This window comes from Seriola dumerili, unplaced genomic scaffold, assembly GCF_002260705.1.
Source record: "Seriola dumerili isolate Sdu_G_001 unplaced genomic scaffold, Sdu_1.0 BDQW01000052.1, whole genome shotgun sequence".
NCBI lineage: Eukaryota > Metazoa > Chordata > Actinopteri > Carangiformes > Carangidae > Seriola > Seriola dumerili.
Genome location: NW_019174307.1, coordinates 12,991,267 through 13,135,445, shown reverse-complemented (window position 1 = coordinate 13,135,445; position 144,179 = coordinate 12,991,267). Strand labels below are relative to the sequence as shown.

The window sequence follows — 144,179 nt, the reverse complement described above, 5'->3', positions numbered from 1 at the left end:
GAGATAACTTAAGAAATGTAGATGCAAGCTTAGGCTACATTCAGACTGCGCTGGATTAGCTTCCAGGCTGAGAAAAGCAAAAGAATTGAAATGCAAATAAGACGGGGATTACTGAGAGAGCATTCACTCTACCAGAGCCTCTTCTATTAACTGGTGAAACACTGGTCACATTTGAAAAAGAAAAGAAAAAAAAAAACAGTATCTAGGCCTAATGATTATTCTCTCTTTACTTACTTTTTGTTTATGGCAAGTTAATAATGAAATAAATGTCTTGCCATCAGTGAGACGTGAACAAAGAGGAGAACGTTTAGCACCTGCTTGGTAGATTACTCAGACTACAATATAACAAGAGCATAATGATTCAATCTAAGCCGATAATCATTCCCATTACTCCACACGCTCTAATAAACTAGTGCGCTGTGGCAGGCAGTCCCTATTCCCTAAACATGTTTGCCCTTGTTAGCATCAACCTGAAAACATAATAGAGCTGACACAACATCAGTGAGCGAGGTAACGTCTTCCCCCTGTGTGGATAAGGGATTTATTTGGCGATCCGCTGAGTTGCTTTTGAATCCAAAGAAAATGGTGCTAAATGAGAAAGTGAATCATCTTAACTTCAAAAGCATCCTTCCTGCACACTCAGAAGTGTGAAATTTGTAGCTGCAGGCATGGCACTGACTTGAAAGTGCCAAAATATGAATTCTTTTTTTTAATAGTTTTTTCAGACCTGGGAAGAAAGGGAGAGGTATTTATTGACTCTTCTCCAGCTCATTAAAATGCACTTACTGTCCTTGAATGTGTTTCTGTCTCTTTTGTTGCAATTTCATTATATTGTTGAAAACCTTAAGTATTAAATTGACAGCATGTGAAATGAATTCTCCTTGACTCTTGACTTTTTTTTTTTTCCACAATTTATCCGAACACAGTGATGTACACCCTGGATTGATATTAATGTGACTCACATGAAAATGTTCTATATAAATATCAAGGAGTCATGTCGGGACTACAGTATTTCATCATTGTCATTCAGACATGATGTGCACTTTCTTGGGTGCAGGGTGCCCTCTGCTGGCACAATTTAAACACAGCACAACATCCCCCCATCCATTCACTCTCTTTTCGTTCAGTCTAAACTGCACTTTTTTTTTTTTTCCTGCAGCTTCCTCCAGCTCCGCTCCCACGCACGCTGACAGATGTAGTGCTTACTGAATATGTCTTTCCTACTGCTCTCCTTTCCTCCCTTTATACCACTTGTCTCCCAATCAGGAAGTGACTTAAAGTGAATGAAAGATGGAGACAGAGGAGAAGAGAACTGAGACAATTGTTGCGCCAGAGTGGTGGTCTGGGCATTAAAGGTTGTGCCATTAAAAACTTTTCCTGATAGGATTTTCTTGACTTTTTTTCAGACAGTGTTTCCTTGTAGGGGGCCTTGAAGCTGCTTGTGTTTCCTGCAGTATCAGGACAGCTGGCGAGATGAAAGCACTAACACTATCAGTTTCTGGGTCATGTAGGAAAGAAGGGCCTAGGGAGGGGAAAGAGAAACATTTTAAGGGGAACACAACACACCTGTAGTCTCCCTAGTGTGTCCTTACCCAAAGCTCTCATCCCAACTTTCTCTTCAGGGAGTAACAAGGATATCCTGCTTACAGATGTTTCCAAACCTGAATATGATAATTTAGCAAAGCACAAACAGTTCCTTTTTTTTAAGTTTTCCTTTTCTTCAAATTTGGTTCATTGTTATGCATTTGAAAGCATAAAAATAGAACAATGTCCATCATTGTTTTGGTGGGAGGCATCTCAGACCTTGAGATGTTTAATTGCATTGCATTCACCTGGTAAGTTTTGAGAAAATTAAAACCCCCCAAAAAACTCATAACAATACAATTAATCGATTGACAATACACAAACAATGATATGAATTTGACAGTTCTCTGCAATTGTTCTTTTTCTACTATTGTTAGACGTCTTCATGTTTTACAGTCCAGACCAAAACATTTAGACAGTTACACATTTTTTTTCTTCCTCAGGCTTTATGCTCCAGCACATTCTAGCACATTTGAAACAAAATAATAGATATTGCATTAAAGTGCTGTGTCTCAGCTTTGAGTAGATTTACCTGAATCTAGAGAAGGACATAGCAAGTTCTATCCCCTTGTGAAAGGATTCTTTTCCCAGAGTCAGTGGGGCTATGACCAGTCGGCCACTTGGTATACTACGACATTTTCAGTTTACAGTGTTGCATGTTATATAACATGTTTTGCATTAGCTGTTAACAAAGAAATGTGACAGAGGAATGTACTTAGTGGCATAAATGGTATTTTATGTTTTTATTTTTTGTGAAGCCTTTGACATTTAATTTCTTAACCTTTTGGGCATTTACAAGAAAACTAAGGTATTGCAATTAGTGATAGTATTGAATTGAAAAGACTGTTTGTTATTTTACATTTTTAATAGACTGCCACAGAGCGGTAAGGTTATTTTATAGGTTTTTCAGATACAAAATGATCAATAACAGCTGCCTAGAGCTTTGAATAGGCCTGCCATTAAAAGCCTTGTGGGATTGTGGGATTGTGGGATTGTGGAATGACTTTTTTTTTTACTAGTCTTAAATAAAAGGTGTTCCAAATGTATGAGCAAATTTGGTGACTAGTTTTGGCTTAGAACATAAAAAAAACACAAAAGATGGCAGTGTGGAACAAAACCCATTTGCCTCAACTAGGGCAGGAATTTAGCTCCCCATTTCTGATGAAGGCTGCAAGAAAAAAGTGATAAGCCTATCTGAGCTTTGTGCTAGGCAAGTTCTGTAATAGGAACAGATGCTGCACTGAAATTATGATCTCTACTGTGGATTTTTGCTTCCCTTTGGTATGAAATTGTGACAGATGATTTTAATCCTTCCTTTGTCAAATTATGTAACATATTTCACTGTTCAGGAGCAGCCACAATACCAAAAAACAGCTGCTTCATTCAACCTTCACGAGCTGAAAATTTAGTGACTTTGATGTACAAAGCGGGGCAGCACTCTGATAACACTTGAAAGAGATGCACTGCCCTCTGAGGGGACATCACGCATGAGTGAATGTTATTAAATATCTTCTTTTTTTTTTTTTTAAACATTGTTTTCTGTTTATTCTTCCTCCCGGAAGGTAAAAGCTCATTCTGGCAGGAAGTTTAAATGTAAGTAAATCCATAAAAAGAAACATATTCCAAATGTCGACTGTATGTTCAAGACCTTGACCAGTGTGTTGTTGAATACTTTTAATTTGTATTCTTTTCACAAAAATACCTTGATATCATACATTTTGACAAAATCCTGAACATGTACAAAAAGTCAATAGCTGGTGGAGATAAAAGACCATCTGTCCACCTCCTCATCAGATATTCTTCTGTGCTTTGCACATAGTTTGCCGAGTTTTCCGTGTTTTCCTTTGGGTTTTGGAGGCCAGACAATCTTTACAGACTTTCAGAGACTTTGCAGTGCAGGTATGTCAGCTTCTCAGTCCTACTTTTCCTCAGTATGGGGAACCACTCATGATAGCCAAGATCTACAACCCTGTAGCCTGCCAGCTTCAACTGCCTCCTCTTCATGACATGCATGCCCAACAACTGCTGTGAATGGCAGCAGTAGTGGTTCCTGCTGGAGACTTGGATTGCGAGTTTGACTGTGCCTTTGGCATCTTGTTGGGCTGTACCTGGCTTACTGTGTTTGGTAAGAATTTCTATTATGTCACTTGTCAGTTCGAGCCCTGTATCAAACAGTCTCCCTTCATCACGCTCTACTCTGCGAAGAGATGTACACTTAGGAGATGGGGTTGAAGATTCTGTGGTGCTTTTGGTGTTTGTTAGCTGTGCTAAAAGTTCATCAGTTATAGTTACTCCTGTATTTACTCTGCCCCAACCCTGGTTTGAAGTAAAATTGGATGAACTGTTTTCAGGAGATAATGTGGTTTCATGGGATGCTGGGTTGACAGGTATTGGCTGCCCAGTGGAGTCAAAATGTACTTCCAGGTCAATGGAGCGAGTGTGGGGCAGAATCATTCTCTTACATACAAATTGCTCTCCCCCAAGCAGATCTTGCAGAGAAGATTCCGCCTCCTGAACCTCAGGTTTCTGGCACACATCAGATTGAGCAAACTTCCACAGCAGTTCAGCAATCTCCTCTCTGAGTTCACAGCTTAGCCTCGGGCCAGTCCACTGAGGCAACTCTAGAGACACAGCTCCGTCTAAAGTCAGTAAGTCTTTTTTCAGCTCTAGCTGTGTTGATTTCAGTGCTAATTTCACAAAGTCAGGGCTCAGTGCTAGTGCAAGTAGGTCCTCTGGGAACTGAGAGACAAAGGCCAGGCCTAGAAGACCAGTAAGCAGATGCTCTGGGTATCGTTGGAATTCAGCCTTCCTCAGTCTCAGCGCCTCTGTAAGGCTTGCATAAAAGCTGGGACTCTGAACTGGGAGAAACTGCAATGAACCAAAGGCCCACAGCAGTTTGCTTGAGTCTTTACTCCTGCAGTGTGGCACCAGCGAGGGCACTCTTTCAGCAACAGCAGTGAGGATGTTATCATTGCGATAATGCAGAGCTGAACAGGTCAGTGCCACATGCATCAGGCCCGAGACACCCATCCTGGGGGCCCGTAGAGGTACTTCCTGTGTCATGGCCTCCAGCCACACTCTGTGATACAGGTAACTGAAACGCAAGAATTTCAGCACATTCACCATTGCAAAGTCACTCATCTCCTTCACAGAAGAGTGTGCCTTATCAACAATACGAGTCACTGCACTCTCAGATATTGAGGTTTGGGATTTAAAGAGCCCCAAGCATACGATGCCCACCTCCTCAGGGTGCAATTTTTGTAAATGGCACATAAGAAGCCGCTGCACGGGGTGAATCAAGTTCATTGGGCACTGCCTACCTTCTCCCATTATATACAACAGCTGGACTAGTTCAGGGACCCCCATCTGTCCCAGATACAGATGGACTGAGTCATAGAGGTGCTGCAAGAATTGGGGGACCTCCCTACCAATACAGCGCCACAAATCAGCAGCTAGCAGCAACTGGTGTAAAGTCATCTGGTTGGCCCGGCGGCTCAGCTCGGTCTCATACAGCCCGAGTAGAGTGTGGCCAGAGGGTATATCCAGCCACAGAAATGACTGCAGCACCTCCAGCAGCTGCAAATCAGTAAAAAGACGCAGGTTTTCCACAGAATATCGGAGGAGCATGGTGAAGCATTTGTTACTCCTCACAAACGGCATCTTGTCTGGGTGCAGGCGGCTGAGCTCCACAAGAAACTGAGACACATCAGATGGCTTCATGCTGCCCTTTAAAACAGCCACTTTCTGGAGCAGGTGGAAGGCCTCTTCCCATTCTATAGGGTGAGGCCGCGGGGTGAGGTCAAGAGTCATGAAGGCATACTCAGGCCGACATTTATGGAAGGCACGTGTATCTACTTTAACGTCTGGTGGTATGGGTTTTTTGTGGTACTGTGACACTGATGGCATCTTGGGTTCAGGGTCCTTGTTGAAAGCTAAGTCAAGAAGTGTGTTTTTCGAGCTGGAAAGGTGCCGTGAGCAACTCACACTGTAGTGATTGCTCTGTTGCCAGAAGGAAGGTGCCAGAGTGGAGAGACACCGTTCATCCTCATCATTTTCTGTCTGGTTCCGGGAGGTTGCAGAGTTCCGCACAGAGTGATGATATGAGGACGGGTTGTAATACAGCCTGTAGCCTCCTTGGAAGGAAGCTTCCTGGAATTGAAATGCACCTTTCTTCCTCTCCTGCTCATCGGTCTCATCCTCTGGTTTGCCATAGACGTGTTGAGCCTGGGTAAAATCCTTTCTCAAGCCTTGGAGGCAGCGCAGCCGGGGTGCCCGCCGACACAGCACACAGGCAGCCATAGATCTGCCACACTAAAGAGACAAAATACATGATTTTAAAAAAGGAGTTACATCGAAACAAAATTGTCACTTATACATAGGATATATATAACAGATTTACTGAATAAAATGTTCAAACTTTCAATAAAAACATCCTGGTTTCTTCTTCTCTTTTTTTAGTCTTCAGAGACCAAGTAAATAATGCCTGCCAAGATTGGCTGCTCACACACTCAATTTAAATGAATGATCTTATAGTTAATACATTTATCGTTGCTGGTAAGACTCTGGTATTGACTGCGCAACTTGACATTTTGCTCCTATAAAATCAGTCTTTCCCTCCAATAAGGAGACTGCCAGCACGTCCTTTAGTCTAAAAGACACTTTACTTTCAATGAGACCACTATTAATAATGATAATGTATCGTTCATCTCACCATTACCTCTCCAACATTAACACGAACGAGTTATTGATAGTCAACGCAGCACGAACATGAAAATACCTCATGAGGTTAAGAAGACAGGAAGTATTAAGTCAAAAGAGGCGTTATCATTACACCGGAACTCAAGTATTTCAACCTTCACAATAAAAAAAAACTAGCCATTGGTTGCTAGACACCGTAACCACTGGTACTAAAACCTGGGTAAGACATCTTGCTGTGTTGTACAGAATTTCAATAATGTATCGGAATACTCAGTATCACCATTACGATCTGTCATTAATGATTGAAGTATCGTGTCGGACTTTTATCGTTTTATTCTGACAGGTTGTTATAGCTTCCGTGGTGAGCAGCCATAACTGAACAGAATGCGACCTACGGCAACTGGTTGGGTTCAAACGACAAAGGTAAAAAGAAAAGAATGAAAAAACTACCATTACAACCAATTCACGACTGATCCGTTACATTGTAGCCTACTAGTTCGGTTGAATCAGTTTATATCCTATATACAACTCACTGGAAAGTCAATTCAAACTCTCTTTTTTTTCCTTTGCCTTACACCAAATAAATGTTTTGACAAGTTTTAAAACTAATTAGATTAATGTCGAAACTAAAACGTAATATTTGAAAATATATATATTTAAAAGAACTTATATGTCCTAATATTATAATTATAAATTGTTAGTTGTTATCTGATAACTATTAGCTATTATACCACAGCAGTACAAGCATGATTATGTAAATATGGTAATTAACTGAATTTTCTGACTACAGACTTTTTGTTAAGAAAATATATCTTTAAGAATAAATGAGTGGGTCAATCAGTTGTACAGTAGGTTGTTTACTGTTATTCTATTGCTTGACTGTTTTTGTATATTTTCTGAAGCTGAATAATATTTGAACATTTCAACTGAGAAAATCCCTTTCAGTTTACCCAACTGTAAAGCATTTGAATTACCTTGGCTGATATTTATTATGAGTTATTTCCTTGTAAACACTTATAATTTCAACAAATCTGTGTTGAAAATGTTTGAGATTTGAGAGAATAAAATGTTAATTTATATCTTTACAAAAATGATTAGCACTTGAAAAGTTATTACAGAAAATAAACACTTAAGAGAACACATTAAAAATATGTCTTAACAACCATGAACAATTAAGTCAGTGAGTAGCTAATGCCTGGATTAATTACCAACCCAAATCACTTGTACAGGGGAATTTCAGCAAGAAGCAAAGTACTAAGTCAAATAATTTATATATGCTGAATATACTGTATGTCAGGATCTCTGCTATAGAACATTAATATTTCTGGTTTGATACTTTATGTGAATTGATTATTTAGCATAGTACACAAATGTATCAATATTGGATTTTTTTTACAACTAATCATAAAAGGTTTAGACGACAATATATCAAAAATACCTACACCATTTATATTCTCCAGAAATATCATAATCCACCCTCTTTCCTTTGTGTGTGTGATTTAAAAAATTCTATTTACTGTTTCCAACAGCACTGGGAAGCAACAGCTGACGGTGACAGTAATCTTTTTTACTCGTCCCTTTTAGTCCAAGTCTGAATCAGAAATATTTACTTTTTAAAACTGAGTTATGGCTTCTTGTGTTTTGAAACATGGGAATGGAAATAGAAATCTTACCAAACTTTGCAAATATAAAATCTCAGATCGGATTTATATTGCATCTCATTTTATATCTATAATTTTAGAAAAAAAGTAATCTTAGTATCAGGTCGGACAAAATACGATTTGTTTAATTTATTGCTAGATGTATATCCCTGTGTCAGGGATTACTTCTCAACTACAGTTTCCTTCCCATTGGACCAATTATGTCCTGTAGCCAGTCTTTAAATAAGAAGTAATTTTTGACCATTTAGATAAAGGCCTAATCTTCACATAACTGATTAATTTAGATTTTGGATGAACATGATTTTGTGTTTCTCAACTAATTTACAATATATCTCTTTTAATGTCTGTGCTTACACAGAAAATACTGAGGTAAACAAATAGGCTAGTTTAACAGTTTAACAGCATCACAAAAAAATGTTTGAACAGTTCTTTTAAAAGTGTTGTCATCAATGTCATCCCTGCCTCCTCAATATACCACTGTTTTACATGGTAAAGTAAAGTGTAACTTTGTGTCACAGAAATGCATCATTGATTTAGAAATGTCCCCTATTTGGAATAACATGTTTTTCATATTATATTGATTGCTATTTACTTTTTCTTTTCATTTTATTACATATCTTAACAAAACACATAAATAACTGCTTATACATTTAAACTGCAGCACCTTTTAACACTCTACATCTGTGAGACCAGGAGGGTGATTCCACATTCTGTGCTTCTATTGTGTGACTTCACACATGACTGAATCTAGGGGTTAAAGGTGAACTAGGCTGACCTGTGGTCATAAGACAATTCCCTGCATTTCTACTCTGAGAGGGAACACTCCTCATGTTCTTTCAGTGGGAGGAGCATTGGCAGCAGATACTTTAAACCATGTTTTTAACATTTCATTTTATTAGTCTTTGCTATAATCAGTGCCCTTTTCTATCTACATGTTAATCAAGATGTCGACTGAAATAAAATTTCCCACTACATATGTCATACTTTCAACTGCATTTTGTCTCATAAAAAATACCCAAAACAAAAATTTGTGTGGCCTTGAGTTAGAGAGTAGAGTGGTTTAAATGTAACACAAAAACACACAATAAACCTGCTCTGACTTTGTAATTGTGTTTGACCTTTTTATTGTAAATTTACTAAATAAATATATCTATTTAATGAGAATGGAAGTATGTTTTTGTGTGTACTATTAATTTCACATACACATAATGTATTTGGTTGTTATGAACAGGATATATGAATTGTATTTAATCAGCAATAGAATAACTTTGTACACAATACCTTTTATTACTATAACCTAAAATTTAATCATTTAACCTGGCTTTGTGTGTCTGTCCCTTGTAACAGATATAAATATAGGTATTCACAATTTTCTTGCTATTGTAGGAAAGTTAATGGCTTTTATTTAGTTAGCTGTAACTTAATATCACACATAATCAAATAACAAAAACTTTTCAGTAGCAGGAAGCAGATTTGACACTAAGACATCAGTTTATTTCTTTGGGTCTATCTAAACATTAAACAACGAATTGTTTATTTTGTGAGGCATCTGTGCAAATCTAACCTTATAAAAATGTGTTTAATAATAAAGGATTCAATTTAGTTTGCTGTTGCAACTTTTGAAACTTGTGCACCTACTACTAAAAAAATACCAGTCATTACTAGAAATCCGATAATAATTGAAATGATTAATGAGTTTGATTTGCTAAACAGAAATAAGTACATAAATGAATTCTAGTATATAACAAACTGGTTTGAGGAAACAATTTCTCCTTAGAATAATAGGATATATTTGTTTTAAATATTTATCCATTGCCCACTCATAAGACATTTTTTGTCTTAACGTTGAAAACAACAACAAAACCAGGTTATAAAACTTTATGGACATAGACTTGTGTAACTCTTGTGCTGTTTGTGCTGATGTTTCCTGTAATAGTAGCCTATTTGTTTCCTTAAAAAAAAAAAAAAATTATTAGTCTTTTCATTTTTTTCGAATTAGGTATAATGTGGCGGTTTATGTATTTCACCACCGCTGCATGTTTATCCACAGCCTAAATCTAGCGGTGAAACTTGAGAGCGGTACTTGGAGAGGAAGTAGTTGATTTATGCTAATGAAGGAGTTGGGGTTTAGCTACGCTGGCTGGGAGCCGCCCTTCATTCACCACATGGTTAAACCTAGACTCTACTCGCGCCACTTTCGCAATCTTACTACGGTTCCCAAACTCCTAGCAAATCATAATAGCAGCACATGGTTGTGTTTTTTGGATTATATGTCCTAGCTGTTATTCAATTTGTTAAGTCTTTTTTCTTTTCTCAGTTTTCCAGATATCCCCGAAACAGTGTGAGTAAACGGTAAGTCTGCACAAGTGAGTGAAGATGGTGGATTTTTAGAAGCTAGTGTCTTATTACGCGCATGTTATTGGCAAGAAACCTGTTGTTAGCCTTGTCGGGAGACGCGGTAAACGTCAGGAAAGTGAAATGCTCAAGACTGTACACGATACCAGAGCCACACTTTCACGTTTATATTCGGGGAAAAATGTTTTAATCGTCAGTTTCCGCATTTGAAAACAATGTTGTAAGAGGCGCATGGCAACCTCTCCTCCATGGTTGGAGAATGAGGGAGATTTGAAAAGCTTGTCTTGCTGCTACACCTCAAGTCGGTACCTTGGGGAAGTGAGACGCACTCGTGAAAATTACGCGTTGCACACTTCGTTAGTAGCTGCGAGTTATAGGCTCGTGTGGCCCTGTTGTCGGCCACATGTTGACAGAATTACAAGTTTTCACGTAATTTGTGCGCAGTGGTGTACACTTGGAAGTGCCTCCAGAACAAAGCACAGCAGCACATGGGGTTCCAGCAGGCCGCGCGCCTTTGCTATCCCGCGAGCTGCTGAGTTAGCTGCTAACGCTAACACAACGACGAGTAGATATCGTTAAGTTACATTATTGACATTGGCTTGGCTGACCATATTATGTGTGCTTAAGTGGAAATGGCGGTATCTGCAAGCACCCGGGAACACACACTGATATTTAATCTGTGTTAGCATGTATGAGTAAGCTATACCAGCGCAGCTAAGTTGGCTAAGATAAGAGAAAGCATTGCTTTGAGGTGGATGGAGAGTTAACGTTAGCATGCTGGCTCTGTGCGTCTTTAAAGATATTTTGCCAGATGCTGTGATTCAACATAACCCATTTGTGTATTATTATTGTAAACCTTTATAGGATAACAATGCTTGTGAAAGTGGACCATACTCAGGCTGCACGCGTTAGCCTGTTTGGCTAACACATGCTTGCCTCGGTGTGTTTTGATGGAACCCTCGGGTACTACTAGCTTGTTGTGTGATGAATTCTGTCTTAAGTTTGCAGTAGCTCGTATCATACGCTTGGTGCGCCTACTCATAATGAGCGCACACTTCACTTGCACCTGATTTTCAGTGCAAAGTGCACAGGCACTCACTCGGCGCCAATGTAGTTACACTCATGTTGTGTTATCCAGTACATATATTAAACGCTCAAAATGCAGACTCCTGGGCGCCATGTTAGTGCGTGGGGGAGGGGTACAGCAATGTGACTGGAGCGCAAGTGTTGCCATCCTCAACAGTCCTGGTTCAGTCTCCGGTTTCCCATTGAACTTTGTTAATATAGATAGTTCGACATGCGGTCGTTACTCTTGCTGTTTAATGAATGCGTCAGTGTTTAACAAAAAAGGGGTTTCTGGATTGTCATCTGGACCCCTAGCTATACCAAAATACACGGTAATAGCCAATTAGGCGGGTTACTGGGCAGTACCTCAATGCTCGGTATATCAGGGCCTTGTGCAAGGATGAATGTGCAAAATACTAAACGTCTCTTGAACTATGAATATTTATTTCGGTAGTGCCACTTTCAAGTGAAATTGCAACAAATTTTGCAGGGTCTCATAAAGGTTTAGGTTTCATCCAGATGTTTCAAATGTATTGTGGAGAAATTAAATGTTTTGCAGAAAAAAAATAAATATGGATAGATAAACAAAGGAATCCAAGATCAATATTTACAAGCAGAGAGGCTAAGTGCTTTATAAATTTGCCTGTAGTTACACTATCTGCATCAAAATGTAATATCAATACACTCCTATGGTCTAACTTCCTTCGAAATTACATCACATGTCTAAGATTAAAGTAAATACAACCTTCCTTGGTGGAGGCCACAATACAAGTCTAACACAACATGAGTCATTCCATTTGGAGAAAATGGTCTTGGTTAACTGAACTGTGAAGTCAGATGGTGCACTCTGTTAAGTTACTGCCAATTTGAAGCATTGCAAAAGTTATCAGTTTAATTAACAGATAATTCACCTATGGCAATTTCATGATTGTCTTTTAACATACAAATATGCCTGACATTTTTTCAGTTTCAGTTTGTAAAATGTGAGGATGTGCTGCTTGCCCCTGTTTTAATTTATTTGGAAAATAAATGTCTGAGTTTTGGATTTAGTCCAAGAAAACAACACCTGGATAGTGTAAACCTATGGCCAGCATTTTTCACAATATCTTGATATTTTATAAGATTATATGATAAATTACTAATAAAACATAATCCATTTTAGTTGATGAGAATCAGTGATTCTAGCCCTGAATTGAAGTTGCTGACATTGTCTTGATGTCATGTCTCCTTTGTGCTTGCAGACCCCTGTGCACATCTGTATCTCCTCTGGAAAGCATGTTGTGGATCTAAAGACATCCTAATTCATTCTATGAATAAACGCTCCCCATGAAGTCACTGTAGTGTCAAAGTGCTTACAGTGCAGGTAGTTTTATGAAATCTACTGCAGTGAAGGCACTTTCAGCACTATTCTGATAATGTTGACTAAAGGAGCTGGCTTATTCACAGGCACGACCTGTTTTATGCCAGTCCTGGATAGACTGAATCCAAATACACATCTGGCAGGACCTCGTCTCCATCCTGCTGTGAGGTTCGGCGCCCTGCTGTTTCTGAGCGAAGCAACTGTGTCTGGAGCAGGTCCCCTCTTATAAAACATGCTTGACATTTGTGAGGCGTAATGCAACTTGTTACTATGAATAATGCTATTCAGTATTCAGCAGTATGAAATCTTCAATGCCACTGAATGTTGCTGAGAGTTTTACCTGCTTTCTTTTGATTTGGTAATAAACTACCATACCCTGTAGACCTAATAATGTAAAGTTGATCTTTGTTTAATTTTGTCTTGATGGAAATGGTCTGTTGTGACAAATTGCTAAATCTGTATTTGGCATAACTTGCACTTGCGTTCCCTCCTCTAGTGCTTATGCTAAGGTGCATCTAGTGCAGATAGTGAAGTAGACTAGCACCTACTGGCCTAATGCTCCTTCTGCATAGTGCTTGGACTCTCATTCTGCTACTGTGTCTTCTTGTGCTTGTGTGGTGTGGTTGGTTTGGTTGGTGCTGTGTTAAAATCATCAATTATATATATATATACACACTCTTAATTGTAGCAGTTCTCTGTTAGTTTTGCATAGTTGCGCTGCAAGAAGAAATAAGTTGTGCAAATCTATGCAAAACTGATGGTGACCTGTGTTTCCATCTGGAACCTTTTTTTTTGTTTTGTTTTCTCCTCCATAGAGGTTTCCACTACAGCTCTTAATAAACTTAAAGACAGGTTTCAGTAGTATTAAAGTGCTTATAGTGCAGGTAGTTTTATAAAATTCTACTGCAGTGTGAGCACTTAAAGTACTTCTAGACACGTGTCTCTTCTTGGAAACCTGCAGAGGCAGCTTGTGCACATGGGTCTCTGGTTAGTTTTGCTGGTTTGCTTTCAGCTTTTCACTGTACTGCTGTGCAAATCCATGCAAAACTGATCATAGAACTGAAATGAATCTATCAGAAGTTATCCCTTTCTGTGCAGGTTGGGAGAGGTGGCAATGCTCTGTACTTGTGTAGTATTGCACTTGTCCCGGCCTGTTGAGGACATGGGGAATTGTTCTACATCAAGTTCTCCTGTGGAAGGATACCTTTGTACTGGACATTTTATCCTCCTGTCGCAACCATCTCGGTCTTGTCTGGTTTGCTATCTGTACTAAATGTAGGTGTCTTGATTTGCTTTAGAGTGAAAGCACTTCATATGTTGGACAGTTGAATATAACATAGATATGTAAGGAAAGGTTTTTCCTTAATGTCACCAAAAGTGTATAAAAACAGTTTGTGATGAATATTCTGTTTTGTAAATAAAATATTTCAATTGGCTCACTGAGGTACTTGTTGCTTTTTCACCAGATATATAACCCAATGATCAGCCATGTAAATGTCTGAGCAGACTTAACAAAGGCTACTTTACTGTGAGTAATGTAATTGTAAAAAAAGTGTTTACTTGCCTTTTAGGGTATATGTTAGCTTTTTCTTCATAATATGAAAGTCAATGCCTGTTTCATGGTAAATCTCAGTTAAACGGTACCTTGGAATAGGATGAGAAATATCCTGTTTTAAAGTTGGCCAATATTTTTGGTTCCTTTTCCCTCAATTTTATAATTTTTCAAACTATCTGCAGCTAAAAATCATGATTTGTTAATAAAATCAGTTCATTTTATTATTGCAATATTCTCGTCATGTCTCGTTTCTTCACTACACCTCATTACTACTTTGTAATTTGAGGGTGGAAGTTAGGCTTTTAAATACCATTTTAATGTTTTGTAGAGTGCATGGTTGGTTGAGCTGAAATACATGTAGGGTGGCAGAAATTATGGAAACACCTGTCACTACATCTTTTGTCACAGACCTCGTTATATTGAGATCAGGTTTACATTGTCCTCAAAGGAAAATCTTTTAGGAATTGTAGGCACAGAAAGAAAATGTGTCAAAGTTATAAATGTTACAAACAACTAAACATTAATAATGTTAAATGTTACATGCTGTACTGGATATCAACAGATGTTAAAACAGATTTGTAGAATATATTAAAGACATTTGAATATGAAAAATTGTGTTAAACATTTAGTGTCCACTGCTGATGGTCAAGCATTTGTTCAGGAATAAGAAATTATAGTTCGATGAACATTTGGAAGTTTTTCATGTACAATAAAATATGAACAACTTAGCAGCAGGATACAGTTATGATGTGGCTGTAAGCTGGTGTTACCCCTTGTACTATAAGGCATGACAGTATAGGAGTGATGATAAGCTCCAATCCCAGTGTTTTGAATTCTGGTAGTAGGGATAGTTTTTTTTATTAAAGTGAATTGTTCCTTTAAAGGAACAATAACAGTTACACAGTCCTCCAGCAGAGGGAGGTATCTGTACACTTAATAAAGTGTCTGCCTATTTCAGGGTAAGTGACCAATTTACTGTGTTGAGAATTAAATGTTAATTGAAAATGAGCTTTATTAATTTTTTAATAACATTTAATTCTCAACACACATGCAAATGTAATTATTCCGCCTTAAGACTCTTTGTTACTGTGTAAAAGATGTTAGCAGCTAGAGTTTTGTGCTTTGAGCAGTTGATTTTATGACATTTTCAGATTTTATAACCAAATTGTGACAATATTTTTGGTGTTTTTTTCTTCTTCTAATTCTGAACATATCCTTTATTTTAAATTGTCCAAATTCGTCAAGGATGTTTTCTGTTACTCCTCACCTAAATTCCACTGTCACAGGCAGGTATGTGTTACAGATGTTAACAAATTGATTGCTCCACCCATCCAACACATTCCATAGACACACATACATACACACACACACACACACACCTCTGACCAATGAGCAGAGTTTTCATTATTCGCCATTGTATGGTAGGCTGGCAGAGAGAGCCACTCACTGGAGTGTTCACCTTTCATTATCATGTCCTCTTTACTTGACAGACATGATAAATGGGAAGCATCCAGAAAGGACATGAACTCAAAGATGCATTTCTGCTTGTCGGCCCATGCTGATTGCTCTAGCAACCTCTATTTACTTTGATGCCTTGAAAATCTTATGCCTTTATTAGACATAGAATGCTGCACGATTGCAGGTTGTCAGGTAGATGGCACCTGCTGTTTTCAGGTTGTTGTGCTAATGTGGCCAAACTGTGTCAGGGATCATCTAATACTGCATTCTAGCTAGTTTCAAATTCAGAATATTTAAATAAAATGCTTAAAAGACTATTTATGGTAGACACATTTAATCCATTTTGAAAGTACGCATTAAAACTAAACTAGTTTATATGCTAGCAGCAAGCTCTGGGGATGGAAATATTGGCCTGTCTGATGTCTGTCAGATTGTCCATGTCTTTGTTCCAGATTGAAATATATAAACAACTACTAAATGGATTGCGAATCAAATTTCACACAAACATTATTGGTTGCCAGAAGATGAATCCTAATAACTTTGTTGATCTCCTGACTTTTCCTCTATTGCAACAATGAAGTTTCTGTTTGTGTGTTTGAATGACGTCCAGCAATGAAATTCCAGTTTATCTAATACTTTGGTTTATGACCAAACTAATAGCATTCCCATCAATGCACTTCATGCAAAGTGCTGATTAGCAAATGTTAGCATGCTAACCTGTAAACCTGCTATATACCTGCTCAACAACAGCATGTTAGTGTTGTCATTGTGAGCATGACATCATTTTCATTGCTCTGCTGTGTACAAGTGCAGCCTCAGCTGCTTGCATGGCTGTTGACTGTCCGTCTTGTTACATCAATACCATTATTTTTTTAATGAAAAGAATGTTTTTAATGAAAAATAATTAACTTAATTTCAATAAATATGCAGTAAATGGTGAAATAGTCTAATTTTAGTAATAAATAGTCTAAGTTGATTGTTTTTGTCAGCCAGATTAGAGTAGAAATCGAGAGCAAGTACTGCACAAAAAAGTAAATTATGCTGAACAGATGAAAACAACACACTCAGGATATTTAATATTTCAACATGTTGTTTGGGACATGTCATCATATTACATTTGCTATGAGATGGTGAAAAGAGAATATCTGTTGGCGAGCTATTAGTTGTAGCCATGGGAAATGAACGCCTGGGTCTTTGCAGATGCGAGTTGTCTCAAGTCGTTCAAAGGCGGACTCTAATTAAGACGCAATCCTCCCAGCACAAAAGTGCTCTTCACTAGATGTGTTGGGCTTTCTGCCTTTCTGCTTGATTATGTTGTTCATCTCATGGACCTGTTCCTCCCTAATCTGTATTCAGTTCAGTCTCTCTCTCTCTTCATCCATGGATAAAATGATTTTACTAGCCCTTTAACCCATCACTTTAGGTGTATGCAAAACTGACTTTTTATTGTGAACAGTTATTGCCCTCAGTCGCTGTCCCCTGGTCTACTGGAGATCATATGGGACACAACAAAAGACTGTTAATTCATTATTTGGATGCATTGTACTCTCCTTTCCTCTGAGTAGCAAACTGAAATCAAACATGAAACAAAAAAAAAAAAATCAATATGCCAGGTTCCCTGAGGATCCGACTGATGGGAGTCTGTTTGTGCATGCTTAAATTAGTTGGGATCCGTGGTGCAATTATTGTTGTGAATTTGTCAAGGATTACAGAGAAAGAGGGTGTATGAGCATGAGTCATTCTTCTTGTAGGTTGGCTGTTGTGGGTTTCATCAACATTTAATAGCCCCCAATTCTCTGCAGATGGCCTCAAACACTTAATCAACACAAGTCCTTAACGCAGACTCTTGTCCTGAGTAATTACCCAACCCTAACTGTGTCCACTGATAACTACCGAGTAATATGTGGCACTCGCGACGGTCATGATTTAGCGGATATCAATTTGTTTTTAAGAGTCTTACACCTAGAGAGCTCTTTACAAGTAGTACTATCAGGGTGTGACTGAATTTAGAGAAACCTGGTCCGCTCCTCTCTGTGCTTGTAGGGCTAATTGAATATTCAGGTGGGACCTTGTGTGTGTTGATGTTATGTCTCAGGGGATTGTTTAATTCTGCTAACAGACACAAAAAAGCCTGTGTCAGCCGTGCTGCTGAGGCTGCAGTTCGCTGCTGGCATTCGCTCTGATGGGGGTCTGTTCCTTCAGCTGACCTCTGTGAGTTAACCTTGGCTCTGTCTCCAGGATGGTGCCCGACCGGAGAATGAACTCTAGTTTTCCGTATGCATATGGCACACCGCAGCTGTCAATTTATGCTGATGCACTTTTGAATTAGCCATGAAAAACAATTAATTTTCTGAGCAGGTTGATCAGGAGTTTTCTCAAGGAGCTTAATCACAATCTTTTGTGGAAGAGCACTTGCTGACTGTGTGGCTTGTGAAGCGAGACATGGACAGAATTCAAAAAATGTCCATTTGAGATTAGGAAACAATCTCTTGCCTGCTTGACATACTGTACACACACTTGATCTATCAGTTAATAATAATTTTATCAGTAATTCTAACTTCCTAATTCTTGCTCATACAGATTTACATATCTTCCAAAATAAAAGAGCTCTCACAAGTTTGAGAGCATCAGTGACAGCAGCACCACATATTACACATACTGAATGATTCAAATTGATTTTAGACCTTGAATGAGTTTGTGCAATATGTATGGCATAATATTTATTAACAAGTAGAAACCAGACAAATGTTATCATGTAATTCCACCAATATTATGTTTTACACACACTATTCTTATTTTGGGTTAGACAAGAAATACGATGTAATTACTCTTAGAGAATGAATGTATGATTTGGGTAATGAAAAATGGTTGTTAGATGGATACAACTCCAAAAAACGTCCTTGTAAAATATAGGCCAGTTAGGGGATGATTGTGAGAAGCTGCAGTCTCAAGTACAGAGCCCCAAAGGCACTGTGTGCAAGAAAGAGCACTGCCGTGGTTATATACTGCGCTACTAAATCACATGAAATGTCTTTAACCACACTACATCACAGCTACCAATCTGTGTCCTATTTTTCCACTAACCCTTACTGTCACCTGTCTTTCATTCCCTGTCCTTAGGGAGTTAAAGTTCCCTTTGGCTTGAAAACCTCTCCAATCTTTTTTCATCTGCTCAACTAATTTCGAGTGGGCCGGCCAGTAGGATGGCAGAGGATTCAGCAGCGCAGATGTTGAAGCACCAACTGTTCTACAGTTTTCTGGGCCTTGCAGCCTTAGAGATAATTTCAGGGTTGTTAACTGAAGCAACAGTGGTATCTGGTCTCTATCTGGCTATATTTATGATTGTGTTGCTCTTAAGCAGTCTTTTGTCAACCGCATCAAATGATGCTGTACAGGATATACCTGTATTCTAGTAGTTGTCTTTTCTGAGGGCTTTCTGTCAAAACTGCCACAAAATATCTTCATGGATTTACAGACACTGGGCGGCAATTCAGTTGGCCACTGTCTCTTGGGTTTGGGTCGTAGAAAGACCACACAGGGCAAATGGTGGTGAAACATCTGTGCGTATTCCATCACTATTATATGGCGTGAACAATCCAAAACATACCATCTGGGCCTTTGGTCTCATTCATGGACTGTGACACTACAACACTATCTTTCCACATCTGGGTTTTCCTAATGTGCAGTGATCTTTAGTAGAATACCTCAGTTTCAGGTGTGTTATCCTAGCAGAACTAACCTACTTAAAGAAACAAGATTTTAAACTTCAATTGCCTATAGCAGCAAACAACAATTTAATTCTATCGGACCAGAACACAGGTGGACTGGCCATGAGGACTACCTGCTCAAATCCTGGTCGGCCGGTGGACCGTCAAAACATCCATAAAGGTTTTTATAAGTTTTTACCTGTTCTGTCTGTGTCTTCGTGCAGCTGGTCCCAGCTGATAAGTCCAAGGCGGAATTTCTCTCCCAGTCCAAAATGTAGCCAGTATTGGTCTGGCTTTACTGAAGATGGAGAGCCCCATGAGCTAAAAGGCTGCAGCTTGACTCAGATGATTTTTCTTCTCCTTGATGCGTAAGTAGCTTGTTGGCCACATAACATTACATGTCAGTTTTCATTAGTGACCAGCTACAGTTGGCATGATAACCGTGAGCTAACTTTGCTATTACCATATTATGAATATGTTTGGCAAATGTTGCTTTCGCTAGCTTTCACTGAAAACAGCTGCCCGTTGCTCATGGAAACAGGTTAATGAGGGCAGCGACACTGAAGCACATCATTAAGGTTGTGGTCCTAAAAACCAAAACAATGAACTGAAAGACACTAAAATCACCCACAGAAGCTCGAGGAAATGGCAGAGTTTACCCAAAATATGAATTAAGTCATTTGTAGCAGTTTATAGAGAAAATGACAAATGAGTTGTTCTGCCCACAGGGGCGCCAGATTGAACAATGGTCAGATGTGTCACTTTGGAAAGCACTGATAAATATCGCCTTTTATGTAATTTAGTATGCCAAGTAGAGTTTTTTTTAACCCAAAATATGATATTTACCTTTAACTTTAACAAAGTATTTTTGTAGCTAAACCAAGTCAAACTTTAACAACGGTGGCAGATCAGTTAAAGATCATGTGAATCACTTTTGTGAACATCATTTGCAGCAGTTTTTTGTCCAGACTGTGTCATTTTGGAAGGCATTGACAAATATTGCAGCTTATTATGTCATTTATTATAGAAGACTTGTTGGATATATCTTATTTATGTTGGCTGAAGATATCAAATGTTTACTTTTGTAAGATGACCCACAGCTGGTCGGTCAACAGTCACAGACCACAGCCATTAATGTGAAATTCAACCATACAAAAGAATTTGATTCCTCACTTTAATAGCGTGAATTTGCAATGCGTAGAACTTTAGCTGCAAGAAAATGGCCACATAACATGTTTACAGTATTTTCCCACCAGACTGGGTTTTGTGGGAGAAATCTTGTGGATTACTGTGCAATACAAAACAGGAAGTAGGGTGTTTCCAGAACAAATACAGCAAATCAGAAGATTTCTGAATGGCAGATGGTGGATCAAGTGAAAGCCAGTACAGAAATTCTTTCAGAATTCTTTTGACGTATTTCCTCCTTAAAAAAAAGAAAGAAAAAGAGTACTTTGAAGTGAAGATCCTAATTAAAACTAAAAGTAAATTGATTTATGGTAAATGTAGTCTTATATTTGATAAACTACTGCTATGATGAGATGGAGGCTTCCATCTACCACTGCTGTCTCATATTCATACAGCTGAAACATCAGCTGTATTAATGCACGATCACTGCAGCATATTACATTTTCTGTTCCATTTTCTGTTTACAGAATGAGCTGAATTCACACTAACAAGAATAGCACAAAGGTTAACACATCCTCATATATGGTGTCTCACAGTTCCTGTCTCCTTACCCTTCGTCCACAGTTACACCACCAGTCATGGCCAACAACAACATTGAAATGTAAGATAAATTATAATATTGTGTGCCACTGCGGCATTGTCTGCAACACACGAAGTACATTTTAGAGGAATGTGTATTTATTTTTCAACAGACAAAGAGGAGAAAAGATTGCAGCTAAGTCATTTCAGCTCACTCTTATGTTTAGTAATGGCAACATGAAACATTGGCTTAGCCTTATCTCACTTAAGGCATTTCACTGCAAGAGTTGTGTTCAGTCGAAGAGAGGCAAAGCTTTCTTTTCAGTTCTGAGAATAACTCGTACCCCTCAAAGGACATATTCTTCCTCTCTATGTCTTCCTCTTGAAGAAAAACTGCTTTTGTATTAAATCGTTTTAAGTTCTGCATTCACTGACAATAATCATGTCAATGGACGTAGACATTTGAGAATGCCAACAGATCAACTCTAGGAATGCCCCTCTGATTTTGTTGGACGCTGTAATAATTAAATTGGGAAAATTTTAGCTGCTCATAGAGGTTAAAGATATGTTATTTCAGTCTCTCTGTGGCTCACCAATGCTAAGCACTGCCCAACAAGGATTTTTCAGGGGAGTTGTGAAGGCAGGTCATCTGAAATAACATTGGTTTTTGTCACTGCATTGTCAGTCTGGGGTATCCCTGATTGGCTGCCTTATCAAGTGTTTACAGGTTTCACACCATGCTCCATAAATGTTACTTGTACCATGAAGGGATGTGGTTTTGAAAAAAGCAGGCTATTCCTTTAAGCAGAATAAGAAGTGCTTGAGAGTTTTTGGACACATGTGCCCTGATTTTTGACCGTCAGTGTGGGGATGTTATCTCATCGCCTGACATTTTCCTTTGGCTTTCTGCACGCTACAGAGATCCATGGAAAATGAAACCTTGTGACAGGAGAGTTTTATTGACATCTCAAATGACACATTGATTTTCTCTGAGGAACCCAGCCGAGAGGAGAAAGATACAAGCCTCTTAGCAGTGTCTCATTAATTAATAAATTGTCTCAGAGGGGAAAAGAAGCGGTCTTGTAACACTGCATCTTATGTACAGTTGTGGGCTGTGTGGGTGAGAAACACAACACTTCAGTGACTTATGAAACCACAGCCCATTTGTCAGGTGCAATTAGGTTACATTTTATAATAGTACATTGCTCAACCCATTTTTAGTCTTAAATTTATTGATTAAATTAGTCAAATTAGTATATCTCAGCATGCTGCATTATAGTCTGCTTCCAAATGTAAACGTATACATCCCATGTAATAAAAGGCAATAATTGACCATCATTTTCATGTACTGTACCTCCTAAAATAAACTAAAATTGTCTCTGATGTGGGGTGGTACAGTTGTGCAGTGGTTAGCATTGTCGCCTCACTGCAAGTAGGTCCTGGGTTCAAACCCCGGCATGTTCTCTGTGTGTGCATGTATGTTCTCATACAGTAAACTTGTGATAAACTGGTGACCTGGTTGTACCCCTCCCCTGTAACCTCTACATACAAATGCGTATTTTCAATAATCCTCCTTGTATGACTTGCAGAGAAAAGATACATTTACAGTTCCACTGTGGCCAATGAATCATATAATTTGTCATCACAGAGTGATTCCCCTCTGAGTTGCTATTAGATTACTATGTCTCCTAATTACTCAGTCTGAATTAGCATAATATTTCAGCTCCATCCTCTGAAAGTTTACAACGTAAAGCTGCAAGCAATTTTCTGTCACCAACTTCAGTCAGGAGAATTGATGGTCTGACCCCACTTGTCTGAAAATCACGCTTGACACTCGTACTCCTGCAGGCAATGTCAAACGAGACAGCTGGGGCTAATTCTGGATGACACACGTCACTGAGTGCTGCTAAAGATGTACCATTTGTCAGAAATAAACTAATATTTCCTCTTAGCAACAGCTCTTTGTTCTACTATGTTTCATAATTGCTGCGAGGCTGCTCTGAATGTATGCTAGACTGGAAAGATCTCTTGAGGTACACACATACACACACACAACTGTGGAACTGACATGCCCTTTGTCCTAGATGTAAGAACCAGTCTTTCCGCTAATGTGACCCAAAGAGTTCTCATAAAGTCTGCTTGGGATTTACTTTACATAGACAGTTTTGACAAGAAACTTGGCGATGCTGCCAGACTGAATTCTGAGAGGACTTAAGTGACTTGCCCACCAGAGAGACAGCCATCACAGTATACTGAGCCAGACATTCTGAAGACTACAGTAAAGTTTATCATGGCTTGCCTCGATGCCACAATCCTGCACTCTTGTTGATAGTGGAAAATATATTGTACTCTTCACACATTGGACTCCACCCCTTAATTGCAAATCAGTGTAGAGATTTTGATGGCATTGTGCTTGCATTTCATTGTAAAAGAACAGAGGAAATCAAAGAAGAATTCCAACTATAGAAATGTGTGGGATTACATGAAAACAAGAGGTTTGAGAACTTATTGATAAATTAGTGGGTGGATTGTACTCCAGGCATATCTAAACCTGCATAAGTGCATCTATAGCATTTTATTTCAGGGTGACTGTGTTTTTCATTATAAAACAAATAGATTTTATTACAATAAAGGAGATTTTCACCTGACATTAATAGCTGCTCATGCAACAGATGAACATAATTTAGTGTACATCTAGCTATTTATAAGACCTGTACACAATAATGCAATCTATCTGAAGGTTATAACATCTCTTAGGAGTCCTATCCGTTCTTCCGCAAATGAGGATCTTAACCTCCATCGTCCCAGTATGAGTAATACTGGCTTTGAATTAATGAGCTGTGGCACCTCAGCTCGGTAGTGGAGCGTGGACTGAGCAAGTTCACTCCCTGTAACTGAGCAAAGGGCTCAGAAAAACCAGGTTAGTTTGTAAATGAAGACAGAGATGTGATTTTAGTTTAGGATGGGCAAATGTAGTGGTACACCATGCTATATAACAACACTCTTAATTACCCTCAAAAACTGCTGGGTTATTTCTGTACACACATTGTTGGCTTGCTGATGCTAGGTGAAAGGGGTTTTAAGGGGTTCATTCGCAGCTGTTACAACACTTCTTGTCATTATCTTGGACTACACAATCAACACACTTATAGGTACCAATAAACACCAGGGCAGAAAGGTCAGAAATAGTGCTTCAGAAACATCAATTCATCTAAAGCATACAATTTAATTGTTAATGTAACACTATTTATGCTCATATTGTTTAGATGCTAATGTTGAGAGAGCTCTGAAGGTCCTGCGAAGTCTTTTCCCCCATCTATCCAGGACAGGAGGAAAAGTCTTCAGACCATTGGTGTATGTGATACGCAGGTATACGCCGTATATCCACTAAGAAAGCTACAGAATTTCCGTACCACTTAAAAACGTCCAACAACATAGTTATGTGACATATGTGAAATCCTGTGTTTTTGTAAAAAAAAAAAAAAACAGGTCGGGAGATCTGACAGTAAACGCAACAAACATGTCGCAGTGTCCCACCCACAGCGCCATCTGATTGGTGGACGTCACTAGAAATAGCCTATCAACGCTGAAGGCTGCCGTGAAGCATACGGACAACTACGAGAGCATTGTGCCGAAGGTAAGACAGCAGACACCACTGAAGTTATAATAAACACAACAGTCTTATACACTGAAGTTTCAACTACACCACACTCTGATAAACACGTTCATCTGCTGATCCAAGAAACACCGAGCAAGAGAGAGAGAGAGGGAAGCCAGTGCTAACTGCTAAGCTAAAGTAATTAGCAGATCTGAACAGCATGTAAACAACTGCTGAATTGATGACAGTAGCTAAACCAGCTGGAGCAGAACTGGTGCAAGTTTAAATGTACCGCGGGTAGTCACTCACTGTGATGAAGAAAACAACAACGTTAACTGTGTTCAGACAGAGCAGCAATAAACTCTGCCAGTAACAGAAACTCCAGCAACTGGAGATGAGACACTGCACTGACTGCAGCATGTCAGCAGGTGAATGGTCACTAACTACTGTTATTGAAAAGACATTTTATTACAGTGGAAGTAAAATCACTGTGTGGAATGTTCTCAGACAAAAGTATGAAGTCAGTTAAAATGTACTTTGAGTAAACATGTTACATTTTTTTTTAAAGGGGAGATGTAAAACATGTTATATGGTTATAGTATAAGATAAAACTATTAAATTAAAGAACATCTTTAGGCTGCCAGGTGAATCAGTTCCCAGGTGAGAACTGCACCAAAAGCAACCAATTAATTCCGGTCAGGCACTTTGCAGCCTGTGCATACAGCTGATAATTACTAATATACACTCAGGTGGCAATTTATTATTAAAATAGTTTTAGACAGTTGTTGATTCAATTGAATGGTAGCAAACCCGCAGTTTACCCACTAAAATAAAGTAGATTACACCACTGCTTCAGACCCACCACTGAGGAGTCCCACAGGTCATTTATTGATATGCAATCTGTAAGTTTTACTTTACTTTTTCTACTTCAGTAAGAGTGGGTGTGTGTTCTGCTTGATATGGTCATTTAGGGCCAATCTGTGAATGTAATACAAAACCGATAAATGATATATTAAACTGTAAATGTAAAACCAAACCTGTAAACGAGAGACCCAAGCGGTAAATGAGTTTAAAAAAATGTAAATGATAAAACAAAACAATATAAACAACACAAACAAAAAGCTCATTTTAAAAATGACATTTGTTTTACAAAAAGCATAAAATCCAGATGGATCTTGTGGTTACTGCAAATGGAAGCTGCTAGACCACCGCACATTTGTACACTGACATATAATGAAAATTAATAATGAAAAAAAAAGTATTTGAAATAGAGATAAATATCTAAAATAAGAGAATTAGTAGGAAAGGATACAAGAAATCATGCATTGAAACAGTCTAATAATGATAACAGAGGTTATGTTAAACACACTCCATAGGAGACCATTTAACAATTTTCCTCATTGCAGTAGATGGATAAGATTAGTGGTTATTGATGCAAAATGGACCTTTGCCGTTCTTGAACAGACGTACAAAAGGAAATTCAAAAAGCCATCACAATTTAAAAACAAGATTAAATACTCATTAGTCGTGTTTCATGTCCAAATGATAACTACTGCTTATCACCTGTTACAATGCATTAGAAATATTACAAAACAAAAGCCAAGCCAAGACTTGAAATAAACTCCAAACATATTACCTCACAGTGGCCATTGTCTGCCAACCACAACTAACACTAATGCTGCTCTATTATTTTCTCACTAATGGGCAGTGTTTGTAGGTGAGTCACTAAGGCCACAGGGAGGGAGGAAGAAGGGGGCAGAGCTGAGTTTTCAGGCCTCTCACAAAACCAGGTTTTATGCTGCCAAATCGCACATTTTCTCATCTCTATGCCATCATTTAGATATGACAGTCACTAAATCAAACCTCCATCACAACCTCAAGTTAAGGAAATGATAGGTAAGGGTTATTAGCACAGAATGACCTTAATAGATGCTGATACCCATGGCTTCAAACCTCACTTTCCACAAGATATTGGGAGAATTTTTTCATTAAGATGTACATGGCTTCCTCATTAGATCTCTGCTCTGATCCATTGATTCTCTTCTTTAATTAGCTGGTTTACTGGCTGGCTTATTTATTTCAATTACAGGCCACTGTAAAGTGCCAGAAATATGTCGATTGCTGATGCAATATGTTGGCTACAGACAGAAGTCGATTAATGTACCATTTACTTTTTAATTCCATTATCTTCTTGCCCTTGAGTTACATCATTTTTTGTCTTTGATTGTGCCAGCATTGATTTCACCTGCAGTATGGAATGATTCAGCCCTCTCTCCTGCCAGTTGTGTCCATTACAGCTAATTTGCAAAGGAATGGTTGCACATGAATTTCAGAAAAAGTCACCTTTGACTTTTTTTTTGATAAGTAATACCACAATACCTTGACCAAGTGGTTTAGTTGCCTAACCTTCCCCATACTTTAATTTGCCATGATCATCATGCTTCACAAACCCTAATCAAGTGTTTACAGTTTCTTTAACAGCTATAACACAACAACAAAAATAGAGCAAAGCTCGTGAGCCACAGTGACTGACTTTGTATGTAGTCATAGGCTAGTAGTGTTGCCGCTAATATCTCCTCTACTTTTAGTTTGAACACCTTAACACTTGCATAACACAAGGACTTTCTTATTGCCACTTTCCAATTATTATTGGCCTCAGCTTAAACTTATATAATCATTAACTCTGCACTTACTTTGTATTTATATAAAGAAACTTGTTCCTTGTAAGCTGGCTGGCTAAAATACTTTAATCATGTTTTAGTTGCCCTGAGCACAAATTGTAGAGATGTGTTGACAGTGAACATTGTGCAGATATGTCTGGCATGGAGAAATCTGATCGTCAACTTGCTGCTCTTTGTCGAGGCCTGAACAAGTTTGTGACTTTCAAGTGAATCATCATCCTATTAAATTCTCTTTCTATGAAGACAAAGAAATATTTCTTGCATTTACAATCTAATTAAAATTTTGGGCGATACATAAGCTCAGAACATCAAGGCTGATAATGTCTCAAACTTGTCAAATGTATCAAGGATTCCTTTAGGTTTTCCCCCCACATCCAACATTCAGTCATTCAAAGGGTTTTTCATTTTAGTTGCAAGCAGTTTGATGTTTGAAATTGAATTTATTCCTGATGAGGGAAGCTGGGAATTGGCTGGCTGTCAGATCAGCACTATTATCTGCCTTTTAGGTTTGAAGCAAATTAGACTCGGGGTCCCCAAGGTGCCTGGACCCTTGCATACGGGTGGTGGTGAATTCTCAGAGCGTGTCACTTCCTTGATGGAAATTCGCTTTAATCAGAAGAAGATTCACGGCCCCTCTGGACTTGTTCACAGCTTTTGATTTGTTTTCAGGGCGTGTCAGATAGCACATTTTTTTTTACCTGAAACAAAGAAATGTTCAAATGTTAATTACCCTGTGACATGTTTGACCATGATGCAGGCACACACAAAATCAATTATTATTTAGTTGTTACACCCAACCTGAACACATGATAGGCCCATGAGTGATACTTTGATGTTGCAACATGCACCAAGATTATGACAGACATGAAAGTGAAAAAATAAGTTCGAAAACACATGTAAAATATATGTTAATTGATAACTGCATGGTATGTATGTACTGTCTGCATTTGAAAATAAATGTGCACAATTTGTACAGCAATGGAAACCTTTCTTGGTATAAACACTGGGAACACCAAACACAGTTAATTAAATCTAAAAATGTGTAGTTGGATAATGGGCATTGAAACTTGACATGACTTGTTTTCTTTTAATTGTGTTTATCTTCAGACGTATCCCAAAACAGTTTGATGCAGTGCCTAGGTTGCTGTTGTTAAGGCACACAAAGGGAGACAATGATGTTTTTTTCTGACATATCTTGCAGAGGATCAGGAGAGGCTGTGACACAATGCAATGGGGATATCCCTGGTGAGAAGGCTTTGAAAATGTAAGTATATTTTTACAAACTGAATTTACTCTGGTACTGAAGCACATGCTTTAATTTGACATCAACATAAAATCTGACTCAGAGCACAATGGGCATTTTGAGCTTAACGCCAATGTCAGCATGCTAACCACATCCAAAAAAGCTGATGTTAAGCAGATGTAATCTATAACCATGATCACGTCTTAGTTTAGCATCTTAGCATGCTAACAAACTAAACACAAAGTAAGCCAAAACAACATTAGTTTTGCAAGTATTCAGTCACAAACTAAAGTATTGGATGAATTGAGAATTCGACCTGAAGACCAAAAGGTTCCCAAGTCATAAGTTCTTATTGGCAATCCATTAAACAGCTGTTGAAATATTCCACTCAAAATGTCAAACTTGCAGTGGCACCGGAGGAGAAGTCAGGGGATCACCAAATTCAGTAGGAGCTGCCCTCTGAGTACCATCATAATGCATCTGATAGTTGTTGAGTTATTTCAGTCTGGACCAAAGTGGTGGTTGACCTACTGACCCTACCACCCCAAGAGCCAGACCACTAGCATGCTTAGAAATAAAAACTAAATAACATTGTCAACAGAAGAACTTAGGTTTGTTCAGGTGATTTAGTTTCAATTTTAGAAGTTGTGGAGTCTCTCTGGGGTTTAAGTGTTGTTCTGAAAAAAAAGCAGCAGGTTCAATTTCCCAGAATGCCCGTGGGAGGCTGACCTTGATTGTTGAGCTTGCTTTAGTGTAAAATACATGATTTTTAAGTGCAGTGAACTGATTTTTGTTTTGAAATCTGTCTCTTGGACCTCGGTGGCAAAAATGAATTCCAACCCCCTTAAGACACTCAAACGCATATACTCACATAATATCATGCGCACATGCATCCTTTCTCTTTTTCAAGAACAGGCATGTGTGCACACAACGACGCAAACGTAACACATGCTATCAGTGTGCTCACTTGGACATTTCCATAACGGCACAATTTGGATCTTGGTGCTCCCTCTCTGTTCCCATCCATCTTGTCTTATCTGTGTTTATAAGCCATCAGGTGTGTTGTGTCTTACTGATTCCCACAGGTAATTTGACTTGCAATATATTTTCCGAGCATCTTCCAGGCGCCCGAATAGTCCAAATCATTATGGTTTCTGGCAGATACAGAGCTAGCGAAGGATTAAAGCAGAGAGGAGCCAAGGAGTGTCAGGATTTGGTTTGTTTGTCCCAGCTGTGTTGTTTACAACCCCCTGTGCTATAGTCTGCTCAGCCCGGCACAACAGACCGCAGACAGCAGAGAGGCGTCGAACTCCAGGAGCTTTATCTCCTCTCTCGCGCTCATCTGCAGGCGCTGTGTGTCCACCACTGGAGAATGATTGACCACTAGCCTTAGATTGAAATTGATTGCATAAGGGCCATAACAATGAAAGGCTGTTGGTATTCTGGCAGGGGCATTGGAGGAGTGTCAAAGGATGGGATACTGCTGTCACTAGAACAACTGGGTTCTATATTAACGTATTGTCTCGTAGTCAGATTCCTAAGATCGGAGTAGGCCTTTGATCCGAGAGATACTGTGTCTCTAATTGGGTTCTATTGATCCGTCCTGCTCCTGTTCATGACGGCGAAGTCTTGATGAATGTCAGTCTGCTGCGCTGAATGAAAAACTGGAGTAACCAGCCAAATGTTGCTTCAAGTCCAGCTGGGTTGACTGCGCGACGTGAGGTGCCAGGTTCTAGACATTCAGAAAGAGAATGAAACCCGAGTGGCAGAAAAAGGCATCATTAACAGTCTGCTTAAAAGTTTCAGATCACAGTTTTTAGATGATTTTAAACCAGTTCAGGATCCAGTGTCAGTTTGTTGTCACATCTAAACCCCAATGAGAAAAAAATCCTTTCATTCCATTTTTTTTCTATCATTAATGATAATTAAAATAAATTGAGTGCTTACTGGCACATTGCACTGGATTTAAACAACTGATGTTAATAGGAAAGACAGGGTCCATATACACAAACTTATACCCAGACTGTCTTTTATTGATCTGCCCATATTGATCAACAAAAACACTGTCCGACATCAGTGAGCACATTTTATTGGTGTGGTTTGTTGTTTTAAGGCCTGATAGAGTTTTGTTTTATTTTTTATTTACTTTAATGTACAATCTCTTTTGGGAAATGCCACAACAGCTAATAAAAATGTTAAACAGTTATACCTGTATAGCCAAAACTTTTATGTGTGGTTTGAGTAAATGTTAAATGTTCCCTTCAACAGACACAGTGCTTACTGCTATGAGTAGGAATGAGAAAGGAAGGATAAACCTAATCTTGCCCTGAAGCCTGTCGAGTTTATGTTGTGTTTATCATTTTGGCATTCGTATCTGACTGTAGAGTTACACAACCATCACTTTAGATATCTTACATGGCATTCATTTCAGTTGCTCTGAGCGACTGACATTAACTAATTTGTCAACTCAGTGCATTCTTTGAAAGTTCATGTGACATTTAGAACAAGCACTGCAGTAGTATACAAATGCATGGCATGTTTGGGATCATTTATGAAAGTTTCGTGGATCTATACCATTGACGTTGACACAGGCTTTATCTAAGAGTATCTGCCACTGATTCATTACGCTGCATTAGCTGCCCTGGGAGGAGGAAAGGGACAAAGCTTGAAGGATTGCGCTGCATATTAAATCTGTCTTGCTGAACATCAGCAGAATGAAAAAAATCCCCATGAAGATCCGAATGCAGATATAAAGTAGCAAATCGCTGGTTGAAAACAAATTTAACTCACATGCAATCCCGGGAAATGGAGTGTAGCATAAATTGAAGGAAGTAATATGGAAGGTAAAAAAACAAACAAACAAAAAACAGGTTAATGTAATGCCACTCACTGTATGAATGGGCGATTTCATCGATGGATTTTTGTTGCTCTGTTGTCTGCAATATTTTAAAACACCTGCTCATGTCCCTCTGCAGTCTCTAGATGACTAAAAGCACTATACAAAGCAAAGCATGTCAAAATAATTTGTGTAATTAAGGAGAATTACGTTATTTACACCATAATTAAATGTAATTATGGACGTGCTTTAGTGGGCAGTCTTCTGATATTTGCAGAACCTACAGCAACATAATTGACAGGTCTTGATTATAGCCAGCTAAGTATTTGTACTTAAATCAAACCGCAGACCTTAAACTCCACTACCATAAAATAGTTCAGACTAGACTGGAGCTGCCAAGGCCTTCAGACTAAATATATATCATCCAAATGGTCAGGTTTAATGACACCACACTTATCTTTATGTGCTAATCTACCCAGCTTTATTGCTTTACCCGGGCTTTGCTAGTGTTTGCAGGTTCTTTCAGGTGGAATTCCTCTCCTCACGGTGGTCCACAACTGCAATCTAATGTTACCAGAATGCTAATTCATTTTCAGTGGACCCCTTAGTGGAAAGAGTTTGGGCTTTGTTTTGTACGAGATCAGACATGATAATGATTAAAAGGTGTGAATTGGGGCTTTTGTGAAGTTAAAAGCATTGAGCAACAAGTGTGTCCCTGCCAGGTTCATCACTTTTCAGTGCCCCCTGAAAACACTTCCGTTGTGTTGTGAGGATATGCAGCACGTTCGTGTAATGATTGCTTTTGTTGTGACTATTTGTGATGCGTTCATGCATTTGTTTTGTTGTGAGTATTTGCAGCGCATGTGTTGTCAGATTGATGAGGATGTTTTTCTGAAGTTGTTTGTGTTTTGTCTGTTTGCATGTGTTTTCTTAAGCTGCAGTGTGTTGAGCTGTCAGGGCCACCGAGCTCAATGCGCTGCAACTGAAGAAAGTACATGCAAATTGGCATCATCTTCATACATGAGAATAGGGAAGAATCATCAATTTGACAAAACATACGCTGCAAATACACACAACACAACCAAATATAGAAACAAGCTGCAAATAGCACAGATGACAAAGGAAGTAGCTGATTTCAGTAACTTTAAAAGTCACAAAGTAACGAGCGTGTTCCAGCACGAGTTCATCACTTTTTTTGTGTCACCTGGAAACACATCTGTTGTCCGTGCTATTTGCAGGGTGTTTGTCTATTTGGTTGTGTTGTGTGTATTTGCAGCACATGTGCTGTCAAACAGATGAAGATGTTTTCTTAATTTGGTTATGCTCTGTCTATTTGCATGTGTTTTCTTAAGGTGCTTTATATTGACCTCTCTTGGCCACCGTAGTTTGGCTGGTACAGGGCTGCGCTACGGTTGACTATAGAAGATGCAGGATTTATCATGGAGAAAATTTGTTTTGCTGTTTGCTGTATTTGCATACTTTAACTGTTGATCATTCTTCATTATGTAATGGATTCATTTCTCATAGTCAGTCCACGGCATGCCCCAAAGACATGTTTGTTTCTAGTGCAATGAACAATTGCTGAGATGATGAAGAATGAGTAATGAAAATATATTCAGTCTTTCCTTGCCTCAGGCTTGTGGAGAATATGTGGGACCTCTATGGCCATACTTTACAGAAGCTTTATTGGTGAACCACATGAGGAGAGGAGTGCTGGTGCTGTCAGAAACACACAATTTTATCACACATTTTTATCATATATGTCTTTGTACTGTATGTACCTGCAAGGTCACAAATGTGGCATTTAATTAGTGTCATGAGGAGTCGGACTTTAATTGACTCTATGAGAATTAATCAAACAGTGTACCACTGTCATACATACAAAATTGTGCATGTCTTTATTTAACAAATACTTAATGTACTTCTGAAGTAAGTGATTAGAATGGCAATACAGAACAAGAACAAGCTCTTGTAAAGCAGTTTGATTCCAGTCATGAAGGTAATGAAAGATTTTGAAAAGATGGATGAATCTCCACCATTATAGACCTTAATTAAAATGTATATCTTTTGGTTATAACTACTTGGTTATAACTGTTTCAGGTGTCTTTTTCATTTGGCACTGGGTAAGCCATAAATGAGGATAGTGTCACGCCTGATAGCTTTTATGAATGATGACATCGAGTGATTTTCATATTCATAGTAGCAGAGTGTGCGCAGTGCTAATATCATCATGCTTTACAGTAGTTTCTGTGCTCTTTGGGTGCTAGGCTGCGCAGGTTTTGTGCCTTTTTAAAAACTCCTTACATAATTATGACAAGATTAAAGGTTCACATTACCACAAAGCCCAAAAAGAATGAAGAATATATATGGATTGGCTCCCATAATCAGTGTAAGGAACGGGGGTTCTTAGTGATTAGTTTCATCTTTGTACAGCCATCCATCATGGGGAAACAGCCTAAAATTATCAAGGGTCTTGTGATTTCAGATTTCCTCCACTTAATTATGGTTTTCATGTTTTTTTTGTTTTGTTTTTTTTTAACCAGGGTACAATTAAGGTCTGTAAAATATCAGAATTTTTTCTAATCTGAACCTTTTGGAAATTAGATCATAAACATCATAGCATTGATGCATGACAATAGCAGATTGTTACTCTTGTCACAGTGAAATATGCAGTAAGGCCTCAGTTAATTTGTAGTGTAATCTCATTACATTAGAATCTCTTGGCTTGATTTCAGGAGATGTCTATTAGCTTTATGTGTGTTTTTGAACGGGACTTGTTCATTCTAAATGTAATTATAATTTCCAGTTAAAAGAATTATAATATAATATACAAATTTAGCATGCCATTACCGCTTAGAATTAAGAATGCCAAGATATAAATGCATTGCATATGCATTTTGTGGTGATGTGTTGTACCCAGTGGTATCTCCTGTGACCAGTAGTTGAAGTACCAATAGCACAATGTCGGTACACTGCAAGCATGCATTCTTCATTTAAAATCCCACAATCAGCAAAATGTACTTAAACTATCAAAAGTAAAATAATTAATTTTTCCTCTAGACTTTCTCTAATCTTTGATTTTTGATGAAATATTTGTCCTTGGGCCTCAAACATTTGGTTTCAAATTAACCCATGTGAGAAGTTTGGAGGGGAAATGTCTCTTTGGTGGACATGCCAACATCTCAAAGACATCTGCTGCTTTTTTGTTTGTCAGTCACAAGTCAAATTCCTGGGAAAACACTGGTTTAATCCTTAACAGTGTGGTGAAGCTCATCATATATTTTTCATGTAAAATCTTAATCTGAAAAGAAACTAATAACTATAGCTGCTAGATAAATGTAGTGTTGTAAAGAGTACAATATTTCTCTCTGAAATGTATTGGAGTACGTGGTATCATAAAATGGAAGAGACTGTCCTGTAAAGAACGAGCTTAACTGAAACTTCACTTTCAACTGCTGTTAGAGCTTCTTTTTATATTGGAATCGGTTTTAAATCTCTCTCTTCCAAAAAAAGATCTTTTGCTATCTTATTGAGAGTAATTATGACATTTTATACACATGGGTGGGCTAGTATATGAATAGAAGAATGGCTTAAACTCATTTTATTTGTTTGGCATTTTCCACCTGAAACTGCAGTCTTATTATGTTGGAGGGCTTTGTGAGCTCCGCTATCACGAGCCTTATGTTCGTGTAACCCAAGGTGGAGTGGTCTCAGGTGGAGGTCCATGCAAAAGCAATTTAACAAAAGCTCTACAACTGATTTAATAAAACCACGTGAACCTCACCTGGAGTGCAGGCTCGAGAGTGGTGTACACAGTCAAGGGTTTGGTCACTAGGTAACCCCTTTAGCTCAAGAACTGTCTAATTATTTTTATTGCTAATTTAGCACTGGAGAAGCTCGTGTTTGTTTATGCTTCTCCCGATGGATCTTCTGCCTCCCAGCTCGTTTCGCTGGGAGTGGATTAAGAGTCGCTGTCCTCTGAGCATCTGTTCAGTGCAGCAGGAAATGTTATGTCTCCCCACAGCTGCAGACTACTCACGCAAACCTGTGTGTTTTCACATCTCAGAAAAATGTGAATGAGGACACAGTTGCTGTATATATATAGACTGATACGGACTATTTCTCTCAGGAAGGATTTCAAATTTTGAATGCCAAGAAAAAGAAACAGCTAAAAAATAGACATCAAATAGGCTGGAAGAATTTTTAAGAGGCCAATAGAAAAAAAAGAAAACACAAACGCTGAAACTTTTTTATATGCACTTATTTCCCACTTTCTAAGCGTTGGAATACTCCCAGTAAGGGGTGAAGTGGTTTGGCAGTTTGAGAAGTTCACTGCATAAAATAGTTGAAAGAAAATGATTTTGTAACTGACTGTTCAGGGGCTCTCAGTTTGAAGTGGGTTGGTTTGTGATGGGTTCCTTCCACATGAGGTGCTTCATAGTGGAAATAAAAATATAGATTTTTATTTTTAAGAAGTATTTGTGTTAAAATTTTTCTTTTTATTGTTCTCCATAAGAAGGTTTTTGCAGTTCATTACAATATACAAAAAAAAAAATTTAGTTGGAGATTATTTCAGCTAAAACCATCTCTGCAAATGTTCTGTTCTGACGTGAAAAGCTAGAACACTGATCAGTCAGTAAAACGTTTTAAGTAATAGCCACAAGATTATGTAGCCTACTTCAGAAGCACCGTGACATGAAGATTACATGAAATTAAAATCTGAACAGAAACTCTGACTTTGAAATGTAATGTGAATTGGAAGCCTTCAGCCATTAATCACTCAATGCACAAATAGCATGGATCCAGAATTACTGCTGAAACAGCCCCACAAGTCTTAACCATATGAACATCTTAACTTGACTAACACTTTGATCTGATTACTGTTGCTGATAATTGTATTATTATCTGCATCAAGACCACTGGCTCTTGTGGGGTTTGGTTGTTTACCTCCATTATGACCATCGATCAAACCATCAAACAAAATCAGCAAAGGCAAATTAGAGGAATTGTAGACACATTAGAAATTGATAAGACATATTTAACGAGCAAAAATGTTGACATGCTCCTTTTAGTTTCTACTAATTACATAATAGTCTATGGAACGAGACAGTTTTTTGTTCTTAGTAAACGTGCAAAATGGAATTACTGCCTCTGAAGATTGATCTTATGTTGCTTACTGCCAATATACAGCCTGTAACTGTAGTGGTAATGTGGATTACTGGACAGAGAGAAGATGGCCACCACAGGAGTCTTTCATACTTCAAGTCTCGATAGTTGAGATATGAATAGGCTCAATCCGTCAGGGACGCAGGCATTGTGATTGACATTGGCTAAATTAAAAGTAGAAAACAGACACAATATGACTTGTCTCCTTGGAATAGACCTATAAAAAAAAGAAACGCAGCTATCCATAGTAACAATTACATTATAAGAGTGCCATTATTAGTGACAGGATAGACTATATAATCAGCAATCACATCCAATGAGAATTTCCCCAAATCTTAGTAAATATTACAAGGCTTCAAGGCAGGAACAGATTGACACACTGACCAAGCACAAATATATATAGAGTACTCGTGGTGTCGGCTGCAGACCGAGAAACTGGCAACAACTGGGACACCTGCATTAGATGTGCTTGTAAAGGTGCGATTGCTCTGTTGTCTGACTCACGGAAAACAAACACCAACTGTCCACACTGTACATGGTGCCAGAGCGATGTAGGCTGCATGTCAGTTATCTGTTTTGTGTTTTATTTAATCAGATCTGAGAGCATATTTATTAGACCTTCTGGCTGGCAGGAGAAACTGAGCCATCAGCTGCTCTGATGGTGAGACTGAGGCTGTCTTCAAAGGAAACAAATGCAGCATTGGTATTTTTTTTTTCTTACAAAAATGCAGGGTATATGTATATGACAAAAAAATGCTTACAATAATTTAATATTTTTTGGGTTGTAGCAATTGAGGTGTCCTCAGTGTTGAGACGATTTGGAACAATACCTGTGGAATACACAGACACTACACAGCATGGTGCATGAAAGGAGATTCATGCTGCTCCTTGAACCCGTAGATTCAAGAGTAATATCAGATTGTGGAACAATGCACACTGTTTTCACTCCAACAAAGATAATTAAGGGATCACAGGGATAAAGCGCCTTTCTACACGTGTTGAGGATTTGCTGGAAACATACTGTGCATGTGTATTGTGGTAGTAGCCATGAGTATAGTCCACAAGCACAATAAGTGAGCAAGCTGTGTTCAAATTCTTTACATTAAGTCAGGCATGTTCTGCACTTTGCCACATGTATAACATGAGATCCATACAAGCATGTGCTTCATTTTCACAGTCTTTCTTGTTTATGATATTCATGGACACGGTGTAAAACAACAATAGGAGTTTTGAGTCAGTCTGTTATTTGCAGATGACTCTGATTTCATTAGATCATGGCGTCAGCTCTGGGTCTCTACACGCCTCCAATTCTGACACCTTGCTTGCTGCTCAGAATAAACATGAATCTTCTCACCCATATGAGGAGTGTGCAGCTGCCCCAAGAACAGACATTCAGTATATAGGGGTGAAATCAAAGCCCATTAGGATGCCAGTCAGGGACAACACTTTGACTCATATTCAAATATTCAGTCATTTCCTTGTTTCTGTTTTCATGAAGGGCATATATGAGGTCATCCGGGTTTGACAGTTTATCAGAATTCTCTATTTCAGCTTTTCATTTTCTACCCAAAAACAGAAAAGCCTCTGAGCTTTTCTCAGGAAAGACCGCTTGTCTATTTCTCCACTCCAGACCTTTTTGTTCCACACTTAGCTGGTCACCCTCTTAACTAACTAACTGATCATGATTTTCTTTTACTCTTCTTATCTAGCCTACTGCACATGAGCAGTAACCTAGACAACATTGATTAAACATTAATAATAAACTATAATAACTCAGTTCACAGACCCATACAGTAATAAAATAATTGAACTCAACTATTCACAGTCGATTTTGCATCTTACAGGTTGCAGCCAGGTGAAACACCGTACACAGAATATAAAACATAATAAAACACATAAAGCATATCACACACACATAGTATGTTAAACATATGTAAAACTCCCCCACACAAGCTCACATAAAACAGGTTACATCGTCATAACACATAAGCAGGTGTACATCCGAGCACCTACCAATATAATATGAAAGACTGCTCATCAGCCAACTCATCCTGAGCATTTAACAGTTAGGGGTCTCAGCTGAAGTCGTACAAGTTGGACCATGTGGAGACAGTCACAACGCTGCTTGATTTATCTTGATAATGATCCCCACCTATGAACACAAGTATGAGGCTGGTGGCCAAAAGAATGAGATTCCAAACACAAGCAGCCAAAGAGGAAGCCTCGCTGGCAGTCGGGTCTCATTATGAGATATGGTGAGATTTTCACTTCTCTCAGAAGGATCGCAGTGCTGTGCAACTGCCTATCCCACATTAGAAGAAACCCAGATGAGGTGATTCAGGTACCTGGTGAGGATGTGGAACTCTCCAGGGTGCTGATCACGTATAGCTGTCAGTTGTAAATGAAATGTCCCACTGTACTTTTGCCAGGTGTAATGGCAATCGCCAGCTGGAAGTTACAAGGCGGTGACCACGCCGCCGTTTCGTCGGTGAATTGGCCTGTTGATGTGGTTGCGTGTGTTATATCTGCTGGTTGCTGAGATTTGAGGAGCTGCTCCCTCACCTGATAATGTGTTCATTGCAAGTGCTATAAGTGTGACAGCTTAGCTTGTTTCTATCCAAGTTCCCTTTGTTGCTTTCTGCACTGTTAGTGTGACAGTTGCCAAAGTTATAGTTTAGTCACCTTGATGGCGGCAGTGTTTACTGTTTTCCCAAGTAACGTTTGTGGTTTTGCCAAGATAATAAAACTCCATTTTTAGTACATGCTCAGTCTCCTGCCTTTTAACTGCACTTGAGTTTGTGACTAACTATATTTTTTGACACCTCCCTTTGTAGCAGTACTGGATATGACCAGCTGGAAGGAGACCCCAAGATAAACTCAGAACAAGCAGGATGGAATACATCTCTAGCTGGTCTGGAAGTGCTTGGGAATCCCAAAAGAGCTGCAGTAAGATGCTGGAGAGAAAAAAAAAGGGGAAACATATATTACTTTACAAATGTCATACACAAGGCAGCATTGTAGGCAGCTCATATGCTTGCACACACATACATACAGAAGTCACTCCTGCAGTGCTCTGCAGTCTAGTCAGGTAACTTGACAGCTATCTTAGCTGAGAATTTCCCATGAAATTAATTTTTTATTGTATTAAAAATTTTCATTTGGATGAAATTGTCCCCTGAGTTTCAAAGTTGGATACATTAATTAACTGTGACATGTCCAGGTCAAAAAGTCTCACTTTAAAAGTAGAGCGGAGAATTCACGAAGGGAGCTGTCCGACAGCTAAGACCAATCACTGTTTCCATCATCCTTTAATTCAATGGTATATTTTAGAGACCACATTTATACTTCAGGTTATGTTAACAATAGTGTTTGAACAATTTGTTGTTTTTTTTTTTTGTGTCCACCTACGCTGCAATCATCTGAGACATAGACACAGTAAGTTTGGTGTAAGATTTTAGTTTAACTCTAGTTCCCTATTGAAGTGTTACAGACCAATAACCAACAATTTTTGGCCACCTGTGATGGAGACACAAAATTGCTCCTGTGACCTGTCAATGAACACATTGAATCTTGAACCAACGTGAACATAATATATATATTTTTTATAGTAGTTTAATGACTGTCTTTCCTGAAGATAATCAGGCAAGTGGAGATTCTTTCACCACAAAATGGGAGAACCTATCCTGCTATTCCCCTCTAAATCTGAATGGCATCTAATCCACAATCTTCCAGAGCAGCGTCACCCTCTGAAACAAGCCAATGTCACTTTAAAGCACCTTTTCAAAATGTGGTATCCCATACCAATAGGAATTCTTGCACAGTGATGGCAGCCATGTTAATCCACTGTTGATCTACCCAAGGATCAAGCCGTTCCAAAATCAATAAAGCCATGAAAGCTTGCCTTCTGGTCTTCGTCACATCCTTTACATCCCCTAGTTAATACGAATTGACTCTGTGCTACTGGTGTTTCGCTCTTTAATTCTGTAAAATCCACATCACTGGAACATCATCATGGTATATAGGCCACATAGCTAAAGGTTGCATAAATATTTTAAATCATATTTAATAAATTTAATCAACCACATTTCACAATACGCAAATATTCTTAATTTTCTGAGAGCACCTTAAACATAAGCATTTACAGAAGTGACAAGTATTTCACAATTACTTTGCACTAACATCCCCAAAATACTCCAGTCTGAGAGACTTACTGCAAAATGAGCTCAGTGCTGTCTTGTGCTGTGTGCTGTGGCTTAGCTCTTGAAACCTCACAAAAATAACCTTTTTTTTCAAACTCTGGCTGATATTTTATTATATCCCATAATTCACTTGAACTCCTACCTTTTCTATATATTTTTTTCTGATTTTCTTATTTCCACTTCATTTCCGGTGGTAGGTGCCGACCTGCAGCCCCCCCCATCCCATCCCACGCCCACACCAATGAAATGGATGAGGCTGGATTCCACTCCATATTTTGTATTCCGCTTTGCCTTGCCGGTGCATCTGATGTGAACACAGAGCGCTCCCCTCCACACAGCATTTCCACTCCAACACGGCGACCAGGGGCTCCGTCTGCTCAGCGAAGTTGAGTCAACACGCCGGGAAACGCGCTGCCTGGATTCATGAGGCACCTCCACACTCGCAGTCCTCTTCTCTGCGGGCGCCGGGGGACTTTGAACCGTTCTCGGTTGCAACAGAGCCCCGTTTAGCTCTGGGAAATGTGTTGGTAGACACCAAGAGTTTAGTTGCAACCATTAAACACCCACTCATTAAGTACCTGCGGACCTGCTGCAGGGGAGTTTTGCCAGCAAGCGGGATATATATCCTACTGCAGAGAACCTTAAACAATAGGGATCTTCACAGAAGTGAACAATGCTCAGACTAGAGACCATCATTTGCACTTTTTCTGTGCTGTCGGTTGCAGCAAGAGCAGATTTTAAAGCACGGAACTGCAGCGAGGTGAGGGAGGCTTGTATCGGGAAAGGCTTCAGCTTCGCACATGTTCCTCTTCAGGAGATCCCAGGTAAGGTTGGACTCAGTGCGACCTGTCAATTAGGCTCAGCGCCATTTAAATAAACACGGCCTTTGTGAAATCAACACATCCATATTTAATTTTTAGACCTGGATTGAAAAGTAAAAAAAAAAAAGAAAAAAAAGAATCTCAAACCATAACATTGCAAATCATTTATAATGCAAAACGGGTCTGTAAAGGCGGGTTGAATGCTGCAGGGGTTTGCCTGCGACTGCATTGAACGGGCACCTCAACCACCTGTCAGTCACTAAGTTGCTGCGAGTCTCACCGACTAAAGTTTTAAACCAGTTGCCAAAATAATCCTAATTGACCGCAGATAGGATGGTGAGCAACAGCTGGAGCAGCCTCCTGCTCCCTGCAGCTTGCACCAGTGAAAGTGACAGGCCTGCTGCGATTTAAGACGCCTGAACACACAGCACTAACACTTTACGCGAGGTTTAATGGTTGTATATTCGTGCTGCGATAACAGTATCCTATAACATCAGCCAGCATCACTAATGAATATGAAAAAAAAATAGTCCTCCAGACAGCTGTGGTATAAGGTCGGTCTACGTGTTGTCCAGTAGAGGTCTCCGACAGTGCTAACCAAGCAGAGATAATGAATGGTCAACTCTGCAGATTAACTCAGATTCTCTGCGAAAATGAGGTGATGAGGTGAAGTGGAACTGCTGGCTCTTGCAGTGCTTCAGTAGTTGCCTAGTCCATTACCACGAGTCACTCATTCTGTATAATTTCAGCCACTACCCAAGCCATTCACTTATTGAATGAATGACATATTTAGACCTATTTGCATTTGGGTCTTGTGACAGTAAAATGTATAAAATACATTTTCGTACATGCAAAAAAAAATAAAAAAAAATACTTGTTTGAAGATGTTTAGTTGGAGTTTTTACATAAATACAATTTTCAAAATACTTATGTTGAAGTGGATATAGATAAGTAGTTGATCTTTTTTTAGCTGTAAAATGTAAATAAATAAATTATATTAAATATACCATTAAATCAATTCTTAAAAGCTACATGATTAGCATATTAATATGAAAAAGTTATAAAGTAAAGTTTAATTCTGTGATTTCATAGTTGTTATTTATGTGAATACTGTATGTCTGGATTTGTTCTTCTTTGTCTTCATATTACCCCAGCTGACTTATCTCTCCATGTTGTCATTGTTATGCTCCGGGCCAACGATTCTTTCTATAAGGCAGGAAATCTGGCGCAAGTAAAAGGCTGCATATTTGATAACTGGCACACCTGTTCAGCGATGGGTTGAATAACAAACTGATTAAATCCTTTGGATCCAGGTCCCTGACATCACAACTAATCTCCCTAATGAGTGAAAAATTCAATCTCTCTCATCTCTGATTGATGTCACCCTGAATAAACGCCTTTTGATCTGGCCTTTGAATGAGTCATAACCTTACATGTCTGCTGGAGAGACAACGCATTATCAACACCTCAGCAAATTCAGACAGTGATGGGCACGTCCTTCGAGTTATTCCCTTTCACTCATGCAGACAACATTCGAGCTGAGCCAAAGCTTGACTTGAGGAAAAGGGGAAATTCCTTTTATTTAAAGGTTAATGTAAAAATGTAAATGTAAAAATAGCATCTTCTGATCAGAAAAAGGTATCTGCCAAAATATTTGTCCAGTATCAGAGACAGAAATACAGCACATGTTCTTTATTGAGATCTTCCATCGCCGTGTTTAACTGTTGAAATGATATAATATAACTGATGGTACTTTGTCTGTCTTGAGTTTATTGAGTAGAGTAGTTGCTTGGTTTTAACAGTTTTTTTTTTTTTTGGATAAATCTGGCAAATGTACTCAGTGTTTTAAGTAGGGGTTAAGAACGTCCGTGTGGCAGGTAGGGAGCGTGTTCAGTCATGACATTAGTTTGGAGTTAATATTCCAGTACTTGTACATTACTTGGTCATCGTGGGATTCGCTGTAGAGCGGCTTAAAGCTTCCCCTATAGATTATTGTGTCTGTCTGTTTCACCCTCTATTAACTCACTGATGACTTGGGAAAAGTGCCAGCCTTCATCTTACTGCTACACCTATATAAATTCATTGCTTCTCCATACCATACACTTGTGTTAAATGATGGCTCTTTGCTGTTGGATTTCTTGAAATCAGCATTATCTGATAGGCAGGCCTTTAACATCGAATTGTGGTGACAGATGGATTTGTGTACTCGTGCTTTTGATGTGAGTTGCTATTTGAGACCGTGTTACACATCAGATTTGTTAGAAAACACTGGATTTCATATATCTCATATATATATATATGTATGTATGTGTGTGTGTATGTATATATATATATATATGCCACATTTTTTGATTTTCATTATCTGTTTAAGGTTAATAACATTAGACTACTGATAAATTCTTTATCACATTAATGTGTGTGTGTAATAATTTGTTTTCATTTAGAGCCTTTTTCAACATGATTTACTCATATTGGCCAAATCTATTATATTTGTAATGGTTCAACCATTTCAAATATAATAGAGGAATAACAGCAGGGTATAGAGTGCTCAGCACCACTGAAAATGCTCAGCCACAGCTACAGAATTTTTTTTTTTTGTATGAAGTTAAAGATGAAAATCTTAAAATCACAGATTTTTGTTTGGTCAAACAGAAGGAACCGGGTCAGGTGGAATGACAGCAGTTGAGTTGGTGTGTTATTGACCGAAATGCTTTTATGATCCAAAGCCTAAAGGCTCAGTTGGTGCAGTAATTCCACAAGACTTAGGCGATGCTTCTGCCTGCTGACCAGGCCAGGCTGGAGGCTGTCAGCAGCAACATGGTGAAGGCATTTTGAAGCATGGGAGCATGAACTTTCAGATTGCTCTAAAGGTCTTTTGAGTGTTTACACATCTAAAAATTGCCCACAGCATCCCCCTATCCACACCATACTTTAGTTTCTGTTTTAATTTGACTTAACAAAAAGTGAAATAAAAAAAAAAAAATCAAATTTTAAATCCTCTTCTTCATTCTTCACTGCTGTGGTTAAAGATCAAACCTGCGCTCAGTCTGGCCCCTACTGTCTCAGTTTCCACTCAGTGGATTACCCAACGTCTGAGACACGACGGGAAGATATGGAAAGTGAGTCATACAGCAGACTGCTGGATTCAATGGAACTTCTTAGCATGTCATATTCTGTCATGCGGTCATTTGACATCCAGCTCTGTTTACTCCCAGCCAGGAGATGGAGATGGGACAGAAATAACGTTGCTGATATTTTATGTGATCCTTGGCTGCCTGCACAACGAGGCAAATGATCTCTGCTGAAGCGTGTAATGTGCACAGGTTCTCTACTGTCATGTAATGGGATGGAGAGGATTAAAAAGGGCTAAATGGGAGTGCCTGCAGAGGGAATGGCCAGGTGACTTTGTTGGCCCCTGCAGCATCCGTCAGTATCCCTGTGATGTATTGTCAGATTATTGTGACCTTCCTGTCAGTCACACGTGTGGAGCTGGATCTGGGCGTGAAGTCCTGAGAGGGCTCACAGCTTTTTGGTGGGTTTATGGGGTGTTGATGCGTTTAAATTTCACCCTGCAAACATCATAATATTTGTGATAGAATTTGCAGATAATTGGACTTTTCGGCTTGGCAGTTATTGTCTGAGTTTGTATATATAGCACCAGCATTTGAGGCTGCGTTCTGCTATATAATGCATTGTGAAAGTGTCCTACTGAGAAGCAGCAGAGGGGGATGCTATCAGGGAAGAAGAATCCAAACAATCATCATTTTTCCCGCAGCAGAGGGGATTTCTCAAATGCTGCCTCCATCCCTGTGTCATCAATCATGCTCATGAATGCCAAAATGGCCTCATGATGGCCTCTCTCTGCGGGTGTTCCCTCTGAGAGCTGCAGGAAAACATTTTGTCCTGCAAGTGTCTCAGGGTTGCAGCATTGGAAGCGCAGCAACACAACTCTCAAGGCATGTCAAAAAGCTGCAGGGGAATGTTTGATTATTTTCATTGTGTTTTTAGTTTTTTCACCTTCGGGTTTCAGTTTAAATAGATGAGATACAATTTGCTGTATCTTTACCACTGAAAAGCTTTATTAGTGATATTGTGCAACGGCGTCCTACACGAATACGTTTGGGGTTTGGCCCTCACCCCTCTCACTTGTTTGAAGTGGGGGAAAGGTGACAGCATGAACTTCTGAGAAACCAATCTTAGTTTTGCAACGTTTGAAAATCTTAAAGACTGTTTTGAGGTCGTTTGCTGGTGTTTCAATGAAATCTTATCAAACCACATCCACATAGTCCTGATGAAGCAGATTAGCTGAGTTTTTGAGTGTAAAATGGAAAATGATCTTTCTTAACTTTTACTTTGATTGGTGCTTATTTAGTCATGGATATTTAATGTTACAGACAAATATGAGACAGAGTTCTCAGGGGCTTCATGCTAGAGCTGAAATGATTAGTTGATTAATCGTTTAGCCAATTTTGATAAATCAGTTAACTAGTTCTGTCATTTTCTAGTGCAGAAATAGTGAAAAACGCCACGTGCTCTAAAATCTCAGCTTCTCAAATGGTTGCTACATTTCATTGAGCAAAGACTATATTAAACGAAAAAAAAAAATCTACAAATTAATCAATAACCATCAATTGCAGCACCGCTTTAGACTCATTGTAAAGCGTAGTTAAATTATTCCTCTGTTTTATGTACATCAGGTCACTGTCAGGAACTGTATACAGGCCATTTAATTTGTTCGTATGAAATATTGACATGGAACGCCCCCATGTATGCCTGCATGCAGCCAGTTTTTGACTAAATGATTTTACTCTACCACTCTGGAACTTCCAGTTTATGTAATAATGCTCTTCTGCAGCTCCCTAAAGGAAGATATCGTCAGCATGTGAATTTTGATGCGTTTGAGTTTGTTTAGGAAGGAGGGAAAGTCATGTCTTCAGGGTTACTGTGTTTTTTTAACATCAAAAAAGTACTTTCTGGATAATATTTCCAAACCCTAATCCTGTCTGCGACCCAAGCCTTGTGTTTATTTTGTTTGTGGCCTTCAGCAGGGTTTATGTCCAACTTTCTGTTGCTCATAACTCTGGTTGCTGAAATTTTAATACGGCCTACACATTTTAAAACCAGAAGGGATTTTAGTTGGCAGTTGGACAGTTCATAACAATGCTGTTTATTTTTTGCTAATTTATAGTGCACATAATGGGAAATCATTATTCAGACATTTTCAGTTGGATTTCAGTTGTTTTAATAGTGGGTAGCAACAAAGCTTCTTTTTGCTGCAAATTGTAATTTCTGAATACATTAAAAATGGAGACAAGAAAAAGAAAAAGACAACACATGAAAGACACACTGGGTTATTGAAGTTTGGCCAAATACTATAAGCCTGATGTGCCATGTTTATCTGTTGATAAGCAGCGGTTGTCACATAGGTTTCTGGAGGAAAAGTGGTGTGAACACAGCCATGGAGAATTAATGCTTGTCAAACTCATTTGAGATAAATCTACTGTGAAAATCAAGGAAATGGATTGAAGTTGTTCTCCTGAGACGGTGTGGCAGTAGCTGTTTAATGGTTTAAGAATCACTTGAAATGTGAAGGATTGCGCACTTCTGTTGTCAACAAGAGATTGAATAGATGTTATTTTGATCTATTACTTCCTGTCAACAACTGCCCAATTAAACTCTAACCTGGAGCCACTGAGAATTTAAGAAGCTGGCATAAACACATTTCAACCATGCATTGATCCTATTTGTATGTAGGTCTGTGACAGCCGTGGCCGGAGGCAGTGTTGTTTTTGGGATTGTCCGTCTGTCCCATTCTCGTGAATGTGACATCTCTGTAACGCCTTGAGGGAATTACTTGAAATTTGACTCAAATATCGACTTGGACTCGAGGATGAACTGATTAGAATATGGCGGTCAAAGGTTAATGTCACTATGACTTCACAGAACATGTTTTCCACACACTAATAATGACAAAAGTTCGCATCAGTGTTGAATTGGATAAAATGATGAGGTGATGACAGTTTATATCCAGAAGGTCAAAGGTCAAATTCACTGTGACATCATAATGTTCTGCAAAAACACTTTGGTGGCCATTGTCCAACCATGACCGTGACCATTTTGCACATTTGGTCGGATACTGATTTAGTGACACTTATCTTGGTGACCACTTTGAAACTGTGGTTGTTGCGCCGGGTTAAAGATGTGTGTGAAGCATCCACCTTTTGACTGCATATGTTATATAAGTGTGGACAGACATGGATGTTAACTGCAATCTGACTGGTTGGCGGAGGCATAAAACTGCACGGCGGAAATTCCAGTTTCTCCTATTTTCTATCAGTATAGACTACACATGCTACATGCCTGATTTGTAATATACTCCTTTTGGTAGCTTACATCTTACAGTATAATAATCTCTGTCTATCAAATTCCATTGGTACCGTGGACATCTCTCTCTTCGCATACGCATCAGGCTCAAAATTACATTTTTTCTCAAACTGAAGTGGAGGGAAAGGTGGAAGAATACCAAATCACAAAATGCCACCAGTTATGTTTCTGTATGTGTAAGATTACGGGGAGGCTGGAGTCATTGTTCAGACATTTTTGGCACACATCTCTTAACGTGATATGTGACTACCTTGACTGAGTCTCTTTATTATTTATTTTTCCAGAATTGTTTACACAGTTTCCAGTAGATGACAAAATTTTGCTGTATCTTTTCGAGCTGTCCGCGCATCATCAGTGACTTTCAGAAAACCGTCCCCAGGATCAATGTGTTGTTTCTTCATTGACACGAGAATCAAATTTTGGCTTTTGGCTGTGACGTATAGCTGGTACTTTTCCCCAACACCTCATCTGCCTGTCAAAACCTAGCCATCATGAAATACAGCCCCCTCGAATGCCTCGTTGCTGTCGTTGGATCTATCTTTAGCCACACGTCTGCCACTCCTGTCTTGTTGACGTCTGACTAGACCTGATGTGCAACTGGAGAGGATGTTTGCCTTTACACTGCTCCTGAGGACGGTTCAGTGCGGCGCGTTGCGGCAGCGTGCCGTGGGGAGTACAGCGTTGTGCAGTCGACTTGCGCCCTCTTCCTCGTGGTTAAGCAGACTAGAGGCCACTTTCACTGTAACAAGCTATCAGGGCTAATAATGCCCGGTGTTGGTAAACTAAGCTGTAAATGCTGAGTGATCAGTGCGGCTCTCAGTTCCCCTCAAGGTCTCCAAACAGCCACCAGCTGCTACCTGTGGTGTAGCCCTCTGCCATGCTCCACTTAGCAAGGTGAAGCAGAAGAGAGTGGCTTGCCTGCTCAGGTCTAATTCTCAGGGGCTTCTAGGCATGCTGCCCACGTGGATCGAATATCCACACTGGTCTTCCCGTGCCTACACTAGGATTTTTAGTACATACTTCTCAATAAATATCAAAGCCAGACATAGTGCTGCATATGCTGATTATGCTGTGCCTGACATTCCTAAATGTGCTGCACATGGTGTTAAGGAAATCCATACATTAATCTTAGCTGTAATGATATTGGTGCACCTTGCAGAAGCACATGAATATTCCGTAGCTATTACCCTCGAGGTCAAACATATTGTACTTTTTGGTTGGATATTTATCTTCTCGGCAAATATTTATACAAGGATAAATCTAGTATTTGTGTATATTTGTTACACGTGCGATTGCCTCAATGTAGGATGGAAAATACGACTGAAAGAAATCTTTTTTTAATTGTTGATTAATCTGCTTTATTATTTTCTCAGCAAATTGTTTGGTCTGCGAGATTCAGGAAGAATTTACCAGAACCCAAGGTGACATATTCAGATTGTGTTGTGAAAAATAGTCAGTTTTCTATCATTATATGACAAAAAAAAAAAGGAGGAAATCACATTTGACAAGCTGGAGGTAGAAAATGCATCTTAGCTTTTTGTAGGAAATTGGCTCAAACAGTTGATCAGTAATCAAAACGGAGGAAATGATTCATCTAAAAATGTGTTCAGCTCAAGTGGATTGCACGGTCATCTTTCTCATCCGGAATTTTTGTCTTTGAACACAGAGGAGTAGGTATCAGCTGCAGCTTCAGACACAGCTCTATGTTTAAATGTCACAGTGTGGCCCAGTATTGGGAACGATCAGCATGAGAAGCAAATATATTGTCTAGAAAACCTATTTCTCTACAACAATTTCTTCAAAGCATCTTAAAAATGGTTCTTCTGCAGTGACAGAGGGCAGTTATGCATTTATATTTTTCCCTTCAAAGAGTTTTTTTTTTTATAGTACACTTAGAAATATTTCAATATGAAACACCATGCAGTTGAGTCAACACTTGGCTGTTTTATCGTGCACACAGCCTTGCACATGGCATGTTGCAGTGGAATATCTTGACATATTCAAATAGAAAAAATAAAAAAAATACTGATACATTTGCTCTGAGTATGAAACTGTTCCAACATCTTTATTCCTGTCCTTTTTCCCTTCACGCTGACTCTCCTGAGGATGAAGAATACCATCATACCATTGTACTGTGCTGCTTTTATTGTAGACTGTTTTATGTCAGTGAGATTTCATTTCCTCTTGAACCTGTCCTCATTCACCCAAGGACATACACTCCTCTCTATCAGCATCCCCCACTTATTTAAAACACGAGCATGCCTTTCATTATGACTTCTGACATGACCCAAAATGTGATAGGAATAATGTCATTCAGTTGTGATTGATGCCAGTTCTAACTTGAGTGAGAAACTTGGCTATTCTGTACACAAAACCCTCTCGAGACATTATTAAAAGTGTAAAGGAAAGACTGTGTGGAATACACAGATTTATAAATCCATGCTTATGTTCTTATGCATTGAATTTCATTCTCATGCACTGTAGTTCCCGGGGATATGATCTGACTATTGCATGTAGATTTCCTATCAAGAGTCTGATCATCCACCAGTCAGGGGGGCAGGGGTTTCAGTGTGCTCAGTCTATGTACATTAAGTATCTTGCATGTCTGAAAGCATATGACATTAACTGAATATGATCAGCTGTAGATAGACCAGCTAGGTACAGCAACCTCTGGCTAACCTCTTGATTTATTATTGACAAGAAAGTGAAATGAGTGAGCTAACTTAGTCTGTTTAGGTCAGCTATAATGAGCCCCTTACAGTGTATCGTGTGGAGACGTGATGCTCATGGATCCAGAAACTTATTCATACAGTATATCTGCCCACTTACTTGACTAAATCATGAATTCATTTTTTTTTTTTTTTAAATTCACTTGTTCACTCAGTTGTGTTGTGTTGTGTTGACATCCATGCTATGGATTCATCCATGTGGTGTGGCTAAAAAAACCCCAGTCGGACAGAAACTAGCATAAATCAAATTAGCTCAGTTTGCAACAAAGCAAGCATTTTATGAAATTGCTTTTCCCCACTTTCTCCATGTGGGTTTACCTATTTTGAGAATTTTGAGAATGCTGAATTAAGGTGGATAAATCCCAAATCATCAAGATGATTGATGACAAACACAGTTATATGAATGACGTGTATGAGGGGGCAAAAAATTGAGCAAAAATCATATTTGCAAATAATTGCCATGTCTGCATCAGGACATTTTCCGAGCTTAGCTACTCTGAGAAGACTGCAAGTAAAACTGATAATGGAAACACAGGGTCTGGTAGGAAAAGAACCAGCAGATACTTCCACCCACTTTATTTAGAAAAGAGTTTTTGCTGACTAAAAATGAAACAAAAATATGAAATGAATTGAAAAATTCCAACTAAAACACATTCACACTCTCAATCACAGAACTAACAACTGCTAACAAGCCACCAAAATGAAAGTGTACTTTAAATTAAGAGTACTTTGCATCTGTCTTTTGCCAATGAAGCGACGTGACAAGGAAGAAGCAACTTCACTGGCGTTAGGAACGTTGATCTCATTAGGCCAGAGTATGGCTTCAAGTGTGAATGCATGAAAAAAAAAAATTGTCAGGGGGAGCCACGGGACACAGCAGATGGCAGAGCACATATGCTGTGGGTCTCTTTGGCCAGGTACACTGACGAATACTTCTGAGAGTTGGCCTACCTTCGCTGGTATTCACAGGATCTCGGACACTTTATTCTCTAAGCTGTCTCACAAGTTAAGTTGTGGCACATTACTTTGTGAATGCCATACATATTCTCATATAAAGTAAAAAAATAAAAAAACACTTGCCCTTGAGAGAGCATATAACGGACAACTTAAGTCATGTTTTACATTTAGTTAAAGGGACATGAAAGTGTAATTTCTCCCTATAGTCACTTTTTTCTTTATCATATCAAAAATGATAGGAAGGGTGCACAAAGTGGAGTTTTGTGACTTTTAAGCTTTTAAGCTGAAGATCTGAAAGAGGACAGCCAAATGTGACAGACTTTAAAAAACAAATATTTGTGTTAATATCTGTAGTTTATAAAAATTGAGGGATTTTTAAAGGCACCCATGGAGGGGTGCTTAACCCTTACCCTAACTAAAATGAATGACGCACGTGAAAAGCTGAAAATGCGTGGACGTGATGCACGAAATGTCCTGAAGATTGGTGTGATATTTATACGCCATCCCATGACGTCATGTAGAAACATGAATAAGCCTCACCTTGAAGGGGGGGGGACGGGACTGTAAACATCCATGATAAAATAATCTGAAATCCTACAATTAAGTGGCAGGTATGTATGTGATTACATCTCAGCAGGAAGAAGGGCGAACAGAGCTGCTAATGTAAGAGCGCCATTAGCAGTGATAATAACCTGCTTGATCTGACTGACACTTCATTTGATTACTGACATGGGACTGACATGAAGTAATTGCAATTTATTATTATACACAGTATATTTATAGGCATGAATGCATGCATGCATAAACCTTCCTCATTAGAACCCAATGTCACGTTTTTCTCAGTGTTGGAGCAGGGTCAACAGTAGTGGTATAACATGTATGTATTGGATATGTATTGCTCCTTTTTTGCTGTTTGTTAATGTGTTAATATGAGTAGGATCCGCTGCTTTCTATGCATATTAAACATGATCTGGTGTCAATGGCTCAAAAACAAAGTGAAGTTATGTATCATTCTGTTGGCTGTGTACAAATAGAAGACACGGACTGGGATAGTACAATGAGGCTAGGTTGGGACAAGTCTTTTTGTCTCACCCTCACAGTCCTGTTAATACTGAATGACTCAGCATAAGCCAGCTTTGATACAAGGCTATTAGTGGGAAATAATTCCCCTTCAGCTCCTAATGTATGGCTTGCTCAGGATCACAGACAGCTTGAGGTGGAAATCATACTTGGTATCATACCAACCAAAAGCAAACAAAAACCCCATCTGCATAAGACTTGGCTCCGTGCAGACCCAATGAGTAAAGAAACAAGGAGGACTATCCCAAAGCTGTGCTGAGACGCTTACTTGAAGAAGACTTTTGTTTTCACAAGTGTTTCCAAAAACCTTTTGCAAGTCTCATGGGTCTACACTCACAACGTTCTATTTTTCTTTTTGAAAGATGGGACATGAGGTGATAGAAAAGCTGATAAAAGCTTAAAGCTGTGGTAAACTTCATCACAGGAAACGCATCTCCATCTGTAGTACTGTGACATTGTAAAAAAAAAAAAAAAAGTGAACGATAAGTTCATGATAGGTCTCTGCATACCTCTGTGTGTGTTGGAGAGAGCGAGAGAGAGACACTGACTATTTAGCAATGCCAACAAGTTGTTTAATGTTTCACCTCTGTGCAAAGGTACAGCTATAACAGTAGAATATGTGCTGTTGTTGAAAATACAGTGTCAATGCCAATTTGCAGTTTATTTGGAGAAACTTGCTGAGTTCCATAGAAAATGATAATAATGGAACTGTATTCAGCCAATAATGTCTGGCGGCAGACTGGAGGTCACCATCAACTCCCATCTCCAACTGCTCACAGCACAGCAGAATTTCTTTATTTATTATTTTTATCCCCTTTCCCAAAGCTGTGAACCAGCAACACAAATGTATGTTGTTTCCATTATAGAAAACCAGAGTTAGTGCTCACAAGTTTGACCTGTGACTTATAGATACTTTTTTTTATTTATAAGAACATACTGGGCATATGAATTAATGGCAGAGAACTGGGCTATGCTGCAGGGCTGGACCGAGAAGCTTGTGGTTTATTTTATTCTTCGATTCTTTGGGGGTGATGCGTAAATGATTGCAGCAGTCACTCACACTGATCAACTGCTAGAGAAACCAGGGGGGTTGAATTGCATGTAAGTGCTGTAAGAGAAGAAGCAGCTGAAGTAGCAAACAATTCTTCCAACTTAGTCAACCATATAGATCGCTTGGCCCTACCATTGGACACGACCTGTAGGAGCGCTTACCAGCGGCAGGCGTAACAGACCTTTGTCGTCATGGTAGCAGTAACAAAACACGCGGTTAAGATTGCGGAATGGTCATGGTTTGGTTAGGTTTAAGCACAAAAACAACTTTGTTATGTTTAGGGAAAGCTCATGGTTTTGGTAAAAATAAGTACTTAAGATTAGAGGACCTTCGTTGTCATGGTTACAATAATAAACATGTGGTTAAGGTTGTGGGATGGTAATGGATAAAAGGAACAATGTTGCGTCCCCTCTGTTAAAGTCCTGTGTTTTGTTGACACATCCATCCACCCCGACCTCCATCTAACTGATGGAACTTTGTTGCTCTACATACTACATCACCTGACTTCCTACTACGTCCGTTAGAGGTCGCTCAACGATAAAACGTAACTATGGGTTATAAAAGCTGCTGCACAGACGACCTACAGTTGGCCTTTTTTCTTTTCTTTTTTTTTTCTTTTATATGAGGACACTCTCAAAGTAACAAACAGGAAGCATAAGATCAAAGAAATAAAGAGAAATGACAGTTAGCTGAAGTGAAAGCACTGAGAACTTACAGTGGACTGAGAGGAGATGAAGTCCTTATTGAAGTGTGTGCACTTATAGCAACTGAAGTGTAAGTGTGAGCGAAATTAGTGAAAAGAGTTGAGTGCTGAATGTAAGCAGTGAATCTGTAACCATCCGATTTTATCAGCTGAGAGGAGGGGAAAGTAGCATGTGAAGCATTTCTGGCGTAGTGGCTGAACCAGGTTACTGCAGCTTCATCACCTGGCCCTGTACACAATCACTGGAAAAAGATGCAGCAGTAAAACGATGAATAATTTGTCACAAATCCTGCAAAATGATTATTTTTATTATCATATTTTGATCCATTCTATCCAATAACATTTGGAAAAATAAAAAAAGTGCATAATTATTATTTTATATGATCAAATTCATGCGTGCGGGGAGCCAAGAGTATGCTGCATCAGGCGCTGACTATAGAAAGTTTCAAATATCACCAAAATAATATTAATAAGTAAAATAAGTTAAAATGTTATAAAAACCTTTATATGACACTACAACCAACCCTGTGTGTTTTTCCTTTGCTGTAGAATAACTCTCTGGTCCACACTCCATCCTGTCTGTTTCTAATGTGTAGCCTGTACTCCAGTAGATAGGTTATCTGTGAGGGCACGGTGCTGTTTTAACCTTGGCTAGAAAGGTCGTGGCACTTTGCTGAGTGGTGGAGTCCCCTGAAAGCTCCTTCTCATATGTTGATGTACGACAGGCTTATTTTTAAGTGATGTTTTGCTCTATTGAGACTGCTGGAGCACACAGTAGGGTTGTCGTGTCAAGATGGATTTTTTTTCTTCTTCTTGACATTTCTGATGAAAAGGCTGCACTTAAAATTTGTAGCCTGAGGGACTTCCCAGTAACATGGTCTCTGACCCGGCGGCTTTAACGTTATTTTTAAATAAATACCTCACCTTCTTTTCAGTCAGTGTAGGCCTGAACAGTGATGCTGGAATTGTGAGCATGGTGTGCCATATTTAACCAAACATCTGTCCACCAGAATGCTCCAGTGACATATTCGCACAGAAATCCTCCTTCCTTCTATGATCAAAGCTTTTTTTTTTGGGGGGGGGGGGGGGGGATTATACTGTGAGTAAATGTTTCTATATTTTCACAGTATCTGTTCTGTTCTCTTATTTTCACACAATGTTCTTGATTCATCAGAACCATGAAAATACAATTTTCTACAGAAATTAACTATAATATGATAAATATATTGAAATTATATTTAAAGATTCAGCACAGTGATTATAATTAAGTCTCATATGTATTTGTAATGTGTCGGCTGTTTATTTGATTGATTTTGCCATCAGGAGGTTCATGGCCACTCATACCCATTACCTATTGTAACAAAGGGATAAAACAGTAATAGTATTATTTTAAACAAACTCATAAACATAGTGGAAATTCTGAAACACTTTAAATTATGCATTTGAATTCTATGTAAATAAAATCAGTTATTTTGATGGGAAAATAAACACCCATGGTGAAAATAATGAAACATTTTAAAATTTCCTACCTTGTAGCAAAGATGTGTTGTTGGAGTAGAGCTTTCTCTTTACCACCCTCTGTTTCAGCGGATGCTTTGCATACCAACACACACAAAAATGTTCCCTCGCTACAAGCCTTTTTTTTTTTTTTTATAGAGTTCATCTCTCTGTTGAAAAGTAAGATTTATGTTCAGTTTATGGAGAGAAAAGAGAAATTAACTGCACTGTTTTGATTTTACACACTCCTCTGTTGCTCTAGCGAGAGACCAAAGCCTCCTTTCTGCGTCATGCATGCTTGCATTGCTGTACTTTCTGAACATCATTTAAATGAAATTATTGGCACTGCACACAGTTTTTCTTCTGTTGTGTTTTGTCAGCCAATATTAAGCTTAATAGGGCTAACATAAATCATCTAGTCCTGTTTTATATTTAGAGAATGCCCTGCTAAACAAAAAGTTTAAAGTACAACACTTCTAAAGATAAATACAATGTTATCTTTAGTAAGGAAATTCATTCTTAACCTTTGGATCATTGTGTGTGACAAATAATCTCAAGTCAAAGCCCATTTTCAGAGCTTTCAGCCACATCTCACAGCCTTCATCAACGAATGGAACTGGTTCAGGTATCACAGAGACTTACAACGACAACAACAACGACCCTGAGATACATTTGAAAGCTCTGAGTCAGTTTAGTTGATATTACATTGTAGCACTGTAGTCACCATTCTGCTTGTGTCTCTCGATCTGCTTTGATCTCCAAGCACCAGGTAACGCAGGCTTGTTCATTTTCTTAAGTCGTCAAAAGCGCAACAGACTGCAATTGTGAATTTGTGAATGCAGAACTTTTGAATTGTTGGGAGCTTAGTCATACCCAAGAAATTTAATAATGCATGAATGCTGACCTTGCACATTTGTCTAAAGTAGCTTTCACACTTTCATCTGTGAAATTTTGCAGGATTCAATGGAGGCCACATTGAGTAAAAATTACTATGATTAATTTCAAGTTCTAAGTTCTTCTGACATGCTTGTTCCACAGAAAGCAGAAAGCTTTCTTTGTCTCTCTCGCTCTCTTCCTTCTCCCTGTTGTTCAGTAGAAAGGCTGCTGAATGGGATGTGAACTTGATGTTTGACTCACTGCATACTTTAAATTCTGGCTGTTGAAGTTTTAACTTTTTTAAAATCTCACATTATGCCATGTTTTTTTTTTTTTTGGACACCAATGTGCAAAAAATGCTCACCATATTGTTGCTCACGCTGTGGTGCTCACTTAGTGAAATCCATTTCTTCTTCTGCTGCTGTGCTAGTCTATCTGCTGCTGCATGCAGTGAGACTTTTACAGCTGCCATCTGCCTACAGCTGCTTTCCTGATTGCAGACAATGTACATAAAAATCTGCATTTTTTAAAGGGAAACTGAAATCTGATTTCCTTGTGCTTTGTGAAGGGAAGAGAAATCAGAGATAATAATGTTAGTGCATGGGACACAACTGAAAAAGGTGTGATATATCATCCATTTAAGTCAGGATACAGTTCAGACACAGGATGCATGCCGACGCCAGTTGTAAAGGGAACTTTGGCGAGTAGGTTCAGTTTATAGTTGGACTGAATTCACTGACAATCTTCAGTCATCATGACGTGACGGTCCTTATTACCACGTCATTGTATTTCCATTTCATTTCCTGTTGTGCTCACCCTCCCACAGCGATATTGCGTTTTAGACTGTGAAACGAGTCTGCATTATCTGGGAACAATGGAAAGATGTAGATGTAGAATTTTTTGATTCACTTCATTATTTTCCCATTGTCATGAATTCAAAATGTGCGGGAGAATATTTTAAAGGAATGTGGTTTCTATTTCCTTAATGATTGGATGACACCCAGGGTGGTCGGTTACTGTCAGATTAAATGAGGAACTCCGCCATTGGTCCTCGTCCACACAGTATAATATTAAAGATCCTACGAGAAAGAAGCCATTCTTGCTCTGTCAATTTCTGAAATTAGGAAGTCATTGTGTGTAGAGAGAAAAATGACAATGAAAAGTGCATAACTCGTTTCATGTGGGGATAATGGTCATTGACGAGGATTTCATGTTGGACTGCTGACACTTTAAATGTTTGTGAGCTACAGTTCTGACAAAGCAAGGGTAACTATAATTCACTGGCACACCGACTCTCGCCCACATTTGCTTTGCATGGTTTTGTGTCTGAAATGGTTCAAATCAGTTTCACGGTGACCCTAGCAAACTGAGGTGGCTCAAAAATCACATTTTTGTTTTCATCACCTGCTCCTTTTGTAGAGCTGCACTTCAAGAAAATGTCCAATGGAAATGATGAATGAATGAAAATGGAGTCTGCATATGTCTATATCAAAACCAAAATCAAAAATGAAAGGGCAAAAGTGTGAATGGATTAATCAAGATGTCTGTCTTGTATTTTGGGCTGACTTGCTCCCCTAACCCAGCATTATTTGCAAGGCTAAGGGCTAGCATGTCACTAGCAAAGTGCCCTGTTCACACACATACTGTACATTAAGCACACACCTGCACGTGTTCACCCCATGTCTACTTTTCAAACATCCACTACACTACCGATACTACCACAACTGCTACTAAGGTTAGCACCATCAGTCAAATTGTAAACCCTCCTCCCTCTACAGCAGTGGATTCTGCACCAGCCAACTGTGGGGAAAAAAAAAAAAGAAAAAAAGATTGCCCTCCTAAATTGGAAAGATTGATCTCGTTAGGGCAAATATCACTCTTTCCATCTCTGCGGTACACCTCCCTCGGCCCTCTTTGGATTTGTGGAATTGTTTTAGGCCAATATCACTGCACTGGAGAACTGTGTCACATGTGATACGCTCCTCTTGATATTATCCCTAAAAAAACAGTTTAGATTCAGTCAGTCCCACTCTGCTTTCCATCATGAATAGCTCTCTGGATCTGATCTTTCTTAAGATTGCTCCTATTCAGCTATTGCTGAAAAGACCTGGTCCATGGACTTAAAAGACTCCCAGCCGCTTTACAAACTGCAGAAATCCTAGACCAACTTCTACAGACGCTTAATAACAGCAATATATTTGAGAGGTTTTCAACCTGGGTTCTGCAGCTACACAGCCATGAAACAGCTCTTCTTAGAGTTACAAGTGATTTACGATGGCTGCCGACTGTTCTGTGTTACTGCTGCATGACCTCAGTGTAGCATTGGATGGCATCGACCACTCCGGCCTTTATAGACTAAAACAATGGGTGGACATGCCATCCGTCACCACAACATCTCCTTCCATAGCTATGTGGACACGGTTCTCCCCGTCATTTAAACCTCCTGACATTAGCAAAGCAGCTTTATTATAAAGCAGTTTTATACAAGTGTGGATGCCTGATAACCCTTTAGAATTGAATTCTGACAAGACAGCAGTTCAGTGTAAAGCCTCCTGGCTCCCTGCACTCATAACATAAAAGCCAGCTACAAAACATCTGGATGCTTGAACGTGGCGCAACGTGTAAGGAATGTTGGCCAGTTGCGTTTTATCAACTGAGGAATATTTCCAAAAGTGGATCAGTTCTGATGCTGAAATTTCGGACCTGCAATCCTGAACACTTTTCCTGTATAACATAAAAGATAAATACTGTTATCAACTTAAATTATTATGTTTTTCATTGAATCATAGTGGTTTTAAGCATCCATCCTGCTGTAGTGACAGCTTTGGATTTTTGTGCGACTGCATTTCCTGTGAATTTGCATAGCAGTCAGCACTTTCATATTAAATCATACATTTAATATTGACTGAAGGACACCTGTAGTATATAGTATGATGATATTAGTTTTGGAAATTTTATATACTCAAGTCATGTTACAGTTATTAAGGCTGTGTACAGTCAGTGTCAGTTTTGGTGTGGACACAAAAACATGTTGTTTTTTTTTGTCTATTTTCCAGGTGAACATCTTCGTGTATGCCCTCAAGGAAACACATGTTGCACCCAGGAAATGGAGGACAAATTTGGTCAACAGAGTAAACAGGACTTTGAGAATCTCGTTGATGAAATGAGTCATGAGTTGAGAAGCACCTTTGTTTCCAGACATCAGAGATTCGATGGTAAGTCTTAAGTCTCTCTTTTTTTAACTTAATGCTTTATTAATGTTCCTCTTTTGTTTCCTTTTCTTTATTTTATTGTTTTTAATGGTCAGTCACAGCAGAACAAATTGCTACAAAAGGTAAAATCAAAGGATTGAGACTGCATGTGTTAATTTGAAAGGATTCACTGTTTATACATTTGTAGCTGTCCGCCCTCAAGAGGAGATGAGATGTGAAAATCTCATTAATATGCCTTGGAGTGGAGAAGCCTCTTGTTGGATTAGACAAACATGGCTTCTTGCACAGCAGATTGACAGCTTGAACAGCAGTACAGAGCCAAACTCTGCATTATTAAGGTTGTTTGGTGGTCCTGTGCTGTGTGTGATCTTGTCCTCGCCCCACGGTGACTGTCTTGACCACCACACATCCACTGAGCTTCTGCTATGGGAGTTGATGTACTCATTACTGAACCGAGCTCTCTCTTCACCTCTCCATCTCTCCCTCTTGGTATCCTTTCTCTGTGGAGTCAGCTCCTTGTAGTTACAGTTTAATGAGAAATAATAATCCCTCTAGCTCTCAAGATTAGACTGTGTGGGGAGCAGCAGCTTATCAGTGTGGACAATGGTGAAGGGTGGTGGAGGTGAAAATTGTCAAGAACAGCCACCTGTCAGCATTGTCAAACAGTTTATTAGGAATGCAGGATAAAAGCCTGTAATGAGTTATTACTCAGAAACCTTTTAAACATGACCATGTTTGAATTCTCTTTGTCTCAAAGTGAATGGCAGGACAAAACTGAAGGAAAATACACCATAATGTTTCCTTTTTAAATAAATTATTTTTAATCTTTTTAGGCTTACTGTAGATTACTAATGAAACACAATACAAATAAGACAGTACCCATTATTGTTACTGCTATTTAATCCTTGGCATATACCGAGTTTTCTAATTTCAGGGAGTAATGATGAAGAAATAGTAAAGCTGTCTGTAACCATCAAACTTCGGCAACCTCTACTGAAATAGTGGGTAATGCATCAGTGCCAGCATGAGCAAAGTTATTTATTAATGCACTCTCCAGAACAGTGACAGAGTTTCTTATAGGAGAAAGAAAAGAGAAATTTAGAAACCACAAAATATAAAGTTCTAAAATCTAGAAAAGCTGAAGGAAACAAGAGAGTTAAAGCTTTTTTAAAAGTGTGCTGAGACTTTTGCTGAAGAGCAGCAACTGAAAAGAAACCAAACAGAATCACTGTAATAAAAGAGATAGTGTATGCCCAACATGCTGCCACCTACAAGTACTGTAGCATTGCGGCTGATACAAGTTTACATTTGATAAAAAAAAAAAAAAAGATGAAACTAATTTATTCTACTGTATATTGATCTCATTCAGTATGATCGTCGCCTGTGACATGGTATGCATTTAAAGTAGCACAAATCAAGCTTCCTGTTTTCCTATAGGAACACATGCACAAAAACAACACAAATCCAAGTTAATTTTGAGCGTTATTAGCGAATCAAACGTCTTCCAACTGCACTTTTGCTGCCATTTCTCTGCTCTTTGCCATAAATCTCTTTGCCTGCTTGTCATCTATGGAACTGAAATTGCAAAACAACAATCTCTGAAAATGGAGGAGTCTAGGGGCGATGAATCTTCTTCAATTGTCTCTGAATTCGAAATTGGTATCGAGTAGCAATTGCACTTCCAGTGCAGAGCTGAGACGACCGAACTGATGGTACTCGACAGCTGCTTGGGTTCAGGGCTATCACGAGTGCACAAACAACAGAAGGTAATCAGTCTACAAAATACAAAAGTGACAATATTGACATTATACAACACAACTAAGATATTATAACAGATGTCTAACTAAAGTAAAAGGTCACCCTGGTTTTTCTTTTTCTTTTTTCATTCTTGAATGGTTGTGGTTCAGAAGTATTAGCAAATCTCAGTATCTTTCATTTCATGTCCTTATATTTGGATAAGGGTTTATCATCCACTACAGTATATCTCCTATAATCTCAGCCCATTTATAATTTATTATTTTTCCGAGATCTAACGTAGGTTACCAACATTGATAATGATGCACATTAAGATGGGTCGATGGCTTGGCCTGAGTCTGATCTATCAGCACCTTTTACACCTTTTCACCATTAAGCACTTGTTTGATCTGTTTACATCGTGTAAACGGATATATAAATAACATAAAACATAATATGTCAGCATGAATATAATCTCTCCGCTTGGATCTCAGGATTGAACAGCAACACTCCCGATGATTCAGTTTATCCAAAAGTAATTCTAATCTTTGTCCAAAAGTAGGAGGTCAAAGCATAGATTTTCACATTGGGCTATCTAAATATATCCTCTGTTACAACTAAATAATGTTTGAGTGATTAATAGCGCAATATAATACCCGGCAGTCAATGTCTTGTCTTTCTGTGCTTATTCTTTTCAAACTGTTCAACATATTATATGAAACAAATGCTATTGAGTTACAGTATGCAACTCTCAGATGATTGCACATTGCCCAGAAACTCAATGTCACAATGCCTTGGTGATGTCTGTCTGATTTTTCCAGGAATATACACTTCTTTAGCCTGCATGTGATTCCTGGAAGCATGCATAAATAAATGAGTGTTATTTTGATCAGCCGCTGTCAGGATAGTGAATGTCATAAGGAGGGCTCCAGTGAGGGAGGAAATGAGGTTTGTCCAGCAGCACTTAGATGCATGACTCCAGGCGCCCCTCTTCCTCTTGGGGTTTGCTGCCACTCTCCATAATTTCATCAAAGCAGATGCTATATGCAGGTTTCAGCTCCACAGACCCTCTGCTGTCTGGAGACTGTGTGTCTGCTGAGGGTGTTGACTGACCACCCGCTCGGGAAATATGCGGTATTGATTGCAAGATTTAAATTTCACCCCTTATCTTTATTTTGTCGTTAATTGACTCTGAGTGTTTGAAGTCGTGCGGTTGCTTAGTTTTGAGCAGGAGATGTCCGATGAGATTTAACAAACCACTGTGTCTGGAAAAAATTCTGAGTGAAATCTTAAATACATTTTAGTATTTCAGGTATTATTTATTTAGGAATCTGCATTTTTTTTTTTCGTTTTGACTCCATGTCCCTTTTTACCAAAATAATTGTGTTGGCCTTGCTACTGAGCCAGAAACCATAGCTAAAGATCCAAACAATACAGTGCTGTTAGTTCATTTAGATGCTCTTCACCGTCTATTTAGCACCTGGCTCTGTAGTCCCACCTACACAGAGTCAGTGTATGTGTATATTTTCTTCTCTTTATGCAGAGTTTGTGATGAGTGTTACTGTAGCTGACAGTAGCTGGCCAGCCCACGCATACCTGACACCACAGCCTATGTGTCACAGTGAGAGGGCACAGTCTCAACTATGCCAAGACCATCTGAGCAGAAATACAGGAATATCCACAACAACCCAGTTACAGAGTACAGCTGTATGAATCTAAGAGAGAAAAAACATCATCTGAAAAAATCAATGGCAAATATGGTGCCACATTTGCTGCAATCAAATGTGCAAATTTATATATCAAATAGCATGTCTGAATATTCCCATCATAACAGCACAGACAATGACTTTTCATAGAAATTAGACAACACAATAGCTGGCACAGAGAATTCTTTTCTATCTTGCTTATTAAAGACTAAATCAGGGGTCTTAATTGCTAATCAATTGCTGGCCCTTCTGACCGTGAACACCATGGTGCTGGGTAGCCATACAGAATATTAATGTAGTCCACCCTCAACAATTGATCTTTATTTGCACTGCTGGAAGGTTGATGAATATCTTTTTTATACACTTAAACAAGAATATAAAAAGCGAATTCTCTCCTCCCTCAGCAGCCATTGTCGAGGTGCCCTTGAGCAGAGCGTTTAACCTAGAATTACCCCAAAGAAGCTGCCAACCATAGAAGACCGTACCGTGCTGGCCAGCTACCAGGTGTGGATATGTTGTGTAGATGAATGTGAAGCTGGGCAGCACTGAAAAGGGCATGCTTGTTCAGCGAAACCATTCTTTAGTTAAGAAGTCCTATCAAACCATCCAGTGAGAGTGTGTAGGATGCAGGTAGAAATTCCACAGTGCGCATCTCTGTATACTCTAGAGACTGTAGCAATCCTTCTCAGCAGGGTTTCTGATGGACAAGCTCTGATGTTTTTGGAAATACCGGAGAGTTCCCTCTAAATTTTTCAAACTCTGTCTTTTGTTTAAGATACTTCACAGGACTCTGTGTTAGAGGGCAGAATGTCAAATCCCAGTTAACACTCACAGCATAAACCACCACTCTAAGCATTCCTGTTTTATCCTCATGGTAAAGATGTGGGAGGATATGATAACTTTCAAATATGAGGAAATAGAATCTAATGAGATTAGATTAGACTAGATTAGATTACCGTATTTAATCAATTAGTGGCCATGGCCTTTGTTTACGTCAACTGCGGACGCTAACAGGCCCTTATTCGAGGCCGGCTGTAATTGAAACTAGCCCTTTATTTCTAATTCACTCTATTTTTATAATTGGTGATAATTTGGTAAGAGGCCTCATGCTGATGTGCTCCTGTTTGCCCTGTTAAAGTTGCTACATTAAGATGTTTATACAAACTCAACACTTCCCATAATCATTTCAAATTAAAAGCCCTCTAGTGTTTCGTTGGAGAGAAACCATTTCTTAACAGGGCTTTTACTGTGAAACGGCCGGACGGGACTGAAGGACAGCAAAGCAAAGTGGACCAGAATGAATGAATGAAATACTTTCGATGAGTAATTCAGAACAACAAAGTGTTGAAAATAAAATCATATTGTTGAATTTATTAAATTAAAGTGGTAGAAATGTACATTATGCACATTATATGACAGGTACCAGGAGTTTATCCTGCCTTGTTTGTTCCCTGGCCTGTATTTCGAGGTGGGCCTTTATTTATTCATGTCGACCACGTTATTGGAGACTTTTAATTGACTACCGCAATTTATAATAGAAATAGTAGATAACATTACGTTAGAAATATATCTGTATATATCTGGACTCACCAACAAACCAGTCACTTTTTTATTTTAGCAGCTGTGATTTTACATTGAAAGCCTATGTTTTTAACGGTCACTGTGTGACACAATAGGCAAGTCACAGGAATTAACGCAAGAAAACGGAGACATAAAAGGTCAGCATCTCATGTACTCTACGGCTGCAGAACACTCAAAGCAGCCCTCCATTGACTAGCACTGGTCTGATGATTGACACGTGGAATTCAAAGTGCTCCATTTGGCAACAAAATTGCCAGTTTCATGTGTGGACATGAGACCTCAAAGAGGCTGCAAACCTGCCTGTGCACTGTATATTATGCAGTTTCAATAGTCACAAAGTGAGAGATGGGCTCCCTCTTTGATTGGCTGTAGTCCTGCAGGAGAAGACATTGACTGCTGAAGACAAGAGGCTGTTTGCTCTGCTGCATTATGTCCAACAAATCATGTCATATTTGCAGTTTACACAGGGTAGCTTCCCTAATGGATTACACATAGATCTGACAGTGTGTTGCCTCGGAGGTGTTTGTACAAAGGAGACATCTGAGAAATATTCCAAAAAAATATATATATATTATATGGAAATCATTAGCCTTCTTTGAGTGTTTTTGGCTCTTTAATACCTTTCATCAGTGTGTGGCCTTGCAATCACATGCTGCACTTCAAGACATATATTGTGAAATTGTAGAATTGATTAGTTAGAATTAATACATATTCAACCAGTTCCGTGCAACTGTGAGCAGTTCATTTCAGAATGTGTTCAAATTGGAAGAGTGCTTACAAATTTTTCCAATAGTTGTGGGTTTTCTGCATAAAACAATCCAATTCAGTGCCAATTTTTCAACCCATGGTAAAACAAATTCCATTCCGGACCTCATCAGTCCAACTCCTGTGTCTGTGTCCTCAACTTCATTGCAAATTTTTTATTTAACACAAAATGAATAAAACGTATCAAATTGCATCACATTTTTTTTTATCAATATAACCACTAAAAATTTATTAAATTCTTCTTGAAATTACCACAAAAATCTCACAAAAAGTCAAGAGTGAGCAGTTAGGGTTTTACTGAGGCCCCAGTTTTGGCAAATAAAGATGAACAAGAGACCACATCAAGTTTACTCAATAGTCTTTATTGTCTTCAAAAATCTCTGGTGTGGTCTGAAATGAGAAGCACACAACTTGCCTTTTTTCATCATCTAGCCCAAAGATTTAAAGTAGGAGCAGTTGGTTTAAAGATTGCTAAAATAGAGATAACTGACACAACTCTGACATATAGGAGAGCATCCATCAGTAGGTTTCTGTGAGAGCAAGCAGCTGTGGAAGCGCGGAGACGCAGGCTTTTCTCCTCATCACGGAGAGAATGACTCTGCGTAACCCTCTGCACAGCACTGTATGGAAGGTGAGGAATTGGAGCCAAACTGAGCTTTATCAGCGAAATGTAATGAACTCTCTGCAAGTTGGGTGTATTAGAATCAACCCCTGTCCGGCATTTCAGCACCGTTATCCTCCGTTTGCAGCTCTTGCAGCCTTTCATTTAGAGAGACGTCTTAATTACTACGTGGTGTTAAGGATTTATGTAAGCTTTCCTGTTCATTTTTAGCCTCTGACATTTCACTAAATTTGCTATTGTAGAATATGATCCCTCTCATGAATTTTCACTAATAAGATTAAGATGGCTTTTTAACAATATATTGTAGTCACTGAATTATACTGAGACCATCCATATTGTAATTATTAAATGTAATCACTCCAAAACAGACTTCAAAATTATATCAACCATACTGTCCACATTAACAATACATTTTGCCTTAATTACATTGGTTATATCCAATTAATATCTCAGCTGACAGCTTTGACTACACTGGAGTTTTTTTTTTCTTTCTAAAATGCACCTTTTTAAATGAAATTAGTTTTGAAGCTGTCATTAATCAGTGTGCATATCGCTCAGCACCACTGACTATTCTCATTACCAAAAATTAGTCGCTGAAGCACAAATCATGCTCGGAGCTTTGCATATTTAAATAACTGCTCATTGTAGTTTTTCATTCACTATATAGTCTAGAGAATAATCGAAATAAACATACCTTGGCCAGCACCACAAGTCCTGCATACTGTAGGTACTAATGGGGGAAAAAAAAGCATGAAAGTAATTTTAATATTCTGCCGGCATATTTTTCCTATTTTACTATCTTTTTGGTGTGCAACATATGACTAATAAGATGTGATTTGGTGTGGTGTCATGGACAGTCATGGCATTTTGTCTCTCTGCTTCTGTAATCTGTAATTTCACCTGCATTGCTGAGCACTAATGACCACTTCAAATCCATTACAGTTTTGTCAAGGCCATTCTGATAAGTGCATGTAATGTGCATGGCTCAGTGGTGCCAGATGAATCTCTCTCAGTAGATATGTGTTTAGAGTATGTCATGTGACCCAGGTACCATGAACTGCTTTACAGCTGCTTTACAGATGGTCAGTCTAACAGCTGTAGTAATTATGACGGGCTCAAAGGAGGAAATCAGGTGAAGAGTGACAAAGTCAACTGAGTTTGGGATGGATGGATGGATGGATGGATGTGTGGATCCATCTATCTATCCATCCATCCATCCATCCATATATATGTTAAATGTAGGAATTATTGTAACCATGACAACAAATCTTAAGGTAAAGAAGCACTTATTTTAAGCCCAACCACAGTTAATTTTTTTCTGCTTAACCAAGTAGTTTTTGTGCTTAAACTTGACCAAACCATGACCATTCCGCAACCTTAACCATTATTACTGTTCCCATGTCAACAAACGTCAGGTACACCCACCAGTGTCGCTCCTATGGGTCGAATGCAGGGATGGGGACAAACCACCTACTGTATATGGTCATTTAGGTTGGAGGAATAGTTGTTCAGGGATGTACAAAGGTTGCAATTACTGTAAAATGCACTTTCTTTTAGTATTCAACCTCTGCATAGTCTAAATAGTCCAGCACTGTGATAACCAAGAAAAAACACACATGAGTGACAGGGTTCGTGGTGTTAATAACTGACATGCTGTTACAATGGCCACCCACGCAGCTCATTATTTTTAATTATCCCTACCTTTTTAATGTTTTACTGCTGGCCTTGTCCACACAGTTGCTCCTCTTTCCGCTAGCCCATACCACTGAGAAACTAGAGACTTTAAAGCTGCACTAATCAATATGTTTTTATTAACAATGAAGTAACTGACTGTGTAAGGTGAAAGGTGACTAATCAACAGAGAATTATCTAAAAGAACCAGATTTACCGCCAGGACTTTGCATAAACCTAAACAGAACTAAATGGAGAGTGAATATTGGACTATTGGCTCCAAAGAAATCTGTCTAGTGGATGTCAAATGTTCGCCATATCAACTGTATGAGATAATAATATATGAATATCCTGTTTACAGGTCTTTCCACTCAGGTGGCCAAAAAAATCAGTTAATCCTGCTGTAAAGCCTTGGTTTGGGCATATAAAATGCAATAATTTAGGAAAATAAAAGACTTTCTATAATCTCCACTATCCTTTATAGGAATTGGAGTCTCCTCTGACTAGTCTTCAGTTATTTCATTTTGCAGTTTTGAAGCCTATTTAAATTTTAATCCTGGCCCTTGAAAGTCAGCGCTATCATTGTGAATAGCAGATGGTCAGAAATGTTATCATCTCATCTCAGTTTCTGGTGAGTCGTAGAAGTCGTGAGGCAAACAACAAGGTGCCTAAAAGGAGTATGCAGAGGGGCTGCAAACCCCACAGACAAACTTTATTGTGGAATCATCATAATATAGAAGGATAATTTATTACACTTCATCTGACAGCCTTATGCTTCCAGCATATGGAGCAATACTCCAGTTAGAATCTGTATATAGGAAATCATTCACCAATATATATCAAGGTACATGAATGTATTTGGGGTTTAAAGGTAAAATATGGACAATACAGACCTCATGCACTGCAAACACAGAACTTATTGCTTTCCAGAAATATATGAGGAAGACTCCTATTGCAATGTCAAAAGTAGTTTACTGCAGATAAAAATCGACAAAGCTGTGAAGTCTCTTCAAAATGGAATCAACATCAAACGCCCTAACTGATTTGCTATTTTTGTATATTGTGATTGTTGGCGCATTTGTTGTTTGAATTGCAATCAGGCACACTCGCTTTAATGCAGCATTCTCTCTTGCAATCAGACACATTTAATGTAATTTTGCTGTGTTTCTATTTTAATCACAAATGTAAAGAGGGCTCCCACTGCATCTTATCAAGGCATATCTATATATGCCATGTACAGAATTGTTTAGATATCATTTATGAAAGAAAACCACACAATCAGTAACACCTTTTCATTTCTTCTCAACCCAGAATTCTTCCTGGAGCTGCTGGAGAACACAGAGAGGTCTCTGAATGAGATGTTTGTGAGGACTTACGGCAAGCCTTACATGCAGAACTCGGAAGTCTTTGAGAATCTGTTTGCCGAGCTGAAGCGCTATTACACAGGAGGGAATGTTAACCTGGAGGAAATGCTTAATGACTTTTGGTCGCGGCTACTGGAGCGCATGTTCACGCTGCTCAACTCCCAGTACGTCATCACTGAGGACTATCTGGAGTGTATCAGTAAGTACACCGACCAACTCAAGCCCTTTGGAGACGTGCCCAGGAAGCTCAAGGCTCAGGTTACCCGGGCATTCATCGCTGCACGCACATTCGTCCAAGGGCTCTCTGTTGGCCGGGAGGTGGCCCAGAGAGTGTCTAAGGTAAAAGTTCAAATTTAACTGCATTATAAAACACCCAATCAACTGCTTATTTCTGACCGTTGCAAACCCGCAACAATAATTTGATTTCACTTGCGGATTCTGATGGAAAATATTCAGTATTTGACCTCGGCTAAAATTAAGACTTGCTCTGTATCCTACATATATTTTAACAGGCCCAAGGTCTTGGTGTTTCTGCAGTGAACACATTTCCCCCTGGTTTTTCACTCGAACAAGTTCCTGCCAGATACTTTTCTGACTAATGTGGGCTCTCTTGCTGCATGTCTTCAGGAAGTTTGGGCTCAAGGCGGCTTGTTCAGGTGCTGTCTTGAAAAAGGTGTTGAAGGGTATGTGGATTGCTCAGGAGAAATTCCCAGACAGTGAAAAAGGAGAAGAATGAAATTTCTGCCATCACTGTTTATTGCTCTCTTGCCTAATATTTGTTCACCCAGTATATAGAAGCCATTAATCATGGTGTAGCCTTAGTATTATGTTTGATGCGATGTAATCTTAATACAGCTTCTGCAGGATATCATACTGTTCTGGGAGTGGGTGTAGTTTTGATCATGTACAAAGTAAGATAAAAAAAAAAGCAAAAGGCTAAGGCTTGGATTTTATTCGCACTCAACAACAGGACTGTTTCTGCAAGCCTTCTAGTGAGCTGAGAGAAACCCTGATAAGCACTACACTGCAAATCCCCAGCCACCCTGGTTTTCTTTTCACTACTATATTGATATCAGTTGGATTGGATAATCAACACTATTATAAATATTCATGCCACTGCTGTAAAGTATAGACGCAGAAGCCAATGAAAATATAGTAACCCTCAATCATCAGAGACAAAGCGCTAAGGTGTTAGTCCCAGTGCACTTGTTGAACTTTAAACACGTCGCTGTCACAGCCTGTATCAGCTCCCCCCTCACCAGTAGTAGTCGTGAGGCTCATTTAGAAGCAGCCGCAGAGGATGTGTTGTTAGTATGCGTTTACTGAGTTACACCCTGCGTTTATTACAAGCAGGCATGTCCCAGCTTCACCCCTTGACATTTCAGTGGGACCTGAGATCCAGGTCATGTGTCTGGGACTGCAGCCCTTTGATCCCCAGGGTATAAACTCATCATGAGGGATTGGGTGTAAGCATAATGGAATAAGACACCCTGCTAGAGGTGTCTGTTGCACAGTGTCTCTAAGATGTGACATCCATGCTTATTGCTACCGGGATATATATTGAATTAAAGTAGATGATGTAGTACTTTATTTCTTTTCACGGCTTAAGAGACAAAACACAAAACCCAGCAGAGCTTTGAGGAAGCAGAAACTCGTGTTTGGAGTCTGCGTCTCACAAACAAAGCTCAAACTTATTCCAGATCATTACCCAAACAGTACATCTGCCTCTGTTTATCTGAAGTGATTAAAGTCTTCTAATTATTTGTCTGGTTGTTGATTCTTAGAACATTTAAATTCTCATATGGGCAGCAAAAAAAGAAGAACACATTTATTAATCGGAGTGCACTCACTATAGCAAGATGACACGGTATCTGATACATGCAAAGGTGTAGATGTGTTTTATACAAATTAATGCAAAAAAAAAATCCATGCGCTCACTTGCTGCTGCTGTTTATTAGTATTTGGAAGTTATTGGAGTGTGGAGATTTGACATGATAAAATATCATTAATATTATCTCACACTTTGAAATGCCACTATATTACTAATTAATAAGATGATTCATGATGAAGGACAAGGGTTTTTTCAAATTAAATGAATAAGGAACTATTACTTTTACTATTCATGCAGCATGGCTTATGTTTTTTAATCTTTTTGTTTAAGGTGGGATTTTGTAATTGTCATCTCATTCTTATAGGAACAACTTGCTTTACAACATTGTTAGTATTCACTTTGATAACTAGAGATGTGGCAGTGCAGATGAAGATCTCGGATTTTGCTATGATTTCATTATAATCTTCATGATCCGTGACCAGCTACTTGTGTGACACATGGTGCTTTACCACAGTATATTTGGCTGTAGCTAAATCATACTCATCTAGGCAGCACAGATAATACTGCAGATGGCATAGTCACATGTCATGTCTACAGAGGAGCTGTACAACAACTAAAGCCTGATTAAATAACATGTTCTGAGTAATTAAGAGCTAATTATCAACTGAATTAGTTGTTGCCTAGCAACAATACCACAACAATCTTGTTGTTTTGCCTGTGTGCATACAGTTACAATCTAATTTATTCAACCCTGCTGAGTATATAAGGGTTTATATAACAGAGGTTTCCTGATGATATTTTTATAAATGACACTCATGAGTTGAGTGGTATAATTATATTGATAATGAAAATATGGAACTTGATCGCTCAGGGTAGCAGGGCTTTTTGTAACATAGCCATGACATAATTATTAAACCCCTATCTAAAGTGTAATGTCCAATGTTGATGTTTTTTAATCATTTGCTAGTATGTAAAGCCATCAAATTATTGCAGAAGACAATTAAGCTTTTGGGAAAGGTACGATGGCTCTGAATTTGCTTCAACTGTGATATGGATATAAATCCTGTCTATGCAGCCAAGCTGAGTAACAAACCTAGCAAAGATAAAGGACCCGTCTCAGAAGCAAAGAGAAGAAATTCCTTCATTACTCCAAAAAGTCAGTGATTACAGGAAGATTTCCAAGACACTTCAAGTTCCAAGAGACATGGTTGGCAGAATCATACACAAGTTTAAACCTCATGGTACAGCAGCAAATCTTCCTGGGCGTGGAAGAAAGAGCAAAATTTTTCAAGGGAGAATCAGACAGTTGAAAACAACAGCTAAGAAAAAAAGTCCAATTACTGCCAACGACTTGCACGAGGACCTGATGAAGGCAGGAACAGAAGTATCTGTCAGTATCAGACTATATGGAGAACACTAAACAAGCAAGTACTTCAAGCCCAGAAACCTTGTCTCATTCCATACTTGACCAAAAAGCACATAAAAACTTGACTTGAATGTGGAAGAAAAAATGTGGATTGGCCCGTCGAGTTATAGGAGTCTTTTTTTTAATGGAGTGATGAGACTAAACTGGAACTGTTTGGAGCCATGGATCAGTAGTATGTGTTAACCCCAAAGCTATGTGACCTGTTGCTGGGGTGTTTTGCTGCTGCAGCAACTGGTTAACTTGACCATGTCACCAGCATCAAGAAGAATGTGGTGCCCTCAGTCCTTAAATTGAAGCTGATATATAGTTAGTGGCCAAAATTTAGTTTAGGAATTGTTTCTGGAATGTCCTTAGTTGGCCATCTTAGTCACTTGAAAATCTTTGGTGGTATTTAAAGAAAGCAGTGGCAGCATGGAAAAATTAGTGAGCTGGTGAAAGCTTTTGCACATGAAGACTGTGCTAAAATACTAAAAGAGAGGTGTCAGAAGTTTGTGAGAAACTCTCCAAGACATGTATTGGAGGTCATGAAGGTCAAAGGATGCTCAACAAAATATTATAATAAGAGTAATTATGATGCTAATGGGCCTTTTTAGAGAAAATTGGAGACTGTCCTGCAAAAAAAAAAAAAAACAAGCCCACAGTTCATCTGTACCAGTCCTGTATTATGACCCACAGTTATTGTTTTATTGTTAGTTGACCCCGAGCTAGATGGGAGCAGAGAAGCAAGTCTTGTAACATAGAGTGAGAAAAGTCCACATTAGGTTAGGAGGCGATATTGGGGTGGATGCACGGGTTGACAAAACACAGGATTTTCACACAGGAGACCCCAGTTTGTCTCCCATGTGAAACAGATAGTTGATGTTGTTTGTTTGTAACCATGACCTCTATGATTGTAACCATGACGATGAAGGTCCTCTACCCTTAAGGAAGTACTTTTTTTTTTTTTTTAACCCAAACCACAACCAGTTTTCCTAAACATTAAACACGTAGTTTTTGTGCTTAAACCTAACCAAACCATGATTGATCCACGACCATATCTACACATTTATTAATGTAACCATGACGACAAAGGTCTGGTAAGCCTGCTGCTGGTACGCTCTTATGTGTCGTGTTCGAGAGTAGGGACAAAACGACTATCACGGCGTTAAAGTTGGAGAACTTGTTGGAAAATGTAATTTATCTTTTGCACCATTAGTAAGATCAACATTAGGTTCTCAAAAATCACTCAAAAATGCATTATTAAAGTATCTTTGACAGTTTAACTTCGTTGATATGTTTTCATTAAATTTTCATAACATCACAAAAATGTATTGCAGGTCAAGGGGGATGAATCACTTTGATCGAAACTATGATACAGGTTTCCTCTTGAAGACTGAGAAATTAATTTCCTCACCCTGCAGTTACAGTCAGCTTTCATTTTGATACTCAACTCCTTAAGTGTATCATGTCTTTTGCATTTTCATACAAGAAACTATGCCTATGTCGTTTTGTGTCCAGCTTGCCGTGCATTCACACAAATTAGATGGCAATAAAATGTGGTAGGAATTTCTCCTCTTCACAGTCTTTTACATTACATTACTTTAGCACATGCATTAGTCCAAAGAAACTTACAATAAGTGAATCCATCCACTATAGAATAACAACATAGAGCTATATGCCATCAAGAATCCTCAGTACTGCAGTATTAGTGCTAAGAATGTTATTTATATTTTTTAAGGAAGTGAGACATTAATAAGTGCTTCCATGGCACATCGGGGTGTAGTATTAAAAGGCAGATTTTGAGCATGAAAGATGTTTAATAAGACGCTTGTTGGTGCTTGATGGAACACAGGAAAAAAATCCATTAGCTGTGACCCAGGAGCTTTCATTTCAAACATCTTGACAGGGCTTCAGAGTGTAAGCATTTCAGTGCAGAGAGTAAGAATGTTGAGTGCTGCATGCTCTTCAAAAATCATGTAATAAAATCAGTTTTAGTAGGTCATGCAGTCAGGCTTGTATTTGCTATCTCAAATGCCACCATACTAGCTTACACAAGGCAAAACATTGATAAGATTTTGCACTTTGGATATAATACAGCAGAACAGCTGATCCAGCCAGTGGTCAGCTTTGTCCAGTAGTTTGTTCTGTGGGTATTTCTTCACCATCACAATTCCTCCAGAATGAGACATAAAAAAAATTCTCTATAGCTTGTGCAAATCCCAGCTGTTCACCAAAGTGACCCACAGTCTGTTCAAGTCACACCAGTCAAGTCAAGTCAGTTTTATTTTTCAATAAATAGGCTAAAAAAAATGTCTAAAAGACATACAACACTTGCTCATCCACCAAAACCTTGAGCTTTTTCAAAAAAAAAGAAAAAGAACCTGAATGAACTGGATGCTTGTAATTAGCACCCTTCATTTAATTTGCCACAGTGTCGAATTAAGCTGTGTAATTCTAATTTGTCTTCTCCCTAAAAAGGCAAAAGTATATCTACATCTGCACATCCTACTTACGGTTATTAGTCTGCCTGGAAAACATTTGAAAAGTGTTCCATGTTCTGCACATTGTGAAGTGGGGATATAGCTTTTTGGATTAAGAAAACAACACTGAAGCACTCAATTAATACTGCAGTTGATTGTTGAACTTCATAATTATGCACTTTAATTGTTTTTCACCCTCTTCAAATGCACGATGAATCTAATTGTGGCTAATGGATCAATTTAACTTCCACCCACTAAGATAATCTTCAAATGTTTCTGACCAAAAACCAAATGAATATGCCTCCAGTTGTATTTATGACTTGTTAACTGAGATACTGTAGTAAGATAGATCTGTTGAAGGAGCTCTTAAGTGAGACATCTGTGGTAATATTGATCATACTGTATGTTCAGAAAGACATAAGTTTAAGTATTTTACTAAATCATTTTGTGTAACAGTGCATTTATACTTTTAAACATATTCTTGAAATATTTAAATAATCCTCTTTTAAAGGTGCTTTGAATGTCTGATTGATGTTTTAGACAAACAAAAAAAAAAAAAAACAAGTTCATGCTCTATTTAAAAGGTGTGAGATCTCAGTGGTCAGGAAATTTAAAGCAAAAGCTGGTTTGAGGGAGACGTGAACAGAGCTTCAGTCACTACAACACAATAATATATTTCAGTGTGTAGTTGTGTTGTACTTTTTAAGGCCTATTGTCTGCAATTGTTAGCCTATTGCTTATGTACACTTTCTGCCTGACAAGCCAAAATAGTGGCTAATTTAAAGTGAGGTGCATATTATGATGATTTACCAAATGTCTTTGCTGTGGAGTGATTATCTGTAAAAAACACACTTATATATATATATTATGTTTGTTTATAACTTGATGACTAATGAGGCCTTACCACCATCTTCAAACTCCACCTGTCACACAATAACATCATATCCTTTTTGTTTGTGAAATCAGGGAAATGACAAATACAGAAAGAGGAGTAACTCAGAAAAAACGCTTGACAGCCAACTGTGGCTGAGGAGTAGGCAAATGAATATTTGTTTTTATTTAATTTTGCCCTTTAAATGCAGGGCAAATGATCTGGTAATGATCACACACTTGTTGTGATTGACAGTCATTGCATGTGATAAAAGTTTTTGAACTCTCTCGTTTCGGCTCTTGTGACATTTCTGAATGTGCTTTTTGCACTTTTTTGATGAAGGGTTTTTACAAAATAATACATTGAGTATAGTATTCTGATAAAACTCAACTGTGGTGCGTTCAGGCAAGGCAAAATAATTTGAATAGAAGAGAAAATGAAAAACAGTGAATTCAAATCTTCCATGTAACTGTTGACAAGTGACAGAATATGAATAAAATGATCATGGATTTCATAGGGCCTGTCCAGATGCTAATTCACACTCTGTGTCCCTGCAGGTAAGCAGCACTCCAGCATGCATGCGAGCGCTGACAAAGATGCTGTACTGCCCTTTTTGTCAGGGCATGCCAGCAGTTAAACCCTGTAAGAACTACTGCCTGAATGTCATGAAGGGCTGCCTGGCCAATCAAGCTGACCTGGATCCAGAGTGGAACCAGTACATTGGTAAGTCCTTTTTAGATGTTTTTTTTATCTATATGTGTATGTCTGGGTGTTTACCTCTAATGGATGTCATAAGCAAGGAAAGTCACATATAAGCACTTGCAATGACAGGTATAGAGTCAGTTTTCACCTCCAGCATTCCCTTATCTACTGCTTTACGCTTTTATGCGTTTTTGCTGCAGACTGGGGCGTTTGGTGAGATCAGCAATAGCTGCAAGACGTTTACACCAGATGGAGTAACTGGACACAAATATTTGTAGTTCATACCTTTTTTTTTTTTTCTTCTTTCTTTCTTTTTTTGCTCATTAGAGAGTAAACACCTTAGTGTTGAAACACTAAACACAATGGTTTGGGCACTTTGAGGCTAATGTTTTATGGAAGTAAAGACAGGCCATAATCATTTGAATATATCAGGAATTCATGACTTAATAAATAATCTGTCTGAATTCATTTGGTTTGACTGAAGTTAAATTTCACAATTAGTTATCGAATTGTTTATATGATTCAAATTATAATGGTCCTTCTGTGTTTCCATGGTATTTGGTGTCTCTTTTGGCCCTATGTAAGCTGAATGTATGTAACTATTACATAAATAATGTATGTAACTAACTAACAAAATGTAAACTTTTTAAGTATGCAGGATTACACAAATCAGTGTGTCATGTTTGACTTTCTATTTTAAGAGCAGTTACAGCTAGGGCTGTGTTGTTGTCATAGTCTGACAACATCAGTTTCATTGACACATGTTGGGCCCTCAGATAAAAAAAAAGGTGTTTTATTTGTTGTTCTTCCATCAATATTTTCCTGCATGAAAAGGTTTTATTCATGGGATTCTGCTCTCCTGCTGGGCTAAATGGGGACTTGTAATAGGGCAGAAGTGCACCGCGGGGAGTGTCAAGTTTTGTGAAGGGAAGTTCAATGGGAACTTGTTCAGCTCAGAGACAAAGAATACAAACATGAATGTAATATTTATATATTTATGTAATGTTTCATAGAATGCGTTACACAGATGATTCCTGCTGTCAGTTAGATAGGCTCATCGTGTAGGACTGAACTAGAGCAGTGACAGTGAAAATGTGACTGGGCTGCTGTGACAAATAGAAGAAGGAGCTCTAGTTGTTTCTGACAAAAAAAAAGCATTTTGTTGCATTTATATTTCAAAATGCCTTTTTTCCCTTCCTGTAACACATTGAAATATCTCTATATTTATATAATATTTCTTTCTAGGCACATTTAGATGTATTCACAAATTTATCCAGTCAAATGTGTTCTTTATCATGGGACTGCATTTAAATACCACGCCACTTTCAGGGACATCTCGCATTTCATGTTTGCATACATCTTAAGTTTTTGTATGTCATTTAATGCCATTTCGGTTAAGGTTAGAGGTTAGTCAAATGGCATGCCATGAAATGACACGTCAAATGACTGAAATGTGATATGGGGGCAACCAGCTAACCCCAACCCCATCATATAAAGCCACACTTGACCGTTAGCAATTTGGTCGTAAAAGTAGCTAGCAGAGTGATGATGGCGTCAGAGGTTTGTGTTTCAGATTTAAGTTGGTAAAAAAAAAAACTTATGTTTGTAGTCCTAATAATGCTGGTGAAGATTCTCTAGAAACTGTTTCTCTCAAGTCAGCACACTTAGCAGTCAAATCAGATCCCAGAGAGATCTAATTACATCCCTCTTGAAAAAACACCCCACCCCCCAAATGTCTTTCACTCCCCTTTTAGCTCTAGTTTGGCCTGCTTGATGTTCGGCCCTTCTCATCAGTCCCTCGTCATCTTTGGCACTTGTCCATTTTATGCTGGCCATGTAGTATGCATCAAGCTTGTGTAAGCTTGTGACCTTGATACAGCTGCATAAAGTTTTGTGCCAGTCTTTGTGAGAGCCACTGGGACTATATGGACCAGCGAACCAAAACAATGAGCGGCTCAAAGAAGGTGAAAGCTGCAAAGAGCTTCAGGGTGGAGTGTTGATTCTCAGTGGGATCTGTAGCACTACCAACACTTTTGACACTACAAGTAGTTATTTTGATTCAGTGTTATTAGCAAAAATATCTCCTAATGAAGCTTTAAAGACACAATTGATTCATGTAGACATGTAGACTTTGAAGACAACAGTAAGGACTTTCACCTGCAATGGTCTTAACAGAGATGTCTAAAAAAAAAAAAAAAAGAGCAGATGCATAATGGAAAATCTCTTACAGAATTATATATTCATATTTAATGTCTATCAGAGCATATCACTCTTTATGAGAGTCAATGTTTTGGTAACAGTTTATTAGGCCGAGGGTAGTGTTGCTTGTTTTGCAAAACAATAGAAAACAACCAGTCAGAGGATACCAGGATACATGCAGTGGAACTGAAGCAGATCTGTTTCACATATTATCCATGGTGGCCTGAACGGCTCTATGTGTACAACTAGAGCAGGGCAGAGCAACTGCAGTGCGGCAGGAGAAACGACAAGACTGACAGATGCTGGCTTGTGTCATGTAGGGGAACTTTTCCCTAAAAGCAGGGATGTAGTGCAGTGTAAACCCACATTAATGAACTCAACAAACCCTCGACATCTGAAAGGCCACATATGCAAAGTCCAGTGGTCTCCAGTATGCTTTCCGTCGTATACTCTGGAATTTAGTCATGTTGTCTTCCAGTGCATCATGGTATTGTCAGACGGAAGTGTGGAGCAAAGCACCACCCACAAGTGGGAATAAAAGCAAACACTTCTTTGAGCTTAACACAGCAGAAGCATTAACTGGTGCAGATTCCAAGGGATGCACAAGACATTGGTGGTCTGGAGGAACATCTGATAGTATTTAAGCATGCTGTGGAAGTTTTGAATGTAGTTTGTGTTTAAACATCCCCACAGCTTAAACCAAATTGGCAAATACTGAGGAAGAAACAACAGCTTGATGCAGGTTTAACTTTAAAGCCGACTCTATATCCCTAAATGTTTTACGAAATGATAACCTTGATATATGAGGAGGATGTAATTCACAATATATTTAGTCTTTTGGACAATCTTGTTGCAAAACAATACATTTGTTCTGTTCATCAAGTCCTTAAATGAATGACACGCTGCCTCATTCCATCTTTCCAGACACCAAAGGGCATGTTGGAAATTTGGGTTGTGTAATATGTAACATCGTTTTACAATATGGAATGCTTGGTATTTATTTATTAATTATATTACGTCAAACTAATTTAGTCAGAAAATGATTACACCTGCATGTTAGCCCACTGCCTTACAGTCCTGCCTCTTATGAAACTCAACAGGCTGAGATACCTGCATTTGACAAACGAATCTCAGTGTTTTCACTTTGCAGTTGCCTTTGCTCACACAAATCCATTATTATTTACATTCTATTTGATTAACATTTAGTTTCCCTCAATGCACTCTAATTTACAGTTGAATTAATTGTCATTTTAGGTCAACACTTTATAGCTGAGCTTTCATTTAGCTTGCATATCAGCGGAACATTATAGATAGAGCATCTTGTGATGTGTTATGATAACAGCACATGACCTTTTCAGGGGGGGTGGTGCTGGAACTTATTATAGCATTTGGTAAAAGTCAGGGAAAATGCCTCAACAGGTCACCAGTCCATCACAAGAAGTACAAACATTTCCACTCACACACACAAATTTGACTCCTGCTGTGTTTTCCTTTTTACTGAATTGAAAAATTAAACGTGCCAGAAATCCATCATGGTAGCTCTGTAATCGGTGAACTTCAAAACAATATTTCATTTATCCACTGTGAGATAGTTTGGTTGTCTAATATTTCTATAACTGACCAACATTAGCACAGCAAGTTCATTGCAGTGAATGTCAATTTGTAGAGTGGTAGATGGAAGATAATGGTGCGTTTCTGCTCTGCTGACCTTTTGATAGGAATATTTCGACAATCAGTGTTGTATTTTGCAAACTGCACCACACTTAGTGGGGTCATTGTACTTTAACAGTCACCTTTTACTAGATGGACACAACATCCAACACACTGAACAATAATTCATGATCTGATACCAATATGAACTGGTTCACTAACTCTTACAGGTGGGACCCAGAATTAATATCACAACCTCTGTATGTGTTGTTACTCTAAAATCATGTCTTTTTATGCACATGTACTAAAAGTCTGTGACCACTTTCCCATTAAGTGATGCCAGACCTGTGGACCCCACTGTACAATATCAGGTTTCCAACAACGAATGCAACACAAAGAAATTACTCAAATACATCATTTTTGCCAGTTGTACTGATGTGGGTTTTGAAACAATTAATCAATTAGTCAACCAAAAAAAAATTTGCAACAATTTTTGGTAATTGATTAATCAAGTATGTGGTTGCAGCCACTCCAAAATATCAATTTGCTGATTTTCTCTGTCATTGTTAACTAAATGTCTTTGAGTTTTGCACTGTTGGTCAGACAAAACAAGAAATCTGAAAGACATCACCTTGAACTATGGAATATTATATGTTAATATTTTCTGATAATCAATAATGAAAAAAATCAGTTACCACCATAAGAGAATATCTTCAAAACTAAAAAAGATCTAGTGCTGATAAAGCCAGTAGAATAACACTGTCCCAAAATAAAACACTGCAGCTGTACTATTGCTGTTGCGTCTGATGTTTCTGAAACCCACTAATATCCAAATTTGGTTGCTAAGAAACACCTGTCAGAGCTTACATTCAACAAACAGTCAACAAAGTAAACAGGGCACCAAGCTGTAACAGCCTGTCTGATAATTACATTTTCAACAGGCTGAGCAGCATATTAATTTTACCAGTCTGTTTGTAAGTTTGTCTGTATATATTGCAATATTAATTTCAATCCATCTGTTTTCAAAGCCACTTGTCCTGTACTGCAGACAACCCAAGGTTCAGTAAACCTGCATTTCTTTGGACTGCATTAGAAAACTCACGCAGCAAACTCAAACACTGTGTGTCTTTACTAATACATCACAATACACTGTATACAATGAAGAGTCACTAAGAGAGATTGTGGTTTGCTAATACAAACCAACTCAAGTGTCTTTAGTCTTCATTTCCGCCATTAACAAAGAATGAAATTTAGACACCGCTTCACTTGAATTTGTCAACTTTGCATTTCTGCCATTAATCCTGGAGCAATGTTCATTCTGTCTTTATCAGAACTCTTGTCAATAGGATTATTGTTCCTGGGTGTAGATTAAATGCCAGTTCTATATCTTTTGGCGCTGACATTTCATGCTCATTATAGGATGAAAGATTTTCAATTAGCTTAAGGTCTAACCACGAATAAGGTATTGACTTGGCTCTCGGTGTTAAATTGTCAGGAAAGCTCTTTTATGTTACGGACAGACAGACAGGTTAGTGTAATATGTAATGTCATATACATGAGTAGTATGATATATATATATATATATATATATATTAGTGTGTTGTTTAATAATATATATATATATAAAACGAAAAAACCCAATCCATTTATACAGTATGATATCATACTGTATAAAGGGATTGTTTTTTCTCAGAAATGGTAGGTAGCTGTTTTGGCTTTATTCGCATATAATGTGCAAAATAAAATGGGTTATACTAGCTCTCTTAAAAAGAATAAGATTCGGCTTGAGAGACATTGGGGGGAAAAAAAAAGAGTCCTTCAGAGCCGACACTGACTTGGAGCTAAGATATTCATCTTGATTCCTGTGGCATCCATTCAGACCAACATCATATACCTGCTCCACTGACCAGAGGAGACAAGATATTGGGGAGGGGAAAACTAATCCAACCAAAGAGTAAGAAATCCTTTAAACCTGGAAGCTGTGCACCTGATAGCAATGATTTTTCCCTACAACACGTTCTCACTGCACGACTCCACTTTCAGGAAATAACACCCTCTGATTAAATAGATTCCAACTTGTGACAGAACTTGAACTGGGAAAAAAAAAAAAAAAAACATGCACCAGTTCACATTAACCAAGTCCTCACCTTCATTTATCCATTATATAAGTGCGAAACGAAAAGGGACTGTCAGACTGCTGTGGCACTGCCAGAGGCAAACTGAAACAGATGTGTGTGTATGAAGAGCAGCTGCACGGCTATATATTCCCCAGAAATGTGAAACGTCTTTGGATTTATTTGCCAGTTTTCTGTGTCTGTACTGCACTTTCACAGCAGTAGAAAAATAATAATGGTTCAAGGATCTCTCTCTTTTTTTTTTTTGCTGTTTTGCTTTTGTTGTTCCACTTTCTCTGAAATTAATTATTTGTTGTTGAAGCCAGTGTACAATAAATGATGGAAAAATTGCCATTCTAAATCGCTTCACTCCTCTGTATTTATATTCATGTGACATACTGTATGCATATGCATCTTGGCGAAGAGATCTTATAAGTTTTCACTACCAGCAACCCTAGATCAAAAGGCATTGTCCATATTTTAGACAAGCAAATAAGAATATGACCATTATTTGGAAAGGTGCTGTTCATGGAACTAATATATAGCTTTAGCTCCCGAGGGTCATCTAATTTGTAATATTAATCTAAGTAGTGTTAAGATTTGTTCATGCAGCTGCCATAATGAGCATAACATGAACATCAGCTAAATAGAGCTAGAATGTCACACTATAATCTGTATTTCTTCCTTAATGTTACACTGAGTCAAATCCAAAATAAATCATACAGTAGATTAAATGGGTTCTGCTGAGTAGCCAGTCTCTAATCCATTCGCTCCCACTGGAGAACAAATCCTTGCTGACCTCTCCCTGTTCTGCTCCAAATCACAAGACTTGCTCAGTGCATTAATGATGGAAACAGATGCTAATTATAGTTAATATATATATATATAAATATATATATATTTTTATATTCTTTTGATTCTTGCAGTGAATTCACTGAAAATAACAGAGCTTGGTTTAGAGACGACTTTGTAATAAGTGCAACTTTTTTTTCTGCACTGCATATCCTTATAAAGATGCATTTCAAAAAGCGGTCCATGTGCAATTTGATGAGATTAAGAGCAGGATTAGATTTTAACGATTTGAATTATCTTAAGCATGGAGGTGCTGATGAACAGCTGTCAGTCTGTTCACCGCACCTGAGAACTCTACACTGAACATAAGCAGGACCCACGCATCGAATCCTCTGGGATATATGGAGCATTACGCTCTCTGCATAAATCACTGGATATCCGTTTAAAGATGATCACTCTGACAGTGTTTGCTTGTCTTCGCGTTGTTTAAAAACAACTTTTCTGGTTGGCTGTTCTTTTTGTTGAGGAATGTTCTGAAGCAGGCTGTTTTTAACCATTTTTGATGTTATTTATCAAGCTGTCTGCATAAATTGATGTCTTCTTCCTCTCAGGTGATTTGAATATCAGTCACATGCTGTGGTGATGAATATTGTCCTCTGCAGTTTGCACCCCACAGCTCATTATCATTATTTTTTTGCGCTGACACGTAGTTGACACTTGTGATGGAACTTCTCCTCCTGCACCTTCACAGTATTCACACTGAGATTTGCTGCTTGCTTAAAGTACTTTTTAACTGAACTGGTTGCGTGTGCCGCAGTTTTACTTGCCATCTTGTTGGATTGGTGTTTACAGCCTGTTACTGTTCTCTCTGGAGAGACGTGTCACCACACTCGAAGTGATCTGCATCGATTCTATCTGCTCATTTCTTTTTAATTAGGTGATTTGTTTCACTTGGTAATTGGAGCCAGCCACAACCTCACTGTTTGTGAAAATTCAAGCTAGCAACATATCATTTCCTTTGTGAAAAATCCCTCATGAATAAAATATTGACTGGAAAAAAAATCTTCCCTAACACACTGTGAGTGGACAACCCATGGCTGAAAGTCAGACCACACAAAGACCAAAATATTTTCTGCTCACGTGGATGCTTTGAATTTATGCTGGTAAAAGCACAAAATTCAGACACTCGTATACCACACACGCTTTCCACTTTACCATAATTAAAGCAATCTAATAGTCCTTTCACACCTACAGGGTGACGCAGGTTTAACATGCGCTTAGGAGCCAATCTGAAGGGCCAGTGCAAATCATCCAACCGGTGACCCTCATCAGAAACGGAGTCGAATGTCATTCAGACAATACTTGGCTTTAGTTAAGAGGCATTTCTATTAAGGATATGGTGGGAGTCTAATTCAGTGTTATTAATGTTTAAAATAGATTTAATCGACTCTACAGCTGATCTGACAATGGAAGAGAAAGACAGAGAGCGCATGAGTGGGCGAGTGAAGGAGAAACGTATCTCTCTTTGGTACTTATGTAATGTAATTGCGTATGGAACTGCAGTTGCAGACTTGAGTCTTTGTGAAAGGTGAGAGCCACGGATTAACCTGTGATAGCAGTAACCTATGAGATAATCAGCGGTGGAGGAAATGTTCAGATTCTTTACTTAATTAAATGTACTAATACAACACTGCAAAAAGTACAAGTAAAAGTACTGCATTGAAATTCTTGCTTAAGTAACAGTATGTATTTATGTTATGATTATATTATTATTACTAAATTGAAACGACTAACTGACTAATTGAATTGCCTGCTTCAACTCTACTTGTATATACAATGGGATATTTGTATGCAAAAATGTTTATCCTAACTTTTAGCTCCAGCTGTCAGATAATTGGAGTAAAAAGTTCAGTATTTCCCTCTGAAATATAGTGAAGTGAAACTATAGAGTGGCATGAAAGTACTTTAAGTCTTTACTGCAGTGCTTGAGTAAATGTATTTGGTTACATTCCACCACTAGAAATAATGGGTTATATTGACAACATAATAGACGAAGACAGAGAAGCTAGTGATGATGGTTTGCGCTACTCTTACTATCATGAATCAATTATGCCACTTTTGATCAGCATTTGTGTAGCATTTAAAATGCGAGGCTTTTCCCCCCTGAAGTGCTGATTAATGTCTTTGGTTTGTCATGGAAAGTCCTTATTTATGGGTTTAGATAATTATTGTATAGCATACTGTTTACACATTTCTTGATCAACCCTAGACCTTTGCTTGTTCAGCATAATGACCTCTTAGAAAAAACAGGACATTAAAACGCCTTGCATCTGATATTTGTCTGATAATTCATCATATTATGCAACCAGAGCTACAGTGGATTGAAAATTGGATTGAAACTTGAACTCTCGCAAGCAGCCACAGATCTTAAGTCTGCATGTCAGCTTCGCAGACACCCACATCTAAAGGAATAAAATATGTAGATTTCTCATATGACTGGCCATCTTTGTCTTCAGCTTGTATGGGGTCCAATCTATAATGTAATGTTAAAAGAAAATTAGTGTCAAGCATACCTGCAAACTAGCGCTATCCTCTGTTCGCATTTTTCCTTACCGTGAGAGGTCTTACTTTCCATCTACAGGATGGATGCTTTTGAACAGCGATGATTTAGAACAGACACGCCTAAAAGCCATTTTACCCACACCTCTGGAGCTAAATGGATTTCTAATGGTTATTTGCACTGTCTAATCTTTGTGGCTTGTTTTACCACCCATTGGCAAAAGGTTAAGTAAATAAGCTCCTCTGTAAAAGACAATTCCCTTATTCCAGCACTCAACATATTCTATAATAGCATTACACAAAAAGTCATAATGTATCACACAAAATGATGCGATAATTTCTTGGAACTAGGATAAAACTCATCTGAGTTTAAACTTTGTAAAAAAAATAAATAAAAAAAATTCTTTGTCTTCAGCACAATGACTTTAAAACTATATCTGAGGAAAAGCAGCTTCACCAGGAGGGTGTAACACACCATGGGTGCACTTAACAGCAAACCTTAAACCAGCCAATTATACAGAAGCCATGTCCTTTTTAAAATAAGGGTCATTTGTTCAAAAAAGTACATTGACATTTTTTTAATACTAGTGCATCAGTCTACCTATGATTTTTATGATGAGGTGGTTTTGTAGGCCAGCCAGAAGTTAGGGTCACCCTGGTTTCCTCGACAAAAAGCCAATGGGATTTTTACATTGTCACAGAGCTTCTTTTCTGTGATACTCCAAAAGCCAAACCAAAGTTACTTATGAAACATCACCGCTATTAAACTTCCAATTTGTAGTTTGATTTAGCTCTTACTTTTTCTATGAAAGCATTTCCTCTTACAAAGTTAGCAATAGTTTGCAAAAAGCGCAAGCATACACATGACGAGGCTGTGAAGGTGGACTGGTGAATAGATCGGTTTTCGTGTTCAGCGTGATGACGTTCTACGCACCCGACAACCTCTGTAGTCTCATTTAGCCACTTGTAAGAGATATAAAAGCTTAAAGAAATCATGACTGGGGTATATACTGATGTATTTTATGACGAAGAATAAAATGTGAAAATATCTTGAGCTGACACAGACCTTATTTTAGCCATTTAACCAAAAACCCTTTCAAAAAAACCCACAGACTTCGGGACGATGGAGCCGAAAGTGTTAAAATGTTAACTTATTTCCGTGTTTTAGGACTCATTCCTGCAGCACTCTCTCGGATGCTGTAATAATTTTTCCTGTTCCTATGGGCCGTGAAGCGATACCTTACCAGAGAAAATACACTGTTAAAGATGTGGACAAATCCACAGTCTGCTGGGAGTAGTAACTCCCTGGTGTCCCTGCTGGTGGCCTGGCAACTGGTACTCCAGCGTATAACACTGAATTGTTTTACATTTTATTTTGTTTTTTATGGATTAAACAAATGAGAAATAGCGTGTGAATTAGTGAACAATGTGTTGCTGGCAGGCAGATTTTATTATTATTGGACAGAGCCTGCCTAGCTGTTCCTTCTGTTTCCAGTCTTTGTGCTAAGCTAACCATCTGCTGGTGGTAGCTTTATATTTAACAGACAGATATGACCAATATTGAGGTCCTCATTTAAATCTCCACTAGAAATCATATAAGCGTATTTTCCAAAATGACAAGTTATTCCTTTAAGTTCAGCAGAGGCCAATGTGAGGCTTTAGCCATCTGACTTGCTCAGATCAGTTGGGGATGTTCATCCTGGCAGTTGCAAATAGTTTTTTTGCTGGTGTTGTGTCCCAGTAATAAACCTACATGTAACTAATGGAACAGATCCCTCTGCCACATCTCAGCAAAGAATCACTGCGGAGAGAGAGACTTTCGTTCTATAAAACCGGACCACTGGCAACTTTTCACTTAATTCAAGGCCACTGAATTATTAAGATGATTCAGTTTCTGCTGTGGAAACTGTGCCTTAAACCATTTCAACAAAAACAAACATTTGCAGTATTGTTTTTGTCCCGCTTTGTTTGATCTGACTCTTAAAATATGTAAAACCATAGTATTCTCAACAGTTGTTCAGGGTATTAGTGGTAAAATGTGTTGGCAAAAACAAAATCGAGAAAATGTACCTTGAAACAAGTTTCAAAAGGTGCTTGAAGATTACTGATCTTGCATATGAAGATTATATTTAATAACCCTTAAATGATATATATTTTTATTGGCCTTTTTGCAGTGTATTTGAAATGGAGCCACCGTTGATAAAACTTACACCCATCGCAAAGTGAAACGCAGGTGTGTTTGGTAGTTTCAGGTGATGCAGACCACGTTGTTTAAATAGGAAATACACTAGCACCCATCTGAGCCTCCATGTGTGTGTTGCTCTTAAAAAAGAGGTGTGGTCGGGCGCATTGCTATCTTGAGGCAGAAGACTGCGCGATTGACCATCAAACACCTGGTCTGAAATTAACAGCACAGTGTTTTACTGTTTTTAAGGGCCTCATTATCAAGACAGTAATATGCGCCAACATAGGCTCTTTCTTATGACCTGGAAAATCCGCCACAGTGTTTCCCAGTCATCACCAAGACTAAATTTTTCAAATTTCATAATGAACAGTACTGTATGTATGTAACGTTGTGATCCGTGCCGTTGCTTCTTCATAGAGCTGTGGGCGGGGCATTGATTCACTCAATCCTTCCTTTGCCATTATAATAGCAATCTGCTAAGGTGCACGCACCTGGCTTTTAAAGGGAACGGGAGACGGTACTCTGATTGGTTTATTGCATGTTGCGCCCCAAAACGCTCCTATGATTAATTTAGAGCCTTAAGAACAACCCTTTTGAACCATGCAACTGTTTTTTTTACGCCGTTAAAAAAAAAAAAAAAGCAAAAGTGGATATGTACACGCCCTAAAAGCAATTGCACCATGGCTTTAGACTGTGCTCTTTGGACTGTTAAAATAGAGCCCTAAGTCATTAATTCTCCCATGTGTGAGAAAACTATTAACTAGTAAACTGAGGGCTGAGGAAATTACATTATATGCCTTCAAACTGGAGTTATTACTGCCACATTATACACCCAGCCTGTATCACCCAGTTACATCATCTGTCTAAAGAAGTCAAACAAATATTGTAGAACATACTGTGCTCCTTGACAGGGCATCACCGGGTGAACATTGTGCCCTCACTCTGTTTAATGTGCGAGAGCATCTGTAGTGACAACATTAATTTCCATTTTGTTTTATAGTTCTTTGCTTGCCTAATCACTCACAGTTACATGAAGATGTGCTTGAGCGGATCTAATTACAGATTCACTTCCCACCTGTGCAATTACGAATCTGCAGAAAGAGAGAACACTTTTGTGAAGAGAGAGAGAAATTATTCTCTCTGGTGTGTTCATGAGCAGCAAGACCTTTCATTGTCTTTGCTCGGAGCTGCTCGGCTGTTGAGCCTGTTCACATCGCATCTGAGCTTTGTAACTTGGCTTTTACAAAGTGCAAACAAGGACGCCGACTGGGGTGGGGTGGGGGGGCGGTGTGGGGGGGTAAAGGGTGGGTGGGGGTTTGTTTCTTTAAATTCCATGACATCCCCAACTCCATTAGTAACACGATCTGCTCATGAATGGCTCATTATTGGATTATGCTGCTTAGTTTCATTAGCAGTGCAGTGCAGTATCAGTGATGCTCCAGTTTGGCTTCTGCATTATGCTTACTGTTTAGTGTGCTGTTTTCCCTCCATTACAACTTTGTACAAGAATAATAGAAAAGGAAGGATGATGAATCTGTCATGTTTTGTTTTTGAATAAGAACAGAAATCTACAGCCATGTTTTGGCCCAATCCATAGTAGATGTAGAGATATTTAAACATAAAATATCAATAGAAACTTTCCAGTTAAAGTAATGCTTAATAAAAAAAAGAATAAGTAAAAAAATTACTTCATGGTGTTACTAGAGGAAAGGTCATTAGAATTCATCCTCTGAGAATCTTGAATATTGGATATGAATGTCTGATATGAATATTTAATTTCATCTGAACCAAAAATGACAAACTCATAGTGGAGCCAGAGTAAAAGTCAATGTATATCAAAAGTGATATGGATTCGTCTTCCGGGGACAATGAATGTTTGTAGAAAATTTAACAACAATACATCCAATAGATTTTTAGATATTTCAGTTTGGACCAAAGTGGTCCAAAGATCCACGCTGCAAGTGTGGCTACAATCCTCCTGAATGCAGGTTGTTACAACAGCGAGCTACATCTTCGTGAAGAAGTCTTGTTGTGTGTGCTGTTATATAGTCACGACATGCCCTTTGTAATCCTTGTATTAGCAAAAGATAGTTTTCATATACAGTATTCTCCTTTTCTACGACTGTCCTTTAAAGTCACTGAGGGTCGACGAAGACAATAAACATTATATCATTTTTGAAGACACTTTTAAAGTTTGCCTCGGTTCTTTTGCTATGAATGCTTTAAAAGGTCATGCTTCTTTTAACATTATGCAGAGATTTGTCTGTGTGCGTGTGTTCAAATGTGTCTTTGTGTGTGTCCGTGCACATACATGTACGTTTAAGGACTTTTTTTTTTTTTTTTTTTGACCGCTACGGTGTGACCAAATGACAACATGCATTTTTTTCCTTTCCATTTTCGCACCATTTCATATAGCACCATTAGTTGGTTGACTGACCCACAGATGAGCTATGCTTTACAGAATCCAAATTACACTAGAGCCATTTTTCATCCTGTGGAGCTCTTCACAGGCAAAGAGCCATAGATGGGCTTGTTCACTTTCCTTATTTGTCCTTGTCTGCTGGAGGCTTGCCGCTGGCTGACATAGCCTGAATTTAAGTGGACATCAATCTCGATAAAGAGGCAGAGCCCAGAGTAATATTACCTCCTCAGATTTTTTATTTTTTTTTAGCCGTTTAGCAAGACAGCACAAATAAGCATGTTTCACACCACAAACTGAAATGTTAACCTCCGATGTGAAACAAAATATTTGGATCATTGTGCAGCATGTGTGTCTTTTAGTTTTACATGTCTGTATCCAGTAAGGCACAATCTCAGTTGTTTTTAGAAACCTCAGCTAAGAATAGGACAAGATGCGTCTATTTGCATGGCTGTGTCGTGATGATAACAAGATCTCCTCGGGCTGGCCAGTGGCCTATCTCAGTGCTGCAAAAGTGATGCAGGGAAAATTTGGCTCAGAGTGGCAGCTAGGCCACTGTGGACTGGACTTCATGCACTCTTCATAAATGAGAGTCATTAATTCTCCATGTAGGTAGAATTTTTCACATGCGGCACAGCAGCCCCTCTTCCTCTGGGAAAAAAGCCATACCCTGGCCTGACTCGACCCAATCATCACCACTTCTCATTCTCCTGCTCTCGTCTTTCTCTCCCTGTCTCCTCTTTTGTCTCTGTCTGCTCTCCCTCAGTTAGGTACGAAGACAAAGTTCCCGGCTCCCTCTGTTTGTCGAGCCCATCTGATAAGTTGCAGATAAGTCACCATTGTTGGGAAAGATTGCCATCGCCTCTGATGCTGGAGGCACTCTTCTTTTCTCTTATTATGAAATGAGTTGTTCCCACTTGGCTCCCTTGACCTAAATATTCAGTATTTGTACTTGACAGTTTTTAAGCTTATGCTTGAATTTAGATTTTTTTTTTATGCGTGTTTGTTATAAAATAAGCAGACGTACCTGAGGCAGATGAATGAATTTACATCGTAATCAGATTAAACAGCAAGCTGTATGGCAATGCCGCATTCAAATTATTTTCAAGAACTACAAGACAAAAAAGCAAATATTCAGCCTTAATTGCAGTTAAGTGTCAAGAAACATGACAACAGATCAGCATCAATGTTAACAAATCTTAATTCTTTATTGGATTCAATTGGAGTGCTACTGTAGAGAAACCATTTGGCACTGACGTACAGTAGTCTGTATATTAAAATCTCAGCGAGCATCACAGGCTATTTGCAATCCACAGTGTAAACAAACAGAAGAGCTCTTCAAAGGCTCAGACTTTGACATAATTGGAAAGGAAATGGAGCTATCTTTTCCTCTGCCATCAGTGATCTGAGGTCCCAGTAGAGTGAAAAGCTGGACAGGTCTGCTATCAAAGACCTGCAGTGTAATTTATTTATTTTTTTACATATACAGTCTTTGCCTCCTATTTCCTCTTTAAATCATTTGCCACCTTTCACAACTAAGTTCTTTTGAATGTGTCTGATGAAAGTTCCTTTGTCTCATGTGTTTCTTACACAGTTTCAGTCACTGTCCTTTGGTCTCCCCCCTCAAATATTATCTGTGTCTCCAAAAATTATACCATTCTCTAGTGATGGGTGGGGTCAAGGGAGCAGCAAGCCAAATGAAATATATTGTTTCAAAGAGCAACAAGCCGCTTACTGCATTTCAGTGCAGATTAGTTCAACAGTTAAGGCACAAGCATGGAAGATGTCATTGTTTCTGTAGTCTCTAAATGACAGGATGACCTTATTTAGTAAGGAGGTAATTGCAGAGTCATTATGACAGCCTGCTGCTGAGGTCTTTTCCTGGGAGGTCTGTGGATGGAGAAAACTCTCCTGACAGACTGTCTAAGTACTATCTCCAGGTCTGGAACTTGAACACTTATGAGTTAGTGGTTTGGTGATGTCCAACTCCCTGTGGCACCCCACTCAAATGCAGAACTGCCATTACAAAGCCTTTGGCATACAGACATACTGTATACATATAGACCCTGTGGGGTTTGGAGCACTTTAGCACTGTTTCGTGGCACTAATTAACTTACTTAGCCTGTAAATGTTTGCCCAACTGAAATCTGCATCATCACAATTGTAAATAAGTATTAATTAATTAAGTATTTTGAATGCAAAATCTTTTCTTGTCTTTTTTTTTTTTAAGCAATCTGAGGTGTTAATTGAAAGTGAGGAAAACAAATGCACTCTGAGGAGATGATAATGGAAAGTGTCTCATGTTCAACAAGGCCTTCTGGCTTGTGTCCACACGGTGATATTAATGAGCCATTGACCTTTTAGTATTCATTGCCCACAGCGGATGTAAATAAGTGCTTGGCTTTCAAAAGTTCTATTAAATCTGTGACTCATCAGCGCTATTCGTTGCGTGCAACATAAAAAAAATAAATAAATAAAAAAAAATTGTTGACTTGATTAAATTGATCTACATAAAAATTTAATTTGCCCCAAGAAGGATTCATGCCTCATAAGTTTGTGTTACTGGACTGTGATGCAAAGGCGGCGGTAATTGACAAAACTGTCTAGTAATCAGAAGCCGAGACACAATAGTTTGTTGTTTGATGCTATGACCTCCAGTGAAAGGTTACATAAAATTATTATTAATATTGTCATTATTGTTTGTATTAATTGATGAACTGTCTGCCTTTTTTAAATGTCAGAAAATTGTCCACCACCACCTCTCAGAGCTCAAAGTGACATTGACAGTTCCTCGTTTTATCCAACCAACAGGGCAATATGCAAACATATTCAATTTACAGTAATATAAAACCAGCAAATCCTCACGTTTCAGAACCAAGAACCACTTTTGGTCTTTTTGCATGAAAAGCTGCTTAAACTGCTGGTAAATCTTTTTTTGATCAACTAATTGTTATCATACTAATTAGGTAGGTATAGTATTTTAGCATTTGACTAAATTCATACAAATGGAAGTCTGCAATACAGTATGGAAAAACACATTTTTCTTTGTCCAATCAACTTGCTTTTTTCTCTTTTTCTTTTTTTTCTTATTTTCTGTGCAAGCTGACAGATCCTGACACACTGCAACTTGGGAAAACGGTAACAAATGAAGCAAGACGAGGTCAAAACGTAGTGTATGGCTGGACCACGTCGTATTAGCATTCATATTTATCTGTTTGCTTCTCTCTTATACTCTCTGTGCTCACATATACAATAGTTTAATAGAGCCAAATTCCCAATAAAGCTTATTTTTTTCAATTCTTAATTACATGTTTTTCTGTTTGAAATAGTGACTGAAACGTTACCTATTAAGCCATTTCCAAGGTGCTGCTCTGCGCTGCTAAAATCATGATTTTATTACAATCAAAATCACCATACACATAAGTTGAAGCCTAGGGCTGTGCTGTGATTTAGTTAGAAGCTCATTCACGTGAGCTGCCATACAGTCAGCATACGGAGGTGTGCCTCGCTAGATTTGTTGCTAGGTGATTATTTGATGAAAAAAAAACACTAAAGAGGTGTGGAAAGTCATTTTGAAAGACGAACAACTAGTAGAAAAACTCCTGAAACACTCAGGCTGCGAACCAGTGTGTAACTTTATCACTCAGTCACACAGCATTTGACTGACCAATGGTGAAAATGCATCATTCAGTCAGTCAGTCAGCAGCATTCACGTTTATAGGCCTAGCCCTGCAGTTGCGTTCCAGCCAAAAAACATATGCAACACAACTGAATGAATGAATGATTGAATGAATAGAATAGACACGAGTGGAATCCCTTTTGCTTGTTTTTCTGATTGTATTTCCCACATTTGCAGATGCATGTCTAAATGTGTAATCAAACCAGTGAACGTGGTTTCTCCATTTACTTGTGTTTTCTTAAGTTGCAGTGCACTGTGTTCTCTCCAGTGCTACTAATATTGGACCCTGCCACATCAGACATGACAGGAATGCATCACTAAGCATTTGAAGGGGACCACATAGTACATCTTACTAAAAATATTGACTGAAAATAGAGATGGTCGGTCACATTCCAATCCAATCATTTTCCAAATAGATTAAAATCACTGTGTGGTGTGCTCAAGAAACTTTTTGCCCTGTTGAAGGTTGTTTTCTGTGTGTGAGTGCTTGACCATTTAGATACCAGTAAAAACTGTTTCTTCAACTGAATGTGTTTCTGTTTGCACCTCCTCCTCCACCATACATCACCCCACTTTCTTATCCACTGTTATGACAGATGCCATGCTGCTGGTGGCGCAGAGGCTGGAGGGACCTTTCAACATTGAATCTGTCATGGAGCCTATTGATGTCAAGATTTCAGAGGCCATCATGAATATGCAAGATAACAGTGCCCAGGTCTCCTACAGGGTATGTCAATTAGCTTTATTCCCCCAGAGAACTTAAATAACACCTCACACAGATTGTTGAAGTCCAACTTCTCAAAAAATTGAATAGCCAGTAAGAGGGGAGTTTGCTGTAAGTCATCCTGGGCTGTGTCTAAGGTGTGTAGTACAACACGTTCTAATTATGTCCAAGTTTAGGTCTTGTATTTGAATTATATGTTTCAGTTTGGTCAGAGAATCTTAGTTCGACTAACAGTAGTTAATGTGTTTCCTGTGTTTTACTGCATTTTTTCTTTGCCCACAAAATTGTAGTCAGAAAGAAAAAAATGTAGGGTGGTTGTGAAGATTTTTTCTTCTGCCCACATAGTTTTGGATGCCAATTTTCATTCAAAGCTAAATGCTCTGTTGGCTTTCCCAAGCAGCAGATGCAGTTTTGTTTATGGTTTAAGTATATGTGGTGTTTTCCCAAAAGCCTGTAAAAACTTAACTCTATCATCTTAAATAGCATTGGTCACAGCTCCTAGTTGAATCACCTATCAACATGGTTACCTCAACTTGACGTAGAGTACTGTCACGCCGGTAATGTGGGGTGAATGCTTCACAAGGCCTTAACAAAACAGAATGTTTTCCCTATTTTCCGCATCCAAAGTAATTTAAAGCCCTGACAATTGGGTGCCCATGTTTTTGTAATTGCAGGTTTTTCAAGGTTGTGGCCAGCCAAAACCCGCAGGAATGACTAGGTCTGCCCGTGGTGTTTCGGATGTGTTCAACGCCCGCTTCAGGCCATACAGCCCAGAGGAGCGGCCTACCACTGCAGCTGGCACAAGCCTAGACAGACTGGTAAGGAGACAGAGCCAATGCTGCTATTTTCAGGCAAGACACTGCTTGAGTGTAAACATCATTTGTCTTTCTGACTTGACACTGTTGATTAAAGCGGGTGATTTGCCATCGTAAGCCCCTGGAGCCGGAAATTAATTCTTTGTACTTGTCTTCCATTCAAGCCCCCTTATTGATTTGTGTTTGTTAACGAATCAACAGCGTTACCCCAAGAGGGCAGTGGAAGGTGCGGTGCACTGCATTCAGTCCCCTTCTCATCTCTGTTTGCTTGGACAACAGAAAAGAAGGGGATGAAAGAAGATAGATGGATAGATTTTGCAAGGCTGACCATATCAATTGTTTGCTGTAAAGAACACCTTTATTTTCTATCAGATTAGTCGTATGTTTGCTGGATTGGATCTTGATACATGGATTTCCATCTCAAACAACCTTGAAACCTAAAATGCTGCATCAGGGTAAAGGTTAACATGGAGCTGACAGTCCAATTCAGCTGAGAGACAGTTCTCATCATGGATTACCTCTACAGCCACACTGCCCCTCCTTTCTCCCCTCTAGCCCTTTTCAAAGTGAATCTTTTCAAATTGTGTCTCAGTTATGTTAAAAATACGGTATTTAGAGCTATTTATGTCAGAAGGCCCTAAAACATTTTTTTCATTGTTGACCCTTGAAGTGATTCAATCAGTTTTAGTGGAATGGCACTCTCTCCCACAGTGCTTAAAACAAGCTTAATGTCTTAGCGCTTTCTGTCAGGTTAATAATAGGTTATTTAGTTAATGAATACATAATTAGAAAAGCAGCAGTTTTTCCCCCCATCTGGCTCTTGGAATCCCACAACAATAAATTAGTTATTTGTTTTATTCAATCCTAATTATGTTTTTGCACAATCTAATTCGTTCTCCACACATTTTCTTGATGCCTTATATACAGCGGTTGCTTTTTTCAGCTTTGTATGTCCATCAATGATTTCCTCCACCTACACTGAATTAATTAAGACTTTCTGTTTCCCTGCCTTTATGCTGCAAACCAGAGGATTGTTTGGAATGCGATGCAACACAGTGTAAGGTTCAAAATTTTATACTCATTTCTTTCTTTTTGGGGACTATTGTCTGGTACTGTTTAATGTATTATGACTGGAAGCGAAAATGTTGTATTAATATTGTGTGGATGGGGAAGCATAGGACTGTATTCTTAGCATTACAGAGACTTACAGTAAACAAGCATTGTGTCCTGTTAATCCCAGTGGTATGCATGAACAAGTGTCAGCTATAGTCTCATTTTCATCTCACGAGGGATTCAGTGTCACATATCATCTGCTCCTTGCCACCCAGGAGCATTTTTCCGTTAATTTATCTGGGGCTCTAATGCAGGAACTGTTCACAGGTCGATAATGGCCACTGTGGTGTATTACGGTATCAGAGTATCATCTGTTAAACGCGGTATTTTACAGTCGAGCTGCTAACTCCAAAGGGATTGTTGAACACATGCCATGGTGTCCTCAGCTAGCAAGGATTTCTCTCTGGAGATCCAACATAAACCTTCGTCAACTACCATATCTATTCCAGACACATTCTAGTCCAAGACCCTCAATGCCACAGTTAATAGAGTCAACTCCTCGAGGAAGCCAACCAATCAGCAGGTGCCGTCAGAGCCGGCAGAGGGGAGAACTGTGAAGAGTTGATGGGGGGAGTGTTGGAAGCAGGAATTGCTCTAATGGTACAGTCATGTGGGGGCTCCAGACTGCTCATGAATAAGCGGGCAATTAGCCTGCGTAGAGACTCCTACAGAACGGAGCTCGATGACAGGAGCTTACCTTCGATGTACGATAACTAGACCAGTGTACCTGAGTAGAAAATTTCATTATCAACATCCGAGTTCAGAGTTCAAAGATCTTTATTGTCCCTAGAGGGGAAATTTGCTTTACAGTAGCGAGCAGGCACACACACACACACACACACACACACACACACACACACACACACACACACACAACATACAAGAAGACACTGGACATTAATCACAGCACTTATAGCAAACAACCAAATAAAAAAGATGTATCTGTTAGTTAAAGGTGTCAAACCACTGGATTGGTAGCCATAATAAAGTGCTGCTGAGCAGTGCAGTCAAGGTTTAGCGCAGGTGTGCCTGAGGAATCCACACTGATATGGTCTGACCACCGGAAGCTGCAAATTGTGACATTTCTGAAACACATTGTAAAAGGTGTTTAGAAAGAAAAAGAACATGCTTGGTTTGTTTCTCGGCTCGGTCAGGCTAACATCCATCACTTCAACTGCAATCAGGTTTCACCTGAGACTGAAAACTCTTTCCATAGATTTAGGAATTTCAGTAAGTGTTTGAATTCTTTTTGGAATATGATATTTTAAATGAGAAACCAGGTCCAACATGTTATCAAGCTGAAGCCAAATAATTAAACCTGCATTAACTGTTTTTATTGGCTGCTTGAGGAAACCAAAAAAAGCTGTAAACTCAACACCGGCATTGTAAGTAGTGTAACATGGAGGCAAACAGTTGCCTTTGCACACATCTCGTGGCAACAGAGCAACATTTGCATTCATTTGGAGTTGTATTTCAGGCAACTTTTAGCTCTCCACCATCTCCAGGAGGAAATATCTGTTTAATCAAGCCACTGTGGAAAAAAAACACTTTGATTGCCTATTTATATAAGCTATAATAACGTGCTAATGGACATAAATATAAAAACAGCAAACAACAGCTATGTTTTTTTCTTGGTGACAAGTTTGTAGCACCATTAGATCAGGTTTCTGATAATGAGCTGTGAACATGAGTGTTAAATACTGTAGATATTGCCACACTAAAGCAGTTCTGCATCTGTAAGCATGAGAAGATTAACCTTACTGAGTTGTTACTACGTGATGAAATAACAAAGTCCTGGGGGTTATGTGGTTAACCATGCAACTGCAGTGTTCCCAGTTGTGAACTTTCACCTCCTCATAACCTCCGCTTCCTCTATCTGCTGTCTCTTTTATATTGTTGTGCTACCAATGTAGACAGAAATACCCATTGTTAAGAGGTCATGATGCCTGGGGATGTTTATCATACAAACTACAAAGATAAGATTGTAAGATTACATGAGAAAACAGGCTTTCTTGCTTTTTCTTCATCTAAGAAGGACTTTACAGTCCCAGCTTCCGCTTGACATAAACATGTTATCTTTTAATAACGTCACAGGGTACGATTTACAATACACTTGTCCCTCTGTGGCCAGATACAATTTAAAGGTCACATATTGTATAAAGCGAGATTTCCATGAGTTTTTTTATTATAAAGCCGGTCTAGGTTCTATATAAGTGCTGTGAAAGTATCAAAGCGCTAAGTCCACAGAGAAAGGCACACAGTCCATATTTAGACACTGTGCCTTAAAACGGGCTGTCAGGACTTCTGTCACTACCCTCAGCCGTGCCCTAAGTCCGACCCACCCGGACCCACCGTCCAACCTTGCAGGATTTGGTTTCTAAGGCTAAGAGCCTCTCTAAGAGCCCCTCTTCTGATTGGCTCACCGAGTTGTTAAATTACACTGAGATGGTTTTTGGTACTTAAAACCACAAATATATCTTCATATGGATATCAAAACTTCAAATAAAACAGCGGAAAAGTGTAAAATATGAGACCCCTAAAGGTATATTCAAACAATTATCCTGCATTGTTCACTTTTTCTATTAAAATGGTTCAGAAATTGATGAGTGCGTTAGATCAGTACTATAAAAGCAGCATTAAACTGTAATCTCATTAATGAAAACTGACTATACGCTGAGTGCTTGTGTACTTTTCCATTATACAGTAAATGAAACAGCCACAGTAGCACAGTAAGACGGCTAAAGTTGCTCGGGAAAGACTGAATTATTTTGGTTGAGGTCATATGTTTTAGATATCTAATGCATCTGCTGTGTCCTGCAGCTTACCTCCAGCTGTCAAACATCTAACAGTGTGAAGCAAGCAAGCAAAGGCGTGGCAAGGACACACAGAAAACTGCCCTGAAAATGCATCAGTGCTCTAGTCATAACCTTACATTTGTACATTTGTAAGTTTTGAAAATTTACATGAATTTCTATTGAGGTGTTGCTGTTGACATCGCAGCCTCTATCAAAAGAAAATAGGAATTTTATGCTGAATATTGGTGTGTCATTACTGACTGCTGAGGTAGTCAGATCACATGAGATCTCATTGAAGTAAATTTGCACCATGCAAAACATGCAGAAGAAACAGCATTGCGATTTGTTACTGGTGTAGTACAGTTCGTCAAACTAAATGGAATCAATTATGGTTTATTGCGTAGTAGACACTCTGCATCATCGCTGCTCCTTGAACAAGTCGGACTGTGCCAAAATGGTTTGCTCATAATTCTTGGTCACTTAAGCCAAATGAAGCATGCAGGTTGTGGTCTTCACTATACGCTATATTTCTTTTGATTTGTCTGAGGTTGTGTTACAATACATTGCTAATATTTGTTACATGTAAACAGTTGAGTTGTAGCAGTAGGCATCACATGTGACAGGTGGTCAGTGGGAGGAAACCAACCCAATGGTGGTACCTGTTTTATGAAAAGCAACTAATTAGCTATAGTTATTAACCTGGTTATTCTCTATCTGCAATATGGCAACGCTGCAGTGCCTGAGTAGGTTGATAGTAATCTTTTCATATGGTTCTTTGGTGGTTTTATTTCTCAGGTATGCTTGAGGAATAAAAACAAAAACAGTAACACAGTGCCTGTGGTTTTACCTGATGCTTTCTGTCAGTGTGCATGTCTTAACTGAAGCTGTCCCTGCTATTTATTTTTCATACCTCTGTGCTGTACATTAGGAATATTTGTAAAGGTAGCAGTCTCGTCTAGCAGCTGCCTCGTGCCATCATTAATGTGACAGCATTTATGTGTCTATCCTCCAGCAGGGACATGACTGGGTTCCCTGTGAGAGCGCATCTTTGTTGTCCCACACACTATCCTCGTTTACATTCTGGCACAGGATAATTACCCGTGACAGTGACACTGCTCAGCCTTGTGAAAGTTGACAACAGTTAAAAGTGTCCTTTGATAAGAACTTCTTGTCTGGATTTACCGCTGGGCTGGTAAGTCAAAGAATGTGCAAGGGATGGCAGGGAGTGCCTGCATTCATTTCTTCTGTTGCCTATAGAGGAGCCTGGAGGAGCGGGCCCACCTCCAGCTCAATGAGCCATGACTGTTTAATTGCCTGACATTCTGTCAGAGCACACACCCTCAAAGCTCCGAGAGAAATGGAGATTTTAAAGTCCAAAGAGGGGATAAAGGCACAACAGACTGTCAGGCTCAGAGGCACATTAAAGATAAGAGGTGGTGCTTTTAATTTGACATTTGTAACAAGTTTTGTGCAGTTCAATTTAGAGGAGTTTTATTGGTCCTCTTTGTCGCCCTTGTGTAATACATGGTTCATATTTTATCTGTATGGCACTATAAACAATGAGGGCAAGACACAAACAAGACTAGACTGTAGAAAGAGCCTGTAGGGAGCAATATTTGTCAAAACCTAACCCTCTGATCCATGACTTTGTGTCCGTAAATAGTATGGGACACTTCTTGAAACTCAATCAGATGTATCAGATATTTTTTATTGAACTTATTAAGGCATCATTAGCAACTTGAAGGTTATTCATGTACACACTCCTATTATTTTTAATAAATGAAGCTGGAGGCAGCATTGGCCAGCTCGAACATCCTTGATTAATTCAGAGAGCTCTCTTCACAAAAAATATCCCAGCAAGGTCAGTTAATCTAAATTTGATTTTTGACTGAATTTCATCACTTTCAAATTACAAGAAGACTCAGTTTGTCTTCTTACAACAAGTACTTTCCAAAAAAAAAAAAAAAAAATGCTCCCAGCAATAGAAAAGACAAAAAAGGAGAAAATACAGTTGAGGTTTCGATTATTGATTAAGCTCAATAGTCCCTGTTTGCATTTTGTCCAATCCGGTTTTCACCTGATTTTTAATATTCAAAATCAGCACTGACATTTTTGTTTTTCTGTGCACACAAACATGATTGAAGATTGAATAACACACATCAAATGGAAAAGCTATAATTGTAAACAAATTACAGCTCCCCTTTCATCTGCGCAGACATAATTTACTCCTGACTCTCCCCTCTCACTGTCTCTCTGCCTGTCTCACCCTCATTTTTTGTACTGTTGGATAAAGTAAACATTTCCTAAATCCAAAGTCAACAATCAACAGTGGCTATCCAGCATGCATTTACACATGCACCCCAAGGTTAGTCTAAACTTGCATCAGCAATTCCCCACTCCTGCTTGAAACAGAAAAAAAAACACTTCATAAAATGTTGTGCAAAATGCTCATCAGGCAAACTGCCGGACACTTTTTGAAAACACTCACGGTGGTTTCTAACCTTGGGTCACAAGATAAATATGAGGGATTGCATGTGGATTAACAAGATAAAACAGAAAATTGTGTTTATTTTTCTAACCTTGTCTAACCTTTTGCAGTTTGTTTTCTTGTGAAACACTGCAAAGCTTTTTACTTCTTCAGCCCTCTGATATTTATTTATTCAAATAAAATGAATCAGAGAAATGTTTTAAGACATTCCTTGAGCTCAGAATGATAGATTGTGTCTTATATGGTTTTTTCACCGGAAAATGAATTCTCTCTGCTGGACAGAAGATGTTTCCCACTTCAAGTCCAACAACAAGCCTCAATGTATGCGTCTTGGTGGTTTAAATTTTCTACATTATACTGATCTGAATATTGGACCATGATTGGCGTCCAAGCTAGTTGTGACGTCACCAAATCCTGCTCGTACATGCACGTCTTAAACTCAGCTTTAAACCTGCAGTGTGGAATTTTTGCCCCCCCCCTCTGGCGTTGAGAGTATTACACAAGCACTGATGACTACAGAGAAATTAACACTGAGTAAATGTAATAGTTACATATCCTACTCCTGTCCGAGCAATGATGTGACATCCATGTTTACCCCCAGTCCCTTCCCTTCTTTCAACGCTATCCAACAAGGATAGGATCATCGGTGGTAACCCGTGTTTGTCCTTGTTGTCGATTACTTTCGTTTTCAGATGGTAATCCTTCCTCTGAACAAAGATTTTTTATTTTTTTTTTAAATCAGAAAAATTTGTTTGATGCTTCCTAGGTTTTTCCACCCTAGTTCTAGTTGCTGTAGCCTACTCCATTTCAATCGCTACAATTGCTCCAGTGCAGGAAAGTCGCCACAGACATCAGATTTAAAAGTCATTGCATTTTCTCAACTTGTTTTACTTTAAGGTGAACACAGAGAAACTTTCCTCAACAGCAGATGAATGTGAACACATACATCACTCTGCAGGTCTGAAGGTCAAACATCCAAGTGAAGTAACAATAACACATTTTTTTGAGTTGAGGTGTATTTTATAGAGAATAACCAAGAGCAATCACTTTCACTGTCATATTAGATCAACAATTTGTGGTGCGTCATATCCTCAGGTCTGTTGCACTCTTTACCTTACACATGAGCAGCTGGAAGACATGTCAGAAAGAGGCAGTCACTGGCTTGCCCTCTCAATAAGAAAACGTGGCAGCACGGTGGATCAATGTGTAGAACTGCTGCCTCGCAGCAAGAAAGTTTTACACTCGAATCTTGGTTTTCGCCATGTTTGTGATTTTGTTTTTCTGTCTGTACTCCAGTTTCCTACCACAAAGGCATGCCGGTCAATAAACTGCTGTTAGGTGTGGCTGTCTATGTTTGTAGCTTTGTAACAGACCAGAGATTTGCCAAGGGTTATCCCTTGTTTTTAGCCTGTATATGGCTTTCTGTGACGTGGGATTGAGCATGTGACCAGGCTATTTTTTGAATGTTTGGTGTGTGGAGGAAACTGTGATATCACTTGTATTCTCTTCTCACTTCCATGTCAGGTTGAATTATTCTTTGAAACAGTTAGTACCTGGACAACTTGTAATCAGAGTGCAAGTTATGCAATGACAATCTTTTTCTCCGAGGCAAAAGGGAACCCAATATATTGCAGGCGGTTGCTTCAGTGAACTGAAGTGTTACAGTCCTCACAGTATTTTGTTGGTTTAACAATAGATGTCAAATGAATGTAGTGGAGTAGAAAGTACAATACTTCCCTCTGCAATGTAGGAGTAAAAGTATAAAGTATAAGTATAAAGTAGCATAACATGGTATCTCAAAACTGCACTTAGAGTAAATGTGCTCAATTACTTTCCACCACTGCCAAAACAATTACTTAGCCTTCAGCTCGAATGGATTTTAATATAGTGCAATTACCCAACCAGGTAAAACTTGTGAATTCTTGAGTGAAAACAAGGGGGGTGTCTATTATAGAAGCTTATATCAAGAGTACCAGTGTTTGCCAAAATTAGATGATATTTGACATTTTATGTTGGTAATAAAATGCTGAGCCAGAATTTGAAATGAAAGGGTGTGTTATCAGATATCTAACATAGTTAGTTAGCTAAATTGTAACTTAAGACAAAAGTTAGAAATTAGCTAACATTAGCATTCATCCATTGATACTTGACACAAGCTAATTCAGAAACACCGAAGGTGAAAAGTAAAGTATATAAATCAAGCTAGATACTTAGCTACTGCTACTTACATACCCACTGTGTCTGCATAACGCACAAGACCAGAGACCCTGGTCCAGAGACACCCCCCCACCCCCACCCCCACCCACGCCCACCCCGGAAAACTATTTCAAGTCCAAGTCTTACCCAGGGGTGTCACCCATCACCCCCCACCCCCAACATACCCCCCACACTCCCCGCTGTAATTCAAACCCTGCTTGTAATTGTATAATATTAAGTAAAACTGAGTATGTGCACACAATCTTTTTTCCTCTCATTTTTTGCCATGTTCAGTTGGAAACACTGAGTGAAACATCAGTGTGTGGTTTGTGAAGTCAGTTGTCAGGAAAAAGGCACAACCACTCCTTTCCCAAAATCTTGACCCTGGCATTATATTTCTGCAGTCCATGAACATGTCAAGCCACTAAAACATTCTTGTTTTGGATACAGCTTAATGGAAGTAAAGTGGGCCTATCCACAGCTCCATTCTCTGAGTTGTTATATGTACTGACTCTGGCCCAGGGCATGCAATTATGGAGATTCCACAGATTCTAACATAACTCCTACTTTTCCTAAGACCACACAAAAATAAATAGTCGAGAAGTGCACATGTGGCGTGATACTTCGGGGCATTGTTTGACGGTAAATTTAACAATTCCCTGGGTCAGAGACGGATTTGACTGGTAAAATTAAAGCCTGCCAAATTCCAAATATACCTTTTTAAATCTTTCTGCACCACTTGTTAATGGATTTAAACAGATTTGGTCTGACTAGTTTTATGTGCAACCCAAACACCATATTAATCTATTACCAGAGAAATGTGGGAAACAAACATGAATTGAAAACATCTATGGTGTAATTATATGAGGGGTATTATGGAAGGTCACAGACCTCTTTTTAGATTTTAAAATCATGATCACTTCCCTTTTCAAACCACCTGTGCAGTAAACACCAGTCATGCTGCTTTTGGTCTTTGCTATTTGTTTTGAAGACAAAAGAGCAAAACATGAAAGCTTACCAAAGTAGACATGATGTCAATGTAACATTTTTTCAGTTTACCACTTTGTTCACTGTTGGCCAGCTGGTCCATTTTAAGCATGATGTTCTGGTGTGCTTACAAGTATGAAAATACATGTAGATATCCATTTCATAATGGACAGAAACCTAAAGACACTGCACATATGTGCATCTGCATTGTTTGTTCCCACACTGCAATGGCAGTACTGTATGTTCTGTTTTAAGGAATAACATTAGTATCTCAAAAGATCCAACATGCAGAAGCATTATTTACTTGGTGTTCGGTTTACTGCTTGCTACCTGTTTGGGAAATAGAGCTTGGGTAGAGCTGGAATGGAATAGGGTTACCAGGAATACCAGTAATTGAGATCCTGGGATTTCTCGCTAATATCCTGGGAAAATAACTGTGGGAACCCAGAATTTCTAGCATTTAGAGCATTTTTTTGCATGTGGCACAAAAATGTAGAAATTAATGTTCTGCGATTCTCAGTTTAACAGTGAAATAGTTTTTACGTGACGTCCACTCTCAGTTAAACTCAATCAGTGCTATGGAAGTTCTACTATGGAAGAAAAACATCAGTAAATATCTTTTTAAATTGAATTATTAAACAGTAACTGCACACTGAAACTGCAAGCTCCCAGTATTTCTTCAGGGAAATGTGACAACAATGTATGACTACAGAATACTTGAGTACATGTTTGATTTAATATGTAAGAAAAAAAAAAAACATGCAGCAAAGTGCAAATAATATCTCTCAATAATATGACATCTTCTATTTTATAAAAAAAAAATGAAATAGAACGTTGAATAAATATGCTCTCTAATTGAAATAGAAATCTTAGAGGAGAAACAACTCATCTAAACTCAGCCATTTACTACTGTATACGCAAACTGATCAAACTTTTCCTTTGTCATGTCTTTATGTTAGCAGGGGGAATGAGCACCCACGTTGGCTGTGTTAGATGTTTATTATCTTCTGGCACATTTTACAGTTAGTTAGATAGTTTTTGTCTTGTCAGCAACTGTTTCATTATTTTCTCCACATCATACAAGAAAGGCGAAATACTGCCACGCCCATGATTTCAATGCAGGTGGAGCTGTGTTATTACTCGTGTCATCTCCCACTGCTGCCATTTGTACGAGGCGTAGGTCCCAGTAGACTGTTTTGCACAATAAAGGCAACTTAGGTACAAAGTATGGAAAAGGAGGGGAAAACACGTAAGGTTGTCTATGGAAGCCTATTGACTGATGAGCTCTTATCATAATGGCAAAAATAAAAAGTAGCATTTCATGATATTTTTGTATTGCGACATATTAAACTTCAATACGTTTTCCCATTTCTACTTTAGCAGCAGTCTAAAGCATTCTACTCTGTTTCATCTAATAACAAACTAAACTAAAATTTGCAAAAGTAAACATCACTGTTATTGACTGATTATATTCTCTGAAAGCTAATTATAACAGCAGTATAAGAGACAGCAGTAAAAAGTAGTAGACCTTAAAGTCCCCAGTCAGAGGAAGATCCTCCATTATTTATGCTGTTAATAAATGATCTAAATCTAGAGTACTGTTTGGTTTGTTAATGACAATTTATGCAACATCAGTACAATTAATGTATAAATTATTATTTAAATCAAATAATCTTTTTCAAAGCGTATCACACCAGACATGCATAAAGTTGTAAATCGTAACACTTATAATGTAAAAAAAGGATATGTTTTATTCTTTTTCTTGAAGGCATAGTTAGTCTGACTACGACACACAGACACGTCTGTGTGCTCATGTTCTGTAATGATCTGTATGCAAAGCAGAGCACGGGAATGTAGAGAGAGTGATGAAAGCATGCACAGTGTCATGTGCATGTCTGCATTTAAAATTCAGATGTGGAGAAGTGCTCGATTTCAGTGCCTATAGGGTTGGCTTGTCGTGGCAGTAGTAGAGATGCTGAGACACATGGTCTTCTTTTTCAAAAACAGTTCCGTTGCACGTTATTTCAAAATAAAACACTCTGTGCACTCTCAGTCATTGGTTAGATTCCCAGATGGACAGTGTAGCTGACAGTGGATGGGGGAGGCAGAACTCAGAGAGGTGACATGCCTCTGTTAACTACGTTAACTGAGGAGACTGTCCTTCTTTAAAGAATGACAACATAGGTCATCTGTACATGCGTCTTATTACAACCCATACTTACTTTTTATTGTCAGGTGACCTCTAGCGGCTGAAGTAAAGGAGCAAGTTAGGTGAGAAAGAGACAAAATCTGTGTAAGGAGCAGGTTGGAGTGAATGGATGGGTTGATAAAACACAGGACTTTCAGAGAGGAGACTGCTGTCCCTGTGTCTTTTATCCATGACCATCCCAACGTGTTAGTTATTGTTAACATGATGCCGAAGGTTGGGAACAGCTTGGGTACATCTGCCGTTGCACTGTCCCAGAGATCATATCACAGTAACCATAGCAACCAAAGTCTGGTACACCTGCTGCTGGAATGCTCCTATGGGTCGTATCTGACGGACAAGCAACCTTTATGTGGTCGTTTAGGTTGGAGGAGGAATTGTTGAAGTCAATCAGGGACACTGTGGATGTCTCCTTGAGCAAGCGTCAAGGCCCTTCCAGTGCTACGTGTGTGAGTGTGGACCCATGCATTCCTTGAAAAGATCATTCAACGTTATTGAATCTAAAGAAGGCATGTTTGTGTGGGTGTGTAACCATGGGGTGCTGTACAGTCACTGCTGTGCACACTTTTTTGAATGGACCCCTGAGATCTTTATTATATTAAAGGTCCCATATTTTACACTTTTTCTGGTGTTTTATTTCAAGTTTTGATATCCATAAGAAGATATATTTGTGGTTTTAAGTACTAAGTAGAGGCTCTCAACCTCTCTTCTGATTTGCCGACTGTTTTCTGAGTGATTGAATAAAAATATATCGAGTAAGATTTTAGGTAAACGCTCAGAGAAACCATATCCTGCAAGGTTGTATGGGCGGTCCAGGTGGGCTGGGCTGGCGGCATAGCTGAGGGCAGTGACTGTATAGTCGTGACATCACAAAGTTACAGATGTCCTGACAGCTCATTTTAATGCTCAGTTTCTGAATACAGTCTCTGTGCACTGAGTGCTTTGATACTTGCACAGTATTAATATGGAACATAGACCTGCTTTATAATCAAAAAAGACACGGAAATCTCACTTTATTTAATATGGGACCTTTGAAACACAATTACGGTGACCATTAACCTCAGTAACCACCAATCATCACATCAACCAGAGCAGATGAATTCCAGGATGAGCACTTCAGGATCTGTTCATAAATGTAATACATATAATAACAAAGAGCAGACACACTTTCGGCTGTCAGTGTGGTTCTCTGATTGGAGGGGATGAAAAGTCTCATCTTTTTCAAGAGAGGAAGGAACTGTGTATGTAAATGAATGGGAGGCAGAGCCCCTCTTCATCACACATCCATTACTTTGCGTCAGGAGGTAAGGCATAATTAAATAATGCGTCTCATGCACAGAGGCATATCCCATAGAGACACATCTCAATCAGGCTATCAGAGAATTGGGGTTACTGCTATACAGTACACCAAAGCTCCATGACCTTGGTCCTGTAGTGAGATAAAGACATCAAGTCAAAAAGTGCAACAACCATAGAATACTTATCTTCCTCCACTGTTGTCATTCACAAGGCAACGCTGCTAATGTCATCAAGGAGATAGGCAGATTAGGAAAACTGGGCCTTACTGCTAACTGGGTTGGAAACAGCTCACAGGCTTAAAGTGGCTATCTTGAATATTTCAGTCCTTGTTTGACGTCACCTGTTGTTACTGTTGGTAACAGCAAATGCGGTTTAATATTACAGCTCACAAAAGCGGCAATAATTGGCCTTTTTCAATCATTCTGTGAGCAGCCGTGATCTGATTTTATACTGCACATGGCATAAGTCTGCAAACAGCAGGGCACAGTGAAAGAAGTTGCTTACCTGCCTGAGAAGTTGGAGGTGTGCAGCCTGTCGCCTGCAGCTCCATCTAATAGCTCACTGTGGCTGCTCCTTCTTGTTTCATAACTCCCTGCAATATTTCACACTGATCCACAGTCAAAAAATCTCATGTTTTGTATGAACAATAGCGGTAAGTGCTAAGTTCACTCACAAACACTTGCATTTCCTGTGACTTCCTAATAAAAGTCAACTCGCGTTTCGCCAGTCAAATTATTTTAATGCAAAACTCCATCAGCAGGAAATGTTCGGTTTGCGTCAGCAGCAACTTAATACACCACAAACACCCAGTTCATAATACTGAAAATATACAGTATAAATATTGCAATACTTTCATCAGTGGGCCAGAGGCTCAATCACCAGTGTTACCTCATTCAGCGATAGTGACTTAACAGACATTTATTTAAATAAAAATCTTCAGGATTGCCACTTTAATATATAAGAAAGAGAAGTACAAGTAATAAAAGTTCCCCAGTATTGAAAATTCACCAGATTGATTTATTCTCTGAGACACTTCCAGAACAATTTCAATGCATACACATGTGTGTAAAACAAAGGGTAACACTTCCAAAACCATTCCTGATACTCACTTTTGACATATTTCAACTTTTTCCAAAGTTGAGTCCAAGATGGTTCAAAATAAACTTCAAAAAGAACAAGTTGAGTCTGTACCACAAAGTGAGTTCTGGGCCATAGTTATCAAAAGAAGTTCATTTAAGAAATCTCTTAGTTCTACACCAAAAGTGAAGCATAAGACACAATTATAAACCAAGTCAGTCTTACTTACCTCAAAGAGTATTCTTTGAGAGCAGCTCTCAACCAATCACATGTGAACTGAAAGAGGAATTGCCAGTCATACACAAGGATTTAACACACAACTGTTCTTTATTTTGTAAAAAAAAAAAAAATCTTACATTTAGTCAGTGTTCTGTTACTCTGCAAAAGCCTGTATGGTTAAGTGAGTTTTATTTGTGAATATTCTGTGATACCAGCAGTAGTGGATGGAATTAAATTAATAGAGATGAAATTATACAAAACTGGCAAAAATGGACACAAAACCAATATATAAAATTCTACAGAGGTACCTACATCAGAGAAAACATATGATAAGGTGATAACAAAAAGACATTGACAAGTGCAGAGAAAAAGATGCATGTATTGACAAATTACCACCAGCTTTGTTCTTGTCATTTCCAAATGCTAAAAAAAACATCTGAAAAAACAGATTTTTCAGAAACCAGTGTACAAGAAAGCAGCAATTGCAGCCTGCAAGATAAAATAACCCTATTCTGGTTTATACTGTATGTATTACTCAGGTCATCCTGACCCCAGCTAAAGAACAGTATATTGTACGGGAACATTATGTGTGGCAAAAAAAAAATCTCAATTCAAAGGTTGGGTAATCTGCTCTGAGCATCTGTGTACTTGCCTCTTTTGCTTTTCTGCAGTTTGATAAATATGTGCCCTGGGTTTCTGTGGGTTGCTTGGTTTTGCTTAGTTACTAGTTCATAAAGTCATATCACCTCAGGTCATGCATTAAGAATGAAAAGGCTGTAGCTGCAATTAACATATCTCTCAAGAATCCTGTTAGGAATCAAAAACAGAGTATTTAATATGATGTGAATGCCATTCAAATACAGTACAAGGTGTCAACTATAATCAATTAGATATGGTCATCTATGATCCCACTGTTTGTTGGATGCTGTGGTTTTAAGCTGGAATGGAAAAATATGATGATGAATGATGCAAAAAGATTAGCAAAGATGAATTTTTACAGCCTATTTTATTAAGCTGTTTAGGCTGCCTATTTGAAGGCATCCTTCTTTATTGGGATACATGCTCTTCTTTTAATTGAATATAAGCATGCAAAGCTCTTGTTTTATAATATCTAATATTTATAATACCTTCTTTTTTTTAATTGACACTGTTATGGATCGGATACAATGGTGCTTTAAAGTTATGTGAACCTTTTCGAATGTTCTGTATTTCTGCATTAACACGACCTAGAACATTATCAGTCTTTCACACAAGTCCTAAAAGAAGATAAAGAGAAACCTGCTTAAACAAGTGAGATAAATATTATTATACATGGTCATTTAATTATTGAGGAAAAAGACACAATATTGCAAATCTGTGAGTGGAAAAAGTATGTGTTTTTAATTATCTGGTATGACATCCTTGTGCAGCACACATGTCCGCTTGGAGGAACAGCTTCAATTCTGGGATGTCGGTATGTTTCCTCACGCGAACTGCTCGTTCCAGGTCCTTTCCAAAACATTTTGATTAGATTAAGGACAGGACTTTGACTTGGCCATCCCAAAACATTAACTGTATTCTTCTTTAACCATTCTTTGGTAGAACAGCTTGTGTGCTTCGGGTGCTTGACTTGCTGCGTGACCCGCCTTCAATTGAGATTCAGTTCACAGACAGATGTCCTGACATTTTCCTTTAGGATCCGTTATTCCCTAGCCCAGATGCAGCAAAACAAGCCCAAGCCATGATAATAGCACCAATGTTTCACAGATTGGATAAACCTCTTGTGCTGGAATGCAGTGTTTTCCTTCTTCTAAACATAACGCTTCTCATTTAAACCGAAAAGTTCTATCTTGGTCTCATCCGTCCACAGAACATGTTTCCAGTGGCCTTCTGGCTTGTCCTCGTGGTCTTGAGCAAACTGCAGACCGGCAGCAATGTTCTTTTTGGAGAGCAGTGGCTTTCTCCTTGCGACCCTGACATTCTCACCATTGTTGTTCAGTGTTCTCCTGAAGGTGGAATCATGAACATTAGCATCAGCCAGTGTGAGAGAGGCCTTTACTTGCTTAGAAGTTGCCCAGGGTCCCTCTGTGACCTTGTGCACTATTACACGCCTCGTTCTTGGAGTGATCTTTGTTGGTCAACCACTCCTGGGGATGGTATCAATGGTCTTCAATTTCCTCCACTTGTAAACAGTGTGTCTGACTGTGGATTGGTGGAGTCCAAACTCTTTAAAAATGGTTTTGTAACGTTTTCCAGTCGATGAGTTTTTTCCAGTCTTTTTCTCAGGTCCTCAGAAATCTCCTTTGTTCATGCCATGATGCACCTCGACAAACGTGTGTTGTGAAGATCAGACTTTGATAGATCCCTGTTCTTTGAATAAAACAGGGTGCCCACTCACACCTCACTGTCATCCCACTGATTGAAAACCTAATATCAATAATAATAAAAACCTCCAAAGTAACTGCTCATCTTAGAGGTTCACATACGTTTGCTACTCACAGATATGTAATATTGGATGATTTTCTTCTAGCAACAGGTCTTTATCTACTTTTAGAACTTGTGTGAAAATCTGATGATGTCTTAGGTGGTGTAGAAAATTCTAAAGGATTTACAAAATCATTGTGAGTAATTAATATTAGGTACAGCGGGTTCTAAAAACCCTCTAATTTCTTCCAGTGAGGTTTTTATAGTTGCGCCAATCTCTTGTTTTCTATTTGCACCAAAATTCATTGACATGTGCTGCTTAAGTGTTAATTTATTTTAACACCCTGATGAATGTTTTTGCAGAGAATGAGAGGTGTCAGCAATGCATTATTAAAGTTGTTCTATTATAGGACTCAGGGTGACTTGTAATTTCTTTTTTGGTTCAAAGTAATATTTTCTAATAACTTTCCGAGTTGTGGAGCTTAAAGTTTGAAGACACTCAGACAGTGTCAGAACAGTGTTTTAATCGAGCCAGTTTTGTATCAACTCAAGTCTGTTGAATCTTTGTAATATTTAAGCTGCTTCTTATCTAATTAATTATCTAATGACCCATTTTCACCCAGTATTAAAATGTGATCTGTAAATATAATCTATATAAGCATTTACAAGTTATAAATGCAAGCAGAATGCTTTACATTTGTTATAGATCAGGCTTGCATTGTGTTCGGATCTCAGGCCGAACATGTTAAAAGGTTATCTCACTCAGCCTCTTCCTGCAATCTCAAACAAGCCTGGCGAAAAGCCCCAGGTAAACCCACTCTCTCTCGCTGACTCTTAATTTACATATACAACAGGAAATGCATGAATGCAGGCATATACCATATGTGAACAAAAAGTTAAAATGACAAGTGTAAATGTGGTTTCTGGAGTTGCAGATAACTGAATACAGTAGCTGTTGTAGCTCTTCTGGGTGTCTTTGTAGTTGTAAATAAATGTGAAGAAATCTTAAAACATTGCTAATTAAATGAAGGCAAACAATGAGGGGGAGGTGAGGAGAGAATTTGCACATGCTATGATGAAAAAAAAGATTGTTAATAGCTGAGATGAAATAGTTTTTTATGTCTTTTGCATACAATTATGACAATCATGACAATAATCACCCCAACTTGTGAATTTTGTTTTATTATTTTTATTTCTCAGAGGCGAAGTCAACCAAGCAGCCACAGTGCTAATACTAGAGTCAGTCCATACATCGTCCCTTCTTTCGCAGCAACTAATGCTGGTGCCATAAAGGCTCTGCTACTTTTCATATCTGTCAATGCATTAATGAGGCACATTGGCCCCATTACACTCTAGGCTGCTTGCCTCTCGGGGGAACAAGGGCAGCAGGGAAAGACCAGGCCTGCCGATGATTGCTCTGTTCTCCACAGAGCATAGCTTCCCTTTAATCATCTCCCTTTTTCAAACTTCTCCTGTCGTAGCCTAGGGCGAATCACAAGCGCAAACTCACCACTGTTTCATCAATATTCTGTCAGTTTTCCCCACCATGGGGTCATCATGTGATAAATTTTGCTCACCATGATAAACCATATTGCCTAACTATGTAGTTACCATGGGACTGAGTAAATGGTTTGAGGCAATATTATGTAAAACGGGCCATTTAATATGACCCACAGTACTGTACGTAAATACAACGTGAGCTACAACAACATGCGGCAATTTGTCACTTGTAAGAGAAAAGACTTGATCATATTGTGTCAAATATGGACAAGAATCCTATTTCTTAGAGGCTAGGTGCGGCTCCGACACATCTCTGTATTGACTTGTGAGGAATGAAGCATCATAAATGTCCCAATATGTATGTATGTGTATATATATATATATATATATATATATATATATATATATATACATGTAACTTTGTGAAGTGATCAAACCTGATCAAGTTAGCATAAAGACACCAAAGTTGTTGGCTTGTGTTTCCTCTAACAGTCTGCTATTTTTGGAAATCGTTTTTCCTTTTTTTGTGTTTTTTTTTTTCAAGGTACATAGAGATTCGCCGTCACATTAAATTAAAGGCATGATGAATTATTTCTCCTACAACAGTTATGAAGACTATAAGTTGAAAATAAAGTTATGCCTCCAGGGTGCCACAGACAGAACTGAGCGATTTAACTCAGTATTCAACTTTCTCTCACTGAAGTGTGGTATCAAAGCTAAATTTGACAACACAGACAGTATGGCAGCAAATCAGATATAATGTATTGTGCAATTACATTCATACACTGTGCTGTATTTCTTTAAGGAAGCAGTTTTAAATCTTAAAGTATGTGCAACACTGATAAGTGATAAATATGCATTACTTTTGTTTATTGCTTCAATAGTGTCTTCTCCTCAGTTTCTGTCAGTTACACCATTAAGATGGATCTCACAGCATTTCTGCTACTGCGTGAAACCCAGGCTTTAAAATCAAAACAAATGCAAAATAATAGCCAGTTTTGAATAGCAATGGAATTTCACTTTATGTCAAGTATCTATTCCCAGACACGGGCATAATAACAATCTCACAATGTTGTCACTGACGGTGCTGTCACCGCGAGATGTAAGAAAGATATACGCACTGCCCCGGCTGAGGCTTTGTCGAGATGTCAGTGTAAAATTATGCTGTAATATTTTGCTGTGGCAGATTTATTGCGAGGACATAATCAGTTGTAATTAAGGAAAATAAGGAGGGTGGCTTCGGCTGAGAGTTGAGGGAAAAGTGCAACGTCCAGGATACCGCTGAAAAAAGGGTTTATCATGAACACATGGCATGTAGCCCGGCGGTGGAGGACAGAAACCAGCGCTGCACTGTCATATCAAACCTCGTTTAGTTTGCAAGTGGTTTGCGTGCTGTTTTCTAACCATTTTTGTTTTCTCACGATTTGCTTTGCCGTTCCCATGTGTGTGAGTACTGCAAGACAAACAGCTGAGCGATGTCTTTCGAGTCTCATTTATTGTGAAGTCACAGAGGGGAAACATATTTGCTTTTGCCCTCTGTTGATGGATATTGATTGGATGAAGACGGCCCACGTCTATATGCGCTCTGGTAGTTACCTGCTCTATGCAACATGGCCATTCACCTTTTGCCCAGTTTCCAGACAAGGGCAAAGGAGACAAAGTGGAGGCAACTGCCACTCAAAACATTATCAGAGGACATTCACTTGGTATGCTTTGGGCTAGCCAATATTATTTCTACACTACTGATTTTTTTAATATGCTAAAAGTGCTTTAGAGCCAGATGGCAGGTCTTGGTTGAGAGAATCTGCTGTTTATGGATAGACCTGAACCAATGAGGAGGGCTTTATGACGTGTCAGAGATTAAATAGCCATGTCCGGGGATATACACCCACAGGGCCTCAGCCCCCTGATACTCGACACTGTGGCAGTTGATCTGTTGGCTACGTTACCGCATGGTGCCCCCAGACTTAGACAGGAGGGTGTATTAGCATTTTAGGATTGGCTCAGTCAACAATATAACTCCAACAAGAATGTGATGAAGAGGCAGAATTATCCTTACTGTGGCCTTCCTGCTTGTGAGAAACTATTCGGTCTGTCCCCAAAGTGGTCACTGGTCAGGAAGAGACTTAAGGCATGGCCAAGGTCTCGGTATGAGCAGAAGTGACTCGCTGACCTCTGTAATTGAGATGCAGGAAGAATACTGCATTCGTATCAAATGAAAAACTATTTTAACGCAGACAGGAGGAGCAGTTGCCAGGGAAAATAAGTTGATCGAGGAGTTGTCTGCTCCTTGTGGTTTCGTGGCAAGACCTGCTGCCGAGTCTATGATTAGATTGAACATGCACTAATTTAGCTCAGACTCGCACCAGAGGGATATGCTCCGTGTCAAGCAGCGATTACATCCCCTGATAGGTGCTTGAAAAATGATAATTGTTAAGTTAACAAGATAGAGGTGTTTTAACTGTCGGGGAGAGAATGCCCAATAAGCTGTTTTTATTGCTCGTGCGAGGGAGAGAAAGGGAGATTTAGCAGCTGACAGAACAGCCAGGGGAAACACTGAACACTGTAGCTCAGCACTGGCAGTGCTGCGAGCATGATTTGTGTGTGCTTTTGAGAGTAAAAGTTAAAGAGATAGTCTAGCCGCATACTCCTTTCCTTTTTATTTTATTGAAAGGCAGATAGCACGTCCGGGCATTATCCCGCAGCCAGATAAGAGCTCAGGCCCCTGACATTGTGCTGTTGCCAGGACTGTGACTACAGCTTCAAAGCCAGTGACACATCAGCTTTTGATCTGAGAATAGGCAAGGGCATCTGAAAACCACTGGTCAAAGTACAGATCACTCACATTTGTATGCTGAGCTGAAAGGTGGCACGCAGCTGCCACCCTGTCTCTGTGCATGCAGGAAAAACCCATGACCTGCCTCAGATGCATGCACACAGAAACAAGACAGATGATAAATATTGTAGGAAATACTTTGAGTGTCTGCAAACACGCAGATTTGAAGCGTGCTAACGACATTATCTCATGGACTCACACTACTGTTTTTGGAAATATTTATTCTCTGTAAACATTTCTTCGTGTTTGTTCATTCAAGCCAGGCAGTTACCTTAAACAGTGAGTAAACAGTGCACTGTATACCCAGTATGTTTGGTTAGATTTCATTTTCATCATGGCAAAAGCTAAGCTATGTGAGCTGTAATATATTACAGGCTACTTAAAGTGCTGTTTACTGCTGAATTAATCTCCTGTATGGTGGTTTAGTGCTGTTTGGTAAACTTCCTGTTTTCCTGTTCCTGAGGAAACAAGGAAGGGACATGAAATGGAAGAACATTTGATTAAATATCAAATTAAATACATTATAAAACATTCAGCATATAGTAAGTGGCATAAACATCAGGAACCGCTATATATATAAACGCCTTACACTTCATTAAAATTTTCTCTCTCAAGATATTTAAAATTAAGACATGGTGTAAGAGCAGTTCCAGAGATGACACACTGTTTATCACAGTGAAAAGAGAAAGACCAGAGGCTTTATTCACAAAGCTCCATAGAATAGGACTGTAGTCCAAGAAACCTTCACTTTCACTTAGGACGTAGGACAGAGGTAACAGAGGGGAAGACCAAAATGGAGTTGAGACGAGAGTCATAGGGAGGAGGCAGAGAGAGAGAGAGAGAGAGAGAGAGAGAGAGAGAGAGAAACACAATGAAGTAATATATGGTTCCTGACAGGAAGCAGGGAGATAGAGGGCGTAAGAGAAAAAAGTACCGCTGAGAAGGAAAGGAGGGAGCAGGCAAAACTAAACCTTACTGCAGCTTCTCTTCCTCAAGGTTCAAATTGATGATGCTTAGTCATGAATAATCTATCTGCTTGTTTAAGCTGAACTCAACCATCTTTAAAACACAAGTCTGGTGATATTTTTGTTACCGTCATCAAATCCCATGAAAAGACCAAAACCAACAATGAATTGACACAACTAACAAGAAGTGTTTATGTAGCCAAAGCCTGACATAGCTTATTCTTTTGTACAACAGAGGTCTGTTGTTTAAAAAGCAGAACACACACGCACGCACACACACACACATACATTATTGAGCCACACTGTTCTATTGGGTGACTGGCTCTTCATTACAATAAATCTGGCCAATGTAGTTTGTTTTAAGTAAATTCCTAATACACCGTCCTGCTGCTGTAAATGCTCATTAGAGCACCAAATGTACCCAACGCACACACTGTTTACTCCTGCTTGTGCCCAGCTGTTTCTGCCAACTGTTGAGCCTTTATGAAACAAAATCGTGTAAGCCATTTATAAAGATTGGCATCTGTGTTCAGTATATTGTGTAATGTGAGACAAATATATAAGTTGTACAGCTGCTGAACCACTGAAACCTTTTTGCAACTTTACAATCTAGCAGGACTAAATCAAAGGCGAATGTGTTTTCAGTTTAATAATGTATATAAATAGATAGAAAATGTCCCACAAACTGGACGACGGAAGACCTTCACAGTCCGTAATGTGAAAAAGAATATTCTGTTGTAGTTCTTTCTTAAGCATCTCCAGGCGCACCATTTTCACAAAAGTGTAAGGAACATTATATACAGCATGCCTTGAAGAAACATAGAATATAGATGATGTGATGCATAAAACAGAATGAGAGCAAGGCCATGTACAGCTGTGTCCAATGAGCCTTCATCACTGAGACCTTGGCAAAGCAGAAAACATTACATTCTTCTGTTCTTTCTTTCAGGGGAAATCAGTGTGTGACACAACATTTAACTTTGATGTCACAAGAAAAACTGATAATACAATTACAATATAATACAGTTGCAATATTAATATAATTACAACACAATTACTATATAATTAGATGAAAAGAAAGAAAAAAGAAATCAGGCTTTATAAAAGAATCATTAACGTGTGGTACTTCAAGTTGGGTTCAGAGTAGAATTATCTAATCATCTAATTAAATCCTTTTCTGCAAAGCTCCAAGTTCCCCGTATTTAACTATAACACTATGAACGTTAAATAATACATTATAATGTTGCAAGTTTAAGTACATTTGGGTTTTTTTTTTTTTTAATCCATTAAATGTTTGTGTGCTAGTTAAAATAGGAGACTTAAAGTGAATTGTTTTTCAGCCTTCTGACGATAAATATTTTCCAGATAGTCTAATGAGTTTATAAATGGTTTATTTGGTTGAAGAAATATAGTTTTATCATCCCATAAAAGACCACTGCATCATTTAGTGCATCTGAACAATTAAAAATCAACAAATCTGGAGATAAATGGTTTTTATTGGGCAATGATAAGGACAGTCATGTGCCAAGTGTGAGTGTGTGAAAGAAAACAAAATGTATTGTCTTTTCCCAGCATGTTGGCAGTGGTTTATGTTTTGTTGAAGCTGTTGAAGTTATTGAAGTCCTGTGAAACAAAAATGATAATATCCTGGTTCGCACATCCAGTGAGTAAACGCTTCTATCATTAGCCTTGTTGGCACTTATTACTGAACCATAGGTATCACATAATAATGCCACCTTTACTGTCATGAGGAATCAGTATCACACATAATGATATGTGTCATCTGTTATTATGCCAGTGAAAACAAATACAATGTAATATCCTGATGTGAGGTGAAGGGGAGGCTGTTTTGTCTGTGATCCTCATGGTGATTTTTAATGAGAATATCAACCCTGTAATAGGCAGTTGTTTATAATGTGGAGCTTCTCAACACACAAACACACACACACACACACACTCTAATCTCTGCTTCCTCACATACCATCATCATCATCATCACAGGAGTGATACTGTCACATGATTTCCCTGTATGTCCTCCCCACTTACACCTGTTCCCGTGGCAAGCACTTTTTCCCTGTGAGACCACACGGAGATTCATATAAACATGAAAGTGTGGGGTGAAAAAAACAAAATTAAATAGTTGGTATCCATTTGAAATGAATTTCCCACCCTCATTTCCTTTCCAGTTGCTTTCATCACCCCATTTCTCAAAGACATAGTGCCATCTAGTGTGCATTGCGGCTGGTTGCATGCCTGGGTTGCTTGTTGCAGTCATATTATTTATTCATGGGCAATGCGCAATGAGGTGAGACTTTTTCCCAGAGGCACATTTATTATTGTGTGAAAAGGCCTTTCAACATTTCCTCTTCTTTTGAAACTTTGGTCCTTTAAGCATCAGACATTTGAGGTATTTTAGGTTCATTGAATACTTTTATTTTATTCCCAGTGGATGTCTTTTAGCATTCTGTCTCAGTAGGGAGTTTTAGACATCTGCCAAGACTATTTGTTTGTTCTGGTTTTTGATATAAAAAAAACACTCAACATGCATTCACACTTATATCGGATATATAATGCGGAGTAGAACTGTAGAATATGGAATATTAAAGACATTATCAGTCATCTTAGGTACTTTTGCTAAAATAATGTGCAAATTGTTTATCTATTTTAAGATACATGGTGCTAATTCAATATTAACTTTATGAAAATGTGAGTTTGTCAGCAGTGTAATTCACCTATTTGCACAGACTCGGTTTTGCTGGCAGATCCTGAGAAAAACTGTGAATCTCTCACTAAACTTAATGTGTGAGGTTTAGTCAAACATTGCCAGTCAATCTCTTGCATTGAGTGCAGCCTTGACCCTCTGGGCAGTATCAGAGCTGCTGAAGTGCTTTGGCATCAGTGTGACAGGATTAACACATCAAAAGCAGTGTCGGGGCCTACAGCAGCGTCACACAGTCAGTACAGCACCTTTCATGTTCTGCTCAGGTTCACTACAATTTCACGTAAGCCAACAGCAAGTCAGACGGAAAAAGATAATGGGCCAACCTGCTGCTATCAGGCTTTCCCTCAGCTTCAGTGAAATATGTCAAATTCTGTGTGTTTGATGAAAGATTGGAGTTCAACAGGCTCAAGTCAGGAAACGATATCTGACTGTGTCACATGGCCGGGATGCAAAGGATCATTTAAGTCTGACATTCAAGCTGAAATTATTGCTGCAAGCCTGCGTGGTCTCACTTTTCATGATGCAAACCTTCAATAGTCGACATGAAAGGGAAATTAAATCCAAATAATTTTTTCGGAAGTCGGGGGTTGAGATGTCTCAGGAATCCCTTTAAGATAAGATAAGATAAAAATGTGGGTGGGGCAGTTTTATAATGAATTTACAAATGAGCTGCATCATGACAAACAGGTGTTAAAGAAGACTAAAGCTCAGTTAAGACACAGTTAATTCGACAAAATGCTAAATTTAAACCATACCATTTTTCATACACTGTATTCTCTTTCTGATGCTTTAACAAGGATATTATGGTAATGACTGATATTGTTGTAAGGCTTTGGGGGCTACAGCAACTTATCAGCTTATAAAAAGGCATTGGTCATAATGTGTGCTATCTTTTATTTATTTTCTTGCTTGGGAGAAATAATGTCTTATAAAACAAACTCCACATTGGTTGCAAATCTACATCCAGTTCATATTTGATCAGATTTTTTTTTTTTTTCTTTTCAGCAGCGGTACACTATGTACTGCATCAGCTGTTAACTTTAAGGCTGCGACTGCTACACTGTAACACAGACTTGACTTGTTTATACAAGGGTTTTGTTTTTTGTTTATTGTTTTTCCACCCGTGTAACAACCCCTGTCTTTGCTAAGGTGGTGGACATAAAAGAGAAACTGAAGCTGTCCAAGAAATTTTGGTCCAACCTGCCTGAGGCGATGTGCGTGGAGGACAGAGTGACCGCTGGAAATGCCAGCGATGAGGAGTGCTGGAATGGACACACCAAGGGCAGGTAAGGGGCGCCAGGGCCCGGGGCTTTAATGCAGTCCAGTACAAAAGGTTATTTATAATTCCAGCGTCTTTTCAAGTCGCCTAATGTTAATCAGTTTAATCCTAGAATTAAGGAGCAGATTTTGTGCTTTCCCTGTCTAAAACTCATTTTAAACTCAGAGCTTGACATACTTTTTGGTCCGACTCTACAACTAAACAGAACGGATGTGGTCTCTTGAATACCCAAGAGTTGATAATTTTGGTCCATGGATGCACTCCTATGGATATAGTATAATATTCGTTGATGCTATTTGCCATTTTTATCTGTTTCATTTTATTGAATTGTGTTTTCATTCTTCTTTAAAATGTGCTACCAGCATAGTCTTTCTGTTTCCTCTATTAATCTGATTTCATTTTCAACGCAAATGTTTGCATAAGAATTCCAGTTGCCTCCAGCCATCACTGAGGTTACATTTAACTGATGTGTGCTGCTTTCATGCATAACGTCAAATGTGTGATCAAAAGACATTCAGCAGTCATATTTTACATTCCTTAAATAACTTGTACAGCTAATACTCTAACTCTGTGAATTGGTGTTGTATCTGACAGTGACCAAAAAAGAAAGAAATCAGTCACGGAAATCAAATGTTGCCCCTTTTAAGATTTCCGAGGTATATACAATGGAGGGTGGCCTGGGCTTAGGGGAAACAAATGCTATTGTGTCCGACGATTTGCAGAATGCCCTCACGTGATATCCCTCTGATTATTTATCGCCAAGAATGCAGGCAGCTGACGTGTTTTCCCTGGAGAAATAGCTCACATGTACTGTATGTCAGAATGTTATACCCAACATGATTAGGTCAAATTTTCATTTTACCAACACTGCTTTGTCCTCAAAGAGCAATTTTCAAAGTGCTGCATGAGAATGAGACCCAAATCTCAACACAGCAAAATGTTTGTGTATTCAAGTCCACTCTTAACCTCCCTGTGGTCTTTCTTTTTCTGATATATTCTGATATGTGAATAGATAGTTTTCCTTTGTCCCCGCTGCCATTCAATTGTTTAATAGCAGATAGTATTTTAGTGTTGTGTGGGGATGGCTTATTGGCACAGACTGCTTGTTTGACTTCTGCACTTCCACCTTGATTCCGAAAGAACTCTTACATATTACCCTGGCCATGATGTCATATTGTTTGTTGGTGTCCATAAGTGTTAAGGGAAAATAAAGACTTTAATTTGGACTTTGAACTTTGATAATGAGAATTCATTGCACATCAGACAGCTCAGATAATGGGGTTGTCCAGTGTTGTGAATACTGACAAATGAACAATGGCTTTCTTTTTCTTTTAACAAGCACCTTGTCAAAACTAATAACGCCAATTTATTTATTTAATTTGTTGTATTTTTGAACTAAAAGGTACTTCCCTGAAGTCCAAAAGGATGGACTGACCAACCAGGTGAATAACCCTGAGGTGGGCGTGGACATCACCCGCCCAGACACTTTCATCCGCCAGCAGATCATGGCTCTGAGGGTGATGACCAACAAGCTGAAAAATGCCTACAACGGCAATGATATCTACTTTCAAGACTCAAGTAAGCCATTGCCATGGAGAGATACGTGACAACATGCAAGTGTTGTTTTTTTTTCTTTAGGCAGGAAATGTATTTTTAGTCTCGCCATCCCTGCCCGACTTGGTCAAGTTCATGCTCCAGCTTGTCACTCAGCTGTGCTTTGAAATGCTACCTGCAGCTGTAATCAGTATCAATAAAGCCACAAGATGCACTGAAGAAGAAAATAAATAACAAAGGCAGTCTGCAGCGAAAAACAAAAAAACAATGGCAATAACCGTAGTCTTCATCAAGGTATATGTGAAACACTGATGAAGACATTTATGGAAGGATTTGGAGGAGGAACATTAATTATATTCTCCTCAATTTAACTACATGCCAAAAGAGTGTACAGTCACATAAAGACAGAGTGGTATTATATGTACATATATCTATCTATCTAAATTCTATCTATCTATATATATCTATCTATATATATATTTATTTATTTTTGGTAAACCTCCATTAATTGGTTTTCTATAAATCCAGCAGATATAGTAGCAGTATTAACATTAACTTGGTGTCTTGATGTAGTCACTCTTCTTTTAGCTCTGTTTTAGGTCACCACTACCTCTTGAGAGAAACATCTGGCTGAATGCTCCGCTATTTTTTTCACCTAGTTGTTAACTTTGTCTGCCTGTCACTTGCTGAACCAAACTAGATAGCTTGTTGGCTGTAAAACCAAAACAATGAGCTAAAATACACTAAAATGCCCCACAGAGCTAAATGCAGACTCAGGTGATGATTCTCTGTAGGTTCATCTTGTCTCATAGTTCTGAGCCCATATAGTTATGACTCTATGACTCTTAATAGTTAGTTTTTTTTTTAAATCATTATTGCAGCTTTAACTTGAATGTGAAATAATATATTGCAGCCTTAAAGTGACAGTTTAGGATTGTGAAATATGGCTGAATTGTTGACTAATGCTACTCTGCTATTTCATTGGTGTGCTCAGCCTGGCTTGTGTTTTGTTATGGTGTTGCAGGCGACGAAGGCAGTGGCTCAGGCAGTGGCAGCGGCTGCACAGAGGTCTGCCCCACAGACATGGACGGTGCTGCCACCGAAGCCCCAGTGGTGAAAGCCGACCGGAGCGGGCCTGTGGGTTACTCTGCCCCGCTCCACGCACCCTCTGTAGCCCTGCCGACCGTGCTAGCCCTCTCAGCCCTGGCATTCCACCGACAATGGAGATAATGCTGGAGGAATGGGCCAAACATGGACAGCAGCAGGGTTTTTTTTTTTTTTTTTTGCAGTTTTTGTATTCAGGCAGATTGGAGCTACAGTCAAGCAGACAGTATTCAGGCTGCCAGCCTTGAGGCTAGAGGAGTCTGCTCTGAAAAAGAGAGCAGTCATGCATCATGATTTCCCACTTTCCCAAAGATCGTGCAGTGCCATCCTTAGACTTGATATTTTACGGCATCACTTCACCATCTAACACGGATGCTGACCCAACTCAACAAACTCTGCTTCAGAGATTGAAAAAAAAAGTATTTCTTGCACATATGGCAGGTATTAATGTAGGTAATGTGGAAAAATATAACACGCACTTTGATTGTTTTGATTTTTTTAAATGCAAAAATTGTTTGTGTGTTGAAAAATGTTGAGAATGTGGTTATTTGATGCACCTAAAAGAGGCACAATAAGTTTCATATATGTTTAATATTATATTTTAAAACAAAGACAAAGGATAATGATCTAAGTGACATAAAATTCAGGAACATGTAATTTCCATCTAAAGTTTTAATTGAATTTTTGTTCCACTGTTATTCACTCATGTGCCAATTATTGATTTTGAGGGAAGTGATTCGAAAATTCATCAGAAATGTCATGTTTTCATGCTTGTTTTTAGATCGAATGCAGACATTATAATCATGTTGCTTCATCTTATGATTTACAATAATTTCAACCATGGAATTTGGCAAGATTTTAGGTTAATTTTACCATGTGTTGGTTCATGGATCTGCTCTGCTCTTAGCTATCCATGAAACTGTTCAACAGCTGCCTTGTGCCACAACTCACAATATGTTAAAAGGGATAAGATTGACATTTTTATATACTCATTTGCCTTGTAACAAATTTATTATCTGCAAAAATGTTATCATATCGTGCTGGTTTCTCAGGCTCAGCTTCAAGAGTAGACAGCCTGGACAGAATTATTATGGAGCAGTTATTGTCGTACAGAGGCGACATACAGTACAGTAGTGACATCAGTGTGATGTTGGTTCTGTTGTGTTGTGGGGTGCATGAAATCAATTAATTCACGTCAGAGTGGGCTAAACGAATTCTAATCCTCACTGATATAAAATGATTGATTGATAATATATTTCTGTTTTTTTATGTCTCCATTATGTGACTGGTTACAGAGTGTTTCCACCTAACCACTGTAAAGCTTCAGTGACCTGCCTGCACAACCACTCAATAAGGAGATACTACTTTAAAAGATATTTAAATGGTTCTCAAACAAACTCCTTATAAAGGTAGTCCTACATAGTAATCAAAAACCATGACTTTGTCCTGTGCACTTTGTGTAAATAGACATTGCACTATTAAAAGCACAGCAATTCAATATAAAATTACCATCACTGAAGGAGGTCTTGTGCAGCTGTAATCTCTGCATTAATTTACAGTAATTGGGGCCTATGAAAGTTTTTCTGCTGCATCCTCAGAATACTCTACAAGTATTTCCAGAAAAAATGTTTGATAAATGCGTATGTGATTTAATAGTCAAAGCTTATTCTGTAACTGCTGTAACAATTTAGATAAAATAGTCATTAAAATGTGCATTGTAGCAACAAAAGTAAAATACTGTCAGACAGTATTAACAAGTCGAATTGTAAATCACAAAATTTTCAAAAAAAATAAATGATTACCACAGTTACGTAAAAGGTGAGGGAATTATTAAGAGAGGAAGCAGCAAACAGCACACAGTGGGTACTGGAAATGCAAAGAAAGAGTCCCTAAATTTATCTGCAAAGCTTGAATGGTTATGTCTGCTGCACAGACAGGCTTGAGGCCGACCACAGTCACCTGTGAAATGAGAATCTGTGGAGACTGGACAGGGCTGAACGCTTCAGTGAAGCTCCTCAGTAGAGCGTACTTACAGAGAATGTGAGAGGCCTGGCACTGCTGAGGGGGGCGGACAAAACCAGCCTGTATGTACGTCCACTGTTCTCTGAGAGCCCGTCAGCTCCATAACCACCAGGCCAGCTAAGCTTACATATCCACAGAATTAGCCTGTGTTATACCCTTCGCAGTATATCAATGAATATTTGTTGAGCTTTTCTTTGTTGCATTTAAGTCAGCGTTTGCATCCACATTGCAAGAACAAAAAATATAGACAAATCTGTCAAATGTGTCATTCAAAAGGATTCTTTATTATGAATATTGACCTTACAGGATGCCCTTTTTATGTTTTGTATCATTGAACTTTTAATGGTAATATTTTTGCAATAAAATATTGAAAATGGTTGTCTGGTCAGACAAATGATCTGAAAAATAGAATTAGCAGGAAACGCTATAAGTCAGCATTTTTTACAATCAATGCATTGCTGTATGAATTCAAATCCTGATGAGGTGAAGTCTGTTTGGAGTTTGAATATAATTTCAAACTGAGAGGGGATGAAGAACTAGATGAGCAAATATGCCTTACTGTTTTTCAGTGCAATTAAGATGATTGCATTTGTGTTTTGTTACTGTTCTTGAGAATAAATATTTATTAAAAACATTCCAATAGATTCGTATTTGTCGCGACTGTTGAAAAGAAATTGTTAAAGGTGCATATTGTGGAAAGAAAGTGCTGGAAATGAGGTCACACTTTGGTAAGCTGGCTAAACCAGTTTGAGTTCAAGTACATTTATTTTGATTGGCTTCAGTTGAAACTTGTAAGTTTCTATCAATATTTTTCAGTGGATAGTACAATTCAAATTATGGTCTAGTATGAAATTAGTCTTAACATCTAAAAGGTACAAGTGTCGTTCATTCACGATTAGTATTTTCCTCTTGCTTCAGGGTCGAGCTTACACAACATTGTAGACTGTCTGCTCCATCTCTCTTAGGTAGGTATGAGTACTGAAGTGCATTTCAGAACAACAGGTGAAATCTAGGCTTCCTCTGTGTACTTTCTATTTGTGAAGTCTGCTTTTATCAGAGGTTCAAAGCCACTGTTTCTTCGTTGACGCAGGTAGAGCACAAAGATAAGGAGAAGCACCAGGAGACCGATGAAGACTCCCCCCAGAGTGGAGCCCAGCACAAACACAGTGGGTCCTCCGTCTGCCTCTGTAAAGATGAAGCACAGGTGGAGATAAACATGGAAACCTTTTAGCAGCAGCAGCAGAAAAACAACATTTAAATGTAATCCAGTATGTTAAAATGGGATTTTTCAAATGTTTTCTCCTATATAACAAAGAGCAATTTAATAGGTTTGATGAAGCTGTGGACCAGCATCTATGATTCAACATTACTTAGCTATGAACTAATACTTCTGATTTCTAAACTAACTTTCTAGCCCATACTGTGGTTTGCAAAACAAAAACTTCTAAATTGTCAATTTGTCAAAACACTGAATTGCCCAACTAAAGCGGACAGTGCTATTAGCAAGTGTGTACTCTCAAGCTAAAGACCCAAAAAATGCAAAAGTAGGATGATTACAGCATTTTGTGCTTTGATGTAATGCGTCAACAAGACTTTAGTTCTTGCTGTAATTTGTCAATTTTCTTGTATATATTGGGGGGAAAAAAATGGACCTTTGTTGGACAATTACAGGCTGGCATCACTCAGTAGTCTTTCCCAGAGACTTGAGCAAAAGGAGAAGGAAATGACTTGATACCCTTCTAGTCTGATCTGAGGATGGAGGTTAATAAAGTTGAAGGAATAGTTTGATATCGTGGGGGAAACGATTATTTGCTTACTTGCCAAGAGTTAAATAAGAAGATGATACCATTCATGTTTGTTTCAGTAAATATAAAGCTACCACCAGCAGGCAGTTAGCTTCCAGGAAAAACACTGCATCTGGACAAGAAATAGTCATAACCCTCTACCTACACGAATGAGATAAAACATGTTCGTTAGTGAGCTTTAGGGGTGCTGGTTGGTGGATTTCATTACCTTAGGACAGAGCCAGGCTAGCTGTTTCATCCTGTTTCCAGGCTTTACGCTAAGCTAAGCTAAGCAAACTGACTGCTAGCTGTAGCTACATATTTACCGTATAGATCTGAGAGTGGAACCAATCTTCTCATCTAACCCTCAACAAGAATATCAAAATGTTCCAAATTCCCAGAATGTCAAACGATTCCTTTAAACTTGTTCTTTCTTTTAACACTTGCTCACCATCCAGGGCAACAGAGTAGGAATATCCCAGCTGATCAGACGTGATATAGATCTCCTCATTAGTGATCGGAGGGAAAAAGGGAACCATGTTGTAGTCCCTGTTGTGACCAATGGGGGCCATCTCATCTGGGAAGGTGGCATTGGATGGAATAAACCTCCTCATCCACTCGTCAAAAATAGCATCAGTGAAAGCGTGGAGCACCTGTAAAGTAAACAACCACAGGGACTTTAATAACATCAACTCTACCACACCATCCAGCATTTCAGTGTAAACCATGAAATCAGACTCTGACCAGAAAGATGGGGTCGTTGGCTGCAGAGTGGGACAAAGAGCTGGTTCCATTGAGCATGGAGTGCACGAGGTTGTGTAGATTGTTGACTGATTCATCCAGTTCTCCATCTGGCTTTTCATACCCTTCAAGAGCATTTCTGTAAGTTGCAAAGCACAAGGTTTGTTAAACTGTTGTCAACAAACTCTTAAAGCTAAGGTTTAAGAGGAATCTACAGGTATAGATTTAAAAGTATTATTGATGCTAAACAGTAGAATATACCTAAAACTAAAGGAGGAGTTGGTGAAGTAAGGAGGGCTGTCAAAGTCCCTGATTCCAAGACAGCTTCTGACATCATTCATGGTCGGCAGAGACATGTTACTTTGCTCCATCATCCCTCTCTGGATGAAACCCTCACTCGTGCCATTACAAAGAGTCACCAGGCGATTGTAGTCATCCAAACTGAGAGGGGAAAACAATTCAGGCATTAAAATGCTTCACTGATTTGTACCAATGAAAAACACAGTTATTTTCCCCACAATATTTAGTTCATTATACTCCAACCAATAATTATTTTGTTCTCTCCCTCCCCGCCGCCTTCAATATTTTGTGCAGACCTGTTACACACCACCCCCCATCTGGAGAATCTGGACTGGTTACTGATGAGAGAGGGGTTATCTGGGTTTCGGGCCCCCAGCAGAGAGTCGGTACAAACGTCACACTCACTCTGCCCTGTGGCAAAGTTCCAGTAAGGGATCGCAAAGTTCTCATTGCCAGTCAGTCTCTGCAGGGAACAGACACATTTTATTGATATTAGTTTACATTAGTATCAGAAATCTTTATTATGGTCAGAAACATGGGGTCATTCAAGAATTATAAGTATCATGCAGTTCCTCTGACTCTAAATTGCCCACCACAGCCCCCACCTATACGACAGTCAAGGTATGAGCGTTAAAGCTAATGCATGGATGATTGGATGGATGTGTTTCATCCTGATTTCCGTTGTTGAAAGCACATGATAAAACTTCTCTTAGGCAGGTTATCTGCTCCAGATATCAGACCCCTGATGTACCAATACCATAAAAATAGTCCAATTTAAGGGTTTGAAAATTAACTGCAAAAGAAACTATTATATAGAAAGTAATAATACAATGAAAAGATGATAACCCAGAAAGAGAGATAACATGTTTTTTTTTAAAGAGATGACACATACCTGTAGCTCTCTCTCCAAGCTCAGAAGATGATACCTGTGCCAGGTAATGAATGCTGGACCTTTGTGTGAGAAATCGATGGCTTTGAATGGGCGACCTGGACCTGCAGGGAAATTAAGTATCTCATGAGCTCCTCATGGCAATAATGTGCACAACACGCACTATATGTAAAATTATTATTAATGATTTTTAATTAATGTATGAGTAAACAAATGTAAACAAAACCAAGTTATTGTGAAGAACTGAAAACATTAGAGGCACAGTTTGTTTACAACAGTATTGTTTGTAAACACATTAAGAACAGGTCCATATTTTCAACTATAATAAACTAAGAATTGGCACAAAATGTATGGATTCAATTAAAATTTAAGTAAAACGTAACGATTATGAATTTGAATATGCCACAAACTGATAAAAAAGAAATATATATATATATATATATATATATATATATGGTTTTGAGCTTTAATTTGCATAAAATAGTTAGAAAAAAAAGTCTACTCATATAATTTTATCTAAAAACATCTGGACCAATTTTAAAGTATGGCTATAAAAAGTAATACCAGTGGAAAAAAAGATGGATCTCCTATGTGAAAGCTAATTTGAATAGATTTTTACAGTTAACTCATTCCGACTTTATATTCCTAATATTTCTATTATTATTATGTTCCCATTAAACTCAATCAGCCATATCATATAAACTAATGGTTTTATGTCAAGAAATGTGACCATGCTCATATACCAAGAAGAGTGTCTCGGACTGAGTAGTAATGTTGCCACACAAAGAAGTCATAGATGGAGATGTTGGCAATCTGTGGCTCGGTTCCATTTGGTCCCAGGAGTCCCAGCCAGTGCTGGGTGGCAATAACGTAGTCTGGGTGGAGGGTGGTCTTAGCCAGCTCCAGAGCATTCAGGAACTCCTGGAGCTCTTCAGGGGTCAGGGAGTGGATGTTCTTCCTCACCACAGGAGCTTTCCTCTGGTCACAGTTTTGCCCGGTCCAGCCAAATTTACACTGGCCACAGTCATAACCTGCAAAGTTCCCTGTAACACAGAGGGCAAACTAAACATCAAATCACAGGTAATTTGTGTTGATTTTAATGATGATATAATTGAATCTACCTCTTCTTCAGCTGGTCACTGACAGTATCTTAATAAAACTATACAGCACTCACCAGTACACCTGCAAGTCTGGTTGAAGAATTTGGTCGGCCACCTCTCTCTGTCATCAACATTTCTCAGTCTGTATGGTCCTCCCCAGGGTTTGCTGTCGACTCGAACTGCAGAGCAGATTCCTCTCCCCGACAGAGAGCCACACACATTGGCAGGATCTGAGCCCAGAGCAGGGCAGCACTGCTTGGACAGGATGCCCTCCACTGTGCAGCACACTCGAGGAAACTGAGCCTCTGCAGGCTCAGGCCAAAGGAGTAAACAAAGAAGACCAAGACCCAGGGCGTTCATCATATTTCACCTGTCTGTTTTCTCCTGGTGACTAATCAGTTTGTAGATCAACTTTCTTCTACAGTCAATTAGTTTCCCCAGAGGAGCATAGAATCTCACTCTGCCACGGTCCCCCGTTGTGTATCTTCAAATTAGATCCAGTGATAGTTTTAACACCAGTGGAAACAACACTTAGACCCAGATCATGTTGTGTTCCAGTTGGTTACACGCACATTAAGACAGTCTGTAATTTCTCTTCTTGCTTTTGTAGAGCTGAGAGGGGATTAGACCATAGGTCTTGTGATGATCACCTGACAACAGAGCTGTGAGCTAGGCTAAGATCTGGATGCCTGCCTGTACTGCCAGAAGGGACTATAAAGTGTTTCATAGCTTCTCTGTACCAAAAGACTAAACCATGCCTCATTTCACTTTACATAACTCAAAGTATATCAGACAAGAATCAGATAAATACATCAGATTTGCCTCCAACGGAACAGATTGTAGACATTTGATCAAATATAAAATAAAATACCTATCAATGTGTGGAAAACAAAAGACTTAGGATTTAGGATTTAGATTTAAGTTTTAGGAATAATTCAGGTGAGAAAATTGAAATAGAAACATTGTAAATCAACTGATTTGTTGAGCCATTCTGATCTATAGCACATGATGACTCTTTACTCTTTACAATATTATTTAGCACTTGGCCACAGTGGCAAGGAAAAACTGTAGCTCTGTTGTGTAAACTTTGACTAATCACTTTCATCCTGCTAGACGTGACAGTTTTCATAAATTCTCCGAGCCTGTTATCAGGATGGGTCTGTTCTCGGCTTCCTGTGGCAACTGTTCAGCCCGGTCTCAGCTGACACCCTTTGCTGTGCATGTGAGGGAGAGAAAGAGCAGCTGTAGTTGTTGTAATTGTAGGCCTCTGTATTCTTGTTTAAATAATTGTATTCTTATCTTTCACACACTAACAGTCCTGTAATGTGTCTGTGATTTTTTATCTAAACAAAACTAGCATCACCACCAATGTAGAAATACCCTGTTACACTTTGATGTGTCAGCTGGTAAAGGTGGGACTCATTTTCATTAATATGAGTATGCTAATGCTGGATAGTGTGTGAACTTTTAACCCCCATATTTAATTTTTTTGAATATATTTTATATGATGAATCTGACTCTACAGAGTAACTAGTGACCAATGTTATATAAATATAGTAGTGTAAAAAGTATTTATTTCTGAACTGTAGTGGAGTAAAGAAGTAATAAGGAAATACTCAACTAAAGTACCTCAGAAGTGTACTAAAATACAGTACTTGAGTAAATGTACTTAGTTTCCATCACTGCTCAACTTTTGTTCCAAACTAACTTAAAACCCAGTCTGCACAACCACTAACATTACAGTGCAACCTTAATGAAAGTTTCACATCAATTGAAGCAGATTTTCTTAAGAAATGGCCAGCAGTAATAAAACTGGGAGAACAGAGAACGTTTATTTTCACTGAAAAAGACTGAACCACAAAAATGCCCCAAAGGCAGAAGAGCCTTCCTTTGTTTACGATTGATCACAATCTGAGTCCAACAGCCTCAAAGACTTAACTGATATTGAGGTTGAATGACTGGATCTCACATGACCAGTTGTCTCATTCATCACTGGCAGCAACTCAGTTTTGAAACTGAATTTAAGGAGGCAGACATGAAGGGAAAACATTATTTTTTTGGATCTCCTCTGTTCTATTGTTACGTGTAAGCATTTTATATTTTGTAATTTTTTATTTCGTACTTTTTGCTGCCCCTTACAAAACAAATTTCCTTTCTGAACAATAAAGTTGACTTGAACTGCAGCCACAGGAGGCAGGAGGAGGAGAAATCAATGATGAACTAAATTCTGTTGATTAAAAAGATTTTTTTAAACGAAAAAAACACATGTTATTTCTTTCTCATTCCTTTTCACACATTCACACTTGAGCATCCACGAGGTTGCACTTGTGACTGGAAACAAAACAATCATTTGCTGTTGTGTTTTCCTCAGACGTCATTACAGATGCTGATCTTTTCGATCTGTTTCTCATTCAACTTTAGAAATAGAAATGATGCAGTCAAACATTTCTTAAGCAGCCTTTGTTCTGAAGCGGTAACTCTATATCCATCAAAAACACTTTGCAATGAGAGAAAACCTTGACGCTTAGATTTGTCTGTTTGACCCACACTCCTGACACATTCCAGTTGCCTGGCATGTGACTGCTGACCGTTTAAGTACATGTAGTATTTAGAGTTAAGAGGAGTCTGTATTCCCCCACACTGAAGAGAACATTGTGGAATGTTTTCCAGAGGTATCATTATCGATACAATTAAGAGGAAATAAATAAGTAAAAGTGAATTTAGTCTGAAAACATCATCTCTTCCTTATCATCATCATAATTTATCAGACAGCATGCTACATGTTATATATCACAAGATGAAAACAGGATAAAGCATGATATCCACATACTGTATGTTCAAGTCCAAAATTTCAATATCAACAAATATTCATTCATGGATTTGGTGATCATATTCCTGTGAAAGTGACAGATTTTAAATCAGTGTCCAAGTCCAACATACAGGATCTTTAAAGTGGTAAAGTATCAGATAAACATGAGTCCGGACTTGGAGCAGACATAAACATGGCCCTATGAGAAAATCCATGTGTGACCACTGAGTCCTTTACACAACAGGGCCTATTAGGTTCACTGCACTCAACAGGATTAGCAAGAATTCCTGGAAGTCAAATGGAATGTCCTATAGAAAGTATTTCACATTTATTTCAGTAAATAAGTTTGCAAGCATGTAAGTGAGAAAAAAAAACAAAACTTGGTGACAAGCCTGAATGTAACCACTAATTTCATTGTTGTTCACCATAGTCATGGCTTATCATGTGAGGGAAAAGATGCTGTTTTGCATGCAAAGAGCGTAATCGATTTCAAAGCAGCACATAGACTCAAATCAAATCAAAGACAAGATAAAATCAAATACTATCAAGTGAAAAATACCTACTTAAAGACAGATTTAGAGAAATGAAAAAAAAATACAAGTAAATGTGCAAAAAGCAACTTCAACATGAACTCACACATGCATTACATTTTTGTGTGTGTTGGACTTGATTTTTAGGATTTTATATTATTAAAATTGTTTTGACACTTTATGAATCTATCGAACTTTTCCACACAACGCTGAACAGAACCATGCAGCTGTCGGACTGGCTGAAATGTAAACTGCACTGTGATACTGAAAAGCAGCAACACAGACATCAGTGTCTTGTTAAATTCCTTCAACAAAATATTATTCTTTCTTTTATTATCTTTCAGCTATTTTAATTCTGTTATTTGGACTAACTACTGGAAATCAACCCAAAACTGAATGTGTGAATGTGTAAATAAACAGAATCCATTATTCCTTCCGAAACACAGGATGGTGCCAGAGAGCCATGGAGAAATAAGCAAGTGTGTATAATGCCATGCAAGACAGTGTATGTGTGAGTGAAAAATAAAAATAATAAAAGGATGCTGGGTCTTTCTGATTTAAATTCTTTTTTATTTATCTGGAATCCTCCCACTCTGAGAATAAGATCACAGCCAATATATTTCTACTGTCATAAAAGAGGATTCTTAGGTGACACCATGGAAATATATTTATAATACAAAACAAGGGAGAAGTGGGAAGAATGAATTTTGATTTGCATATCACTTAGTGATGATAAAGCTTATTGCTTATATTCACTTTTATTTCTTTTCATATGTTCCCCTCCTCAGGTTCAACATAAGGATGTGCACAATAGCCCATAATACATCTTTGAAGTAGTACAAATGAAACCATTCTGTAAATAGTCTTTCAACACAGGGTGGAGGTGGAATTATCCACTTGTTACCATGTGGATGGAGAAATGCATCCACTTTCTTGACAGCTCTGTGAATATTGCACTTAACAACGCCCAACCCACTCTGCATAAGTTTGATTGGAAGATGCGTTGGCTAAATAATAGAGCCTTTTAAAATTTTAATTCAGACCACTTCAGTTGCATTTACACAGAACAGAGCTCTAGTGTCCTACTGGTGAAAAGCAACCAATTGAAATGTTTTTGCTTGTTTGTATTTTGTATTTTATCAATTATATGTACAATGACAGGAGCCACTCAACAATCCCTGCTGGGCTTCTGGGCTTTCTCCTCCATATTCACAGTAGTTTTTTACCTAATCTTGTACCATATCTAAAGCATTTTTACTCTTAATGCACATATACTTAAACGCTGAAGGAGACTGGACAACAGGTCATATAAACCTTACTCTGCTTCAGTCATTTCTCCCCACAAATCCAAAATGAATAAGGATAAACTAGCATGTAAGATGAAATTGAAATGGTTCTTTTCAATTTTAAAATTAGGTTTGCATATGGGCATGTCCCTAGCAATATTTGGGGGGGACAGAATTGTCACTACCAATATTTGTGTGAAATCGGCACTATGTTTGCAAGAGGCTACTTCTCCAAACAGCCGATGCTAGCATTTGATTGGCTGAAAGGGCAGAGACTATCTGAAGGCTCACGTCATGTGAGAATATCAAAGTGGTACCTAATGTCATACAATGAAGGTTTTTAACTTTTTTTTTTCTATACGATGAAGTTTTTTGACATTTTTATGTCTTGCTATACTATAAAATATTAAGACATTTTTATGCCTTGCTATATTATGACTTTGTAATGGTTTGTCTGGAAATAGTTGAGTGGCACGCTGTTGCAAAGGTTAGAGCTCTGGCCTTGTAATTATGAGTTTAGGAATTTGCATATTCCCCCTGTTAAATGCATATTATTACAATTTATGCCTTCCTATATATTCTTTATAACTTTGTATAACATGAAGTTTCATGCTTTACTATACTATGACGTATTTTCAAATTTTTCTGCCTAACTATATTATGACGTTTTTTTCAAATTTTTATCCCTAACTATACTAAGATGTTTTTTCATATTTTTGTACCTTACTATACTTTGACTTTTTTTTTACATTTGCATGCCTTACAATACTATGACCTATTTTAACGTATCTATGCCTCACTATACTATGACGTTTTTTGACATTTTTTGCCTTGCTATACTATGATATTTTTATGCCTTATGAAGTTTGTTCATATTTTTATGCCTTACTATACAGTGAGTTTTTTGACCTAAATCGACCTAAGGATGTATTTTCACTTCATTTATGCCTTACTATACTATGACGTTTTTTATTGTTTTAATGCTTCACTGTAGTATACATTTTTTCACATTTTTATGCCTCACTATACTATGACGTTTTTTCAAAATTTTATGCCTTATTATATTATGACGTTTTTTATTGATTTATGCGTCACAATTCTGATGTTTTTTCACATTTATGACTACCTATACTATGATGTTTTTTGACGTTTTTATGCCTTACTATGCGATGACATTTTTTGGCGTTTTCATGCCTTACTATACTATGATGTTTTTTCACGTTTTTATGCCCTAGTATACTATGCCTTTTTTTATTGATTTATGCCACACTATACTATGACGTTCTTTCACAATTTTATGAGTTACTATACTATGACCTTTTTTTGACATTTTTATGCGTGACTATACTATGACGTTGTCATGCCTTACTAAACTTTGACGTTTTTTGATGTTTTCATACCTTACTGTACTATGATTTTTTTTTAATTTTTTGCCTTACTATACTATGACGTTTTTGACGTTTTTATGCCTTACTATACATGACTTATTTTCAGTATTTATACCTTACTATACTATGACGTTTTATGTCTAAATATACTTTGAGCTCTAACCTTTGCAACAGCAACAGCAAAGGTTAGAGTTCAGCCTTGCTCCAGCCTTGTAATTATAAGTTTAGGATGTTTACATGTTCCCCCTGTTAAATAAATATTATAACGTTTTATGCCTTCCTATATTATGACATTTTGTTTTACTTTTTTATTCCTCACTATAGTGTGATGTTTATATGACATTTTATATTTACTTTACTAAGACATATTTTGGTGACTATACTATGACGTTTTTTCACATTTTTTTGCCTTACTATACTATGACGATTTTATGCCTTATTAAACAATGACGTTTTTTGACGTTTTCATGCCTTACTATACTATGACGTTTTTATGATGTCTTAGAGCCTTGCTATACTAAGACGTTTTGTGCTTCACTATACTATGCCATTTTTTGAAATTTTTAGGCCTTACTATACTGTGATGTTTTTTGACATTTTTGAGCCTTGCTATACTATGACTTTTTTGGCGTTTTCATTCCTTACAATACTATGACGGTTTTATGCCATACTGTACTACAACGTTTTTTGACCTTTTCATGCCTTACTATACTATGATGTTTTTGGACGTTTTTATGCCTTGATAAATTATGATGCTTTTTTGACGTTTTTATGCCATACTATACTATGACGTTTAATGCCTTACTATACTAAGTCATTTTTTGACGTTTTTGAGCCTTACTGTACGATGACTTTTTTTTCTCCTAAGCATATTAAGACATTTTTATGCCTTGTTATATTATGACTTTGTAATGGTTTGTCTGTTAATAGCTCAGTTACTCTCTGGCGCAATGGTTTGAGCTCTGGCCTTGTAACAAAAGATATTTGGTATTCGATATTCCCCCTATTACATGCATATCATTACATTTTATGCCTTCCAATATTATGACATTTTGTTTTACTTTTTTATTCCTTAATATAGTGTGATGTTTATATGACATTTTATATTTATTTTACTATCACATATTTTGGTTACTATGCTATGACATTTTTTGACATTTTTTGCCTCGTTATACTACGACGTTTTTTGACGTCTTCATGCCTTACTATACTATGATCTTTTTTGACGTTTTCATGCCTTACTATACAATGTCGTTTTCTGACATTTTTATGCTTTACTATACTATGATGTTTTTTGACATTTTTGAGCCTTGCTATACGATGACGTTTTTATGATGTTTTTATTCCATACTATACTATTATGTTTTGTACCTCCCTATACTATGTCGTTTTTTGACATTTTTGAGACTTATGTAATATGATGTTTTTTGACATTTTTTGCCTTATCATACTATGACGTTTTTGCGCCTTACTATACTATGCCGTTTTTTGAAGTTTTTGAGCCTTATAATACTATGATGTTTTTTTGACATTTTTTGCCTTAATATACTATGACGTTTTTGACATTTTTATGCGTTAATATATTTTGATGTTTTTTTATGTTTTTATGCCATGCTATACTATGATGATTTTGTGTCTTACTATACTATGACGTTTTTTGACGTTTTTGAGACTTACTGTAATATGATGTTTTATGACACTTTTTGCCTTATTATACTATGACATTTTTATGCCTTACTATACGATAACGTTTTTTGACGTTTTAATGCCTTACTATACGATGACGTTTTTATGATGTTTTTATGCCACACTATACTGTTACGTTTTGTGCCTCACTATACTATGCCGTTTTTTGAAATTTTTGAGCCTTACTATACTATGATGTTTTTTGACATTTTTTGCCTTACTATACTATGACGTTTTTGACATTTTTATGCCTTAATATATTTTGATGTTTTTTTTTTATCTTTTTATGCCATACGTTACTATGACGATTTTATGTCTTGCTATACTGTGACGTTTTTTTACCTTTTCATGGCTTACTGTATTATGACAATTTTTGATGTTTTTGAGCATTTCTATACTATGATGTTTTTTGACATTTTTTGCCTCACTATACTATGATGTTTTTATGCCTTACTATGCTGTCATTTTTTGATGTTTTTGAGCCTTACTATACTATGATGTTTTTTGACATTTTCATGCCTTAATATTATTTGATGGTGTTTTGATGTTTTTATGTCATACTATACTATGACAATTTTATGCCTTACTATACTATGATGTTTTTTGACATTTTTGAGCCTTACCATACAATGACGTTTTTGACATTTTTATGCCTTAATATATTTTGATGTTTTTTTTATGTTTTTATGTCATACTATACTATGACGATTTTATGCCTTCCTATACTATGATGTTTTTTGACATTTTTGAGCCCTACTATACTATGACATTTTTGACATTTTCATGCCTTAATATATTTTGATGGTGTTTTGATGTTTTTATGTCATACTATACTATGACGATTTTATGCCTTACTATACTATGATGTTTTTTTGACATTTTTGGGCCTTACTATACTATGATGTTTTTTGACATTTTTTGCCTTGCTATACTATGACGTTTTTGACATTTTTATGCCTTAATATATTTTGATGGTTTTTCTTATCTTTTTATGCCATACTTTACTATGACGATTTTATGTCTTGCTATACTATGACGTTTTTTTACCTTTTCATGGCTTACTGTATTATGACAATTTTTGATGTTTTTGAGCCTTTCGATACTATGATGTTTTTTGAGCCTTTCTATACTATAATGTTTGTTTGACATTTTTTGCCTCACTATACTATGATGTTTTTATGCCTCACTATGCTATGTCATTTTTTGACGTTTTTGAGCCTTACTATACTATGTTTTTTGACATTTTTGTCACACTATACTATGACATTTTTGACATTTTTATGCCTTAATATAACATGATGTTTTTTGACATTTTTTGCCTCACTATACTATGATGTTGTTTGACATTTTTTGCCTCACTATACTATGATGTTGTTTGACATTTTTTGCCTCACTATACTATGATGTTGTTTGACATTTTTTGCCTCACTATACTATGATGTTGTTTGACATTTTTTGCCTCACTATACTATGATGTTGTTTGACATTTTTTGCCTCACTATACTATGATGTTGTTTGACATTTTTTGCCTCACTATACTATGATGTTGTTTGACATTTTTTGCCTCACTATACTATGATGTTGTTTGACATTTTTTGCCTCACTATACTATGATGTTGTTTGACATTTTTTGCCTCACTATACTATGATGTTGTTTGACATTTTTTGCCTCACTATACTATGATGTTGTTTGACATTTTTTGCCTCACTATACTATGATGTTGTTTGACATTTTTTGCCTCACTATACTATGATGTTGTTTGACATTTTTTGCCTCACTATACTATGATGTTGTTTGACATTTTTTGCCTCACTATACTATGATGTTGTTTGACATTTTTTGCCTCACTATACTATGATGTTGTTATGCCTTACTATGCTATGTGATTTTTTGACGTTTTTGAGCCTTACTATATTATGATGGTTTTTGAAATTTTTTGCCTTACTATACTATGACCTTTTTATACATTTTTATGCCTTAATATATTTCGATGTTTTTTTTATGTTTTTATGCCATAATATACTATGACGTTTTATGCCTTACTATACTATGTCATTTCTTGACGTTTTTATGCCTTACTGTACTACGTTTTTTTGACATTTTTGAGCCTTACTACTATGACGTTTTTTGACATTTTTTGCCCTACTATACTATGACGTTTTCATGCCTTACTATGCTATGTCATTTTTTGACGTTTTTGAGCCTTACTATACTATGATGTTTTTTGACATTTTTTGCCTTACTATACTATGACGTTTTTGACATTTTTATGCCTTAATATATTTTGATGGTTTTTTCATGTTTTTATGCCATACTATACTATAAATGTTTTATGCCTTACTGTACTATGTAGTTTTTTGAGATTTTGGAGCCTTACTATACTATAATGTTTTTTGACATTTTTATGCCATACTTTACTATGACGATTTTATGTCTTGCTATACTATGACGTTTTTTTTTACCTTTTCATGCCTTACTGTATTATGACAATTTTTGATGATTTTCAGCCTTTCTATACTATGATGTTTTTTGACATTTTTTGCTTCACTATACTATGATGTTTTTATGCCTCACTATGCTATGTCATTTTTTGACGTTTTTGAGCCTCACTATACTATGATGTTTTTTGACATTTTTGGTCACACTATACTATGACATTTTTGACATTTTTATGCCTTAATATATTTTGATGTTTTTTTTATGTTTTTATGTCATACTATACTATGACGATTTTATGCCTTACTATACTATGATGTTTTTTTGACATTTTTGAGCCTTACTATACTATGATGTTTTTTGACATTTTTTGCCTTGCTATACTATGACGTTTTTGACATTTTTATGCCTTAATATATTTTGATGGTTTTTTTTATCTTTTTATGCCATACTTTACTATGACGATTTTATGTCTTGCTATACTATGACGTTTTTTTACCTTTACATGCCTTACTGTATTATGACAATTTTTGATGTTTTTGAGCCTTTCTATACTATAATGTTTTTTGACATTTTTTGCCTCACTATACTATGATGTTTTTATGCCTTACTATGCTATGTCATTTTTTGACGTTTTTGAGCCTCACTATACTATGATGTTTTTTGACATTTTTGGTCACACTATACTGAGCCTCACTATACTATGATGTTTTTATGCCTTACTATGCTATGTCATTTTTTGACGTTGAGCCTTACTATACTATGATGTTTTTTGACATTTTTTGTCACACTATACTGTGACATTTTTGACATTTTTATGCCTTAATATATTTTGACGTTTTTTGAAATTTTTTGCCTTAATATACTATGATGTTTTTATGCCTTACTATGCTATGTTTTTTTGACGTTTTTGAGCCTCACTATACTATGACGTTTTTTGACATTTTTTGTCACACTATACTATGACATTTTTGACATTTTGATGCCTTAATATATTTTGATGGTTTTTTGATGTTTTTATGTCATACTATACTATGACGATTTTATGTCTTGCTATACATTGACGTTTTTTGACCTTTTTATACCTTACTATACTATGATGTTTTTTGACATTTTTGAGCCTTGCCATACAATGACTTTTTTGGCATTTTCATTCCTTACTATACTATGATGATTTTGTTGTTTTTATGTCACACTATACTTCTACGTTTTGTGCCTTACTATACTATGCCGTTTTTTGACGTTTTTTAGCCTTACTATACTATGATGTTTTTTGACATTTTTTGCCTTACTATACTATGACCTTTTTATACATTTTTATGCCTTAATATATTATGATGGTTTTTTGATGTTTTTATGCCATACTATACTATGACGTTTTATGCCTTACTATACTATGACGTTTTTGACGGTTTTATGCCTCAATATATTATAATGCCTTTTTGATTTTTTTATGCCATACTATACTATGAATGTTTATGCCTTACTATACTATGTCGTTTTTTGACATTTTTGAGCCTTACTATACTATGACTTTTTTTCGCCTAACCATATTAAAACATTTTTATGCCTTGTTATATTTATGACTTTGTAATGGCTTGCCTGTCAAAGTTCAGTGACATGCTGGCGCAATGGTTTAAGCTCTGGTCTTATGACAATAAGTTTCCCGGTTCAAATCCCACACTGCCACAAAAATTTTTGGAGTTCGATGTTCCCCCTGTGACATGCATATCATTACGTTTTATGCCTTCCTATATTGTGACATTTTTTTTTTTTTATGCCTTACTAAACGATGACGTTTTTATGCCATATTATACTATTACGTTTTGTGCCTTGCTATACTATGCCATTTTTTGATGTTTTTGAGCCTTACTATACTATGATGTTTTTTGACATTTTTTGCCTTACTATACTATGACGTTTTTGACATTTTTATGACTTAATATATTTCGATGTTTTTTTTATGTTTTTATGCCATACTATACTATGACGTTGTATGCCTTACTATACTATGTCATTTCTTGACATTTTTATGCCTTACTGTGCTACAACGTTTTTTGAAATTTTTTGCCTTAATATACTATGATGTTTTTATGCCTTACTATGCTATGTTTTTTTGACGTTTTTGAGCCTCACTATACTATGACGTTTTTTGACATTTTTTGTCACACTATACTATGACATTTTTGACATTTTGATGCCTTAATATATTTTGATGGTTTTTTGATGTTTTTATGTCATACTATACTATGACGATTTTATGTCTTGCTATACATTGACGTTTTTTGACCTTTTTATACCTTACTATACTATGATGTTTTTTGACATTTTTGAGCCTTGCCATACAATGACTTTTTTGGCATTTTCATTCCTTACTATACTATGATGATTTTGTTGTTTTTATGTCACACTATAC

General features: G+C 38.1%; 3 protein-coding genes across 4 annotated transcripts; 1 reads left to right on the top strand and 2 right to left on the bottom strand.

The window, feature by feature from the left end:
* Window positions 1-3,285: 3,285 nt before the first annotated feature.
* Window positions 3,286-6,364, bottom strand: fastkd5 (FAST kinase domains 5). 2 transcript variants are annotated; one of them, XM_022740768.1, is made up of 2 exons: window positions 6,296-6,364; window positions 3,286-5,895 (listed from the first exon to the last, which is right to left on the bottom strand). In XM_022740768.1, exons 1-2 carry the CDS (start codon window positions 6,296-6,298, stop codon window positions 3,454-3,456), a joined length of 2,445 nt encoding a protein of 814 aa, XP_022596489.1. In that variant the 5' UTR covers window positions 6,299-6,364; the 3' UTR covers window positions 3,286-3,453. The 2 variants fall into 2 exon arrangements, with proteins under 2 accessions (XP_022596489.1, XP_022596490.1); XM_022740769.1 differs by having other exon boundaries at window positions 6,302-6,362.
* A 35,179-nt stretch (window positions 6,365-41,543) lies between these two features.
* Window positions 41,544-124,917, top strand: LOC111218635 (glypican-6-like). The gene is made up of 10 exons (XM_022741028.1): window positions 41,544-41,694; window positions 60,025-60,183; window positions 69,571-69,962; window positions 76,768-76,933; window positions 95,106-95,236; window positions 95,908-96,051; window positions 97,076-97,105; window positions 122,004-122,140; window positions 123,536-123,711; window positions 124,712-124,917. Exons 1-10 carry the CDS (start codon window positions 41,544-41,546, stop codon window positions 124,915-124,917), a joined length of 1,692 nt encoding a protein of 563 aa, XP_022596749.1.
* Window positions 124,918-126,526: 1,609 nt separating this feature from the next.
* dct (dopachrome tautomerase) lies at window positions 126,527-132,179 on the bottom strand. The gene is made up of 8 exons (XM_022740642.1): window positions 131,702-132,179; window positions 131,271-131,570; window positions 130,531-130,631; window positions 129,935-130,101; window positions 129,600-129,779; window positions 129,342-129,477; window positions 129,049-129,250; window positions 126,527-127,998 (listed from the first exon to the last, which is right to left on the bottom strand). The coding sequence occupies exons 1-8, from the start codon at window positions 131,988-131,990 to the stop codon at window positions 127,823-127,825; spliced, it is 1,551 nt and encodes a 516-aa protein (XP_022596363.1). The 5' UTR covers window positions 131,991-132,179; the 3' UTR covers window positions 126,527-127,822.
* Between the last annotated feature and the right edge of the window lie 12,000 nt (window positions 132,180-144,179).

What these genes read in the sequence shown, in the direction of transcription:
- dct (XM_022740642.1), bottom strand. Translation starts at nt 131,990, where the DNA reads ATGATGAACGCCCTGGGTCTTGGTCTTCTTTGTTTACTCCTTTGGCCT. An exon ending in TGGGGGGTGGTGTGTAACAG is followed by an intron (nt 129,780 to 129,934) that starts GTCTGCACAAAA and finishes TTCCCCTCTCAG; the next exon opens with TTTGGATGACTACAATCGCC. An exon ending in CTACTCTGTTGCCCTGGATG is followed by an intron (nt 127,999 to 129,048) that starts GTGAGCAAGTGT and finishes TCATCTTTACAG; the next exon opens with AGGCAGACGGAGGACCCACT.
- LOC111218635 (XM_022741028.1), top strand. Translation starts at nt 41,544, where the DNA reads ATGCTCAGACTAGAGACCATCATTTGCACTTTTTCTGTGCTGTCGGTT. An exon ending in CAGACATCAGAGATTCGATG is followed by an intron (nt 60,184 to 69,570) that starts GTAAGTCTTAAG and finishes TTCTCAACCCAG; the next exon opens with AATTCTTCCTGGAGCTGCTG. An exon ending in AGAGTGGAACCAGTACATTG is followed by an intron (nt 76,934 to 95,105) that starts GTAAGTCCTTTT and finishes CTGTTATGACAG; the next exon opens with ATGCCATGCTGCTGGTGGCG.